The 107,858-nt window shown below is 40.2% G+C and overlaps 2 protein-coding genes and 1 long non-coding RNA gene across 3 annotated transcripts; 2 read left to right on the top strand and 1 right to left on the bottom strand.

Moving 5' to 3' along the window:
• Positions 1-12,492: 12,492 nt before the first annotated feature.
• On the top strand, positions 12,493-79,693 carry LOC137642772 (putative inorganic phosphate cotransporter). Its single transcript, XM_068375618.1, has 12 exons — positions 12,493-12,608; positions 16,265-16,307; positions 16,762-16,955; positions 25,221-25,454; positions 33,906-33,993; positions 34,140-34,360; positions 42,442-42,591; positions 45,258-45,390; positions 60,170-60,303; positions 63,108-63,215; positions 70,581-70,708; positions 79,194-79,693. Exons 1-12 carry the CDS (start codon positions 12,495-12,497, stop codon positions 79,231-79,233), a joined length of 1,587 nt encoding a protein of 528 aa, XP_068231719.1. The 5' UTR covers positions 12,493-12,494; the 3' UTR covers positions 79,234-79,693.
• A 19,964-nt stretch (positions 79,694-99,657) lies between these two features.
• On the top strand, positions 99,658-100,125 carry LOC137643316 (golgin subfamily A member 6-like protein 2). Its single transcript, XM_068376153.1, has one exon. The coding sequence runs from the start codon at positions 99,658-99,660 to the stop codon at positions 100,123-100,125; it is 468 nt and encodes a 155-aa protein (XP_068232254.1).
• A 2,667-nt stretch (positions 100,126-102,792) lies between these two features.
• Positions 102,793-104,177, bottom strand: LOC137642257 (uncharacterized). The gene is made up of 2 exons (XR_011044718.1): positions 104,102-104,177; positions 102,793-102,988 (listed from the first exon to the last, which is right to left on the bottom strand). It is a non-coding gene; the product is annotated as an uncharacterized lncRNA (long non-coding RNA).
• Positions 104,178-107,858: the final 3,681 nt, after the last annotated feature.

Raw genomic sequence — 107,858 nt, 5'->3', positions numbered from 1 at the left:
TTACACTTTGTTTGATTTTGAAACGTATTATTGAACATTTTGTTATGGTGTTTATCTAATTCATGTTATCCCTTATAAGTATTTCAATTCTGTATACCATTACAAATTATTGAAATGTTAAAGTTGTTGTTGTTGTTGTTGGTATTGTTATGTTAGGTTTTTCTAATTCAAGTTATTCCCTAGAGGTATTTTGATTCTGTATGACATTAGCAATGATTAAAATGTTATTCGAGTTATTGTTGTTGTTGTTGTTGTTGTTGTTGTTGTTGTTGTGGCCGCAGGAGAGAATGAAAGACGAGAATATGACAGGTGACGATTCTCCTACTCCGAGAGAGACACAGACTGCGGGTCTGAGGACATTGCTCTTGCATCAATTCCCTCTCTGGCTTCGACCAGCCCACATCCCACACAGGGAGGGCGTTGACGTCACTGTAATCCGAGAAAGACAATGTGTCATGCATATATTACATTGTATATACAGTAACAACGTTATTATTATTATTATTATTATTATTATTATTATTATTATTATTATTATTATTATTATTATTATTATTATTAAGCTATAACCCTAGTTGGAAAAGCAACGTTATTATTATTATCATTATTATTATTATTATTATTATTATTATTATTATTGTTATTATTATTATTATTAATTGCTAAGCTATAACCCTAGTTGGAAAAGCAGGATGCTATAAGTCCATGGGTTCCAACAGGGAAAATGGCCCAGTGAGGAAAGGAAACAAGGAAAAATAAAATATTTCAAGAACAGTCACATTAAAATAAATACCTCCTATATATACTATAAAAACGTTAACAAGACAAGAGGAAGAGAAATAAGGTAGAATAGTGTGCCCAAGTGTACCCTCAAGCAAGAGAACTCCAACAACAACAACAACACCAAATGCAGCCATTTCTAGTCCACTGCAAGACAAAAGCCTCAGACATGTCATTTCTGGGGCTTGGGCAATTTTCATCATCACACTGGCCACTGCGGATTGGTGATGGTGGGAGACTTTGGTCTGCTCGCTCACAGCAAACCTGACTAGTACACCTTTGTTGGTCGTGGCGATACACAGACCCTTTCACCCCGTTAAAGTATCCCCACTCAGAAAGGGACATTGTGTAGGTCTATATGTTGTAAGAATTGACGTCTCCTGTTTATTTTCTTACACACTTAGGCCTATGCATATTGGATACTATTTATTTACACATTTAGGAAATAAATAAATAAGCCATTTTCCTTATATAGAAAAATAAATTACAATAATACTTACCCATTTTCTAATTCTACTGGTCGTAACGTCCTTGCCTGGTGATTGCCCGACTGGGGTTCGAGTCCCTCTCAAACTCATTAGTTCTTTTGGTAGCTGAAACCTCACCATCATTGTGAGCTAAGGATGTGGGTTTCGGGGAGCCTATATGTCTATCTGCTGAGTCATCAGCAGTCATTGCCTGACCCTCCCTGGTCATAGCTTGGGTGGAAAGGGGGCTTGGGCGCTGATCATATGTAATATGGTCAGTCTTTAGGGCATTGTCCTGTTTGATAGGCCAAATGTCACTGTCCCTTGCCTCTGCCATTCATGAGGGGCCTTTAAAGCTTTAAACAATTTGTGCAGGAAACTTCCAGAACATTAGCTGCTTCATTTACCTAAAGCGAAGCCTAATCAACAACACGTTGAACCACCTTACACATTGTGATCCCTTTACCTATATCTAGCTTGCACTCCATTGGTTCATTGCCGGCCTTCTGGCTTAAATTTATAAATACATTCCACTATTGAATAATAGTTCCCTCTAACATTTGTAACCCCTTATTCAATCCTGCTTTTCTAAGGCACTTCTCAAGTGGAAAATTGAAAACATTGATTTCCTTTTCAAAATTGCGGAGTCGAGAAAGCCGATAGAAAATCAACTCGTGGGGAGATGAAATCTCTCATCATCATCATCATCATCATCATCTCCTACGCCTATTGACGCGAAGGACCTCGGTTAGATTTCGCCATTCATCTCTATCTTGAGCTTTTAAATCAATACTTCTCCAGTCATCATCTCCTACTTTACTCTTCTTAGTCCTCAGCCATGTAGGTCTAGGTCTTCCAACTCTTCTAGTGCCTTGTGGAGAGCCAAGTTAGAATTTTGGTGAACTAATCTCTCTAGGGGAATACGAAGAGCATGCCCAAACCATCTCCATCTATCCCTCACCATGATCTCATCCACATATGGCAGTTGAGTAATCTATCTCATAGATTCGTTTCTAATCCTGTCTTGCCAAAGAAAAAAATTAATGTTGCCTTTGAGGGGAAGTGAATCAAAGCAAAGGCTTAATTATATATAGATATAGCCGATAAAAAGCCTTAACACATGAACTGATTAGTTGATAAAACTTCTTAATTACGTATTGCATTATCAAAAGCCCCGCGATCAATAATCATACAGATATAACGAGTTCATGATGGTTATAATTATCATACTGGAGAATTTATTTTCAAAGGCCGCTGTTTATTAAGTCTTTGAAGGGGTGTTCCATTTTGGTCACTTATTTTACTTGTTATGGGTTATTTTCTGTGAACTTGACGCCATTAATTTTTATAATATTATATTCCTACGACGTATTTCGCGATGAACTAAAGATTATGTAAATACTAGTGTACCCGAGCCGTCAAACAAGACATCTAAATATTTAGATAGATATATTGTTATTATTAATTGCTAAGCTACAACCCTAGTTGGAAAAGCAGGATGCTATAAGCGCAAGGGCTCCAACAAGAAAATAGCCCTGTGAGGAAAGGAAACAAGGAAAAATTAAATATTTTAAGAAGAGTAACAAAATTGAAATAAACATTTCCTATATAAACTATAAATACTTTAAAAAAACAAGAGGAAGAAAAATTAGATAGAACAGTGTGCCCGAGTGTACCCTCACGCAAGAGAACTCTAACCCAAGACAGTGGAAGACCATGGTACAGAGGCTATGGCACTACCAAGGACTAGAGAACAATGGTTTGATTTTGGAGTGTCCTTCTCCTAGAAGAGCTGCTTGCCACAGCTACAGAGTCTCTTCTACCCTTACCAAGAAGAAAGTAGCCACTGAACAATTACAGTGCAGTAGTTAACCCCTTGGGTGAAGAGGAATTGTTTGGTAATCTCAGTGTTGTCAGGTGTATAAGGACAGAGGAAAATCTGTAAAGAATAGGCCAGACTATTCGGTGTATGTGTAGGCAAAGGAAAAGAACCATATCCAGAGAGAAGGATCCAATGTAGTACTGTCTGGCCAGTCAAAATACCCCATAACTCTCTCGCGGTAGTATCTCAACACAGATATTCAACCCTTCCCGCCCACTCCCCCTTTTCTAACTACAACCCACTGGTTCGGCATTTTGTGGGAGAGTGTGATTTCAGAGTGTACCTCTTAGGATACCCCCTACTCACCAGGGTATGACTACTCCATATATATATATATATATATATATATATATATATATATATATATATATATATATATATATATTGAGTAACGAAACTTGGAGGGATTAACTTTTATGTAAAAGGCTGGAAATGATTAAATTTTGGAAGGTCGAGGTCAAAGGTCAAGGTCACTGTCACGTAATCAGCTTTAAGTTTGGACATCGTTATCACCGAGACTTCAAACTTAATTCAAATTTGAGTGCATGGAAATCCAAGCCAATTAATACATGTTAAGGTCAAAAGGTCGATAAATAAGGTGCCGCGGCGGAGGTCTGCGCTCTAGTGAGTGCACCTGTAGTTTTAAGGGCTGTTTTCTTGGTCCTGCCACACATGGAAACCTTGTGTCCTACAGGACCCAACAGATCTGTTTGTCGGATACAGTCTTTTTAGAATATTGCACAGCGTATTTCACATTGGGGTTGTGGTGGCCGATGTGGTAACGTTCTTGACTCGTGATCGCCAGACTGGGGCTCGAGTCCCACTCAACCTCGTCAGTTCCTTTGGTCCCTGCAAGCTCACCATCCTTGTGAGCTAAGGATAGGGGATTTGTGGGAGCCCATATGTCTATCTGCTGAGTCATTAGCAGTCATTGCCTGGCCCTCCTTGGTCCTAGCTTGGGTGGAGAGGGAGTTTGGTTGCTGATCATATGTATATATGATCAGTTTCTAGGGCATTGTTTTGCTCGATAGGGCAATGTCACTGTCCCTTGCCTCTGCCATTCATGAGTGGCCTTTAAACCTCCTTAAATTGCCAAATCCACATTATCGAAACACTTAGAAAACAAAAGTCTTCAGTCCCAATACAGGAAAAATGCAAAATAGTTATTTTTTCTAATCGTATGGGAAGATATTCATGATTAGAAAAATTGTGGCAATTTATCGAAACACTTAAAAAATGATTCTTTAGTCCCAATATAGGAAAAATGCAATATATATATATATATATATATATATATATATATATATATATATATATATATATATATATATATATATATTAGATCGTATAGGAAGATATTCATAATAAAAAAAATTGTGACTTTTGTCAGTTTTCAGACTGAAATGATAATCAAAGGTTTGGATTAAGAGTATAAAGAATATAAGATAGAAGACGACCTAACAGATATAATGTAATCCAAATATATAATGCACAAAAGTAAACATATTGATTAATTATGCATGATAGCAAACTTACTTCTTTTATATCATAATAGAAATATTGTTTTGCTACAAAAAATATGAATTAATCAAATAGAAATAAGATAGGAAAAAGTCACTTTCTTTTACTTATTCAAGAACCCCAGTACGAACTTTATCATTTTCGATATATAAAATTACATTTTTTTTTTCTTTGTAGTTCAAGGATCCAAATTTTTCACTTACAGTACCTATTAGAAACGCCCCTGCCTGGTGATATGCCGGACTGGAGTTCAAGTCCCGCTTAAACTCGATAGTTTCTTGTAGTGTCTGCAACCTCACCATCCATGTGAGCTAAGGATATGGGGATGTTGGTGAAACCTTTAGGTCTACATGCAGAGTTACCAGCAGCCTTTGCCTGGTCCTCCTTGGTCCTAGCTTAGGTGGAGAAGGGACTTGGGCGCTGATCATATGTATATATAGTTAGTCTCTAGGGCAGTGATTCCCAACCTTTTTGTGATCGAGTACTACTTGGAGGTCCCGTACAGTCGCCGCGTACCACCTGGTTCCAGAGAAACTAAATTCGATCAGCTACCACTTTATTTCTATAATTGTAAAAATAGAACACGCAAATTAACTAAGAAAACAACAACTCAATGCGAGGGCTGTATCTGCTTCTTCTCCACCAGCTGGTCAATGCGGGGCATGACTTTGGTCACAGCACATCAGAAATCATGCCCGGGCGCAGCAAGACCGTTCCAGCTCTTCGACTTGATGGCCATGAAGGCTGAGAACCCCTGCTCGCACTCCCACGTCGAGGGAAAAATCAGTAGCTGGGGAACAGCGTGACGGGCTAGCGTCGGGTACGAGGAGGCCATGCTCACCCAGAAGTTTAAAGGAGAGCATTCTTTGTGCTTCGTCTTTGCTGTCGTCCATGACCCCGAAAGTGTTTGCGTACCACCTGGAAGGCCCTCGCGTACCACTAGTGGTACGCGTACCACAGGTTGGGAACCACTGCTCTAGGGCATTGTCCTGCTAGCTAGGGCATTGTCACTGTCCCTTGCCTCTGTCATTTATGAGCGATCTTTTAACTTTTTTATCAGTTGATCGCAGCTAAGGGGTAAAGGCATAAAAAAAAATCGATTGCTTGAGTCCAGTTATATCAGATAACGATACATTTTTCAGAGATAAGTATTTGCTGATGTCAGCTTGATGGCGAATGCCTCCATTGTTGCAGCTCTATCGTGAAATTTATATTTATCATTACTGTGATCTTTATTCTAGTCATGTTAAGTAGAAAGGGATACAAGTAAAGATTAAGAATTTCATTAATAATCTATTTATGTTACAGGTAAATTAAGATTAATTACAATAATAAGAATAAGCTTAGAAGCTTTGCACCTATCTGTAAGACGATAGAGTGCCCGCAAACTTATTTTGCGAAGTGAGCAATTAGAAACCAGACGCTTTCTGGCATTTAACCAGATGAGTGTGTTCCTGTACCTCTGGATTGTTGCCGTAAAGCGCCACGTACAGTTTCTTTCCTTGATTCAGCTATTCCTCTATGTTATTACCTAGCATTTATTCTTCTTTATTTGTTTTGAGTATGTCCATCTATATTTTACTGTATTTCTATTTACCTTATTCAATAGAAAAACATATTCACGGTATGTTTATACATGAATGATATTACTAACTAATGTAACGAACCATTAAAAATTACTTCTAAATATTTATAGATACACACACACACACACACACACGGATTCAATCCTTTCCAACCCCTCCCCCTTTCCTAACTACAACCCGGTAGTTCGGCAATTTGTGGGAGAGTATGCTTTCAAAGTGGACCTATTAAGGTACCCCCCTTTCACCAATGTATGACTACTCCCTCTCCCCCATATATATATATATATATATATATATATATATATATATATATATATATATATATATATATATATATACAGAGAGAGAGAGAGAGAGAGAGAGAGAGAGAGAGAGAGAGAGAGAGAGAGAGAGAGAGAGATATTTGCTCTTTCCTTGCTGGAGCCCATGGGCATATAGCATCTTACCTTTCCAAGAAGGGTTGTAGCTTAGCAAGTAATAATAATAATAATAATAATAATAATAATAATAATAATAATAATAGTAATAATAATATAAGAAAGATGGTTGAATCTCGTGACAGACTGAGTGGGTCCTCCCTAAAATCAACTATATTGACGAAACAGGTGTGACTACACTCATCAAAGTGACTCCACACACACTTGTGGTTTCATGAATTCGCTGTCCAGAGGTAGAACCAACTAAATTATTACTGAATCTATAAATATCGGAAGGCCATCCTGTCTCTGTTAGTCAGTCGGTCAATCAATAAATGTCAATGTCATTTTGATATGACATTGCAACTATTTATTCTGGGGTTAGTCTCAACTCTAGAAAACAAAACATCAATTTTGACATTCCAAAATCATGTAATTTTATAAATTTTGACATTCCAAATTCATGTAATTTTATAAATTTTGACATTCCAAAATCATGTAATTTATAAATTTTGACATTCCAAAATCATGTAATTTTATAAATTTTGACATTCCAAAATTATGCAATTTATAAATTTTGACATTCCAAAATCATGTAATTTATAAATTTTGACTTTCCAAAATCATTTAATTTTATAAATTTTGACGTTCCAAAATCATGTAATTTTATAAATTTTGACATTCCAAAATCATGCAATTTATAAATTTTGACATTCCAAAATCATGTAATTTTATAAATTTTGACATTCCAAAATCATGTAATTTTATAAATTTTGACATTCCAAAATCATGTAATTTATAAATTTTGACATTCCAAAATCATGTAATTTTATATATAAGAAAAATGGCTTATTTTGTTTAGCAAGTCTCGAGTGAAAGTAAGAAACAGTTGTATAGAGAATTTTTTCATAACCTGTTTCATTTATTTCAGTAACAGCTGCCAAAGTAACAGCTACCAAAGTAACAGCCGCTAAAGTAACAGCTACCAAAGTAACAGCTACCAAAATAACAACTACAAAAGTAATAGCTACCAAAGTAACAGCTGCCAAAGTAACAGCTGCAAAAGTAACAGCTTCCCAAGGAACAGTTGTCAAAGTAACAGCTACCTAAGTAACAGCTGCCAAAGTAACAGCTGCCAAGGTAATAGCTGCTAAAGTGAAAATATATATTTTTATTTCCCTAAACCCCGAACATAAGTATTTATTCACAGTGTTCGACCTGGTAGATATAATCAATGATAGGAAAACATTCTTATTTGTCCTTCCATAAATCATAGCTATTATTTTCCTTTATTGCAATAATCTTGAAATCTAAACCTTCGTTCTACCATTTTGATGATGTTATGATTGTCGCCTGAATGGTGAACGATATCATAAAATGAAATTCTCGCATTTAAAATTTAAATGGGACGCAAAATTAATATAGATTCTTAAACATTTGAATAATTACCTCCAACGAAGTTGGAAGGAGGTTATGTTTTACCCTCTGTTTTAGTGTTTGTTTGTTTGTGAACAGGCTCCTGGCCACAATTTTAGTCGTAGAATAATGAAACTTTCAGGGATTAACTGTTATGTAAAAAAATGGAAATTATTAAATTTTGGAAGGTCAAGGTCAAAGGTCATGGTCACAGTCAAGCAAAATGTCCAATTTACGTAATCAGGCATAAGTTTGGACATCGCCATCACAGACACTCAAACTTGGTTCACAGTTTTGGGCGTATGAAAATCCACGGCAATCAATACATGTTAAGGTCAAAGGTCAAGGTGGAACAAAAGGTCAAGAAATAAGCTGCCGCGTTGGAGGTCTGTGCTCTATCGAGTGTCCCTCTACTTTATTTATGGTTTTGACGGAACTGTTTTGGTAATGCTCAAGACCATTTACCTTGGATAACGTACCGACATTACTATTAAAGCAATCGTTATATTGAATATATTTTATAGAAGCTTCTCTCTTGCAACAGCTTTATCTAAATCCGCATAAACCTATTAGATATTAGGATTCTGGGTCTTAGAATTATAAAGAGGAATTTCCTTTGACGTTTTGTGGCAGTTACCTTCCTCATCCAGGTACTTGGAGAGGAAGTACCCAATCCAGTAGTAGGGTCTAGCTTACCAAGCAGTAATGACACAATATCTTGAGTTTATCCAGCTATTAAAAATGAATAGTTTATACGTTTGTGGCAATTTCTTAGACAGAAAAAAAGGGGGTTTTCCCTATCCTCTTGTATTGTACTGTATTTTGAGCTAAAGTTTTGCAATGGAGTTAGAGAAAATTATTGCAAAAAGAACACACACACACACACACACACACACACACACACACACACATATATATATATATATATATATATATATATATATATATATATATATATATATATATATATATATATATATATACTGTATATATTTATATGTATGTATATATATATATATATATATATATATATATATATATATATATATATATATATATATAAAAGGGGAGAGGAATAGTCATACCTTGGTGAAAGGGGGTACCCTGAGAGGTACACTCGAAAACCACACTCTCCCACAAATTGTTGAGCCAGTTGGTTGTAGTTAGGAAAGGCAGAGTGGGGGTAAGAAAGATTGACTTTGTGTGCGTGTGCATATCTATCTAAATATTCAGATTTAATTATTGACGACTCGAGTACACTTGTATATTATAGATTTGTATGTAAACTTCGATTCTTTAATACCTATTTGATGACAGAAGGTAAACAAGTATTGATATTAAAAACTAACTCTGATAAAATATAAAGAGTCTCAAAAGAATATCTAAAACAAGAAGATTCTCTAATGCAATTTTCCAACACATCTAAGCAGAAATCAACCTGTGAAATGTATTTTTTCTAACATGAAATGTGCTATAGTTTGAAATGTAACAAGTAAAAACTACTCTCTCTCTCTCTCTCTCTCTCTCTCTCTCTCTCTCTCTCTCTCTCTCTCTCTCTCTCTCTCTCTCTCTCTCTCTCTCTCTCTCTCTCTCTCTATATATATATATATATATATATATATTTATATATATATATATATATATATATATATATATATATATATATTATATATATATATATATATATATATATATATATATATATATATGTGTGTGTGTGTGTGTGTGTGTGTGTGTGTGTGTGTGTGTGTATTCGTGGTAGATTTACATCTTAAATCTTTATTACTATTTTACCACATTTTCTTGTTTTATTGTTTTGTCATATGACAAATTTTTGTGTGAATAGATTTTTGGCATTTCTTTGTTTCACACAAATTCTCTTTTGATATTTTTATGCTTGCTTTTATTCTATATTTTTAAGATTTTCCTATATTATGTCAGTGTTATATATGCATAGAAAAATAACAGCCTCTTAAATCTAGATTATCGAGTCTTACTGTCATAGACCCTTAAAGGAAGAAGCCTACTATAAACATGGACGATACGTTCTCTAAAAAGATATTTTTTCCCAGATTGAAATAATAGTAAAAATAAGATAGCTGGGATTCTGTTAGGATAAAATGATATTATAATGTAATTCAAATATATTTAAAATATGTTTTAATTATATTTATAGATATATATTCATAATTACTTATTTATATTTCAAATTAAAATCGACCGAACAACCCTGACAACATGTCAAAGTGTCAAACACACAGCAGAACAACAACACGTAACTGATTTCAATACAAAGCTATTAATAATAATAAGCTTTCACGTATTAATGAATTCTGTTTGCTGTTCATTTTCATAATGGGCAAACATCCAATGGGTACAGAAGTTCTACTTTCCGCAACATTAATGTATGCGTAATTTATGAAGGTAAGCTCCAAAGATTTACGTATTAAGTAAAGTAATCTTTGATTAAAATGAAAATCTCTGTATCTTTTGTGTACTAAATTGTTAATGTAGATTATAGGACTGTATATATCAAGCTTATATGATTTATTGTTGATATATAACTTTTAACTCGTGTTAAATAACCTGCTGTACCGGTTTTAGGTTATGGCCTTGAAGTGAAAGTTATGGATGAATGGATCGCCTGACCATATGGCATAAATTCGCTATAGTCCATGACTTGACGTGTGAATCACATTTAATATTTGCAATTATAGGAATTATGATAAATGTACTGATAAAGCTTTGGTTTGCTGTGGATACGCATCTTACTTTTCAGGTTAGCAGATCCTCCATATATTCCTAACCAGAGGGTCAGGATTTCACATAAAATTTCGGTAAATCTTAACCGCAGACTTTGTATAACGACGGATAGGATTTCCCATATACATAGAACACCTAACTTAAACATCCCTACCTAACCTAAACTACAAGCTTTGTCCCTACCTACATCCCTAATTTATTTACGGGCTGCCAACGCAGGAGCCCGTGTCTTGCATAAGGCAAGGCAATCTTGACGGAACAGAACATACCTAACAGTGGTTTCGGGGTGTATGTATGACAGCGGGCACCTGTATGTTTTATTATGGCTAACAGAATATGACAGTTTAAGGGGGGGTCATTAGCCCCCCCCCCAGGTAGGTAAGTTGGTAGGGACACAGCTTGTAGGTTAGGTTAGGGGGGAAAGTTGAGTTTAGTTATGTCATTTTACATCCACGCTGGAGGAACTGGCCGTTGATATACAAAGTCTCCGTGGTTTCAATTGCCTCCCTTTGACCCCTTTTAGACTGCTGTATTCTTAAGGATATAACTGAAAATAAGGGAGTTATTGGTCATGGCCATCATCATACATACACCCTTCTTAATTAAATTTAAAATTAGTTATGCGAGATGGGGTTGAAAAAGAGGGGTTACAGAGTGTGGCCATCATCATACATACACCCCTCTTAACCAAACTTAAAATTGGCCAGATAATAAAGTTGAGGTTAGGTTTCAGTTTCCAGCCCCTCCTCTGGTGAGGTTAGGTTGTTACTCGTGCGTTAGATGTAGCTTAGTGAAGACTAGGTTATGATATGCCTTGGTTGAAATAAGCAGGGTGTTACTTTAATTGTGATGCTCATTCATACTCACATTTAAACTTTAAGTTTTCATGTCATGTTTCTAGTTTTAAGTCCTTTTATTCTAATTAGGACTCCTGACAATATTTACTTATACTGTATGTATCCCTGTACAGTACTGTAGTACCTTGGTTTATGAGGTTAGGTAAGGTTAAGTTAAATGCATACCTGTACAGTAGTAACTCGGTTCACAAGGTTAGGTAGGGTTAAGTTAAAATGCATCCCTGTACAGATGTACCTCGGTATAGGAGTTTAATTTGTTCCGAGAGCAAGTTTGCAGCTTAAAATGCTCACTTCGTAAAACAGTTTTTCCTATGAGAAAGGAAATTCACTTCGATGCTTTCCACATGTTCCACACATATGCACTCTTTTATAGATTTATAATGGTACTAATTGTTGAAATTATACCCCTTAACATCAAAAATTAATACAAATTATTAATTCACTGTAAAGAGTAGAAATATTGACAAATTGACTTTCACTCTATCTCTGAGAAGAGTCGTGACAGGAGTGAAACATATTTGTGCTGGGAGAATCCATTGCTTGTGGTGTTAGATAATTACTTGCAAAATTAACTAATCATCAATTTCATTTAGTTACCTAAGCCCTAATCTCTGTTTATAAAATGGTAATATATTGCCTATGAAGGATGTGTTAGTCAGCAAACAACTTAATTTCTAGTTGCGACCATATTCTAACTTCATTGATGTAGCTATTTAGTTATATCAACAGGGTTCTAAAATGATTCACTTTTGGAATGGGTTCTTTTTGTCTTTTTATTATATCAAAACTGTCCCTCACAGATAACCATGAGAGGCGAAGGTTTACTGCAGTGGTGGCCTCGGCTCCTGTCTTCTACTGGTTACAGCAGAGTCCATACTTCCGACCATTGCAGGCAGAGTGCACAGATCTGTGCTCCACAGGTATGTTATTATAACGTTTCTCTTATCTCATTTAATTTTGTGTTTAGCATGGCTTTGTGTACTACATAATCATTTCTGGAGAGGTATCCTTAGGATGTTCAGAAGTAATTCAAGGGAAAGTCTAGTTGGCATACCTGTGGAAACAAAAATTATTTTGATAATCAAAAGAAATAAATATCATTATATTCCAGCGCAGATAAGATGTAAGTGGCTTGCTACAAGCTAACAACAAGAGGCAATCCTTGTTTCTGTTGTAATATGCAGTATATTTCTTGGGAAAAAAATTATCAGAGGACTATGCAATATTGAAATACAGATTATACAGAATGCCAGAATCCCTCATACTTTTTTTGTTCCTGCGCAAAAAACAAACCTTCGTCATCTAAAATGGTTATACTCTGTGATTTTTTTAGAGCAATCTCCTGAGTGTTCGATTGAACACATGCCAGAGTGTACACCCAGAGTACCAAACATCTCCTGAGCATCCTCCATTGTTAACTTTGCCTTTCTTGACATCCTACTCTTCTCAGCCTCGTGCAATGAAGTCTGGCATTCCGTTTACATCACGAGGGCCACAGCTTACCTAGGTATATCCACTAAATCTTCTCTGACAGTTTCGTTAAAAGTGGTCTGTCTGGTGAGGGATACGCACCAAGTTCAATGTTGGGATTTTATCCCGAGGTCAGATTGCCAGCATGGTAGTATGACGATTCATCAACAATAGAGTACAAGTTAGTGGGACGCATCCGTCTTCATGCAATTCAGGTGAGCTCAGGAGATTCTAAATTTTGAAACAGCCTCCATGTCAGCCTTGCAGGCACGTTCATTGTTGGATCACTCATCGGGCATAGTTTCATACTTCGCAGTTTTGGAAAACTTCTTTTGCATGGATCCAAAAGTCTGAAAACAGTACGAGGAAGTTGTACAGTCAGGGGCTAAGGCACTAGAATTTCTGTTTCACTAATGTACTTTCTTCTGGGGCAACTGCATCTTCAAGAAAAGGGATGCAGTTGTTAATCAGTTTGTGGGTCAAAATGGCTTTGAGATTCATTGCCGCTTTGGAACACTACTATGACGCAGTGTCTAATTTTGTTTCCCGCCTACTGAGGTTACGGTGGTTGTTCATAAATGGGAGAAGGTGAGCCAAACTACTTTCTTTCTTAGGGCACCTCTTCTAAGCAGTCTCAGCCGCCTCATGCGAAACCAAGAGCATCCTCTACTAAACAGCATCCTCCTCAGTATAGGCTTCTTCCTGAACTAGACCATCCCTATTTCTTTTGAGAGGATTTGATACATCCCTCTCAGCGTCACTGACATCCAAACTGACGAGGTTGAGGAAGGAGAGGTTCACGTTAGGGAAGGCTATTCCCTCATTGTACCACCTGTGGGGGGGATGCCTGGCAAGTTGGTGGATGAGGTGGCAGTTTTACGGGGTGGAACCCTGGCCCATAGAGGTTCTTTACTCCTGGTATCACAGTTGGAGGCTATCTAGCATCTCCAAGCATAAGGCTCTGCACATGAGATGTCAGGGTACCTGCGACGGTCCTCTGCTGCTATCTACCAAGAGAAGTGGGCCATCTAATATGATCGGCGTCATAAAAGGAGTACTTCTCCGGTTGGAGAAACTCTAGTGCAGATCGCAGATTCCCTCATCCTCCTTCTCCGAGAGAAGTGCTCTCAGTCATGGCTGTCAAAGGCTGCTACTCAACCGTAGGCATGGTTTTTCCACTATAAGGTATAGACCTTTCCTCCTCGTGTGATTGTCTATGCTTATGAAGAGCTTTGAGCAGTCTAGACCCCTGGTTAGGGATATAACCCTTGTTCCTAATGATCTTTAGCGTTCCTCGTATGAGCCTTTGAGAAGGTCGTCAGACATCTAACTCATGATTGTCTTTTTGTTAGCTGTACCATCAGTGAAAAGAGTAGGTGAGTGGCACAGTCTCTCTTACTTAGTCACCCATGCTGAGGGGTGGAAGGACCTGACCTTGTCAGATCTAGCTAGCGTGGCCATGGATCCAATAGATAATCAGATCTATGGATCTGAGAATGCTCTCGCCTCCAGTCGTTCAAACAAGATCTTGCCACTTCCACTTTCCAGGCAGAGAAGGTTCTATGCTAGCTTGCTGCGTCAACACCTCTTCAGGTTGACCCGTCCCTGGAGAGACTCAAGGCAGAGAACTCGGCCTTTTCTACATCTTGAGTCGGAGGCCATAGTTTGTCTGCCATGAACTTCCTCTAAGTGATCTTCTGGCTTGACCGGTGGTCAGGTGCAATGATGTACTTTGCTAAGTCAAGAGAGTTATTGACTCCAGAGTCTATGGAGAGGGGAAAGTATCTCATGCTGTCTGGTGGGAACGCAGTGATCTTCCTGGCACCAGTCAGGAACCATTTGGCTAACTGGGTTTTGAGGAGGAGGGATGCCTTGGTCTACCAATTCTCAAAACAACTTAGCTCAGGGGTATATATCTCTGTCGCTTCATAATACTTCGGTATGGGCAGTTAAATCTCTCCTTCAGAGGAGTTGCATGAATATGGTGGTGAAGATGGGGAGGACTGTTTTGTAGAATTCTTTGATCCAGCTATTGATTTCCTTCAGTAGCCTTGGCACTTTGGGAGAGTTGCGGCCACACCCTCTGGTTCGATCATGCCTACGGGATCAGGTGCAAGGGAGGCCTCAGGGGCCTCTGTTATATCCTGATCAGGATTGCCAGCAACATTTTCGTGAGAGGAGCTGGTGCATGCCAGCTCTTTCGAGCCACCCAACCTGGTTCTTGTAGGTAGTGGGGTGGTGGAAGAAGGGAAGGAGAGGGAAACTGTTGCCACCATTTAGTGAGATAATTTGTACTGTATTTTCTTGGCTTTTCAACCCTGAATCCTTCTCAAATTTTCCAACTCAACCACTCTTATCAGTCCTGAACTGAAAGGTCAGAGTGAAGGGCTCACTACAGGTGATTGGATGGGCTTCTCACTCTCACCACCTGTCAGTAATTACTGTACTCCGTTAACAATTTCAACAGCTGTTCAAGCTCGCTCGGAAAACATATCCCTATTTAAAAGACTCGGGTTTGTATAGCTAGGAAAAATAAATATTAATTTTAAAATTTTTTATATTACTTGTGATGTTAAAAAAGAATTTACTGTCAGACTCTCAGGTCCTATTTCTGAATGTTGTATGCTGTACCCTGCTTATTGTGGACTTTACTGTGAGAGAGAGGAGAGAGAGAGAGAGACCCTCCTATACGGTAGTTATATATTTGTATTTGTAAAGAGGGATTTACTTCACTTTTATATGAACATACTCTACCATGAAACCTTTTATGTTTTCCAGTTTCAGGTGGTAAGTGAGGGTAGATTTAATAAAAAAAAAAAACACTTTCCTTCAAAAAGTGACACCATGCTATATGTTTATTAATAGAAAAAAAACCTTTGCCTTTGTTGTATGCATACTATATATAAAATTATCAATAATAATGTCTGATGTAAGCTTAACCTTACGTAGTCTTGTGTTTATGAAGCGGTGAGTTCAATATTTGCTGGAATTCTCCTTCGTTATGTAAAGTTGAACAGTAATGTATCTCCATACCTAAACTACAAATACTTTACTCCTAAGGAAATTGTAAATTTACAATAGCAGTACAGTATGTTTTATTTTTCAGAGAGAAAATGAAGTACCAGGACCAGAAGAAAGTCCTAAATCTAGTGAGTTGAGCTGTAATGGATTATCATTTATGTTTTTATACAAGTATTATTTTTTTTTAAGTGCTAAAAATACTCTGTTCCCCGTATTCATGAGAGTTCTACGATTTAACTTCCAACAGAGGTCGATGTATGTGTGAGAAACCTTCTCCTCGCCAATTTCTACAGGGGAGTTTTTGAAGAGACGGTCGCCGCACACATACATTGAAAATTATTTTCACGTGTGGCTTTCAAAATACTGTATACCCTCTGGGTATTGTGTTTGTTTGGTATTTTTAAGTATTTTGTAGATATTTCTTCTTTACTTAAAAACTGGTTTCGCTGTACTACTGTACAGTACTGTATTTATACAGTGCTTTATAGAAATATTGTTTATATGAAAATAATTTATTATCATTAAAGTGAAGGTTTGTTCATTTTGTCTTTTTAAATGTTGGTATGGTGTATACCCCCACAGGTTATGGCGAGCGACATGTGCTGGTGTTCCTTTTGTTTTTGGGATTTGCGGAAGTGTATGCAATGCGGGTTAATTTATCAGTTGCAATCGTAGCAATGGTGATGAGACAATCTTCTAATTCGAAGTCTGCAGAGCAGGTTGAGGATACTTGTCCGGAACAAGTTTCTAAAGATTCAATATCGGCACCTGTAAATGTAAGTGTTTAGCAGTGCTAGAATATTGTACTGTTGCTTATAAAGGGTTTTGTTTTTACTTATATTGGCCTGTTCAGTGTAAGCTTTGTAGGGTAAGTATATTTTCTTGACATAATGCAACTTCTGAATTATGGCCGTAATTGCTAATTGTTGGTGTTTCATGTCAAACCTGTTTCTTAAGAACAAGGTAGAAACAAAAAGAGAGGCTATTTACTGCAAGGTATCTCAAGATGGAGAATATGAACTTTTACTGATGGGCAGTTTATTTTCCATTGAATTATAAATTGCATAAATAGTAAAGTATTCATGAAATCCATGAATGTGATCTAATCTTAGTCTTAGGTACTTTGGCAAATTAGTTTACCAAAACTGTTTTTTTCAATATTAATCTTACCCGATAATCATGTAGCTGTCAACTCTGTTGCCGACAGAAATCTACGGTCGGGATACGCCAGCGATCGCTATACAGGTGGGGGTGAACACCACAGCGCCATCTGTGGTCAGGTACTCCAGTACTTCTTGTCAACACCACCTCAATTTTTCCTCTGTCGTGCCTCCGGCTAGACCTACATGGATACGCTGTTGATTCTGGAGTTATTGCTCACGATTTGGTGATGTATTTGCTCTAGAGTTTAGCCTTCGCTATTCAGGAAGCTTTATCATTAGCTTAGCAAGTTTTTGGAATTAATTTGATTTAATTTTTTATTTAATTTTGGTGACGAAGAGAGTATGAACTCTCTTTCACTTTTAATGGCCGACCCTTCCCTTAGACGGAAGTGTTGGTGTCGAAGAGAGTATAGACTCTCTTTCTTAATTTTGCTTAACAAAAGTTATAGATTTATTTTATATCTCTCCGCCTTTTATAGGCCTCTTCGATTAACTTCCTTTTATTATAAACTTATTAAAATTAATTTTTATTTTTGTTTATATTCGACCTTTCCTAATAGTAGGCGGTCTTTTCTTGGAACCGAAGTTAATTAACATTGAGCCCGTCATTTCGTTTTTACCTGTTAACATATTATGCTATTTTAATGTTTTTGAAAGAATTTCTTTGATAGTCTCGTACTGTTTTCAAAGTTGAACTAACGTTTTGTTTTGTCTCTGCAGTTGTTGACGTTCAGAACGTTCAACTTGCGGTCTATCGTTACGATAGAGAGAGAGTATTCACGGTGTCACGTTGCAGTAAGAGTAGAACGATTCTAGCGTTTTGTTCATTCTTTCTTAGCTTAAATGGTTTTAATTCTAATAAAGGAACTTTTTATTTGGGAAATCTTTCAGTTTTTTTCCTTTAACAATAATATGTTTTAACGATATATATAATTGGGCTCATCTCTCAGGTTCTAAGTCAAGAGAGAGAGAGAGAGAGAGAGAGATAGAGACGGAGGGAGAGAGAGGAGGATAAACGTTTCGTTCAAGCGGGTAACGTTGTTATCGTTTTTGCTCTTCTCCCTAGTCTCTTTAGGGGAAGAAGGTAAACGTTTCTAGAGTTTTATTCTTGTTCTCAGGCTTTATGCGGTGAGAGATTTTAAACGTAGGTTATTTGATCTAGTGTTTAGTCTCTTTTCCAGCCACTGAATTATTTATCTTTCATTATGTTTTTCTGTTACATTGTAATACTGTTTTCGCAATTACTAACTTTTAATGAAGGATAGAATTGCGTGTTTCAGGTACAAACCACTTAAAGTTTCGAGTTCAGTGAAATAAGTGCAAACAGAAAATCAAAAGTGATAAAGTGATAAGCGCAAAGTGTTACAGTGTTGCGTTCGAGGGTTCGTCTGTTCGTGCCAGTTGTTCGCCTAGTCTGGGACCTCTTACAAGCTCCCAAGCCAGGGGAGAAGTAACGTCGAAGGACTTATGGGTTCATCAGGCCTTGATCGACGAACAGACGTTTCCCTCCGTGGTTTCGGGTGTAACCAACTCACGTAGCCGACGTGATCACCCCACCCACACAAAGACGAGAGAGCCCTTTTATTCCTCGTCTGCGGAAGAGGTTTCTCGCAGAAACCATGGACCAAATCTTGCAGCTTTTAAGTGCAAGTCGGTCCCTTCCGCGCAAGTCCAACTCCTAGGTGGTGCCATTAGCACTGGGTCAGTTCGGACTTGCTGCAGTACGACAACTGCACACCTCCCAGAGAGGCAAGGTGGTATTGCAACAGGCAGTAACTCCGTCTGTTGCCGCACCAGCTGTTTTAGACCCTCAGTCTCAACGGACAGTAGCTCCGTTTGTTGTTGTCTTTCTTAAACTCTAGTGGTCTATGCTGCAGACAATGCAGTCTCAGCTTGCGGTGTTGATGCAGGAGTTTCAGGCAGAGAAGGTTAGCACACCTCCTCCTGCGAGCGCTCCTCCACCTCTGCGCAGTCCACCCTGCCAGACGTATGATGTTGAGGCTCCTCCTGCCTCCATGCGTGAGCTGCCGCATTGGGAGTTGCCAGGTACCAGCGCTATGCAGCAACCTCCACTTTCCTTGAGGCAGGAGCCTCATGCTATGCGGCAACCGCCTCAACTCTTGAGGCAAGAGCCTCAACTCTTGAGGCAAGAACCTCAACTCTTGAGGCAAGAACCTCAACTCTTGAGGCGAGAGCCTCAACTCTTGAGGCAAGAACCTCAACTCTTGAGGCAAGAGCCTCAACTCTTGAGGCAAGAACCTCAACTCTTGAGGCAAGAACCTCAACTCTTGAGGCAAGAGCCTCAACTCTTGAGGCAAGAACCTCAACTCTTGAGGCAAGAGCCTCAACTCTTGAGGCAAGAACCTCAACTCTTGAGGCAAGAGCCTCAACTCTTGAGGCAAGAACCTCAACTCTTGAGGCAAGAACCTCAACTCTTGAGGCAAGAGCCTCAACTCTTGAGGCAAGAGCCTCAACTCTTGAGGCAAGAACCTCAACTCTTGAGGCAAGAGCCTCAACTCTTGAGGCAAGAGCCTCTCTCTGCGCAGCCACCTCCTCAACCCTTGAGGCAGACGCAACTCTTGAGGCAGGAACCTCATGCTATGAGGCAGCCGCCTCAACGCATGCAGCAACCGCATTCTTCACAGCATGAGCCTCTCTCTGCGCAGCTACCTCCTCAACCCTTGAGGCAGACGCAACTCTTGAGGCAGGAACCTCACAGGAGCCTCATGCTATGCGGCATCCTCCTCAAACCATGAGGCAGGAGCCTCATGCTATGCGGCATCCTCCTCAACCCATGAGGCAGGAGCCTCATGCTATGCGGCAACCTCCTCTACCCATGAGGCAGCCTCATGCTATGCGGCATCCTCCTCAACCCATGAGGCAGGAGCCTCATGCTATGCGGCATCCTCCTCAACCCATGAGGCAGGAGTCTCATGCTATGAGGAGCCTCATGCTATGCGGCATCCTCCTCAAACCATGAGGCAGGAGCCTCATGCTATGCGGCAACCGCCTCAACCCATGAGGCAGGAGCCTCATACTATGCGGCATCCTCCTCAACGCATGCGGCATGAGCCTCATCCCTTGCAGCATGAGCCTCATCCCATGCAGCATGAGCCTCATACCATGCAGCATGAGCCTCATCCCATGCAGCATGAGCCTCATCCCATGCAGCATGAGCCTCATCCCATGCAGCATAAGCCGCACGCCATGCAACATGCTCTGCTTACCTTACAGCATGCTCTACATACAGCATGCTCTGCATACAGCATGCTCTACATACAGCATGCTCTGCATACAGCATGCTCTGCATACCTTACCGCATGCTCCTCAGTCACACATCTTTGGTTGTTGCCAACTCACTAGACTGTCAAGCAGTTTCATAACGTTGCCTTCTAGTCTGCTGCTTTTGCACCAGTGAAACCCTCACTGAGAGAACTTAGCTTTTCTCGGATATGGTTCCTGTAGATGAGAAAGTGCTATTCTCCCTCCTTCTGATATTCCCTTGAGGACTCTGTCATTTGGAGAGGAGCCTTTAGCTGCTTAGCCTCCTATGGACTTTTATTTAAGCATAACATGCTTCCAGGGAGGGTAATGGTTCCACTTCAGTCGCTAACCCCGTCTGTTACCACACCTGCTCCCATAGACCTTGAGCTTTGTTGCAAGACATGCAGTCCAAGCTTAGTCCTTGTTAGAGGATTTTTTGTTTACGGAGTCAGTGTGTCACTGGGAAGACGTTCAACAACCAGCAGAAGTGACTTGTTGTGACGCAGTGCGGCAACCTCAGCAACCCGATAAGGAGTTGTCTGTACGACCCAGACAGTCTAGACAGCTTCGGGTTGTCGCTGTACTTCCTCGCTTCCCCATGGTTGACAGTTCACAGACTGTGAAGCAGTACCATGATCTTGTGTCCGGCTCCGTCAGACGACTAGCTTTTAAGAGCTCCCACAAGTCGTCGCTGTCTGGAGATTCTCAGATGGACTATGGATCTGACCAAGGAACTGGGCCTCCTGGTCAATTTTGAGGAGTCCCAGCTCGTCCCATCCCAGACCATTGTCTACCTGGGTATGGATCTTCAGAGTCGAGCTTTTCGGGCTTTTCCGTCGGCCCCAAGGATCTACTAAGCCCTAGATTGCATCCAGAGCATGCTGAGAAGGAACCGATGCTCAGTCAGGTAGTGGATGAGTCTAACAGGGACACTTTCATCGCTGGCCCTGTTCATCGAGTTAGGGAGACGCCACCTCCGCCCCCTTCAGTATCATCTAGCGGCTCACTGGATAAAGGACATGACGCTAGAGACGATCTCAGTTCCTGTTTCCGAAGAGAGGAGGTCTACTCTCACGTGGTGAAAGAACAGCTTTCTTCTCAAGGAAGTCTACCTTTGGCTGTTCAGAAACCCGACCGCCGTCTCTTCTCTGACGCATCAGACACGGGCTGGGGTGCGACTTTGGACGGACAGGAATGCTCGGGAACATGGAATCAGGAGCTAAGGACACTTCACATCTATTGCAAGGAGCTGTTGGCGGTTCATCTGGCCTTGATAAACTTCAAGTCCCTCCAGCTTAACAAGGTGGTGGAGGTGGACTCTGACAACACCACAGCCTTGGCTTACATCTCCAAGTAGGGAGGGACTCATTCGTGGAAGTTGTTCTAGATCGCAAGGGACCTCCTCATCTGGTTAAAAGATCGAAAGCTCACGCTGGTAACGAGGTTCATTCAGGGCGATATGAATGTCATGGCAGATCGCCTTAGCCGGAAGGGTCAGGTCATCCCCACAGAGTGGACCCTTCACAAGAATGTTTGCAGCAGACTTTGGGCCCTGTGGGGTCAGCCAACCATAGATCTGTTCGCTACCTCGATAACCTAGAGGCTCCCGTTGTATTGTTCTCCGATTCCAGACCCAGCAGCAGTTCACGTGGATGCTTTTCTGCTGGATTGGTCCCATCTCGACCTGTATGCATTCCCGCCGTTCAAGATTGTCAACAGGGTACTTCAGAAGTTCGCCTCTCGCAAAGGGACACGGCTGACGTTGGTTGGCTCCGCTCTGGCCCGCGAGAGAATGGTTCATAGAGGTACTGCAATGGCTGGTCGACATTTCCAGGACTCTTCCTCTAGGAGTGGACCTTCTACGTCTACCTCACGTAAAGAAGGTACATCCAAACCTCCACGCTCTTCGTCTGACTGCCTTCAGACTTTCGAAAGACTCTCAAGAGCTAGGGGCTTTTCGAAGGAGGCAGCCAGAGCGATTGCCAGAGCAAGGAGGACATCCACTCTCAGAGTCTATCAGTCTAAAGGGGAAGTCTTCCGAAGCTGGTACAAGGCCAATGCAGTTTCCTCATCCAGTACCACTATAACCCAGATTGCTGACTTCCTGTTACATCTAAGGAACGTAAGATCCCTTTCAGCTCCTACGATTAAGGGTTACAGAAGTATGTTGGCAGCGGTTTTCCGCCACAGAGGCTTGGATCTTTCCACCAACAAAGATCTACAGGACCTCCTTAGGTCTTTTGAGACCTCAAAGGAACGTCGGTTGTCCACTCCAGGCTGGAATCTAGACGTGGTCCTAAGGTTCCTTATGTCATCAAGATTTGAACCTCTCCAATCAGCCTCTTTTAAGGACCTCACATTAAATGCTTGACAACAGCTAAAAGAGTAAGTGAGATCCACGCCTTCAGCAGGAACATAGTTTTCACATCTGAAACGGCTACATGTTCCTTGCAGCTCGGTTTTTGCTAAAACGAGCTTCCTTCACGTCCTTGGCCTAAGTCGTTCGAGATCCCAAGCCTGTCCAACTTGGTGGGGGACGAACTGGAGAGAGTACTTTGCCCAGTTAGAGCTCTTAGGTACTATCTAAAAAGGTCATAACCTTTACGAGGACAATCAGAAGCCTTATGGTGTGCTATCAAGAAGCCTTCTCTTCCAAGGTCTAAGAACTCAGTTTCTTACCTATTCAGGCTCCTGATTAGGGAAGCACATTCTCATCTGAAGGAAGAAGACCTTGCTTTGCTGAAGGTAAGGACACATGAAGTGAGAGCTGTGGCTACTTCAGTGGCCCTCAAACAGAACCGTTCTCTGCAGAGTGTTATGGATGCAACCTATTGGAGAAGCAAGTCAGTGTTCGCATCATTCTATCTCAAAGATGTCCAGTCTCTTTACGAGAACTGCTACACCCTGGGACCATTCGTAGCAACGAATGCAGTAGTAGGCGGGGGCTCAGCCACTACATTCCCATAATCCCATAACCTTTTTAACCTTTCTCTTGAATACTTTTTATGGGTTGTACGGTCGGCTAAGAAGCCTTCCACATCCTTGTTGATTTGGCGGGTGGTCAATTCTTTCTTGAGAAGCGCCGAGGTTAAAGGTTGTGATGAGGTCCTTTAGTATGGGTTGCAGCCCTTTATACTTCAGCACCTAAGAGTCGTTCAGCATCCTAAGAGGACCGCTACGCTCAGTAAGGAAGACGTACTTAATAAAGGCAGAGTAATGGTTCAAGTCGTCTTCCTTACCAGGTACTTATTTATTTTATGTTATTTTTGAATAACTAATAAAATAAAATACGGGATACTTAGCTTCTTTGTTAACATGTATGCTGGTCTCCACCCACCACCCTGGGTGTGAATCAGCTACATGATTATCGGGTAAGATTAATATTGAAAAATGTTATTTTCATTAGTAAAATAAATTTTTGAATATACTTACCCGATAATCATGATTTAATTGACCCACCCTTCCTCCCCATAGAGAACCAGTGGACCGAGGAAAAAATTGAGGTGGTGTTGACAAGAAGTACTGGAGTACCTGACCACAGATGGCGCTGTGGTGTTCACCCCCACCTGTATAGCGATCGCTGGCGTATCCCGACCGTAGATTTCTGTCGGCAACAGAGTTGACAGCTACATGATTATCGGGTAAGTATATTCAAAAATTTATTTTACTAATGAAAATAACATATTTAGTTATCATTTTATATAACCATGTAAGGATTGGTACCTTTTAAACTAATTGCTCCTCTCCCAGTGCGAAGATTATGAATTTGAAATGGATTTTTTATGTATGGTCAAGTGGTAATTTACTGCCTTTGAAATAAGACATGTCAATGTACTCAACAAAAATGTATTTGCACCAAGTTTGAACGTCTGACGTTTCACTGATTCGATTATTTAATCAGGAAGAGCATACCGCAATTTCTATATAGCTGGCATAAAACTTTGATAATGTTATGTAGTGTTGAGCCATACTAAATAAAAGGCAAGACTTTAAGAATTACCTGCGTGCATGGTAATGTATGATGAATAGTGTTGTCATATTAAATCTGAATTCAAAGGAGGGTTTATATTATGACAAAAATATTAAGCACTATGCTCTTTGTAGTAATTTAATGATGGCACCAGATCAAAGATCAGGAATTTAAGATTACCTATAAGTTTTTATCTAATAATTTGAGATGAAAGTCAATTGCTGATGACTAGACAGAATACTGTGTTAAAAACATAGTACAGTACATACTGAGATTGCTTTTTAGTAAGTACTCTGTAGTGATGGTGATCCTGTAATTCCATTCACATATTTCTAAACTGGTGGCAAATGGCTATGCATATCAGTAAAAGTTACAACAAAAGATCACAAAAATAAATCATAGACTATACTGTATTTAATTCTAGTGTCTTGGGTTGGGAGTAGTAAATTCTTCATGTCTGTCATTAAAAGCAACCAAAAATATTTATGCTCTTAATTTCTATGCAGTCATGCTTAATGTGATGATTTTAATTCTCTTTCTATGACAATGATATTATTATACATATTTGACTAATTGAGAACAAAAATCATGTGTACTCTATTGCATACTTTTTCTTGTTATTCATCTCTGTATTTTTTCCTCAGACTGGTGAGTTTGACTGGGATGAAAAGACTCAGGGAATGATTCTAGGCTGCTTTTTCTATGGTTATATGTTAACCAATTACATAGGGGGAAGACTAGCAGAAAGGTTTGGCGGGCGATTAGTCTACGGACTCGGAGTTACCCTAACTGGGATCTTGACATTGCTCTCCCCATTAGCAGCTAAACACTCCACCGGTGCTTTTATGATTATTAGAGTGTTGGAAGGAATGACAGAGGTATGATATTATAGTACTTGTACATACTTAATCTACATATATTACTTTGTTCCGTAACCGAAATACAAACCACGCTATTTAATTGGGGTATTACTTTCGGCGTAGCTGAAATGACGAGCCATTAGATTTTTAATGAGAGTTTACTACCCCCTCGCTAGTTAGCTAGCTACCCCTCCCCCCCTCACACACCGGTGAGTAGCTCACTTTGCTTTTGGCTCGGGTGATGAAGAGACGTGTCTGCTCCCACCCTCGCTTATTGACAGCCTTAATCATTTTTGCTTTTTCTTTGCAGTGTGTGCTTGGAAGTTGGCCTCTACCATTATGCGGAAGTGCCCCGGATTACCAGACCGCCCTTGTGGTACATATATGTCGGCGGTCGAAACGGACCCTCACACCTTATGTCCGTTCTGCAGGGGCCAACGGTGTGATAGAGACAAAGTGTGTAGTGAGTGTAGGGAGTGGTCTACCTCCCAGCGGGAGAGGTTTTCCCGGCGCCGGAAGAAGAAGTCCAAAAGGGATCGTTCTCCTTCAATGGTTTCCTTGAAGAAAGAAAATTCCAAGGACTCTTCTTCCGTAGCCCGAACCTCCTCCGAAGCTCCTGCTTGAGCGGTCTCTTCCGAGAGGCCGTCGAGTGGTAGCGTAGGCCGTTCTTTTGTTGACAGACCTTGGGGTTTGGGAGAGAGAGTTGCCTACCTTAGCGAGGCAGCTCCTCCTCCTCCCGCGGGGGGAGGATTTATCTTTTACCACTGTTGCTAATGATGATTTGTTGCAGTTTTGGGCTACCTTGGGGCTTAAGGGCTCGCCCTCCAGGGAAGCCTTGTTTGACTTAACCCAGTTGGCGGCTGCTGTCAAACAGTCGCCGGCGGTAGCAGAGGTTGACCCTCTGTCTATCGTCGACGTTGTTGTGGCAGGGGCCTCCAACGAGTTAGGTCAAACCCCTGCCTTGATTCCCGATGCAGCTGAAGGCTTAGTTCCTCCCTCCGAACATCCTTCGAGGGAGGAGCTAAGTCCTACGGTCTCTCCTGCAGGTGATTCTTCCCCCTCGGGGGAGTTCACTGACAGAGACTCCTCTTCGGAGGACTGACGATGGTCTGCCTGCCGCCCCCAGAGGACATATCCGTCAGAAGGCTCGCCCTCCTCTTCACCGTAGAGGCCTTCCTTCTCCTCACAGGGGAGTTAGGAGGCGCCTCTTTGGCTCTTCTCCGTCACAGTCCCCCGCAGAGGATCCTCCTCGCTGTGCACCGACCATTGCAGTTGCCTCCTTGGACCTGTCTGCTGATCGTTCTCCTTCGCCTGCCAGACCTTCGGACCTGCCGTCTCTGTTCCTGGCTGCTGACGTGCTTTGGGCGCCCATGCATCCCGTTTTCCAACGGGCACCGGCCCCTTCGGGGCAAAAAGGGCTTTCTCACAATGTGAGCAAGTCCCTTAAGCGCCAGGTATCCCCTGCGCTCCAACGTTCTCCAGCGCGCTTGTGCGCAATTGCGCGCAAGCGCTCGCCTGTGGTGAAGTCCTCTCTGCTCGGAACTTCATCCTCGGAGACAACACCCCAGAGACCTTCTGCAGCTGAGACTACTCGCCATCGCTCACCTGCTCGCTAGCGCTCTCCTGCTCGCCAGCGCTCACCTGCGCGCCAGCGCTCTCCTGTTCGCCAGCGGTCTTCACGCCAGCGTACAACTGCACGCCCTCATCTTGATGCGCGCCCCGAGCGCCCACAATCTTCTGCGCGCCCACGATCTCCTGCTCGCCAGCGCTCTTCACCTGCGCGCCATCGTTCGCCTGCACGCCATCGTTCGCCTGTGCGCCCACGATCTCCGGATCTGGGCACAAGAAGGAAGAACCGAGTTTCTCCTTCTCTTCAGCGTTCGCCTACGCGCCATAGGACCCCGCCAGCTCGTCAGCCATCGCCTACGCGCCATCGCACACAGACACCAGATCCTGCTGTGTGCCCTCCTGCACGCCCACGCGCTAGGGGTAACACCCCTGCGCGTGGGCACTCGCCTAGAGCTCGCCGAGATCCTGCGCGCCCATGCGCTCGCGAACAATCTCCATCGCGCGTGCAAACGCTTGCACTCCCGCCTGCGCTTCCTGCCTCTTCAGATCGCGCAACTGCACGCGCGCTCCATCGCCTGCGCGCCATCGCTCGCCAACGCGCCCTCTCTGAGATCTCCTACACGCCCGCGCGCACCCTCACCTGTGCGCAGTCGCTCGCCTACATGCCCTACGCGCCATCGTTCGCCTGCTCGCCATCATCCCCACGCACACGCGCCCGCACGAGCGCGCGCAACCGATCACCCGAGCGCGCGCGACCGATCACCCGAGCGCGATACTAGTAGGGTACTATCGCACGAACGCCAGCGGGTTTCTCATCGGGAGGCACAACGTGAGCTACCGCGCGAGCCTACAGGAACGAGAGCAGCCAGGTCATCCTCACGTTCCCCCCCCCCCCCCCCCGCAAGCACAGACTAGCGCGCTCGCAGGAGGGAGGGAAATCACCAGATGGGTCCAGGAACCAACCTTCCTCTTCTTCCTTCCTTCCAGGCAGGTCCAGCAGTTGTGTCTACTCCAAAGAATCGCCCAATCCCCTTCCCTTCAGAGGGAGTCTCTGACAGCGCTAATGTCAGTAAGCAGCCATGGTTTGGATCCCTCATCAGAGCTGTCGTGCAGGCTGTCAAACCTGCCTTCGCTGAGATGGGTCTCAAAACTATGGTGGCTCCGACCCCACTGAAGAGAAAGAGAGGAGTAGAAACTGTGGTAACTTCTCCGAGGGTCAAGCTGGCTCCTCGGACATCCTTGAGGAAGGCTCCCTCTCCCCCCCCAGACGTTTTCTCCCTCTCCCATGGACGAGCATTTTCCGTCCTCAGGGGAATCTTACGAGGTGAGGCGTTCTCCCATCGCACCAATGGGAGAAACCCCACCTCACGCTGGAGAATCTTCCCACGTTGGAGCAGAGAAGAGCCCTCAGACGTCGTTGTTGGAGTCCTGTATTCCTCCCAGTAGGGAACCCAAGGATTCCAAGACAGTCCTCAAGTCATCCTCAAGGATCCGTCCAGAAACTACAAGACCCGCGGAGAACGTCCACGTGTCCCCCCAAGAAGAGCCTTTGGGGACGGGAGACTTCGCTGCCAGTTCTCCAGGAGGGGAGCCACAAGAGTCAGACCATGCCTTCTGGCAAGTCCTGACCCTGATGAGGCATCTCAACAGGATTCCCAATCCTGAGATTCCTCCTCGCGAGGGCAACGACACGGTCCTGGACCGAGTCTTTGGCACTCAGAAACCCGCTAAGGCCAGTGCAGCTTTGCCCTGGTCCCAAGGGGTGAAGAGTGCCAGGGATAAGGTCAAGGGCCAGCTCTCTGTGCTCGCCTCCTCCAGTGGCAACAAACTCCTCCCGCCTCCTCGCGTCCAACAGAGGAGGTACTTCGAGATCACGGGGGAGGCTTGTTTAGCTCTTCCCCTGCACCACTCAGTGGAAGAGCTTACCAAGGGAGTCCCTTTTGAGAGACTCTGGCCGGCAAGTGACCTTCTCGGCGACAGAGATCATAAGCCAGGAGAAGGTTGCGAAGTGTGCCATGCAGGCTACTTCGTGGCTTGACATCTGGCTGGGATCTCTTGGTATCCTGTTGCGATCCGAAGATTTGTCTAAGGAAAGCACCAGGAAGACCCTGGAGACCTTCCTCCTTTCGGGCACCCGCACCATTGAGTTTCTGGCCCACCAAGTCTCAAACTTGTGGGCCAACTCAATCCTGAAACGTCGTGATGCGGTGGCAGAGAGGTTCCACGCGAAGGTCCCAGCCGTCGAGGTCAGCAGGCTCAGACATTCTTCCCTTCTAGGGAAGAACCTGTTCGAGCCTAAAGACTTGGAACAGGCAGCCGAGAGGTGGAGGAAGTCCAACCAGGACTCCCTCTTTCATAGGGCTCTTACATCGAAGCCCTATAAACCTCCGGCACCTCAACAACCTCGCCCGTCCAAGACAACGAAACCGGCTGTGGCAGCGAAGGCAACAGTGTCGAAGCCCTTTCCTGTCGAAGACAGGAAAAACAAAAAGTCCTCCAGGGGAGGAAAGAATCCTAGGGGGAGCGGCCGAGGCCACAAACGCTAGGATTGGCAGTCCCCCTGCATGTCCACCAGTGGGGGGATGCCTTCAAAGGTGCGCAGACAGGCGGCAGCAACTCAGGGCCGATTCCTGGACGATTTCCATAATCAGTCAGGGATATCGCGTCCCGTTCATAACATCTCTACCTCCCCTGATAGCGGATCCAGTGTCGTTGAGCTCCTTTGCCATGGGATCGGCAAGGGGCCAAGCCCTACGGGCAGAAGTCCAGACCATGTTAAAGAAGGGCGCTCTCCAGGAGGTCGTCAACGGTTCCCCAGGCTTCTTCAGTCGACTCTTTCTTGTAAAGAAGGTGTCTGGAGGCTGGAGACCAGTCATCGACCTCTCAGCCCTGAACAGGTTTGTCAAACAAACCCCGTTCAGCATGGAGACGGCGGACACAGTCAGACTTGCGGTGAGACCACAAGAATTCATATGTACACTGGACCTGAAGGATGCATACTTCCAGATCCCAGTCCATCCGTCTTCAAGGAAGTACTTAAGATTCAGCCTAGACAACAAGATCTACCAGTTCAAGGTGCTGTGTTTCGGTCTCTCCACAGCACCTCAGGTATTCACCAGGGTGTTCACACTGATTTCTTCGTGGGCACACAGGATCGGCATCTGTCTCCTCCGCTATCTGGACAACTGGCTGATCCTGGCAGACTCGGAGTCAACCCTTCTTCGACACCGAGACAAGCTTTTGGGACTTTGCCAAGATCTAGGGATCATGGTAAATCTCGAGAAGTCTTCCCTGCTTCCAACTCAACGACTGGTATATCTAGGCATGATCTTGGACACCAATCTCCACAAAGCCTTCCCATCGGACGACAGGATAGCAAGGCTGAGGAGGGTCGCAGTTCCTTTCCTCAGACGAGAAGAACTCCCAGGCCAATCGTGGTTACGTCTCCTCGGTCACCTTTCTTCTCTGGCCCGTCTAGTTCCAAATGGTCGCCTCAGGATGAGATCCCTGCAATGGCAACTCTAAGTCCCGGTGGAATCAAGGACACGATTCCCCGGACATCTTGGTCCCAATGGGTCCAGCGCAACGGACGGATCTTCAGTGGTGGTTGACAAAGGAAAACCTACGAAAGGGAGTGGATCTTCTCCTCCCCCCGGATTTGATGCTGTTTTCGGACGCCTCAAAAAAAGGGTGGGGGCCCACGTTCTGAACCACAGGACCTCAGGCCTATGGTCAGAATTAGAAAAGTGCCTCCACATAAACCTGCTAGAAATGGAGGCCGTGTATCTGGCACTTCAGCAGTTCCAACAAAACCTGGCGGGTCACTCCGTTGTGGTGATGAGCGACAACACCACGTTAGTGGCTTACATCAACAAGCAAGGAGGTACCTTTTTACAGCAGCTATCCCATCTTGCAGTAGAGATACTGAGATGGACCGAAGTCCACTCGATTCCACTATCGACTCGCTTCATTCCAGGCAAGAGGAATGTGCTCGCCGACAGTCTGAGCAGGGCATCTCAGATAGTGAGTACCGAGTGGTCTTTGGATCGTCTAGTAGCCAACAAAGTCCTGACTTTGTGGGGTTCCCTGATGGTGGATCTGTTTGCGACAGCCTTGAATTTCAAGCTCCCGCTGTACTGCTCCCCAGTCCCGGCCCCAAGGCACTCTGGCAAGATGCCTTTCAGCAACGGTGGGACAACATCGACGTCTACACCTTTTCCCCGTTCTGTCTGATGAGAAGGGTACTCAACAACACCAGAATATCGGTCAACCTTTCAATGACCTTAATAGCTCCGCTATGGCATCACGCAGAGTGGTTCCCGGACCTTCTGCGGCTCCTGACGGAACTCCCGAAAGAATTTCCTCCTCGACACGAGCTACTCAGACAACCACATGCCATCATCTTCCACAAAGCCGTAGCATCGCTACGATTTCACGCCTGGAGACTATCCAGCGTCTCCTCACAGAGAGTGGCTTTTCGCAACAAGTTGCGGAAAGGATGTCTCGACACCTGCGAAAGTCATCTGCAGATGTCTACCAGGCAAAGTGAAGAGTCTTCTGTGGTTGGTGTCGTGGAAGGGGTATCTCTCCACTCGATGCCACTATTCCAGCAATAGTGGAGTTTCTCGTGTATTTGCTGGAAGAAAGGCGCCTTTCTGTCTCGGCAGTGAAAGGCTATCACTCAGCCTTAAGTCTTGCCTTCAGGCTCAAAGGAATGGACATTTCCTCTTCTCTGGAACTTTCTCTACTCATACGGAGTTATGAAATTACCTGCCCCCAGTCGGAAGTGAGACCTCCTCCATGGAACGTGGTTCGAGTCCTCAGGTCTCTTAAGAGACCTCCTTTCGAACCATTACGCCAGGCTTCTGATCGCCACCTGACTTGGAAAACGGTGTTCCTGCTTGCTCTGGCCACGGCCAAGCGAGTCAGCGAACTTCATGGTCTCTCGTATGACATCGCCCATTCAAGGGGATGGGGGGAGGTAACGTTCAGATTCGTCCCTGAGTTTGTAGCTAAGACTCAGAATCCAGGAGTGCCAGACCCCAGGTTCGACTCCTTCAGGATTTCGAGTCTCCGTTCTGTAACAGATGACCCAGACCATCTCCTACTGTGCCCAGTAAGGAGTCTGAGGCTCTATCTTAAGAGAACAGCTGCAATTCGTCCTCGGGTGCAAGCATTGTTCGTGAGCACAGGAAGGACGAAGAGGAGGGTCACTAAGAATACAATCTCAGCTTGGATTCGCAGGGTTATCTACCATTCCTTGAATCCTAACCCTCCTCCGTCACGTCGCCCTAGGGCACATGTCAGGGGCATTGCTACGTCCCTAGCATTCAAGAGAAATTACTCTGTGACGCAGGTTCTACAAGGAGGGGTTTGGAAGGGTCAAACGACCTTCACAGCCCACTACCTGCAAGTCGTGACCCACAGGAGGCTCGATACGTTCTCTATCGGCCCTGTGGTGGCTGCACAACAGCTGGTTTAAACATCAGGCTCCTTAATGGACAAGTAGCAGAAGGTTGAGGGCATTGTTACCCGGTTTTAGTCTGCATGAATGAAAAGGTATGCCTGGCCCTTATTCTTTTCTTCATTCTCCCCTCTCTTGGAGAAAGCAGCATCCTGGGTTCTCTGCACAGCTGACCTCAAACCACTGCAGGTAAACCATGTTTCCTTGTGTTCCTAGTATTAAGTTAATACTGTCACGTCCCCATACCCTTACGAGGTGGTATTGGGATCATCCTAACCTAGATTTCCATCTAAAGGACTCCAGGTCAACTTCCTAGGACGAGTCACACTTCACTCCTTCACACACTAGCTTACGTAGGCCGTGGTCCTTGCAGAGCAAGGCACTTGCGAGGTGCAGGGACTCCTTATCTCGAGTTCTAACACACTCAGATACTGAGTCCCCGGGCAAAAGCCAAAGCCAGTACGGCTGGGACTTACCACCCTACCTAAGGGTTAAGTCACCCTAATTAAATAGCGTTGTTTGTATTTCGGTTATGGAACAAATGACAAATTCGTAGATAATTTGTATTTTTCCTAACCATACAAACCTTAGCTATTTAATCAAACTTGCCCGCCAGCCCTGTCCCCCAGGAAGTCCTACCTCTAAGCAAAGTGAGCTAGTCACAGGTGTGTGAGGGGGGGAGGGGTAGCTAGCTACCCCTCCCCTACCTCCTCGCTAACTAGCGGTGGGGTAGTAAACCCTCATTAAAAATCTAATGGCTCGTCATTTCAGTTACGCCGAAAGTAATACCCTATTTAAATAGCTGAGGTTTGTATAGTTAGGAAAAATACAAATTATCTACGAATTTGTCATATTATGTGTTTTTGTATTAAGTTTCAGTGATAGAATTTGATTTTGTAGCTAAAATGTCAAAAACTCATACAGTACATTTTACGGATTATCTACGCACAGTAGCTTTCAATTAAAAAGGTTATGTACAACATTATGATTTTATGAAATTTCCTTGAATCAATTTACTGTAAGTCACAATCATTTGACTTGATTGCTATTTAGATTAAACGCTAAGCCAATGTTCATAGTTTGATGAAAAAGCTTCTGTTTACTTTCAAATTTTATTACAAAGAGATCTGATACCTCATTTTGGGAGCTTAAGGACTTTTTTTTTTAGTTGTAGCAAACTTTAGAAGTACTGAATTTAGTGATTAATGAAAAATGCTCAGCTCTAGTATTCATTTTGGAACTCTGTTATCTGATATGTAATATAGGCATTTGTAAAACATATTTGTTCTGGAGAATGGTTTACACAATTGCATATGGAATAAAAGGGATATAATTGAACGCATCTTCTTTGCTCATGCAAAAATATGTTGAATGAACAGTGCAGTACTTTACATTAAGGAGTGTCATTTTGATAAATGTTATATTTTGATTTCCAGGGTGTTACATTTCCAGCTATGAATGTGATGGTATCATTTTGGATTCCTCCTCAAGAAAGGGCACGTTCATTGGCTCGAATCTGTGGAGGTTAGTGAGAGTCGTATTGATTTGAGTAAGATTTAATTTTCCTCATTGTTATTATTATGAGACTTCAATTATGTAATATACAGTATATGAATATTATGATTTGTCATTTGTTTCATGGTTTTAATTCTTATGCTATCAATTTTTAGGTTGTCAATTTGGAACTGTTGTTACATTATCAGTAAGTGGATGGCTATCACAGTCAGTTTGGGGCTGGCCTGCTGTGTTTTATGTGTCGGGAAGCCTCGCCTTAGTTTGGGGCTGGTTTTGGTTTAAAAATGTCTACGATTCACCTGACCAACACCCAACTATATCTACAGCAGAAAAATTGTTCATAAAGCAAGGCATTGGGGATCATAGAAATAGCAAAGTAAGTACTTCACTGCATAATTTGTTTTTTCATTTCTTGAATTTCTCTCTGATAAATGTCGCTTTAGAATTATTGAATGCTGCATTCCTGAATTAAGTAAGATTGATGTCATTTACATGGTGTGTAAAACTGAAATTCCATACTGGATAAAGTAAAAAGCTAGTACTGTGATTTGAGCTCAACACTGTCATTCCGCCACTGCCTTCTACCAGCGCTAGATCTCATACGAGACTGGCACGGGCACTTCGGGTTACGATATTAGCAGCCACCATTCTCCCTCTCCTGTCTTGGGACATTTCCAAGATGCTTCAGAGAAACTTTTGCTTACAGACAAGTTCTGTACTGAAATATCTCCCACATCCTCCCAGACAAAGGGGAAGGAGGAATGAAATGTACTGTATACAACCTTTTTTCGTATTGACCTAGCATTTAGACACCATATCCATATGGAAATAGGTTCTTCCACGAACTCCTACCCATCTCCTGGTAGGGACCTAGCCAGCACCTTTAACATTTTCCTGCATAAGTTGTTAGGAGGTTGATGGGAACTATTGCTTTTGCTCTTCTCCAAGATGAAAGTGCATTGACATTAACCAGTTCAGTAAACCACCCATATTAGTTCTAGGGAATTCCTCCCTCCCATAATGAGTTTCCTATTAAAGGTTAAATGTTTGTTATGTGTAGGAACAAATCAAAAAATTTTTACTCTTTATATTTTTCCTAACTATACAATTCTTAGAACCTTACATTACACCACCCATCTCAACCACCCCGCAAGTCCTATGCCAGATGCCACTACCACCTTGTTAAAAGTTTAAATTGGCGTTCCAGCTTCGCTGAAATCGTACTTCTATGAAAGGTCTTAGGTTTGTATGGTTAGGAAAAATACAAATTTATCAAAAGACTTGTAACATTAAGAACAATCTCTTTCTCGTCTCATCGTGAGACAATAAAAGAGCATATGCTTCAACCTTTGAGGGGGTCAAGGTACCAGCTAGAACTTGAGCTCACAAAGTCAGGGGTATTGATCTTACTTCAGATGCTGAAAGAAGGCATTTGGGACTAAGACAACCTTCATAGCCTTTTATTGTAGGAAGTATGCCCACAAGTCCTTTAAGACTTTTATTCTTGGCCAGGTGGTGGGAGCTCTAGAAGCTAGATAGCCAGCCAAGCTCCTATCCAAGATAAGATATATATTATCGATTGTAATGTGTTGAATGTGAGTGTAGGAAAGGTAGAATGACTGGCTCTTCTACTTCTTTCCCTTTTTTCACTTGAGGATGAAATAGTCATGCTGTTATAGGCTGGATAGGAAATTGATGCTAGTAAACTACATTTCTGAGCATCCTTTTTATGTGTGACTGGATCTATAAGTAGTAATTCTCACACCACCCTCCCCTCATGAGTCGGAGAATGGTGGAATGAATACCTTAACCATTGGCCATTTTGCACCAGGTATTTAATTTCAAACTACGTCTCGCCTTCAGGTGAGATGGTTTCCTTCATCAACCAAGTATTATGTACATAACCAAGTACTTGCCAGGTACTATCAGCCTACTCATCCCTATGATGGGCTGATAGGAGGTTGCTGGGGTGATATCCCTCACTTCTGTATTAGATTTGGGACTGGCCTATTCTAGGGAAGAAAAAGAACCAACCTCTTTGGTATAGGGTGACTTCCTATCCATCAACATGTGAGAGTCCCTATTTTAAAGGATGCATGGTTTGTACACGTGTAGGAACAAATAACAGATTTTAAAAGGAATTTGTATTTTTCCAAGATATAGAAGCCTGAATCCTTTGAAGTTAAACTTCGTACTTCAACCACCCCTCTCAGTCCTGAGCCGAAGGTCAAAAGAGAAGAGTTTTTAAAGATAGCCTGCTTTCAGTTCCAGTTTCATCTCAAGAGATGCTCTTCAGAATGTCAACTGGGCAAGGTCAACCTTCCCAGTAAGCAGCTTAAACTCACGGGCCGAGGTAGATCCCAATCTACTATCCTTGCATATGTAAGGTTAGCTTGTTACCACTGTACTAAGTAGAAGAATAACTTGTGTTCACCACTTTTCGCTAACTATATGGTTAACAATTTCAATGGCCGCCTTATTTCAAAGGACTCAGGTTTGTACAGATAGGATAAATGCAAATTACTTTTAAAATTTGTCATGTTTTTTCTTTGGTAAAGTTCAGACATTTTAGCAAACATTTTGAGAAGGAAAGTTCCTAAAAAGACCAATAAGCTTCCTAGAAAAGTTCAAGCGTGTCTTCATAGTTTTTTAAAAACAGTTTTATCCTGTGTTAGCAGCCTCCTAATGAGCCAATGAGTTTGGACACTTTAACAAGGTCATTCATGGAGGAAGCTAGCGTTCCATACATCTGATATGCACTTGATTTTGTCACAAACACTCAAACATCTAGGAACGAAGACTGTTTTACTGAACTTTTCACCCTTTTTTCACTCCAGGCCCATGCCATTAATAATAGATATATGCTATTTTGCCCAATCAATGATAGACCTACATGAAAAATTGTATTTGTTTTTAAAGAATTATATATATCCCACCATCAGTTGATATGACTGTTCCTACATGAAAAATAATCCTTATTTTATTCATATACACTTCTCTGTTATATGTATGTAATATACTTCAAAATCCTGACAGTGTAAAAGGCTTGTATAGCATTTATACATTTTCTAATGAATATTCTAGCAAACATAAAGTTACAATTTTTTTCGCAAGTTACAAATGATGTTTTCCCTCGCCCAGAAATAGATTTTTCCTTCGTCAAAATCCATTTTTTAGTGTTTTACACCATGCTTTATGACATAGTATAATGATAAGGTTTCCGTTGAGCCTAGCCGTTTATCTCATAGAGATCCTGGCCTTCAGCCACCCAAGCGTTCTGTTGTGCGTCCAGTTGACGTTGGTGTAGCCATCTCACGTCAAACGGTTGGGTTAGTACCACACTCGATGCGGTCTCGTGTGGATTTTCAGCCGCATGTGGACGTTAGGCAACTCGCTGATGCGCCTGGTGACGTTCAGGACGTTCGCCAACCATCAGAGTTGACTTGTTTTGACGCGGTGCGTCAACCTCCGCAACCTAGAGTTGTTTTGACTGCACAACCTAGGCGGTCTAAGCAGTCTCGGGTGGACGCTGTGCGTCCTCACGCACCTGTTGTTGTTGACAGTTCCCAGACTGTCAAGCAGTTTCAGGACGCTGCGTCCTGCTCCGCCACTTATGCACCAGTGCGGGCGGACGCTGCGTGTCAAGCATTGCCAACCCCTTTGCTTGTTTCTCATCAGTTGTCAGATGAGGAACTTTCGGATGAGGACGTTGCTGACCCTCAGCCTGAGGATCATCCTTCAGATATTGATGAGCCTAGAGCAGTTCCGCCATCTATGGACTTTAAAAAAGTCATGCTCATTTTTAAAGAATTGTTTCCTGAACACTTTGTCTCTGTGGCTCCTCGTTCGCCGCCGTCTGAGTTTGTTTTAGGCGTACCTGCTGACATGCCAGCCTTTACAAAACTCGTTCTCTCTCGCTCATCCAAGAGAGCTTTACGGCTGTTAGGCGATTGGTTGGAAACCAAGAGGAGTTTAGGGAAGATGGCCTTTGCCTTCCCCCCATCTAAACTCTCGTCTAGATCGAGCGTCTGGTATGCCACGGGAGAAGTTCTCGGCTTGGGAGTTCCTGCCTCTGCCCAGGGCGACTTCTCAAGTCTTGTAGACTCTCCTCGCCGCCTAGCCATGAGACGCTCGAAGATTAGTTGGTCATCCTCAGACCTTGACCATCTACTTAAAGGCATTTTTAGGGTGTTTGAAGTTTTCAACTTCCTTGACTGGTGTTTGGGAGCCTTGAGTAGGAAAATCTCATCGGCCGATAGAGATGTCTCCTTACTCATTATGTCCTGCATGGATAAGGCCATCCGCGATGGATCCAATGAGCTCTCCTCCTCGTTTACTTCAGGAGTCCTAAAGAAACGAGAGTCTCTGTGCTCTTTTCTGTCAGCAGGAGTGACGCCCTGTCAACGATCTGAGCTACTCTTTGCCCCTTTGTCTAAGTTCTTGTTTCCTGAACTTTTGGTTAAGGACATAGCGTTGTCTCTAGTGCAGAAGGACACCCATGACTTGGTTGCGTCCTCGGCTCGCAAAGGGACCCCTTCGTCTGCCTATTCTGCTAGACCTAGGATAGACACTCCAGCGTCCAGGTTTATTCCGCCCTTTCGTGGCAGAGCCCCCAGCAGGGGAAATACTCGTGCCGAAGGAAAGAGAGGAAAGAGGAAAGGAGCCAAGTCCTCGCGTGGCAGAGTCTGACTGCCCGCAGCTTCAGACAGCAGTAGGTGCCAGACTCAAGAACTTCTGGCGAGCCTGGGAGAAGAGAGGCGCAGATCAACAGTCTGAGAGGTTGCTCAGAGAGGGGTACAAAATCCCATTTGTACGCAAACCTCCTCTAGCGACTTCCCCCATCGATCTCTCTCCCAGGTACCGAGAGGAAGCAAAGAGACAAGCCCTGAAACTAGAAGTGTCTCTTTTGCTAGAGAAGGGAGCGGTGGTCAAAGTCTCAGACCTTCAATCACCGGGGTTTTACAACCGTCTCTTCCTAGTACCGAAGAAGACAGGAGGTTGGAGACCGGTGCTAGACGTCAGTGCTCTGAATGTCTTTGTCTCAAAGACAAAGTTCACCATGGAGACCACGAAGTCAGTCTTAGCAGCGGTCAGAAAGGGAGACTGGATGGTCTCTCTAGACCTAAGAGACGCTTACTTCCACATCCCCATTCACTCAGATTCCCAACCTTTTCTGAGATTTGTGTTCGACAATGTGGTGTACCAGTTTCGGGCCCTGTGCTTTGGCCTAAGTCCTGCTCCTCTCGTGTTTACGAGGCTTATGAGGAATGTGGCAAAATTCCTCCATTTATCGGGTATCCGAGCCTCCCTTTATTTGGACGACTGGCTTCTGAGAGCCTCGTCCAGTCATCGCTGTCTGAAGGATCTCAATTGGACATTGGATCTGACCAAGGAATTGGGACTTTTGGTCAACTTGGAAAAGTCCCAGCTGATCCCATCCCAAACTATACTGTATTTAGGGATGGAGATTTGCAGTCCAGTTTTTCGGGCTTTTCCGTCTGCCCCCAGAATAGATCAAGCCCTGCTCGTAATCCAAAGGATGTTGAAGAGAGAACGTTGCTCAGTCAGGAATTGGATGAGTCTAGTAGGAACTCTATCATCCCTGGAGCAGTTTGTCTCGCTAGGAAGGCTACACCTCCGACCTCTACAATTCCATCTAGCTTTTCACTGGAAAAAGGACAAGACGCTAGAGGCGGTCTCGATCCCGATTTCCGAAACAGTAAAGACTTGCCTGAATTGGTGGAAAGACAATATCAGTCTACGAGAGGGTCTTCCCCTTGCAGTTCAGAAACCAAACCACGTTTTATTCTCAGACGCATCGGATTTGGGTTGGGGTGCGACACTGGACGGTCGGGAATGCTCAGGTCTGTGGACCGCAAGTCAAAGGAGCATGCACATCAATGGCAAGGAGCTTTTGGCAATTCACCTGGCCTTGATGAGCTTCGAGAGTCTCCTTCGAGACAAAGTGGTGGAGATCAACTCGAACAACACCACAGCCTTGGCGTACATTTCCAAACAAGGAGGCACCCACTCCCTGTCACTGTACGAGATCGCAAGGGACCTGCTCATCTGGTCAAGAGATCGAGGCATCTCCCTGGTAACGAGGTTTATCCAGGGCGACTTGAACGTTCTAGCAGATTGCCTCAGTCGGAGAGGTCAGGTAATTCCTACCGAATGGACCCTCCACAAGGATGTGTGCAAGAGGCTTTGGGCGACTTGGGGTCAACCCACCATAGACCTCTTTGCAACCTTGATGACCAAGAGGCTTCCAATCTATTGCTCTCCAGTCCCAGACCCAGCAGCAATACATATAGATGCCTTTCTCCTAGATTGGTCTCACCTAGACCTATACGCATTCCCACCATTCAAGATTGTCAACAAGGTACTGCAGAAATTCGCCTCTCACGAAGGGACAAGGTTGACGTTAGTTGCTCCCCTCTGGCCCGCGAGAGAATGGTTCACCGAGGTACTTCGATGGCTGGTAGACTTTCCATGAAGTCTTCCTCTAAGAGTAGACCTATTACGTCAGCCCCACGTAAAGAAGGCACACCAAAGCCTCCACGCTCTTCGTCTGACTGCCTTCAGACTATCGAAAGACTCTCTAGAGCTAGAGGCTTTTCGAAGGAGGCAGCCAGTGCGATTGCAAGAGCGAGGAGAGCTTCTACCATTAGAGTTTACCAATCGAAGTGGGAAATCTTCCGAGACTGGTGCAAGTCAGTATCTGTATCCTCGTCCAGTACCTCTGTAGCCCAAATCGCTGATTTTCTCTTATACCTGAGAAGAGTTCGCTCCCTTTCAGCTCCCACGATCAAGGGCTACAGGAGCATGTTGGCTTCAGTCTTCCGGCATAGAGGCTTAGATCTTTCCAACAATAAAGATCTACAAGATCTCCTTAAGTCTTTTGAGACCTCTAAGGAACGTCGTTTGGCTACACCTGGATGGAACTTAGACGTGGTCCTAAGATTCCTCATGTCAGACAGGTTTGAGCCTTTACATTCAGCCTCCCTGAAGGATCTCACTCTTAAGACTCTTTTCCTGGTGTGCTTGGCCTCGGCTAAAAGAGTCAGTGAGCTTCATGCCTTCAGCAAGAACATCGGTTTTTCGACAGAAAAAGCCACTTGTTCTCTTCAACTTGGTTTCCTGGCCAAGAATGAACTGCCTTCTCGTCCTTGGCCTAAATCTTTTGATATTCCTAGCTTATCAGAGATCGTAGGCAACGAACTAGAGAGAGTATTATGCCCCGTTAGAGCTCTTAAGTTCTATTTAGCTCGTACTAAGCCTTTACGAGGTAAATCTGAAGCGTTATGGTGTTCGGTTAAGAAACCATCCTTACCTATGTCAAAGAATGCTTTGTCATATTTTATCAGATTTTTAATACGAGAAGCTCATTCCCACTTGAGTGAGGAAGACCGATCTTTGCTTAAGGTTAAGACGCACGAGATTAGAGCTATAGCAACTTCCGTGGCCTTCAAGCAAAATAGATCTCTGCAAAGTATCATGGACGCGACCTTTTGGAGAAGCAAGTCAGTGTTCGCGTCATTTTACTTGAAAGATGTCCAGATTCTTTACGAGGACTGCTACACACTGGGTCCATTCGTAGCAGCGAGTGCAGTAGTGGGTGAGGGTTCAACCACTACACTTCCCTAATTCCATATACTTTTAATCTGTCTCTTGAAATGTTTTTAATATTGTTTTTATGGGTTGTTCGGAAGGCTAAGAAGCCTTTCTCATCCTGGTTGATTTGGCGGGTGGTCAAAGTCATTTCTTGAGAGCGCCCAGATTAGAGGTTTGATGAGGTCCTGTTGTATGGGTTGCAGCCCTTAATACTTCAGCTCCTGGGAGTCTGTCAGCATCCTAAGAGGATCGCTGGGCTCCGTGAGGAAGACAGACTTACAAGGCAGAGTAATCGTCTAAGTCAACTTTCTTACCAGGTACCTATTTATTTTGGTTTTGTTATATTGATAACTGTCAAAATGAAAAAACTCTTAGCTTATACGCTGTAAACATAATTAACTCTGGTCTCTACCCACCTCCTTGGGTGTGAATCAGCTATTATATATTCACTGGCTAAGTTGAATATTTAAAAATGATATTTTAATTATAAAATAAATTTTTGAATATACTTACCCGGTGAATATATAAATTAAATGACCCTCCCTTCCTCCCCAATAGAGACGCAGCGGGACGAGAAGAATTGAAGGTTTTGTTTACATACAAGAGTGGTATCTGGCCGACAGTTGGCGCTGGTGGGCACACCCGCAACCTTCATAGCGATCGCTCGCGAGTTTTTTGAGTGTGTTTTCTGTCGAGCCGCAGAGTTGCAGCTATTATATATTCACCGGGTAAGTATATTCAAAAATTTATTTTATAATTGAAATATCATTTTAAAGAAATTTCTTTTCTATATTTATTATTCCTGATTGACTGCTGTGATCTAATATGTTCTTTGTTCGACAGAGCTTAGATGTCCCTTGGTACTCCATATTGACTTCAACACCATTCCTAATTGTGATAGTTACCCATGTAGGAAATAACTGGGGTTTCTATTGCCTCTTGACTGAACTTCCAACGTATCTTAAGAACATTCAACACTATGATATGAAGCAGGTAAGGTTTTGGGTATGTTTTATCACAAATCCATCAATCATTATTATTTTTTCAGTAAGTTTTGATTACAACGGTTTTGACTTACAATATTTCTTGGATACAATTTAACTCCTATAAAGGAATTATATAATCTTTTCTGTTATTGTTTAATTTTATCATTCTATATTCATGTCCTCGATTGTTTTTTTTAGTATTAGATATGTTTCCATGTCATAAAGCTGTTTGTTTTCCTTTTTCTAGATTATAACTATACTACTGTATTTGCATAAGTGACTGATGCTTATATACAATACTGTATTTAGGTGTGCTCTAACTTACATCTAAACTCTAGTTACAATATGTTAATAGGATCAGTTCTCTCCTTTATAACCTAAGGACCCACTTGATTTTAATTGTTTAATTCCTCTTAATTCATATACAGCAATGCCTCCCTATATTGCCGTTCACCTATCACTCCTGAGTACATAGCGTATTTTATAAATATATCATATGCAAATCTATAATACAGACTTCTGATGGCAGATGAGTTTTATAATTCATCAGATTGAATTATTTTTTTTCTTAAAGATGGTAATTTTTGGGCCTAAAAATGAATAAAGTAAACTAAATTATTCAGAAATGAACATTGAAAAAATAAGTAGATGAAATTATTTGATATGTAACTTCACTTTACCTATACTGAGAGGAGCTGATGACATGAGTGCATGATGATGAGAAAGGTAAGGAGGAAGAGAAATACATCAACACACATGTAGGCTACTTTTCTTCTTGAAGCTATAAAAAAATATCCAGGACTGAATTTTAACACTCATTTAGACATGGTTTCAACAGATCAGCTTGCAATTTATTTTGTTACAATGTGTGTAACTTAGTTTTTATGTATGTCAGTATACTATACAGTATACCCAAGTATAGTACTGTGCATAAGCATTGAAGTCACACATCTATGCAAATTCAGTAGGAAAATCCTAATCTAGGACATGAGACACACTTTATGATATGAAAACCTAGCTAGGGCAAAAAAAAAAAAAAAATAAATGAATAAAAAATTAGAATGAAATGAACAGTAACATGGAAAATTGATACAATTCTTTTAGGGGAGCTGCGTGTTAAGGATGGATGGAGGGGAGGGAGTGAGGGGGACTTTGGAGGAACCTGTAAAGGGGAGGAGATCAAAAGGGAGGCAGAGAATTATATGGCGAGATAAGGTGAAGGATGATATGGAGAGAAGAGGTTTGGTGGAAGAGGATGCCTTTAATCGAAGCCTTTGGAGAGGGCGCATCAGGCAAATGACCCCTTAATACAGTATTGGAATAACGGTGTGGAAGAAGAAGCTGTAGAAAATTTAGTAAATCAAAACCGCTGTAACCAAGTGACCTACTGTACCTATATTTAAAGCTTTGATAGAGGTTTCAGCTCTTTTTTTTGTTGATTGGCTTTTATTCTAACATTTTTAGGACCCACAGAGACTTATGTGCACTTGCAATTATATAGAAATAACTACGGTGAGACTGATATGCTTTGCTTTATGTAAAGACAGAACAAACATACGTGGGTTGCATTTTGGTTAATACAAGTTTTAGCTATTTAACCAAATGATTCGACAAATTCTGCTGAATTTTTATTTTTGTCAGATTGAGCAGAGCTCGTATTTTAATGAATTCGAAAGGTGTTGATTGCTGAGCCATAACTAGACTTGACTTGCCATGTGGGATTCTAAACCACTGATTGTTTACCTAGTGTACTATATGAGAGGACCCTTGGTTTGGTGTAATTTTTAAGATTTAAATTCTGTTTTATACTGTACAGCGACATATATGGGACCAGTGAGTCTATTTTATACAGTACTATATTTGTAACACCCTGAGGCAACATAAGGCTGTACATAGCTTACTAACGACGTCACTCCCGATTACGTCTAAAGTGTAAGATAGCTGTCAGAACTTCTTGTGTAAAAATAAATTTTCTTATTCAATTTAGGGTTTTTTAGTATCTAGATCCTTCCCTCATAAGATTATATTCAAGACTATTTTTTTTTTTTTTCTAATTATCAGCTTCATTATTAAGGCTTGTTTCAGTAGGATGCCTTTCAGAAATGATGCATTTTGCCGATGAATCTCTAAAATTTGTAATTACTGTTAGCTATAGTATTACATTGAAAATTTTGACTTGTGTATAGGCTGACTTTTCATGCCTTTGCTGATAATCAGATTTCATTACTTATCAGAATGCCAAACTCCAAATATATGGGAAATTGATTGGTTACTACTGTACAGTATAGGTTTGTGATGTAAAATATATACAGTATTTTTTTAGAACCAGATTTAATTTTTTGTACAAACATAATACCTTTCAATGGAATTTTCCAGCTCCCAGCCCTACAAATCCTCACAGCTCAGAAACTATACAACAAGAATAATGACAGTTGTGGCAGCCATATACCCTTTGATCTGCCAAAACATGCACTCTTCTAATGGATTACTGCCTTTTAAAAGAAACTGATGCATCTTGAAAGATTTCTTGGCACACAAAATGGCTGCTTGTAATAAAAATATTCTACTTTTTAGACATTATACTGTAAAGTATTAAGTAAACTTGATATTCATATTTTTTATAAACAGTCCTGTTAAAACATGTTTGTTGCTTAAAAATATTTCTTTTCACAGAATGGTGTTGTATCTGCATTGCCATACCTACTTATGTGGCTTTTTAGTTTATTTTACTCTTCATTGATGGACCATCTTCTAGAGAAGCATGTTTTAACAACCAGGCAGATTCGTCAACTAGCGATGGCTATAGGTAAACCAAGAATAAGTTGTACTGTTGTTAGTTTTGCCCTGAAGAAAGAGGCCACCTGATTACTTTGTGTCAAATTAACTTTCTCGTCCTCTCTTTTAGGGTCACTTCAAATTGAAACTCATGCTGTGCAAAGCTCAGATCGAGCATAACTAAAATAAATTGGTTTAGTAAACCAAGAATAAGTTGTACTGTTGTTAGGTTTGCCTTGAAGAAAGAGGTTAGTTGATTACTTTGTCTCAAATTAACTGTTTTGTTCTCTCTTCTAGGGTCACTTCAAATTGAAACTCGTGCTTTGCAAAGCTCAGATCGAGCATAATTAAAATAAGCATAACTAAAATAAATTGGTTTAAGAATACGTAAATCTGTAATTAGCTATAAGCCCTACGGCTTATAGCATCCTGCTTTTCCAATTAGGGATTTTTATGAATAGTACTTATCTGGCAGTTATATATATATAGCTGAGTCTCCGACTGCGGCAGAATTTAATCGAAAATTGCGGCAACCGCCTTGTGGTGGTTGTGTGGTTAGATGGTTAACAACCCTTACAGGGTGGTACTTGGAATCATTCCCGTTTTCTGTTCCTCAGATTATCTCTGCAGGCCGGATCGACAACATCGTTGGTCCGCCATTTAGAGTTTTTTCGGATCGCTTTCCCTTCATCACCTTTTTGGACTTCGTTTTTGGTGAATTACACTGTGTTGGGATTTGGCAATCGTGTTTGTTTTTTGTTTTTTGTCTTTTTTCCTTTCTTATCATGAGTGAAAAAATTCATTTTCGTATTTGTGCGAATGATATTTGCAATGTGAGGTTGCCGAAAGTGTCGGTTGACCCTCACACTATCTGTATGGGTTGCAGGGGGTTTGAATGTGCTCTAGATAATAGGTGCAAGGAATGCGAGGTTTTAAGTGATGATAATTGGTTAGCTATGAAGCGCTATGTGCGCAAACTTGAGGTTGATAGAGTTAGAAGAGCTAAATCAAAGTCATAGTCTGCTAGTGAGCCTAGCTTAGATTTATCTATTGACCCTTTACTTGTAACCTCTTTGGAAGTTGTTCCTTCCCCGAATGTAGTAACTCCTGCCCCTTCTACAGGATCTGTGCCTACGGATGACCCTGGGTATGCTAAATTAGCTGCTGAATTGGAGGCCATTAAAGCACAATTGGAGGCCTGTAAAGGTAAGGGTGTAAGTGAAATTAGTGCTTGTGAAAGTGCAGTGGAGGTGGCGACTGATCGAATCTGTCATACCCCTAGGTCTAGACCTCTACCAAGCTCCCAGGACAAAGGGAGAAGGTACGTCGAAAGCCGAAAGGGGGTGAGAGGTGCTTATCCTCGGTCAGTCGTCGCCTCAGACAGTCCTGTTGCGATCTCCCAGGCTGCTCTTGACCGCCGTAGAAAAGGCGTGTCGGATACGTTTGTGTCTTCGCCTGATCGTTCTCTCAGACGTAATTGGCTTTACGAATCAAGACCAATGAAGAGAGGGTGGAACCGGGATGTGCAGTCTCGCTCTCCCTCTCCCGGTTCTAGTAGCCGAGATCCTGATCCTTCGGAAGACGATTTCGATGTTGTTCCTGTTAAGAGGGCGAAACAGAGAGTCCTTAGCCCAGTTAATCCTGCTAAACTCCCTACTTCTTCTGCCAGCGCTCCCAGTCAAGCCGTACGACAACTGCCGTCTTCGGCACCGCGAGAGCCAGCGGAGGTTGCTAAAGCTTTCATGGTTGTTATGCAGGAACAACTTTCATCATTAGTTCAAGCTTTCAGCCACCCTTCTCAGTCCGTCAGACGTAAGGACGTCTTTGCCTGTTAAGAGATCTTCTTCTAAGAGAGATCTTAGTATCTCTCCCAAGAAACCTCTGCGCACTTCGTCGGCCGTACGACAACGCACACCCTCTTCATCGGCACGCTGCCAGGAATTTCCTTCCCCCCTCTCTCGGCGCCAGGACGATACTGCCTCTCATTCTCGGCGCCGTGACGATTCCGTTTCTCTTTCGAAACGCCAGGACGTTACTGCCTCGTTTCTTAGGAAACAGGATGAATGCAGTCTGCATTTTCAAGACGAAGGCAGCCTGCATCTTCAGGACGATTCCGTTTCTCATCATCGTGACGATACTGCTTCTCGTCATCGTGACGATACCGCTTCTCGTCATCGTGATGATACCGCTTCTTGCCGACTGGATGTTAGCGGCGCTCGACACCAGGATTCAAACAGCTCTCGGTGCCAGACTGCTGGCAGCCAAACTCTTCAGGATGTTATCCTTGAGCAGGACCTCGAAGATATTTCGGAAGAGGAAGAAAAACCTGCCGACTCTTCTAGTGATTATAAGGTTCTTTCTCGCTCTCTTTTGGAACTTTATGGGGAGGAATTTCAACCTTCGGCCCCTCGTTCTCCTCAGTCTCAATTTTCCAGGAAGAAAGCTACTAAGTCTTCGGCCTTCATCAAAATGAAACTTTCAATTTCGGCCAGGAAAGCTCTCGCTAAGGTGGATGATTGGATGAAGGAACGGAGACAAGCTGTCAAGACCACCTTTTCTTTTCCACCGTCTCGGCTCGCTTCCAAGGCCGGTATGTGGTATGAGACAGGGGAACCTTTGGGGTTAGGAGTGCCTACCTCCTCCCAAGGTGACTTCTCGGCTCTTGTGGACTCGGCAAGAAGGCATGCTTTAAACTCTGCCAAGGTGATGTGGTCCATGTCGGAGCTTGATCACCTTGTCAAGGGAATTTTCAGGGTTTTCGAGGTTTTCAGCTTCCTGGACTGGTCTCTCGGGACTCTGGCCAGGAAGTCTGAACTCCTGGAGGACACGAAGGACCTGACGAGTATCATGTCCTGCATTGACAAAGCTCTAAGGGATGGAGTGAATGAATTGGCTTCCCTTTTCTCAGCAGGGGTCTTAAAGAAGAGGGCCCTTTTGTGCTCCTTCACCTCTAGATCTGTGACTGTTGCCCAGAAGTCGGAGCTGCTTTACGCCCCTTTTTCACGTCATCTTTTTCCTGAAGCTCTGGTCAGAGATATCTCCCTTTCTCTGGCTCAGAAGGCTACTCAGGACCTTTTGTCTCGGTCGGCTAGGAAGACCTTACCTGTTGCTCCTGCTCCTCTGAAGAAGGAAGAGAAGAAGTTTCAACAGCCCTTTCGGGGCAGGATCTCCTCGAGAGCGGATTTAAGGGGGAGAAGACAAGAGTCAGGGCCAAGGACCAGCAGGGGTGCGTTTAGGCCCCGGTCCAAAAAATGAGATGGAAGTCCTCCAGACACCAGTAGGGGCAAGACTGTCTCGTTTTTGGCAGTCTTGGAAAAGGAGAGGGGCGGACACCTGGTCCCTCTCAGTCGTCAAGGAAGGTTACAAGATCCCCTTTTTAAAGAAACCACCTCTCTCAGACACTCCCCTAGCCTTAGTGGCTTAGTACACCGACGCGGGGAAACGAGAGGCTCTTCTGGAGCTAATCGACCAGATGTTGGTCAAGGGAGCAATGGAGCCGGTTCAAGACCTCGCCTCCCCAGGCTTTTACAATCGCCTGTTTCTGGTTCCCAAGAACTCGGGTGGATGGAGACCAGTCCTAGATGTCAGCTCTCTGAACGCCTTCGTGGAGAAAACAAAGTTCTCCATGGAGACGACTCAGTCAGTGCTGGCTGCAGTTCGTCCAGGAGACTGGATGGTTTCTCTCGACCTGCAGGACGCTTATTTTCACGTCCCCATTCATCCATCTTCGAGGAGATATCTGAGGTTTGTGTTCCAGGGCAAGCGCTTCCAATTCAGGGCACTTTGCTTCGGTCTCAGCACAGCTCCCCAAGTTTTCACCAGACTAATGGCAAATGTGGCAGGCTGGTTACACCAGGAGGGGATAAGGGTCTCCTTCTATCTAGACGACTGGCTGATCCGGTCACAGTCGAAAAAGAAATGTCTGGAGGACCTAATGAAGACGTATACGATGACTCAGGACCTGGGACTCATCGTCAACTGGGGGAAGTCTCAGACCGAGCCGAATCAGACTATTCTCTATTTGGGGATAGTTCTGAATTCAGTTCTTTTTCAGGCTTCTCCCTCCCAGGAGAGGCAGACCAGGTGCCTGGACAAAGTCAAAGACTTTTTGAGGAAGCAGGAATGCTCAGCGAAGGAGTGGATGAGTCTGCTGGGAACTCTATCCTCCCTGGAGCAGTTTGTCCCGTTGGGGAGACTGCACCTAAGGCCTCTGCAACACTTCCTCGCAAAGGTTTGGAACAGAAAGATCCAGGAGGACACTTTTTCTTTTCCAATTCCGACAAAGATCAAGGATCTTTTGATGTGGTGGCTGGACCCAGCTCTGTTGGGAAAAGGGATCTCCTTGTTCAAGAAGAACCCCGACCTAGTGTTATTCTCAGACGCGTCCGAGTCAGACTGGGGAGCAACACTAGGGAACAAAGAGGTCTCAGGTATTTGGGAAGGGAGTCAGATCAGTTGGCATATCAACAGGAAGGAATTGATGGCCATTTTATTAGGGCTCAAGGCCTTCAAAACCTCGGTGTCAGGAAAGACTGTGGATATCAATTCCGACAACACCACAGCTCTCGCGTACATAAGGAAGCAAGGGGGAACTCACTCCCTCTCTCTGTTCTCAACTGCGAGAGAGCTTCTCCTTTGGGCGAACGAGAACGAGACCCAGCTGTTGACAAGGTTTGTTCAAGGGCAGAGAAACATCAGGGCAGACATGCTCAGCAGGAGGGGACAAGTCCTTCCCACAGAGTGGACTCTCAACCCGCATGTCTGTCGGAGCCTCTGGAAGTTGTGGGGCAGACCTGTAATAGACCTTTTCGCCTCCGGTCTAAACAAGAGGATCCCCAACTACTGCTCCCTAGTCCCGGACGAGGAAGCTGTTGCAGTGGACGCCTTCTTGATGGATTGGACGGGGCTGGACATGTATGCCTTTCCCCCGTTCAAGATCATCAATCTGGTTGTCAGGAAATTCGCTCTCCTCGATTCGGGACGAATGATCCTAGTGGCTCCATTCTGGCCTGCGAGGGAAGGGTTCACCGAAGTGGTAGGGTTGCTGATGGACTTTCCAAGAAGACTCCCAGCAAGTCCAGATCTTTTCAGACAACCCCACTTCGAGAGATTTCACCAAAACCCCCTCGGTCTCAATCTGACTGCCTTCAGACTGTCGAGAAGCTCGTTAGATCTCGAGGCTTTTCGGCACAAGCGGCGAAAGCTATTGCCAGAGCAAGGAGGATCTCTTCACAAAGAGTCTACCAGTCAAAGTGGGAGACCTTTAGAGCTTGGTGCAGGAGGCGCAAAGTTTCCTTATCCTCTACCTCTCTAAGCCAGATTGCAGACTTTCTTTTGTACCTTAGGCAGGATGCTAAGCTGGCTGTATCTACCATTAAAGGATACAGGAGCATGCTCTCAACCATCTTTAGGCATAGAGGCTTAGAGTTATCTCAGAATAAGGACTTGCAGGACCTCATTAGGTCTTTTGAGACAACGAAGCAGGTGCACTTAAGACCCCCTTCTTGGAACCTGGATGTGGTGCTTAAGTTTTTGTGCTCCAAGAAATTTGAGCCTATCTCGCAAGCCTCTCTGCGAGATGTGACTAAGAAAACCCTCTTCCTTTTGACTCTAGCGACTGCCAGGAGGATCAGCGAGGTCCAGGCAATCGAGAAGCGTGTAAGCTTCACCCTAAATGGAGCGGTTTGTGCCTTGAGGTTCGACTTTCTCGCCAAGAATGAGAACCCTTTGAAACCCTGGCCCAGGACTTTTGAAGTCCCTAACCTCACGAATCTAGTGGGTCAGGAACAGGAAAGCCTCCTCTGCCCGGTTAGGGCTCTCAAGGCTTATTTGGCCCACACTAAGAACGTGAGGGGCACTTCCAACTCCTTATGGTGTTCGGTGAAGGATCCTCAAAACCCCCTGTCAAAGAACGCTTTGTCCTTTTTCCTGAGGGAAACTATTAGGGAAGCCCACCTCTTTTGTGAGGAAGAAAACTTCGCCCTGTTAAAAGTACGGGCTCACGAAGTAAGGGCCATTGCTGCTTCACTGGCATACCGGAAAAATATGTCAGTTAGGCAGATCATGGACGCAACGTTCTGGAGGAGCAACTCTGTCTTCGCTTCTCATTACCTCAGAGAGGTAAGAGTGGACTATGACAAGTGTTATACCTTGGGCCCATACGTAGCTGCGGCCTCTGTATTAGGCAAAGGAGTTACTACCCCCACTCAACCTTAGTTTATGTACTTGTATATGGGTTTGTGTTTTTTATGGTGTCTGAGGTCCTCGTCTTGTGGTACGGTTCCCTCAGTCCAGATAGATAGTTTATATCTATTTCTGCAAGGTTAGGTGGTTAGCTTTAGTAAGGTTGCAGGTTTTTATTATATGGGAAGGTAGTTTCTGAAGTCTAGTCAAGTTGTTGGTCCTACCCCTTTGACAGACTCGATTGAGTTGTTTGCAGCGTAGCAGGTATACTCCTGGCTGAACACTCCTAAGGGAAAGCGACTCTAGAGGCAGTTACCTTTGAAGTCAGCTACCTTAGCAGGTAAGGAATCAAGGTGTTTGTTCTCCTACAACTCTTTTGTTGTTTCCCCAACTATGTTTTTCTGCCTGTTTCCCTCCTCCAAATGTGTGAATCGGCTATATATATATAACTGCCAGGTAAGTACTATTCATAAAAATGGAGTTTTTATGATAAAACAAAGTTTTATGAATACTTACCTAAAGTTTTATGAATACTTACCTGGCAGTTATATATATATATTTTAAAGCCCACCCACCTTCCCTCAGGAGACAGGTCGGGCAAAGATAATCTGAGGAACAGAAAACGGGAATGATTCCAAGTACCACCCTGTAAGGGTTGTTAACCATCTAACCACACAACCACCACAAGGCGGTTGCCGCGATTTTCGATTAAATTCTGCCGCAGTCGGAGACTCAGCTACTGTATATATATATAACTGCCAGGTAAGTATTCATAAAACTTTGTTTTATCATAAAAACTCCATATTGCTTAGTAAGTAAGTACAGTAATAATAATAATAATTTGTAGTTGTTTGTAATGATGTGTGTTATTTTTTGTGAAAACTCATACTCTATCTAAACATTTTAGTGTGTGGATATGGCTATCACTATTTTTATATTTAAACTCACAGTACCACTTAACGCTTGAAACAGTACATAATAAAAGTGCAGATTTAATCTTTAAACCATTTTGATAAAGTTATATAAAGTTCTGGTCTTTGTGTGAAGGGTCTCAAGTCATTGTCATTATCATCTTCCTTCAGTGGGAGAAGATTTGGGTTTGTATTTTAATTACTTGAAACCTTTTAATGGTTTAGTCAAATGAATATTTTATCATTCACACTTTTTTATCTTATTTATCATATAAGCAAATGGATTTCAAAATCTTGGCTATTGAGTTAATTTCTTTGAAAGTTTTCATATTATTAACATCCAATTTTCTAGAGGTTGAACATTTACAAGTACTTAATAAGAGGTTGTAGATTTAAGGCTACCAAGGACTCCTATATCCTTATTACATGATTTGTGTTCATACAAAGTTCAGACTATAATTTTTTATTATGTCATATTGATTTTATATAATTATACCTTGTTTTAAAAATTTCTGAAACTAGTTTGCCACCTTCACAATACTTTGTTTTGTGTAGTAGTTTATAGTCAGAAGGCTATTTTTATTTTTAAATATTTAACTTAGCCGGTGAATATATAGCTGCAACTCTGTTGCTCGACAGACAAAAAACTGTACAAAAAAACTCGCCAGCGATCGCTACACAGGTTGCGGGTGTGCCCATCAGCGCCAACTGTCGGCCAGATACCAAACTCCATGTAAACAAAGACTCAATTTTCTCTCTGTCGATGTGTCGACAAGACGTACTTTACTCGCTGTTGAAACCTGGAGTTTTTCTCATCATCTTTGGTGAAGTACTATATTCTGGTTTGAGCTTTCGCAGTGCAGGTGTTTTATCTTCATCTTAAATCTTGAACTCGTTTTGGATAGATTTAATTTTTGGTGACAAAGAGAGTATGGACTTTCTTTGACTTTTAAATGGCCGACCCTTCCCTTAGACGGAAGTGTGTTTAGGCTTTTAGTAATTATCTTATCACGTTATAAATTAATTATAGATTTTCCTCTTCGATTAACTTTCCATTTATAATAAACATAAAAAATAAATTTTAATGTTTTGTTTATATGCGACCTTTCCTGAGAGTAGGCGGTCCTAACTTGGAAACCGAAGTTAATCAACGTTGAGCCCTTTAAATCGTAAATAGCTTTTAAAGAGCTAAGGATTTAAAACTTTTTAAATGAAATATTTTATGAAAGAATTTCTTTGAATAGTCTTCGTACTGTTTTCAAAGATGAACTAACGTTTAGTTTTTTTATGCTACGCAGTTTGCACTCTATCGTTACGATAGAGAGAGAGTGTATCACGGTTTCACTTTGCAGAAAGAGTAAATCGATTCTGACGTTTTGTTCATTCTTCTTTCAAAGCTTAAATGTTTTAAATTCTATTTTAAAGGAACTTTTTAATTGAAAAACCTTTCAGTTTTTTCCTTTGGTCAAATAACATGTTTTTTTGACGAAACGTAATTGGGCTCTTCTCTTAGGTGCGAAATCAAGAGAGAAAGAGAGAGAGAGATAGAGACGGAGGGAGAGAGAGGAGAGAAAACGTTCCGTTCAAGCGGGTAACGTTGTTCTCGAGTTACTCTCGTCCCTAGTCTCTGTACGGGGAGAAAGGATAAAACGTTTTTAGTTTTATTCTCGTCCCCAGGCAATGTACGGTGAGAGATTGAAAACGTAGTTTTGAATGAACTAGTGTTTATTCTCTTCCCCAACCACTGAATTTTTTTTTTTTATCTTAAAAGATGTTTACTGTTTTTTTTGCTGGTATTAATGTGCTTGTATTATACGCCTGATTTCGCTTTTACTACCTTTTGATGAGGGTAGAATTGCGTGCTTCAGGTAGAAATCAGTAAAGTTCGATTTCAGTGAAATAAGTGCATAACAGAAAATCGTAGTGATAAAGTGATATTGCGCAAAGTGTTACAGTGTTGCGTCCGAGGGTTCGTCTGTTCGTGCCTGTCGTTCACCTAGTCCGGGACCTCTTGCAAGCTCCCAAGCCCAGGGGAGAAGTAATGTCATACGACTTATGGGTTCGAGAGGCCTTGATCAGCGAACAGACGTTTCCCTCTATGGTATCGGGTGTATCTTACCAAGATCTCCCCTACCATAAGGCGAGAGAGACGTTTCTCTCCTCGTCATCCGAAGGCTTTTCGCATAAGAAACCTGTAACAAGGTTTCGAGACCCTTAAGCGAAAGTCAGTCCTTTCAGGACAGGTCCAGCATCCTGGTTGCAGCCATTAGGACAGTTCTGACCCTATGCAGTCATCGGAAAACTGCTCTCCGCCTAACAAAAGCGTAACACAGACTCCGAGAGTCTTTTTTGTTGGCAAAGTGTTGCGGTCACAGACGTTACCCTCGTCTCTTACCGCAACCATTTCCGTTGATCCTTAATGGGTTGTACGGCAAGACATGCAGAATATGCTTGCCTCCCTTATGGAAGACTATTCTGCCGATTAGTCCGTTGAGTCTAGCCGTTTATCTCATCGATATCCTGGCTTTCAGCCAACCTAACGTTCCTTTGTGCATCCTGTTGACGTTGGCGTAGCTAAGTCACGTCAGTCAGGTTGTTTAGAACCACACTCGATGCGGTCTCGTGTGGATTTTCAGCCACATTTGGACGTTAGGCCACTTGCTGATGCTCCTGTTGACGTTCAGGACGTTCGCTAACAATCGGAGTTGACTTGTTTTGACGCTGTGCGTCAACCTCCGCATTCTAGAGTTGTTTTGACTGCTCAGTCTAGGCAGTCAAAGCAGTCTCGAGTGGACGCTGTGCGTCCTCACGCACCTGTTGTTGTTGACAGTTCAGTTGTTGACAGTTCACAGACTGTCAAGCAGTTACATGACGTTGCGTCCTGGTCCGCTACTAATGCACCTGTGTGTGTGGACTCTGCTTGTAAAGCATTGCCACCACGGTAGGTCTCTCCCTTGCTTGAGACTCAGCTTTTATCGGACAAGGTTCCTTTAGATGAGGAAGTTGCTGTTCCCCCTCCTACTGATATTCCCTTGAGGACTCTGTCAGACGGAGAGGAGCCTAAAGCTGCTTAGCCCTCTTTGGACTTTAATTAAATCATGCTGATTTTTAAGGATCTTTGGCCGGATTTTTTTGTAACTGCTGCTCCTCGTTCGCATAAACGTCAGAGCTTACACTAGGCCTAGCTACTTCGAAGCCGTTGTTTATAAGCTAGTGCTCTCTCGCTCTCCTAGAGAGCTTTACGTCTGCTAGGCGACTGGTTTATCACCAGGAGGAGTTTGGGGGATACAGCCTTTGCTTTCCCTTCTTTTAAACTGGCTTATAGAGCGAGAGTCTGATATGACACGAGAGAAGTTCTCGGCTTGGGAGTTCCTGCCTCTGCCCAGATAGACTTCTCAAATCTCGTAGACTCTCCCTGGCGCCTGGCCAGGAGACGCTCCAAGTTTTTTACAGGTCAACTTCACAGCTGTTTTCGAGCCTTTGAAGTTTTGCTGTACAATTATGTCATGCATAAACAAGGCTTTCAGGGATGGAAAGCGGTATCGCCTCAGTCGCTAACCCCGTCTGTTGCCGCACCTGCTCCCGTAGACCCTAAATGGGCTTTGCTGCAAGACATGCAGTCCAAGCTTGCGTCCTTGATAGAGGACTTTAATGCGGAGAAGGTTGCTGCCGAACCTTCTGGCCAACAACCTTCCAACCGGTCGGTTGTGCGTCCTGTTGACGCTGAGGTAACCTTCTCGCGTCTACCAGTTGAGGTGGTTCCTCCACCGATGCGACCCAGTGTGGGTTGCCAGCCGCACGTTGACGTTAAGCGACGCTCGGAGGTGGTTGTTGACGTTCAGGACGTTCAACAACCATCAGAGGCGACTTGTTTTGACGCGGTGCGTCAACCTCAGCAACCCGGTATGGTGTTGACTGCACAACCCAGACGGTCTAGACAGTCTCGGGTGGACGCTGTGCTTCCTCGCGCACCCATGGTTGTTGACAGTTCACAGACTGTGCAGCAATTCCATGACGTTGCGTCCGGCTCCGTCACGCATGCACCAGTGCGACCGGACTCAGCGAGCCAGACGTTGCCCACTCCGTTGCCGTTTCCTCATCAGTTTTCGGATGAGGAACTATCTGATGAGGACGTTGCTGAACAACAAGATGATCAGCCCCCAGAATAGATCAAGGCCTGCTATCCATCCAGAAGATGCTGAAGAAGGAACGCTGCTCAGTCAGGCTGTGGATGAGTCTGGTGGGGACGCTGTCATCCCTGGAACAGTTTGTATCACTAGGAAGACTACACCTCCATCCTCTTCAATACCATCTGGCTTTTCACTGGAAAAGGACAAGACGCTAGAAGCGGTCTCGATCCCGATTTCCGGAAAGATAAAGTCTTGTCTGACTTGGTGGAAGGACAATATCAACCTAAGAGAGGGTCTTCCCCTGGCTGTTCAGACTCCCCACCACGTTCTCTTCTCGGACGCATCGGACTTGGGCTGGGGCGCGACACTGGATGGTCGGGAATGCTCAGGTCTGTGGAACTCGAGTCAGAGGAGCATGCATATCAACTGCAAGGAGCTGTTGGCAGTTCATCTGGCCTTGAAAAGCTTCGAGTATCTCCTTCGAGGCAAAGTGGTGGAAGTAAACTCGGACAACACCACGGCCTTGGCGTACATCTCCAAACAAGGAGGTACCCACTCACTGACGTTGTACGAGATCGCAAGGGACCTGCTCATCTGGTCAAAAGGTCAAGACATCTCCCTAGTAACGAGGTTCATCCTAGGCGACTTGAACGTCATAGCAGATTGTCTCAGTCGGAAAGGGCAAGTAATTCCAACCGAATGGACCCTCCACAAGGATGTGTGCAAGAGACTTTGGGCCACTTGGGGTAAACCATCCATAGATCTCTTTGCAACCTCGCTGACCAAGAGGCTTCCAATCTATTGCTCTCCAGTCCCGGACCCAGCAGCAATACATATAGATGCTTTCCTCCTAGATCGGTCACATCTGGATCTCTACGCATTCCCACCGTTCAAGATTGTCAACAAGGTACTGCAGAAGTTCGCCTCTCACGAAGGGACAAGGTTGACGTTAGTTGCTCCCCTCTGGCCCGCGAGAGAATGGTTCACCGAGATACTTCGATGGTTAGTAGACGTTCCCAGAAGTCTTCCTCTAAGGGTAGACCTTCTACGTTAGCCACACGTAAAGAAGGTACTCCAAAGCCTCCACGCTCTTCGTCTGACTGCCTTCAGACTATCGAAAGACTCTCGAGAGCTAGAGGCTTTTCGAAGGAGGCAGCCAGTGCGATTGCTAGAGCTAGGAGAGCGTCTTCCATTAGAGTCTACCAATCGAAGTGGGAAGTCTTCCGAGACTGGTGCAAGTCAGTTTCTGTATCCTCGACCAGTACCTCTGTAGCTCAAATAGCTGATTTTCTCTTATACCTGAGAAAAGGACGATCCCTTTCAGCTCCCACTATCAAGGGCTACAGAAGCATGTTGGCATCGGTCTTCCGGCATAGAGGCTTAGATCTTTCCAACATAAAGATCTGCAAGACCTCCTTAAGTCTTTTGAGACCACCAAGGAGCGTCGTTTGGCTACCCCTGGATGGAATTTAGACGTGGTACTAAGATTCCTCATGTCAGACAGGTTGGAGCCGTTACAATCAGCCTCCCTGAAAGATCTCACTCTTAAGACTCTTTTCCTGGTATGCTTAGCCTCGGCTAAAAGAGTCAGTGAGATTCATGCCTTCAGCAAGAACATCGGATTTTCGTCGGAAAAAGCCACTTGTTCGCTGCAACTTGGTTTTCTAGCCAAAAATGAGCTGCCTTCTCGGCCTTGGCCTAAATCTTTCAATATTCCCAGCTTATCGGAGATCGTAGGCAATGAACTAGAAAGAGTCTTATGCCCTGTTAGAGCTCTTAAGTTCTATTTAAAGCGTACTAAACCTTTACGAGGCCAATCTGAAGCTTTATGGTGTTCAGTTAAGAAACCATCCTTGCCTATGTCAAAGAATGCTTGGTCAGACTTTATCAGATTGTTAATACGAGAAGCTCATTCACATCTGAGTGAGGAAGACCGAACTTTGCTTAAGGTGAAGACGCACGAAGTTAGAGCTGTAACAACTTCCGTGGCCTTTAAGCAAAATATATCTCTGCAAAGTATAATGGACGCAACCTATTGGAGAAGCAAGTCAGTGTTCGCGTCTTTTTACTTGAAAGATGTCCAGTCTCTTTACGAGAACTGCTACACACTGGGACCATTCGTAGCAGCGAGTGCAGTAGTGGGTGAGGGCTCAACCACTACAATTCCCTAATTCCATATCCTTTTAATCTGTCTCTTGAAATGTTGTTTTTTATGGGTTGTCCGGAAGGCTAAGAAGCCTTTCGCATCCTGGTTGATTTGGCGGGTGGTCAAAGTCATTTCTTGAGAGCGCCCAGATTAGGGGTTTGATGAGGTCCTGTTGTATGGGTTGCAGCCCTTGATACTTCAGCTCCTAGGGGTCTGTCAGCATCCTAAGAGGATCGCGAGGCTCCGTAAGGAAGACGTACTTATAAGGCAGAGTAATCGTCTAAGTCGACTTCCTTACCAGGTACCTATTTATTTTGTTTTTGTTATTTTGATAACTTCTAAAATGAAATAAAAACTCTTAGCTCATAAGATGTAAACATATTTAACTGGTCTCTACCCACCACCCTGGGTGTGAATCAGCTATATATTCACCGGCTAAGTCAAATATTTAAAAATGATATTTTAATTATAAAATAAATTTTTGAATATACTTACCCGGTGAATATAAATTAAAGGACCCTCCCTTCCTCCCCAATAGAGACGCAGTGGGATGAGGAGAAAATTGAGTCTTTGTTTACATGGAGTTTGGTATCTGGCCGACAGTTGGCGCTGATGGGCACACCCGCAACCTGTGTAGCGATCGCTGGCGAGTTTTTTTTTGTACAGTTTTTGTCTGTCGAGCAACAGAGTTGCAGCTATATATTCACCGGGTAAGTATATTCAAAAATTTATTTTATAATTAAAATATCATTTTACCACTCAATTAAGGATTTGTTCATCCTGGTGGAAATGCCTTTTGTGGAAATTTTGATGTTTGCTGCATTCTTGAAGAGCGGGAAAGCTTATCCAGAACATGTAGTTGAAAATCCTAACACCCACAAATCTGACGTGAACGGTTTTCTGTTATCGAATAGAATACAAAACGAACCATATCTCACTGAAGAAGCTACAGCCTCATAGAATTTTGCAACTTCAGACGACTCTAAAATCCCTTCCAAAGAAGGCACTACCGGACCCACTTTTATTATCAATCAAAATTAAAATTTCCTACCATCTTTAGTTACCTCCCTAAAATGTAATTGGCATAAAACCTATATGATAAACTAGTTTACTAACAGAGTTAAATTACTGTGTAAAATAAAATAGCAGTTTCAAGTAATAGTCAACCAAATAAAACTGAGAGAAACTGTTGTCTTTCTGTTGCAGTACTAAATATAAAAACTAGTCTTACTCTTCAATACTAAGCACGATTACAATGCCCTTGGTCTAGCTGGAAACTATTTATAAACAAAAATTAATAGCTCATGAATTCCAGGAAGTTTCATTAAAATAATATACAATAATTACTGCATGGCAAGGAGGAATGATCTAGTGACAGTATCCCTCATATTCTTTAAATTCAGAATAGTAGAATACAGTATTATATTATTTCTTTGGCAGGTAATTATATTCCAATGGTGTCTGTGTTGCTCGTGCCTTGGGCAGGTTGTAATGGCCGACTTGCTGTTGCCCTTATTTGTATCGCAGTAGGAGCTTCAGGGGCTACTTTCTGTGGGTTCCATTGTGCATTCCAGGTAAGAAGTGTCCTCCTGTTTTCTGTATGATTGTAGTAAAGACAGTCTTCCTTTTATTTTATAGATACAGAAGGTCCTCAACTTGAAAACATTCAAACATTCAGAGATACAAGCACAAATCCAACTGAAAATATTAAAGATAAGATAGTGATGCTGTAATAAAACAATATTGTATTATTTAACACAATAAGCGTAACGTCATTTATAATAACTTGATACCTATTTCATATGAAACCCGACTATTTTGTTGACTTTTGTAGCTGGAAATCATAGGCATGGGATTCATGTTAGGCCTACCCTAGGCCAAAATTTAAAGAAAATCGACTTACAAACTACTTGGAACCGATTAAGTTTGTAAGTTAGACACCTAGTATTACACAATGTTCCACATAGAATGCTTACAGTAATGCTTCCCATATCTTGTAAATTTACTATGTGAGTATGTCTTTGAAGCATTGATTGAGTAGTACTGTAATATAGAATTAAAAGACATTTGTTATTAGTTATCATCATCAGTCATAAATAGTCCCCTACAGAACGAAGTCCCTAGACATGTCTTTCCGCTCATGTCTGTTTATGGTCTTTCTATGGCAGTTTATACTCGCATATTTTCTTAGTTTGTTAATCCATCCATCATCTCTTGCTTCCCCTGCTTCTTTAGCAATATCTAGGGACCTCTTCTGTTGTTATTAAAGTTCATCTAATATCTGTCATTCTCAGTATGTGTCTAACCCATGTCCATTTCTTTTTCTTACATGTTGTTAGAATATCAGTGCAAAATCATAAGTATAAAGAACTTTAGAATATTCTAGATTCTTAAAGCAAACTGAGATCTCATGTCATCTTCAAAATGAAACATCAAACTTTTTACAATTGGGTTATGAATTTTGGTTGACAGTAGTATATTACTATACATTACTAGGTAATCAATTTCACAGGCTTTATTGTCAAAAGGAGTTGTAAAATGCAGCAGTCCAATATCAAGTTAGATAGCTTGCAAGGACCTGTAGAATGAGATATTTTTTTTTTTATTTACAAACTATTCGCCATTAACATATGTGTAAATTTTATATATAAAAGGTTTAAAAAACTTTGTACTAATATTTTGCCTTTCATGTACTGTATACATAACAGGAGTAATTTTAAGAAATTGGTCTTGGATGAAACTTTCTCAGTTTAGATTACTGAAATATAGATTTTATTATCTTAGGTTGTATATGAATATAAATCTGCCATCTAAATCAATATGAGGCTTTTAAAATCTTTTAGTAAATTTGTATAACGTTAGTCAAGGGTAAGATACATTCAGCGTTTCATGTAGATGGACTTTAAATTAACCCTTTTTTTGAAGAAAGCTCATTTATAGCAATAGAAAATAACATGGATATATAGATATTTAATATTCTACCTAGAATAGGAGGAAGATAAAAAATCTGAAGTTCTTAACTGTATTTTATAACACTCAAGAACATGGAAATATTATTACAGGACTGTACTGTATGTAGGTGTTTAAGCTTTACACTTGAAAAAAAAAGTTTTGAATAAAAGATATTATTATTAATATTACCATCATCATCATCATCATTCTCATTATATTTATCATTATTGTATTTTTGGTATTATTATTGCTGCATTGTGGTCGTTGTTTCTGTTATAATAGTATTATTATTGACAAAAAATATGGCAAGTGTAGCAGGTTAATCTATGCTAAAAAGCTCCTTTTGTCCCCTGCATTAACTTAGTGATGAAATTAGTAATTTCTATAATCACCTGGTATTCATATTGACTTAATCAAAGCTGGTTAAATATCAACGTTTACCATAGAATAAAACTAAAATTCCGTTTTCTTTCCTTGTAATATCCTTATCCCTCTAGTTTAGTATTGGGATCATATGGAGGTACTGTATATAGTAATACTACTGTGTGGATAAACCATTTGTCTTTCAGTTTCAAAGTCAATAGTAATTCAATAGTATCTTGACACCACTAGTCAGTGGGTAGGCGGCGATGCCACATTTATGAATGTCAGATAAGTTTAGAAATGAATAATTTTTATCATTGAAAGGCTTTTCATTTCTATGATCCTCCACTGACATTCATATTGCTGTGTCCCACATTACTTTTAGGGTGAGATAGTGAAGGGAAGATCTAAGAAATCTACCTAGCCTAAGTATGTAATTTAACTACCAGAGAGAGAGGTTTACTTGAAACTAATATGACGGTATTTCACCGTAAACTAAGAAAGAATAATAACTCGCATCAAGAATAAAAATGATAAAACTAAACACTCCTAAGGGGGTAAAATTTATTAATGATATCAAGGAATGATGATCCTTATTTCCTAGCAATGAATCCCTTGAACAAGCCTCACAAGAAGGCATAGACAAGCCAGAAGAAGACATCCCCTATTTAATCTGAATAACAAGTTTCTAAAGAACTTCCTTAAACACAATATCGTAATCTGGATAGTGGGTAGAGCTGTTGTCTCTATCTTGACAAAGGGAACTGAAAGACAAAGGGATATAGTTTTCCCACACAGTAGTATGGCCATACACTTAATGATCCCAATAGTGTACTACAATAGGGGGCAGGGTATTACATGGAATGTAAACAAGAAACTTTTTAGTCTTAGGGTAGACGTCAGCATTTAACCAGCTTCCAGATAGAAGCCACATGAATGCCAATAGAATTTCATAGAAACAATTATTATTACTACTTTTTAATACCATGTTTATGACAAGGAGGAAAATAAACTTAAGATATTGGTAGTTTCATCCATTGCTCAACAAAACTTTTGCTTTCAGGAATTGGCTCCCAATTTTGCTGGAACACTGACAGGTATATCCAATACTCTTGCAACAATTCCTGGTTTTCTGGCTCCTGTTGTTACGGGAGCAATTATTAATAACCAGGTAAATTAGTGCTCTTTTGATTAGCCTTTGTATATTATGAAAAATATGCATTGCTAGAAGTAATTCACTCTATTTTCAGTAGGTTAGATAACTAGATTGAGATTATTCTTATACTGTGAACTAATTCTTGCAGTGTTTTAAATTTGCTGTTTAATATGTATTAGATTGACATTATACTTATGCTGTGAACTAATTCTTGCAGTGTCTCAAATTTGTTGTTTAATATTCCTTAGATTGACATACTTATACTGTGAACTAATTCTTGTAGTGTTTTAAATTTGCTGTTTGATTTTTCAATATTTAACTTAGCCGGTGATTATAATAGCTGCAACTCTGTTGCTCGACAGAAAAACTCTACGGAAAAATTCGCCAGCGATCGCTACACAGGTAGGGGGTGTACTCAACAGCGCCATCTGTCGTTCAGATACCCACTACTCATTGTAAACAAAGAACTCAATTTTCTCTCTGTCGGGCTACCGGCAAGACCTACTAATTCGCTGTTGCTAACTGGATTTGTTTTCACAACTATTTGGTGAAGTACTATATTCTAGTTTTGAGTTTTCGCTATGCAGGTGTTTTATCTTCATCTTAAAACTTGAACTCGTTTTGGATAGATTTAATTATGGTGACAAAGAGAGTATGGACTTTCTTTCACTTTTAAATGGCCGACCCTTCCCTTAGACGGAAGTGTGTTTAAGCTTTTAGTAATTATCTTATCACGTTATAGATTTTCCTATATATATTTTATATCTCTCCGCCTTTATTAGGCCTCTTCGATTAACTTTCCATTTTTTATAAACATATAAAAATAAATTTTAATGCTTTGTTTATATAGACCTTTCCTGAGAATAGGCGGTCCTAACTTGGAAACCGAAGTTAATCAACGTTGAGCCCTTTATATCGTCTTTAGCTTTTAAAGAGCTAAGGATTTAAAACTTTTTAAACGTAATATTTTATGAAAGAATTTCTTTGATAGTCTTCGTACTGTTTTCAAAGATGAACTAATGTTTAGTTTATTTATGCTACGCAGTTGTTGACGTTCAGGACGTTCAACATGCGCTCTATCGTTACGATAGAGAGAGAGTGTATCACGGTTTCACTTTGCAGTAAGAGTAAATCGATTCTGACGTTTTGTTCATTCTTTCTTAGCTTAAATGTTTTAAATTCTATTTTAAAGGAAGTTTTTATTTGAAAAACCTTTCAGTTTTTTCCTTTAGTCAAATAACATGTTTTTTTGACGAAATATAATTGGGCTCTTCTCTTAGGTGCGAAATCAAGAGAGAAAGAGAGAGAGAGATAGAGACGGAGGGAGAGAGAGGAGAGAAAACGTTCCGTTCAAGCGGGTAACGTTGTTCTCGTGTTACTCACGTCCCTAGTCGCTGTACGGGGAGGAAGGATAAAACGTTTTTAGGTTTTTATTCTCGTCCCCAGGCTATGTGCGGTGAGAGATTAAAAACGTAGTTATATGAACTAGTGTTTAGTCTCTTTCCCAGCCACTGATTTTTCTTTTTATCTTAAAATATGTTTTCTGTTTTTTGCTGGTATTATGAGCTTGCATTATACGACTAATTTCGCAATTACTACCTTTTAATGAAGGGTAGAATTGCGTGTTTCAGGTAGAAATAAGTGCAAAACAGAAAATCGAAGTGATAAAGTGATATGCGCAAAGTGTTACAGTGTTGCGTCCGAGGCGCAAAGTGTTACAGTGTTGCGTCCGAGGGTTCGTCTGTTCGTGCCTGTCGTTCACCTAGTCCGGGACCTCTTACAAGCTCCCAAGCCCAGGGGAGAAGTAATGTCAAACGACTTATGGGTTCGAGAGGCCTTGACCAACGAACAGACGTTTTCCCTCTATGGTATCGGGTGTATCTTACCAAGATCTCCCCTACCATAAGACGAGAGAGACGTTGTTTCTCCTCGCCATCCGTAGGCTTTTCGCATAAGAAACCTGTCACAAGGTTTCGAAGCCCTTAAGCGAAAGTCAGTCCTTTCAGGACAGGTCCAGCGTCCTGGTTACAGCCATTAGGACAGCTCTGACCCTATGCAGTCATCGGATAACTGCTCGCCGCCTAACAAAAGCGTAACACAGACTCCGAGAGTCTTTTTTTGTAGGCAAAGTGTTGCGGTCACAGACGTTACCCTCGTCTATTACCACAACCATTTCTATTGATCCTTAAGGGGTTGTATGGCAAAACATGCAGTATATGCTTGCCTCCCTTATGGAAGACTATTCTGCCGATTAGTCCGTTGAGTCTAGCCGTTTATCTCATCGATATCCTGGCTTTCAGCCAACCTAACATTCCTTTGTGCTTACTGTTGACGTTGGCGTAGCTTAGTCACGTCAGTCAGGTTGTTTAGAACCACACTCGATGCGGTCTCGTGTGGTTTTTCAGCCACATTTGGACATTAGGCCACTGGCTGATGCTCCTGTTGACGTTCAAGACGTTCACTAACAATCGGAGTTGACTTGTTTTGACGCTGTGCGTCAACCTCCGCATTCTAGAGTTGTTTTGACTGCTCAGTCTAGGCAGTCAAAGCAGTCTCGAGTGGACGCTGTGCGTCCTCACGCACCTGTTGTGGTTGACAGTTCAGTTGTTGACAGTTCACAGACTGTCAAGCAGTTACATGACGTTGCGTTCTGGTCCGCTACTAATGCACCAGTGAGAGACTCAGCTTTTATCGGACAAGGTTCCTGTAGATGAGGAAGTTGCTGTTCTCCCTCCTACTGATATTCCCTTGAGGACTCTGTCAGATGGAGAGGAGCCTAAAGCTGCTTAGCCTCCTATGGACTTTAATTAAATCATGATGATTTTTTTAAGGATCTTCGTCCGGATCTTTTTGTAACTGCTGCTCCTCGTTCGCCTAAACGTCTGAGCTTACACTAGGCCTAGCTACTTCGAAGCCGTTGTTTTTAAGCTAGTGCTCTCTCGCTCTCCTAGAGAGCGTTACGTTGGCTAGGCGACTGGTTTTTCACCAGGAGGAGTTTGGGGGATACAGCCTTTGCTTTCCCTTCTTTTAAACTGGTTTATAGAGCGAGAGTCTGATATGACACGAGAGAAGTTCTCGGCTTGGGAGTTCATGTCTCTGCCCAGATAGACTTCTCAATTCTGGTAGACTCTCCCTGGCGCCTAGCCAGGAGACGCTCCAAGTTGTTTACAGGTCAACTTCACAGCTGTTGTCGAGCCTTTGAAGTTTTGCTGTACTATTATGTCACGCATAACAAGGCTTTCAGGGATGGTAAACGGTTCCGCCTCAGTCGCTAACCCCGTCTGTGGCCACACCTGCTCCCGTAGACCCTAAATGGGCTTTGCTGCAAGACATGCAGTCCAAGCTTGCGTCCTTGATAGAGGACTTAAATGCGGAGAAGAACCTTCTGGCCAACAACCTTCCAACCGGTCGGTTGTGCGTCCTGTTGACGCTGAGGTAACCTACTCGCGTCTGCCAGTTGAGGTGGTTCCTCCACCGATGCGACCCAGTGTGGGTTGCCAGCCGCACGTTGACATTAAGCGACGCTCGGAGGTTGTTGTTGACGTTCAGGACGTTCAACAACCAGCAGTGGTGACTTGTTTTGAGGCAGTGCGTCAACCTCAGCAACCCGGTAGGGTGTTGACTGCACAACCCAGACGGTCTAGACAGTCTCGGGTTGACGCTGTGCTTCCTCGCGCACCCATGGTTGTTGACAGTTCACAGACTGTGCAGCAGTTCCATGATATTGCGTCCGGCTCCGTCACGCATCCACCAGTGCGACCGGATTCAGCGAGCCAGACGTTGCCCACTCCGTTGCCGTTTCCTCATCAGTTTCGGATGAGGAACCCTCTGATGAGGACGTTGCTGAACAACAAGACGATCAGCCCCCAGCCCTGCTATCCATCCAGAAGGTGCTGAAGAAGGAACGCTGCTCAGTCAGGCTGTGGATGAGTCTGGTAGGGACACTGTCATCCGTGGATCAATTTGTGTCACTTGGAAGACTACACCTCCGTCCTCTTCAATACCATCTAGCTTTTCACTGGAAAAAGGACAAGACGCTAGAAGCGGTCTCGATCCCGGTTTCCGAAAAGATAAAGTCTTGTCTGACTTGGTGAAAGGACAATATCAACCTAAGAGAGGGTCTTCCCCTGGCTGTTCAGACTCCCAACCACGTTCTCTTCTCGGACGCATCGGACGTAGGCTGGGGTGCGACATTAGACGGTCGGGAATGCTCGGGGATATGGAACTCGAGTCAAAGGACAATGCATTTCAACTGCAAGGAGCTACTGGCAGTACGTCTGGCCTGGAAAAGCTTCAGGTCTCTCCTTCAAGGCAAAGTGGTGGAGGTGAACTCGGACAACACCACGGCTTTGGCGTACATCTCCAAGCAAGGAGGGACCTATTCTCTGACGTTGTACGAGATCGCAAGGGACCTCCTCACCTGGTCAAAAGGTCTAAACATATCACTAGTAACGAGGTTCATCCAAGGCAACTTGAATGTCATGGCAGATTGTCTCAGTCGGAAGGGACAAATAATTCCAACAGAATGGACCCTCCACAAGGATGTATGCAAGAGACTTTGGGCCACCTGGGGCCAGCCAACCATAGATCTCTTCGCAACCTCGATGACCAAGAGGCTCCCAATATTTTGCTCACCAATCCCGGACCCAGCAGCAGTTCATATAGATGCCTTTCTCCTAGATTGGTCACATCTAGATCTATATGCATTCCCTCCGTTCAAGATTGTCAACAAGGTACTGCAGAAGTTCGCCTCTCACGAAGGGACAAGGTTGACGCTAGTTGCTCCCCTCTGGCTCGCGAGAGAATGGTTCACCGAGGTACTTCGATGGCTAGTAGACGTTCCCAGAACACTTCCCCTAAGGGTGGACCTTCTACGTCAGCCACACGTAAAGAAGGTACACCAAGGCCTCCACGCTCTTCGTCTGACTGCCTTCAGACTATCGAAAGACTCTCGAGAGCTAGAGGCTTTTCGAAGGAGGCAGCCAGAGCGATTGCTAGAGCAAGGAGAACATCCACCCTTAGAGTCTACCAATCGAAGTGGGAAATCTTCCGAAACTGGTGCAAGTCAGTACTCGTATCCTCGACCAGTACCTCTGTAACTCAAATAGCTGACTTCCTCTTATATCTGAGGAAAGAACGATCTCTTTCAGCTCCCACTATCAAGGGTTACAGAAGCATGTTGGCATCAGTCTTCCGTCACAGAGGCTTAGATCTTTCCAACAATAAAGATCTACAGGACCTCCTTAAGTCTTTTGAGACCACGAAGGAGCGTCGTTTGGTTACACCTGGTTGGAATTTAGACATGGTACTAAGATTCCTTATGTCAGACAGGTTCGAGCCGCTACAATCAGCCTCCCTGAAAGATCTCACCTTAAAGACTCTTTTCCTGGTATGCTTAGCCACAGCTAAAAGAGTCAGTGAGATTCATGCCTTCAGCAAGAACATCGGATTCTCATCTGAAACGGCTACATGTTCTCTACAACTTGGTTTTCTAGCCAAAAACGAGCTGCCTTCTCGACCTTGGCCAAAATCGTTAGATATTCCAAGCTTATCGTATGGTTGGAAATGAACTAGAAAGAGTCTTATGCCCTGTAAGAGCTCTTAAGTTCTATTTAAAACGAACTAAACCTTTACGAGGCCCGTCTGAAGCTTTATGGTGTTCAGTTGAGAAACCATCTTTGCCTATGTCAAAGAATGTTTTATCCTATTTTATCAGACTGTTAATACGAGAAGCTCATTCCCATCTGAATGAGGAAGACCAAGCTTTGCTGAAGGTAAGGACACACGAAGTTAGAGCTGTCGCAACTTCCGTGGCCTTTAAACAAAATAGATCTCTGCGAAGTATAATCGACGCAACCTATTGGAAAAGCAAGTCAGTGTTCGTGTCTTTTTATCTTAAGGATGTCCAGTCTCTTTACGAGAACTGCTACACTCTGGGACCATTCGTAGCAGCGAGTGCAGTAGTGGGTGAGGGCTCAACCACTACAATTCCCTAATTCCATAACCTTTTTAATCTTTCTCTTGAAATGTTTTTATTATTGTTTTTGGGTTGTCCGGAAGGCTAAGAAGCCTTTCGCATCCTGGTTGATTTGGCGGGTGGTCAAAGTCATTTCTTGAGAAGCGCCTAGATTAGAGGTTTTGATGAGGTCCTGTTGTATGGGTTGCAACCCTTGATACTTCAGCTCCTAGGGGTCGCTCAGCATCCTAAGAGGATCGCGAGGCTCCGTAAGGAAGACGTACTCAAAAAGGCAGAGTAATTGTTCAAGTCGACTTCCTTACCAGGTACCTATTTAATTTGTTTAGTTATTTTGATAACTTCTAAAATGAAATAAAAATTCTTAGCTCATATGATGTAAACATATTTTGCTGGTCTCTACCCACCCCCCTGGGTGTGAATCAGCTATTATAATCACCGGCTAAGTTAAATATTGAAAAATGTTATTTTGATAATAAAATAAATTTTTGAATATACTTACCCGGTGATTATAAATTAAAGGACCCTCCCTTCCTCCCCAATAGAGACACAGTGGACCGAGGAGAAAATTGAGTTCTTTGTTTACAATGAGTAATGGGTATCTGAACGACAGATGGCGCTGTTGAGTACACCCCCTACCTGTGTAGCGATCGCTGGCGAATTTTTCCGTAGAGTTTTTCTGTCGAGCAACAGAGTTGCAGCTATTATAATCACCGGGTAAGTATATTCAAAAATTTATTTTATTATCAAAATAACATATTTATTAGATTTAGATTATAATTATACTGCGAACTAATTCTTGCAGTGTTTTAAATTTTCTTTTTAATATTTACGGTATTAGATTGAGATTTTTCTTATACTGTGAACTAATTCTTGCAGTGTTTTAAATTTACTGTTTAATATTTAGTAGATTGAGATTATACTTATACTATGAACTAATTCTTGCAGTGTTTTAAATTTTCTGTTTTATATTTATTTATTAGATTGAGATTTTTCGTATACTGTGAACTAATTCTTGCAGTGTTTTAAGTTTTATGTTTAATATTTATTAGATTGAGATTTTTCGTATACTGTGAACTAATTCTTGCAGTGTTTTAAATTTTCTGTTTAATATTTACTAGATTGACATTATACTTATACTGTGAACTAATTCTTCCAGTGTTTCAAATTTGCTGTTTGATATTTATTAGATTGAGATTATACTTATGCTGTGAACTAATTCTTTCAGTGTTTTAAATTTGCTGTTTAATATTTATTAGATTGAGATTATACTTATACTGTGAACTAATTCTTGCAGTTTTTGAAATTTACTGTTTAATATTTATTAGATTGAGATTATACTTATACTGTGAACTAATTTGTGCAGTGTTTTATATTAGCTGTTTAATATCTACTTCATTCTCCAGCAAACTCTGGGTCAATGGCGTGAAGTCTTCCAGTTGGTTTCTATGGTGTACTTAGTGGTGTGTTCTCTTTACCTTGTCTATATGTCTTCAGATGTTCAACCTTGGAATGAAGGATACACTGAGAAAAGGTTAGTAATTTGTCTAGTTTAAAACTATTATGTTATCTTATTGTTAGGCTGCCTAGATTTCTGTTTTTTCATTTTCAATTGAAGGCCTCAGAATCTACACTGTTTTTTCAAGTGTTTCCAAATTAAGTAACTGCTACTGTACCTGAAAGTTGTGTATCACCGTAATCTCTACACTATATAATGATAACCATGCTATGTGCAATAAATATAGAAGAGGTAATTGCCATCTAAACTTTGTGAGCAAAGAAATCTCTTTAATATTATTCATTCTTGATTGTACACAGTCAAGAATTTGAGAATATTTCACCCAGTCGAACAACCTCCCCCTTCACTGTACAGTATTTAATGTCGGAGGTATGAATCTGCTCTCGCACTATTTATGGAAATATAGATTATAACCTTTGATCACCAAGGTCAGTGTCAACTTGAAATTTTAAGATACTCCATAGAGGTTCATGCTTTGCAGTTATTGAAGTGAACTAAGTCTATACGGTACACATTATTCAGCATTGCTCCTGTTTACTTAGAGTCTGTACTAGTCTCTGTAGTAGAAATGATTGAAAGCAATGTACTTCATACAGTACTTCATAGAATTCCTTATCTACAGGGTTCCATTGAAGTGCTATTGTAGTTTTACAGTTTGTAAGATTAAATAATCTTGTTTTATGAAAATCTGGGTTTTTTTTTCTGTGGAATATGTTTAAATGTTTCTGTTTATATTGTGTGAATTCATAATGTTTAATGAGAAATGTGGCATAAGTAAGGGATTTTGACGTAGGAAAAATCTATTTCTGGGCGAAGGACCTGTGCCGCCCAGTGAATAAGCTCCATTTAAGCACTTATTCTTAGGTAATTTACTGCTAAATATACCAGAGAAAAAAATGTAAAGGAGTGCTAGGTTAACTAGCTCGCTCACCTATTGGTGTCGGTATAAAATTGGGCGTATAATCCAGAGGTCCCGCACTATTTAGATTAATCCACGACAGAGAACCCCAATAGAGGAGAGCCGTTCAACCTCACTCGGTACTACTACAATGCATCCGCTCAGAACCCAACTCCTTAGCACCCAAAGTTTGGGGACTCCAAGGGAGAGGAGCTGGGAGGGTTCACTGGGCGGCACAGGTCCTTCGCCCAGAAATAGATTTTTCCTACGTCAAAATCCCTTTTCTGGGCTCGAACCTGTGCCGCCCAGTGAATCTATACAAGAGAAAAATGTCACCAAACTTGCAAAATAAAGGAAAAAACATAAGCGTAAGAGAAATACAGGATGCTTTAATCAGAGATGAGTACCAAAAAACAATTATAAGGGTATCTTAAATATGAACATAAATCCAATAAGGTAGGTATAATAATGCCGTGAGTGATAATATATACAGATACTCAGGAGCATAAAATTTACAAATATAATAACAGTATTCAGGTGCGAGACCAACGAATACAATAGGGTATAAATGAGGCAGGTAAGAGGGAGAGATAAAGAGTCAAGGCATTAACCTGTGAGTTACTCGGGAGTAACTACGCTCCCTGCGGCTACTGTAGAAAATTTTAGGGCTTCCAAATGTTTAAGGTAGTGTTTCTTGAACACTGACGGTGATTTCCACCCTGTATACCTGGAAAGGTCTGTAAAATTCATGTGGTGAAAGAAGTTCACCGAGGTGGCAACCGCCCTGATATCATGTGCAAGAGGAAAAGAGTCAGGGTTAGCTTGTTTAATAAAATACAAAATTTGTTGCCTGATCCCTTTAATAGTAATGGTACCGCCTTGTTCTCTAACGAATAGAGGCCCCGAGGAGTTAGAGGAGGTCCGGGATAGATAAGACCTAAGAGTAGTGACAGGGCACAGCGACGGATCTTGCGTGAGGGGAACAATTTTCCAGGAGGTCCATCTGTTTTGAGGGTCTTCATTCTTAGCCAAAAAGAATTTGTTAGGAGAAAGAAGGACCTCTCCTGAAGGCAGAAAGTCAATATGACCCGGGTCTCTCGACAAGGCTGCCAATTCAGAAATTCTTGCCCCGGAAGCCAAGCTCACTAGGAAAAGTGTTTTCCTGAGAAGGGGCATGTAATCACAAGAACTGTTAATGGTATCAGAAGCCAATTTGAGTACGTCATTAAGGAACCAGGTCACCGGGGTAGGACGAGTAACCGGTTTCAGTCTGGCACAAGCTTTCGGAATTGAAGCTAACAAAGAGTCGGTTAAGTCTATGTTAAAACCCACTAGGAAGATCTTTTTCAGAGCCGATTTAATAGTGGTGATAGTATTGGCTGCCAGACCTGATTCTAATAAAGATCTAAAGAAAGTGACTGTAAGGTTCAAGTTCATACAGTTCACGTCTGAGTCTATTAAAAATTTTGCCAACTTTTTAACTGCAGAGTCATACTGACGGATGGTGGAATCCCGTTTATCTGATTCTAGGAACAAGGTGTTTTGAGGATCAATATTGGCACCATGCATAGCCGCAAACTTCATAAAGTCCATAAAGTTAGGGCGCTCTGAATGTTTGAGAAAGCGTACACAACGCGTGTTTGTACTATCTGAGACAGAACCGGATTGGGTATCGGGTGAGGGTATAGTCTCAACTCCCGCAGGAGAGGATACCAGTTGCTCTTGGGCCAGTTGGGTGCGACCAAGGCTACTTGTCCCTTGAAGGATCTCAGTTTGTCTAGAACTTTCAGCAAAAGATTCACCGGGGGAAAGAGATAAATCTTTTCCCAGTTGTCCCAATTCTGTGACATGGCGTCTGTGGCGTAAGCCTGAGGGTCTAGATTGGGAGCCACATATACTCTCAATTTGTGGTTGGATTCCGTGGCGAAGAGGTCCACTTGGAGGCCGGGAACCTGAGAGAGAATCCACCGAAATGACTTTAGATCGAGTGACCATTCCGATTCTAGAGGGGAGGTCCGGGACAGGGCGTCTGCCACTACATTCCGGACTCCCGCCAGGTGGACAGCTGAAAGATGCCAACGGTTCGAGGCTGCTAGGGAGAATATGGCTACTAGAACATGGTTCAGAGGCCCTGACTTTGACCCGCCTCTGTTGAGGCAGCGGACCACCACTTCGCTGTCGAGGACCAGACGAAGGTGTTGTTTCTTGGGAAGAGCGAGACGTTTCAGGGTTAGAAGAACTGCCATGGCCTCTAGCACATTGATGTGAAAATGGCGGAACAAGGGAGTCCAAAGACCTTGAACTTTCTTGAGCTGAGAATAGCCGCCCCAACCTGATAGGGATGCGTCTGTGTGAATGATTAATTCTGGGGGCGGAAATCGAAGGGGAACTGACTTTGACAGACTGTTTGCTCTTGTCCAAGGAAGAAGTCTTTCCCGTAGAATGGGAGGAAGGCGGACTTTCCTGTCCCGGAGCTTCCGGTTCGCCCTCGAACGCCAGACACGATTGATATCTTTCAATTTTGCCTTCAGAAGAAGATCCGTCACTGAGGCAAACTGAAGGGACCCCAGAATCTTCTCTTGAAGCCGTCTGGAACTTACTTTGTCTTTGAGAAAGCATTTGGTGTTCCTTGCAATCTCTAACCTCTTGGGTCTGGGAAGACACAGAGTATGAGATATAAGATCCCATTGCAGGCCGAGCCATTGGAACTTCGATTTTGGAAGAAGACGGGACTTCTTGAAGTTGATCTGGAAGCCTAGAGATTGAAGATAATGGATGACTTTGTGAGTGGCTTTTAGGCAATTTTGGGAGGTGTCTGACCAAATGAGCCAGTCGTCCAGATAGGCTACTACTTGAATCCCTTGATTCCTGAGTTCCTGAACAGCGACTTCTGCTAGCTTTGTGAAGATCCTTGGGGCAATGTTGAGCCCGAAAGGCATCACCTTGAAGGAGTAACTTTTGTCCCCTAAGCGAAAGCCTAGGTACGGACGGAAGTGTCTCGCTATCGGGACGTGATAGTAGGCGTCTGTAAGATCGATAGAGGTGGTGACGGCCCCACGGGGAAGTAAGGTCCGCACCTGCGAGACGGTAAGCATTCGAAACTTGTCGCATTGAATGGACAAGTTGAGAAGGGATAGATCTAGAATCACTCTTCTCTTGTCTGAATCCTTCTTCGGGACACTGAACAGCCGACCTTGAAACTTCAGATGTTTCGTTTCTTGTATGGCATTCTTTTGTAAAAGATCCTGGACAAATTCGACCAGGTCCGGGGTGGAATGTTGACGAAATTTGTTCGGAGGAGGAGGTCCTTGAATCCAACTCCACCCTAGTCCCTTGGAGATGATACTGAACGCCCAGGGACTGAACCTCCATTTGTTGCGGAAGGCATAGAGCCTCCCCCCTACCTGCTGCACCTCAGTATTGGTTTGAGGAGTTGCCTCCACGTCCGCCTCGGAAGTTCTTTCCTCTGCGAAAGGCTCTTCCCCTGCCTTTGTTCTGGTTAGAGCCACGGTGGTAGCCTCTACCTCTACCATAATTCTGGGAAGAGCTATGAGCCTCGTAGGACTGGTTAAAGGCAGGGGAAGTGGCGGAGGCACCAGAAAGCTGGCTCTTAGGTAGCAGAACGGTGACATAGTCATCCGAAGGAGCCCGAGAGGTGGAGGGCTGTGCAGGGGCAACAGAAGATGGAGGAAGAGGCAGCCGGAAGTTGGATGAAGCACTCTGTTGTTGCCTGAACTGGGTGGAGGTATATGGTCTAAGCTTCTTCCTACCCCGGGCTTGATAATTTGCGGGGTCATACTTGCGTTTAGGGGTCAAACCCCAACGGGCTTTAAGGCTCTGATTAACCCTAGTGGCCTCCGCCAAGACTTCCTCTACGAGATCCTCGGGGAAGAGATTTGAACCCCAACAGGAGGACCGGATGAGTTTATTAGGTTCATGCCTAATCGTCGCCTCAGCTAGAACATGCTTGCGACATCTGCGTTTAGCAGTAGCAAAGTCATACAAGTCATAATATAACGACTGTAACGTAGCCTTGTTGAGAGACTTAAAAATACTCTCCGTATCGTAAGTCAAGGCTATCGACTTCGTGGATGTGGCCAGGTTTAGAGTACGGCCCACACGTAGGCGGGAATCATATTCCTGTTTAATGAGAGATTCCGGGAGACGGGGAAGCTTCTCACTAAACAAGACTGAGGCACAGTCTGCTGCAAGCTTGCCGGAGGTAAAGGTGGTATGGACGTTGTCCCAACACTCAATACCTGAGGGAAGAAGGAGGGAGATTGGATCCACCTCTCGGATGGGAGGCAAGGGCTTCTCCTCCAGAGCATATTGAAAGGCAAGCTCTGCCACCTTATTGACGCATGGAGTCAAGGTGGTCTTGTCCATTAAGAACATCGTAAAGGAGCTTTTATGAGGCGTCAGCATGGTGTTAGTGCAGCCGATGTCATTCAAAAATCTGGCCCAAACAGATTGGGCTTGCTCCTTCGGGAAGATGACCGTCTCTTTGGGGACCTTGTCTAATCGGACTAAAGCTTCCTCGGTAAGTCTGGCATAACCATGAAATGGAAATGCCAGACCCGGAGGAAAGAATTCAAAGTCCTCTAGAGGACGAGTGCCAAGGCCCTCCAGAGTCAACATTCCGTCTGAGAACGGGGAATGAAGAGCCATCCGCCAGGGGTTGTTCTTGGCAAACGGCGGGAGCTTAGAGGCATCCGGTATGAGAGAGCTTTGGACTCTCTCCGGAGCTCCTTGCTCTAAAGCCCCAATTCTCTGACCGAAGTTAGAGAACATCGTGTCCATCCTCGACTGCATCTCCGAAACCAACTTTTCCTGCATCTCCGACACGATGCGAAGCATAGCTGATTCGGAAAGGCCCGGGCTAGCAGCAGGAGGGGCGGAAGGAACTCCCGGGTCGTGAGACTTAGAGGAGGAACCAGAGGTCTTTGAAGACGGGTTCGTACCATGTTTAGAGCCATGAGAAGTCTTGTGAGGCTTGCGAGCTTTGGGTAAGGTCCTTGAAGTAGACTTATCCTTAGGGGGAACCGGGTATGAACGTTGAGACGAATCACGGTCCCCAGAAAATCCAAGAAAGGAAGAGCGATCAGAAGAAGAAGAAAGAGCGGGGCTGAGGATAGGAATCTCAGCGCCGGACACACCTGCCTCACTTACCACCCTACCTGTATCCGGCTCGTCTAGCAACATTGGTTCGACGTCCAGGTTCATGGAGGCAACATTGTCCTCCAGACCTCCGGGGGCGTCCGATGGATCTTGCTCTGGGTCGATGAGACCCGTTATAGTGGCATCAATGTGGGCAATGATGGGAGCTGCCACATGCCTAGCCACAGCAGCTGAAGACTTGGCGTTGGGGTAAACCATGGTGCAGTAGTCCTCAGATAGGACGTACGGCCGCTTAGACTTTACATTCCGGGCAAACCCACCAATCCACACCTTCAGTGTGGCCCGAGCCGCAGACTTTTGCTCCGGGGATGCCTGAAATAATAGGGGGAATTATAAAAGGGAGACTCCCAATGGTCCTTCAAGACCATAGATATCTTACTAATAGTAAATAAAATAAGAAGGCAATATAGCCAACGGGACTCACCGAGTCAGATCCAAGGGTAGTGATGAGGTCGAAGCAAATCACACAGTTATCCGGGTGCCATACCACAACGTCTTCCAGTTGAACCCCACAAGGGGCGTGAGATCGGCAGACGGAGTGGCCACAAGGCTGGTGCAGAACAGCTGCACAGGCCGGCGTCAGACAATGCACCATCTGTAAAAAGAATAGTATATGAGAAACTGTAATTCTCTTAATTAGGGGCGGGTCTGAAGGACCCGGGCCTAACATAGGTCTAACACAAGATTAGAGCTTAACTGTACTATTCTTTAAGTGGCCTAACATAGGTCTAACACAAGAAAAGAGCTTAACTGTACTATTCTTTTAAGTAGGGGTGGGTCCGGAGGACCCGGGCCTAACATAGGTCTAACACAAGATTAGACTGTAAAAAATAAAATAAATTTTTTTTTTTTTTTTTTTTTTTTTTTTTTTTTTTTTTATAGGGGCGGGTCCAGAGGACCCGGGCCTAACATAGGTCTAACGCAAGGTTAGAGCTTAACTGTAATATTCTTACATAGGGGCGGGACCGGGGGTCCCGGGCCTAAACATAAGTCTAACTTGAAACTAAAGTATAGCCATCCATTCCGGTCAAGCCGGGAGCATAAAAAAGGATGCAATAACAAGGAATTAAGACACATAGTGTCTGATTTCCCGGGGTGGGGTAGACCCCGGGCCGGGAAATAAAGGTATATTCAATACCAATTCCTTTAGAGACTCCGGGGTAGTGATCTGTCATATATAATCATCATAGGAAATGTTATAAAATAATAGGGGGGCGGAACTGTAACTAAGAACTGCCAATCGAACCCGGAGGGTTTCGTATAACATAAGCCAGAATGAAAAGTGAATATAAAATAGGGTGCACCGGGATCCAACTCTGTTGACCGGTGGCCAACCAGACTAGACAGAGACTAAACCGCCGGGCCACCCGGAGGACAAAGTCCATAAACACTTAACTACCCCCTCTAAAAGGAGGGAAGGCAACGGTCCCTTAGTGGAGGGGGGAGAAGCCTAGCCTCCCACCTAGCTAGAGGGGGAGCGTGGGGGAGGATCACGTGATACGAGGCAGCAGGGCTACCAACTGACGATCCCCAACCAGACAGATCAAACGGAGTAATGGCACAAATATTCATTATAAAAATAATAATAGCGTTAAATATATGAATAAACACATAGAAAATTTTTGGGCAAGGCATGCAACATAAATAATTAAATCACAAAAGACACACCTGATGGCTAAAATAACATTGCCGCCTTAGCACGGTCGGCAGCCATAGCGATACGTAAATGATATCGGCCCAAAAATTGAACCACGAGGATTCTAAACGCTAAATAATGAATATTCACAATAACAAATAATATTTGATAATAAAAATAATACACATAGTAACACCGCAAGTGAAAATTAAAAGCTCTCAAAAACAGGAGTACCAACTGTAGTGAAATCAAGCAAGATCGGTATGAACGAAGAGAATAAACTCCTATAATATAAATATTAAACGATCTAGGTTGCTCAAAACACAGTAAAACCCAGCTTGGTACTTAACTTAGACGGTGTCTCCTGGGAAACCGACGAAGAAGCCATAATTCACTAGAAAATATCCAAAAATCGAGAGCACTAGAAAAATGCGGGTTACTGCACAAGTCGTGCTAAACGGAGTTGGGTTCTGAGCGGATGCATTGTAGTAGTACCGAGTGAGGTTGAACGGCTCTCCTCTATTGGGGTTCTCTGTCGTGGATTAATCTAAATAGTGCGGGACCTCTGGATTATACGCCCAATTTTATACCGACACCAATAGGTGAGCGAGCTAGTTAACCTAGCACTCCTTTACATTTTTTCTCTGGTATATTTAGCAGTAAATTACCTAAGAATAAGTGCTTAAATGGAGCTTATTCACTGGGCGGCACAGGTTCGAGCCCAGAAAAAGATAATATGGGATACTAGCATACTCTGAATGACATTTTAAAATTCTTTTTGTTTTCAGGAAACCTGCTAAGGAAATCACAGTGATGAAAACAGTGTAAAAAATAAATTTTTACTTCGTAATTGCTGGCAGCAATAACAGATTGACGTACTCCGTAAAAATAGCTATGAACTCGGCCTATCTTTGAAAAGAGTACAATCCTATCTACTTAGTCGTAACCATGTAAGTACAGTTCAGAGTAAGGGTATTTGGCGGTAAATTATAAATATGAAGCAGTGTATAACGAATGTGTTTTGAGGCCTGAAATTAGTGCTGAGTACTGTGACAGGTAATGATTGCTCACATGCTATCCAAATATTACTTGCTGATGTTTCATAGTTGGTGGAATTATAGTGTAGTTTATGAATATAGTACACTAAATATATTATGGCTCAAGTTTGTGTTATTATAATATAATTTATTATAATTTTTACTCAAGGTCTAAGGAATGTTATACAGGTAGTTAAGGTCATTGCAATTCCATTAAATTTATTTTTGTTTTTTTTTTCGCCTTGTTTTAAAAACAAAATTAATGTACTGCTGACTGCCAATATTTCCATATACAGTAATAGTTTCATGAAGACATGTAAGCTTAAGGAATCAATAAACATCCTAGTGCATCTATTGCATGTAGTCTGTAGCTCTAATACAGAAGCATAAAAAATTTCATTTACATATCTTTCTACCTATTTTTGAAAATGTTAAAGAAAGCGCGAACATTTCATAGATAAGAACGTGAAAAGTAATAGTAAGAGATATCATTACAGTCTACAAAAAAGAAACTAATACTAAAATTAAATAAGCATTGCTAAGGATAAAATTTATCAAGATGCTATATTCCTGTATGTAAAATTATTATTCTCAGGGGTTTTGAGTTTTAATTAGACTTAGGTAGTATGTGCTAATCATGTGCTAATCACATGAATCTAACTTCCTTGAAGAATACTTTTATGGGTTGTGGTGGCCTGGTGGTAGCGTCCTTGCCTGGTGATTGCCAGACTGGGGTTCGAGTCCCACTCAAATGCGTTTGTTCCTTTGGTCGCTGCAGCCTCACCATCCTTGTGAGCTAAGGATGGGGGTTATGAGGTAGTCTTTAGGTCTATCTGCTGAGTCATCAGCAGCCATTACCTGGCCCTCCCTGGTCCTAGCTTGGTGGAGAGAGGCATGGGCGCTGATCATACGTAATATGGTTAGTCTCCAGGGCATTGTCCTTCTTGATAGGGCAATGTCACTGTCCCTTGCCTTTGCCATTCATGAGAGGCCTTTAAACCTTTAGTTATTTCCTGATCTGTGTGCTTGTAGAGGATGTGTTATCTTTCCATGAGCGTTTTTTACGAAGGCATGTTGTTTGCTTGGCCTTTTTCTTTGATAAATCTGAAGGATAGTCTTTGAGGTCTGTTTTATGTAATCATACGTAGGTTATGCTCAAAATAGAAGAGTTATTCAAAAAGTCATCAGATACATAGCCGTGTCCATTACCACAGGGAAAACTTGATGTAAAAGCGTCATCAATAATGTCGTGAAGGATTTTAGAAGGAAAGGCAACTCTAATGATTTCTATGTTTGTAATAGACAGGTTATATAAAAGTTTGTAGGTAATGCATTTACAAATGATTTTGCTAGATCTTGTTAGATTGATTTATTAGATATTTATAACGTGATTCATTAGTATCACGGTTTTAATGAAAGATTAATATTAAAAGGTTGCTTTAGTTGCTCAGAATATTTCACATGGATTTTATATCATTTTATTCCTAATAAATCCTTGGTAATTAGGCAAAATGAGAGATTAGCTATGGCCTGTCTAAATGTGAAATAAAAAAAAAGTAAATAATCACTGATAGAGATTAGTCTGTAATTTCAAATCCTGGGAAAATGAAATCTACAATAAGCTGAAGATAGAAAATTTGATATGAGCAAAGCTTTGCTTGAATAAAGATCTGTGATTGTATCTGCATAAGTTATGGTGTTCAGTGTAGATATATGGACGTTACTGCGTCTGAAGATGAAAAGCACATTTAGCGGGATGCTGACTTTTGTTGTTCATCAATATTTTGTCCTAAAAGCTATGAGATTATGACGTCAAAGATGATAATATGTGTTTGGTAAAGTGCTTGCACTTCTCTTTGATCAGTTTCTTGAAATCCATTGTATTGCACAATGACAGGTTTTCCTATTGAATTGGCACTATGCAAATATTAAATGGTAACCAGGAATCATTAGACAGTAGTAATTTTAAATTGATATTTGGAAAAAAACATTGATTTTATTAATGAATTGGGAAATTAATTTGATGAATATTTACAGCAGTTCACTATTTCTTCATTCTTCAGTTCAGAGCCATACAAATTTACATTTGTTGTGTGCAGATGTCTCCTCAAAACATTCTATTACCTAGAATCTCTATTTATGTATGTGTATGCTGGATTAAAAGAAATCATTTTGAAGTGTAATCCCTTAATGTCTGAGTTAGAATCCCTTTTTATGATTTTTATCTCTTGGAAAAACTTTGAGTTTTATAATGAGAGCCAAGCGGACATGTTGGCTTTTAGGGGCTAGGCAGGAGGGTGTTTCTGCTCCTGCCAGACACACCATCGGCTCGTCTTCATCCAGACGAGAAGAGTCTCTCTCTCCTTCTTGGTATTGTACTTCCAGAGCCTAACACTTCCTCTGCAGGGAAAGCTTAAAATTGTTAGCAGGTCAAAATTTACAAGTTTGCTTTGGTAAATAACAAAGAGTTAAGTATTCATCATCTGGTCTTCATCCAGAATTAAGAAGAGAAAGTCTCTCCTTCTTGGTATCGTACTTCCAGAGCCTAATACTTCCTCTGAAGAGAAAGCTTAGAATTGTTAGCAGGTCAAAATTAACAAGTTTACTTTGGTAAATAACAAAGAGTTAAGCATTCCTTATTTAACAAATTTCCATGAATTTTAAACATTCCTTTCTATTTTTAGTGATATACTGAAATGCAAAATATATGTAGAAAATTGTGCTGAGTACTGAGAGGTGCAAAGGAATAGATTATTAGCTCTTGTACAGGTATAGAACTTTTAGCTTTATGAACTGTGAAGCAGATATTTTGGTAATTGTATTGCTAGACCATTAGTTTATTGCTTTTATTCAGTATGTAATGTGTAGCTTTTCATTATTGTTTTATATTGTAACTGGAAATATTGAGATTATATTGTACAGTAGTACCTCGGTTTACGAGTTTATTTCGTTCTGGGAGTGAGCTTGCAACCTAACATGCTCGTACTCTAAAACATTATTCCTCTTAAATAAAGGGAATTCACTTTATGCATTCTAGAAGACCAAAAATACATATATTCACTAATTTTTAAAGGTTCTGTAATGGTAATTATTGAACAATTTATAGTCCATGATATCAGAAATGAATAAAAATTAATAATTCACAATGAGAATACTGTAAAAATAATTGAGAAATTAAATCGGATGTAAATGTTTTCACTAAGGAAAGCCTTTGTCTTATCTGCTTTTATGCTCACTTTTTTTCTATCTTGCCTGGTTGTTTCTAGACTTGCAGTGTAATCATATTTTATAATCCTATGTTTTAATGTATATTCATATTGCATTCATCACTATCATTCCTATAGCCAATTTTTGGGTTCTGGCTATACATTTTTAAATATTTTTTCCTTAGATTAATTTATTTTATAAAATTTAATGTAACATGTGGAGGCCATTTTGTTCTAAACATTCTACATTACATTTTTTAAGTATTGTTTCTTCTCAACTAATGGTAATATAGTAGTAATATGATAATAGTGTGTGGGCTTTTGTTATTCTGAATGTTATAGTTCATTCATTTATATATTTATATGCGTGTATATCTTGGCAGGCATAGGTGACAGTTAACTCCTGACCAAAGGTCTTCTTGTCGGAGTAACAGACTGGTAAACTTTCTTGATTCGTTTGTATGTCTGGAATTGGGACCTATTTTTCAATATTAAGCATTCCAAATTCCTCATTGTTGCCATTATCCAATCTGAGTCGAAGTTTCCGAAAATCTCTTTAACCCTCTCTTCTGTAAATATGTAAATCTGTGGATACAATCGGGTCATAAACGACCCTCGGTGCGCTGTCCCTTTTCTTTGACGTGAGGTTTGACATTACATTATATAAAGACTCATCCAAAGAGTAAAAACCAAGAGACTTTACTGTTCAGGACAGATTAGAAATACCCTGTAACTGGTTAAGGGCTTACCTCATTTTCTTAATTAAATCAGCAGAAAAACAAAAAATTATTAAAGAATTAAGGCAATAAATGAATTATAAATGCTTATTATTAATCGTTGACAATATGGAAACAAAATCAGATATAGAATGCAACTGCTTAGAACCTGAAGATCTTTGGCCATGTGCAAAAAGCTACTACTACTTTTTCTTGTTAAATTATTTATATATACAGTATGTGTATTTGTATATGTATATATATATATATATATATATATATATATATATATATATATATATATATATTTATATGTGTGTGTATATATATATATATATATATATATATATATATATATATATATATATATATATATATATATATATATATATATATATATATATATATATATATATATATATATATATATATATATATATATATATATATATATATATATATATATATATATATATAATTATTTATTTATATATATAATGTATAAATATATATTGTATATATATATTTCAGACTAGGCCAGGGCTTCCTTTACTAATGAGGTTATACCTGGCCTGTAATTAACAGATATTTCAATTTTAATTGAAAATTTGATACTTTTTCACCTTACATAGATGAGGTGTAAGGAATTTTCAGAATCCAGCTCAGTAAATCTCCAAGAAAAGAACGTTTGACTTACGAACCTTCATAGATAAGAACCTGTGTGCAATATTTTTTTGAACTTCTTTTAAAAGTATTTTATTATGCCGAAATAGATGTAGGAATTCATGAGACATTTGTAGGCTAATTCACTAGTCTTAGGCAGTTGAGGATAATGAACTTTTCGACTTGAGAACCCACTCTTGGAACGCATCTCGACCAGTTTAGGGGACTTAGTGTAAAATGTTTGAAACTGTGAAGCATGAAAATAGTTTTAAAAAGACTGATTTCCTTCAAGTGACATGTTTAGATGTCTATTTTATATTGATTTTTAAATTTCTGGTAAACAAATACGCAAGATGATAAAGAGTTTTAATGTATTTATTGTCTTTAGGTGTAAAAAACTTGATACGCATGATTTTTTGTAGCCGTCCCTAAATTAACTCCGATGACCTGCGGTAGAATTAATTGTACTGTATATGAAAAAAGGATTTCATAGCTATGGTATTTTTTTCTTTTGTAAATAGCTTAATTTTTTTCAGTATTTTACAGTGAGGCAAGGAATATTTGATAGTGTTGTGTTGTTGTCGTGTTTTTTACTTCTCGTATCTTCATTTGACTAATGATAGTTGTCTCATATCTTCATTTGACCAATGGTATTTGGCTATCTTTGTTTGACCAATAATAATTGGCTCATATACATTTGGCCAATGATAATTGACTCCTATCTTCATTTAGCCAATGATATTTGGCTATCATTTTTTGACCAATGATAATTGGCTCATATCTTCATTTGGCCAATGATAATTGGCTCATATCTTCATTTGGCCAATAATAATTGGCTCATATCTTCATTTGGCCAATGATAACTGGCTCATATCTTCATTTTGCCAATGATAATTGGCTCATATCTTCATTTGGCGAATGGTAATTGGCTTATATCTTCATTTGACCAATGATATTTGGCTAACTTTATTTGACCAATGGTATTTGGCTATCTTCATTTAGCCAATGATAATCATTTAACCAATGATAATTGGTTATCTTTTTTGGCCAATGATAATTGGCTAATATGTTCATTTAGCCAATGATAATTGGCTCCTATCTTCATTTAACCAATGATATTTGGCTATCTTTTTTGACCAATGATAATTGGCTCATATCTTCATTTGACCGATGACATTTGGCTATCTTTATTTGACCAAGGATAATTGGCTCATGTCTTCATTTGATCAATGATAATTGGCTCATATCTTCATTTGATCAATGATAATTGGAATATATCTATATTTGACCAATGATAATTGGCTCATATCTTTATTTGACCAATGATATTTGGCTCATATCTTCATTTTACCACTGATAATGGCTCATATCTTAATTTTACCAAGGATAATTGGCTCCTATCTTCATTTTACCAATGATAATGGCTCATATCTTCATTTTACCAATGATAATTGGCTCCTCTCTTCATTTCGCCAATGATAATTGGCTCATATCTTCATTTGACCGATGATATTTGGCTATCTTTATTTGATCAAGGATAATTGGGTCGTATTTACACTTGACCAATGATAATTGGCTCCCATCTTCATTTGACCAATGAGGTTTATATCTTCATTTGACCAATGATAATTGGAGTATTTACACTTGTTCTAAAGTTTCAAGAGTATTGTTGACTGATCATTTTGAATGTTAACAAGAGTAGTCACTTGACTGATTGTTTATAAATACTATATGTATAATGGGGTTCTACCAAGGTCAATTTTTTTAAAGGAAAGTTTTATGTTTTTCTTTTTCAAAACCATATTAAAGAGTATCGAGTTAAATAAAGAAAATCATTAGATGAAAAGCAAATAATATAAATCAGATTCACTTATTAGAATAGCCTTTAAAAAGCAACGGAATAGAAATGTGTTTTAAATATATTTTAGGTAATACTGTACCTCTATTTCCATAACTACATTTTTGTGCATAGAGTACACATTTTTGTATGAAGAGTCTCTTATTTCAAATCAATTGTATCCCCATGTATAAATCAAGGCCAGTTTACTGAAATGAAGAAACTTGAATTGAGTGAAAAAAGGGTCTTATGACATCAGTTGTGCTCTAAACTTCTTAGTGATTGCTTGCAAATGAAAGAGAATAATAACTCTACTGCCATACATGTGATGTAGGCTAATATAGTATACATTGTACAGATGCAAGGTAGGATGTTCATAACCAAATTTTATCAATTTGATTTAAGGACTAGTTAATATGATGTAATCGAATGGCAGGGACGAATCGATGAAATAAAAAGAGATAATTTGTCAAGGTGCTAGAATTAAGTTTCGTGTGCTTTTATAGGTTTGGCGTGGTTTAACCTATTATTGTTTAATGATATTTACATGATAATGTGAGTTCATAACTCATGGTACTAATAGTAGAATTTAGTAAATGTTGACTGGACTTCAAAATCCTTTTGCTACGGAGTCAAATGCTGGTTAAGCAAATGCTTTGTAACATTTGTAATGTAGCTTTAGCAATGATTTTGATGGCACCGTATTGATAGATAGTTGTTGATGATTAACTGCAGGTTTGGTTAAAGTAGATTTTTATTTGATTTTATTCCATTTATTACTTTTAAATGGTATCATATGAATTCATACATGATATATACTGTATGTTAAAGATTTAATGTGATCTTTTACAATCTATATCATTCTGATTTGGTACGTCTACTTGAAAAGATTTTACTACCTCTTTCCTTTCATATGGATCATTCAGTTTCATTTGACATTATGTAAAGAATATTTGTGTTCTTGAGCTCCTATTTTAAGTAAATTTATTTTCATTTAAGAAATTGATTACCAAAATTCTATTTTATTTTTCAATATAGATTTTAAATTATATATATTTCAGGCTATTTTAGAAGTCTTGTTGTTATGGATATTGACTTTCATGAGGTGTGTTAAAGTGGGCAATTTAGTTTCAGAAAATCTAAATTTATTGAGCACAGTGATTTTTCATATTTGTTTAGTAAGCACTGAAAGCTCTAAAATCACTTTGACAATACCTTAAACCATACAGAAATTTGAACATTCCAATCCAAATGTGATATTTAGATGTTTTAGTTTTTCTTTTGGATTGAAATAAGAGTACCTGATACACTGTATCAACAGTTTTAAAAGATTTTATTTTCATTAGTAAACTTATGAAAGAATTATTCAGAAAACAACAGTCCGCTTTAAACCTTTGAAATATGGTTTTATGTGCTCATGTCCATACAGTAGAATGTTGTCCTTTCTTAGAGGAGATTAAATTACGTAATGTGGTTAGGTTTTACATCTCCATGTTCCATGTTCTAAGTGACTGTACATTCCAGGAGCATATTTTTTATGCATTTAAATTTTGCAAACCAGGTACAAACTGTTAAAACAGTGAGAAGTTATAATATTGTACAGTGTTTGGCTATACAGTAGTCTTTACTGTGTGCTATTTCTGGTATTAATAAATTGACACAAAATGTTCCCAATCCCACACAAATCCTAAATCCTATGCAGTAGTTTGTACAGTTCAAAGTGTATCATTGGTGTTTTGAATATATTCTCCACTGTTTGTTGTTAATGCAAATCATTACGATGTTTATAGATCACATACAAGTGTTCTAAAGAAAATGGGTTGATACTAAAGCAGTTATGTAAGATACTGACAGGGTTACTTTTTTAGAATGAATTGTATTTCACAATTCTATGTGAGGATCTTTAACTCTTTGTATTGCCTGATTTAATTGCAGGATACTAGTGCCATGTAAGTGCTGTTTGGTGCAGTTTTTTTTAGCTTTTATGAATTAAATAAGATTTAAATTTTTTTATATTCATGTATATGTCATATATGTAATCTGACCTCATATGAATATATTTTTCCCACTTGCCAGTTTATGTTATTCTTTTATGTACATTGTCATTTATTCCATGCAAAATTAAGTTTCACATAACGAATGAACCTCCTTTTTTTGGTTATCCTTTATTGCTTACTGTAGGAGTGGTTAGCTAAGAAACAGTCATTTTTTAAAGGTTAGTATCATGCCTCTAAGGGGATATTCTGACTTGTGTTATGGTCTCAGATTTTGCTTGAATAAGCAAGCAACTGAACACATTGTGGTTACCAGTCTAGGAGTCTATACTTCATGTTCTTCTTCATTCATCATCTTTGGCTTGTCATTATGCCTTTTTCTTATAGTGTTGCTTGGATACTAACTTGCTGTTTTGCAGATAGGCAGAAACTGGTATTTTATTTAATATTTATGGTTTTAACTTGATTTTAGATTATCCTTTGGCAGTCATTTTAGGATTGAAGTTGTAATATTTCTAACTTGAGACCTGGATATAATTTCCCTAATTTTTTACGGGTACTAGCTTTATCTTAGAAGATTATATTTGTTATTTTGTTCCTTACAACATACTGAGCAAATGTTTTGGGTGTATTTGTTCAGTTATCAGTGGTCATCACCATGTTAAGTTTTGGGCTGCCATCAATAGGAGCATTTTCTTTATTTATTTATTGACAGAAATATGTTCTATCCACTTTTGTGTGACCTTTGTATTATGGAAAGGAATATGACCATGGGATCTTGCATTTGAGGTGTATTTTGTATCCAGGAGTCGTGGGATATTTTGTTGAAGTCTTGTAACAGGGCACCTTTATGAGCTGGATCTCAAATCACACCAGATCATGACTTTATATTGGGTGGCAGAACATGTTTCCTATTCCTTTTCATTGATAGACTTCAGGGGGATGTAATCTGCTATGACAGAGGTTTGTGCCACCAACAACATAGGATTATGGTTATTTTATGAAACACCATAAAAATAAATCTTGGTACTAGTACAGTAATACCTGTATAAGAGACATCAGCTCATGATGATTAATAGTGTAGGTTCCAGAGATATTTCAACTTTCTGTCATAGAAATTCAGGTGTCTGGTTTTTTGGTATGCTGTAATGCTAAACTTTAGATCCGTTGAAAGAGGAATTGCTTCTAGTTATGCATTGCTTTGGCATAAGAAGGAATATTTACTCTTATTCCACATCCTGTTATTGCATCATGGCAGAAATACCAAGTGCTTGAGAGTTATGCAGGTACGTCTCATCAGGCAACTGGAAGCTATCACATCAGACAGCCATGGAGGCAATTTGGATGCATAAGTGGACACAAAATGTTAGACAACACTGGGGCAGTTATGCTTGCTTTTAGCATGGAACACAGCAATGCTAAACAGGTGTTGATTATGTACTCTTAACATGCAGCAATAGAGCCACATGCTTGTGTGTTGTCTATCTAAATGGGAACATGACCTCATGGTGCATGACAGGGATTTGATACTAGGTCAGATGTAGGATATTCATGAGATATTAGACAAGTGTAGACTGATATCCAAGTGGGTTAGGGCAGAATTTAGATCCGCTGGCAGCTGCAAGAAGTCGAGCAACGTATTCTTATGGGTAGCGTGGTACCGGTGATCGTAAGTTAATATTTCAAGATCACATTGGAGAGTTAAGAATTGCTGATTATACTTTATTCAAAACATATTTTGGGAATAAGAGCCAGATATTCATTTTAATATGGTATAAAGCCTCCCAATTGTTCTTTTCCTTCAGTTCTTGTGTAAGAAATATTAGAGAGAAAAGATAAGGAACTTCAGAACACCAACTTATGAGATAATAATTTGATTTTTCACAGTTTCAGCTTACAAAATTTCAGACTACAAATTGACACTGGTTAGGAGGCTCCCTGTTGTTGTGCGATATCCACCAGGGAGTATAATATGTGCTCTTCTTTTAAAAGAATGACTGTACAGTTTTAACTAACTGGTTAGGCTGTGAGCAATGATACCAAAGTAAATCAGAGATATTTGTGAAACAAAACTTTGTAAAATTATTTAGTTTTCCCTTTTTGAGTTAGTATTTGGTAATGACTTATTGTTTGTTATAGAGGTGTTGAAAAGTTTTAGTATTTTGGAATAAAGAAGTTTCAAGAATACATAAAGTATTTTTCTTTGTACCTTTGGAAAGTTTGTTTAGTAACCTTTATTGATTTTTGTCATTGTTTTAATGGTCCCATTTTGAGATTACAGAATCAATTATGCTCTATTTTTATTACCGACACCCTTTAGGGGTGAGCGAGCTGGATATATTCCTGGCATTCCATGCAACTTTTTTCTCTGGTATATTTAGCAGTAGTTATACCTTTGAAATGGTGCTTCAAGGAGCATTTCACTGGCCGACACAGGTTCTTCGCCCAGAAATAGATTTTTCCCTTGTCAAAATCCCTTATATAGTAGTTTGGAGTTTAGTAGTGAATTCTGTTAAGATGAATTTCAAAGATAAAAAGATATTACCAGATCGGCTATGAATCTATGGTAAATATATTGGTTTAGTACCTGCTCTTCTGAAATATCTTTCAATATTTCTAATTTATAATAGTTTATATTTTTTGTTAATAAGAAAAAGGAAGAGTGAATTTCTTACATGGAGTACATTTTTACTACCTGTTTATTGCCTTCATAAAATGTGTAGACGTGTTCATTTATATTTATTGGCAGATCTCATTTGGGTTTCAGTGAGTGATCTGTTATTGACTGGCACCAAGGTATGCAATACAAAACAAAACTATGAATAATTTTAGGCACAGTTTATCGGTTTAAACAGAACCAAATCTTTTTTATGGTAGGTAAAAAGCCATATTGATTGCAATAAGATTTGTTTAAACTTTCAATTTTAGATCATTCTATATCAATACCATTAAAAGTAACTAAGTCATTTAGATTAATATGGATTTCAAAATTATTTGCACATGCATACAGTATATATAATATACGTATATTGTTAACACTTGATAAGCATAAAATGGATGTCACGCCAATAAAGGAGAAATAAAAAAAGAAATTTGGAGATAAAATTATTGGTGTTTTTATTTATAACTTAATGGCTTGAAACATACATACTGTATGTATACAGTATATCATCATCATCAGCTGTAACTAGTCTACTGCAGGACAAAAGCCTTGGACATGTTCTTCCACTCCTGTCTGCTTATAGTCTTACTATGCCAGTATATACCAGCAGATTTTCTCTGCTTGTTAATCCATCATCTTCTTTTCCTTTCCCTGCTTCTTTTGCAATCTCTAGGAACCCATTCTGTTATTCTTAATGTCCTTTTATTATCTGTCATTCTCATTATATTTCCTGCCCACGTCCATTTCTTTTTCTTGCCCATGTTCATTTATTTTTCTTGCATGCTGTTAGAATATCCTCTACTTTACTTTGCTCACATAACCATGTTGCTCTTTTTCCATCTCCTAGTGTTATTCCTATCATTATTCTTTCCATAGCTCTTTGAGTTGTAACTAGCTTATGTTCTAAGGCTTTAGGAAGGCTCCATGTTTCCAATGAATAATTTAATACTAGTGGGACCTTCTGATTAAATACTTTCATTTTCAGAGAAAGTGGTATTTTACCTTCCATGATCTCATTTTGTTTACTAATAGCCCTTTAACCCATGCTTATCCTTCTCTTAATTTTGGTCTCATGTCCTGGGAAAATGCTTACTGTCTGTCCTAAGTATGTATTTTCATTAGTAATCTGTAGAGGTTGTCCATAACCCTTATTTGTTGTCTCTGCATTTTCATTGAACATTATCTTAGTTTTACTCATACAGTATTCACTTTTAGTCCTACATTTCTGCTTTCTCTATTCAAATCTTATATCGTCTTTTGCAATTCCTCCTATGATTCACAAAACAGAACTGTGTCATCTGAAAATCTTAAGTTGTTAACATATTCCCCATTAATATCAATTTCTACATTTCTCAAATCTTAATTCTTAAAACTTCTAGGCACTCTGAATAATTTAGGGGAGATGGGGTCTCCCTGTCTAACTCCTTTCTCGATCAGAATTTTCTCACTATCTATTTAATTTTAGGTTTGCTGTACTTCCTATATAGATGTCTTCAAGTGTTCTAACATGAGTCATCTACTTCTTGTCTTTGAAGGACTTCCATTACTGTTGAAGATTTGACAGAATCAAAAGATTTCTCATTGTCTATAAAGTCCATACATAGAGGTTTGTCATGCACAGTTGATTTTCTCATTAGCTGGTTAGTTATATGGATATGGTCAGTAGTTAAGTACCCACTTCTAAATCCTGCCTGCTCTCTTGGTTGATTTAAGTCTTGCCGTCTTTTATTCTGCCAAAGAAGATCTTTGTAAATATTTTATATACTACAGAAATTAAACTTATTGGACGATAATTTTTCAGGTCTTTTATGTCTTCAATTTTGTGAATTAGTACATACATACATATACCAAGGCCCTTCCCCCAATCTTGGGGGGTAGGAACAAAGTAGTGAGGGTGAGAACTGGTGTAAGAAATTAGTTAGCAACTAGAGTTGATATGAATGTGTTGAGGTGGTTTGGCCATGGTGAGAGAATGGAAAATGGCTGTCTGCTAAAGGAGGTGATGAATGCAAGAGTTGATGGGAGAAGTACAAGAGGAAGGCCAAGGTTTGGGTGGATGGATGGAGTGAAGAAAGCTCTGGGTGATAGGAGGATAGATGTGAGAGAGGCAAGAGAGCGTGCTAGAAATAGGAATGAATGGCGAGCGATTGTGACGCAGTTCCGGTAGGCCCTGCTGCTTCCTCCGGTCGCCTTGGATGACCGCGGAGGTAACAGTAGTAGGGGATTCAGCATTATGAAGCTTCATCTGTGGTGGATAACGGGGGAGGGTGTTTTGTGGCACCCTAGCAGTACCAGCTGAACTCGGTTGAGTCCTTTGGGGGAAGTTCCTTGGTATATGTATGTATGATGCTGACAGAAAGATAAAAATTACACAATGGTTACAAAAATCAAAATATTTTGATAGAATACTAATCAGTTTAACTTTCATTTGTTTATAATCGCTTTATAATAGTTTTTGACTAAGTAAGCAAATGAAGTTTTCCTTTGATACTTAGAAAACATTTATTTTATAAGCTCTATGATAAGATGATTTTGTGACATTTGCATTACAAGTAACAAGGATATAATTTTAGTGTACATTGTGTAGGGTTACGTACGGTGAAATTTATTGCATGAACCTAAGAAATACCACCAAGTGCCATTGTTTCAATGCAGTAGAATAAAGAGGCTGTAAAAATGTCCAGTTAAGATTAGGCCTAGAATTTAGAAGCATTGGCACCTGATGGATGGCAAATGGAGATAAAAATTTAAATGTAAAGCTTTAGGTAAATTAGTTAACAAAGTTGCCGTGTAATAATTTCTTAGTTTTTTCACCAAGCAAATAAATCTCATTGGAATAATAACAAAAAGAAAATAAAAATAAAAAATTGGAATAGTATGTGGCGTGTCAAGACGACCATCTCCCCCCCCCCCACATTACTTCTTTTGTATTTTCATCTCATTTCATCTTTATTGCTCGCTCTATTCATTCCTTTTTTTTGGGGTATACAATAAAACTCTATTTCTTTTTGAGGCATAAATTCCGAATGAACAATTTAGCCAATTTCAACGATAACACTTGTTTCTTAAGTAGCCTAAAATCCTTTTCAAGTTTTACCAACTTCCTTATTATCAAAGCTACAAAATTAAGATAAGCTACTCACAGAAGATTGTTTTTATAATGGTCGAACCATTGATTATTTTTTGTTATACGAAAATAACTTGCTAAGCCTCTCTATTCAATGTATGCTATCATGAAATTCATGAACAAAGCCAGGAGAATATAGGCTTTTATAGTTTCATGCAAATTACAATAAAAGTGGATTAAAAAAAACGAAATAAAACTCTTGTTTATAGAAAGTATTAAACATGCAAATGAGAAAATCAAACCTTTAATTGTTTTTCAATAGGGAACGTTCTTACTAAATAAATAAATAAAAAACAGAAGAGAAATCCATGAAGGTATAATAAGTGGAGAAACAGAATCCATTGTTTACAAACTATAATGGAGAGATTGTTATATACTAGACTTTCCCTATCACAGAGAGCATATGAATACAACAAATGCAGCCGTTTCTAGTCCACTGCAGGACAAAGGCCTCAGACATGTCTTTATTCATGTCTGGCACAGTCTGGGGTTTGGCCAGTTTTCATCACCACGCTGGCCAGTGCGGGTTGATGATGGTAGGAGATTTTTGCCTGATCACTCAAAGCAAAAAATCCTAGTATGGGTGGCCCTGAGTATTACAGCTATGCTGATCATGGCGATAAGCAAATCCTTTCGTCCATGTTAAGGTGCCTCCCTCCACCCCCCTCAGGAGAAGTTATAAGTGGCTTAGAGAGCTCTGGAATTTTCGATCACGTCAGGACTTTGGCCATTGCATCAAATGAAGTAAGTCCTATTTGCTTTTACAAAAGGGCTCGTCCTAAGATCTGGTATCTGGACCGTTGTCCTTAGTCACATTTGTTTTTCAAAAGTGCTCTGCCTAACTTCCAGTAGCTGGACCGTGGTCCTAAGTTATATTTGCTTTTCAAAAGTGCGCTGACTAAGTTCCAGTATCTGAACCGTGGTCCTAAGTTATATTTGCTTTTCAAAAGTGCTCTGACTAAGTTCCAGTATCTGGACCGTGGTCCTAAGTTATATTTGCTTTTCAAAAGTGCTCTGACAAAGTTCCAGTAGCTGGACCGTGGTCCTAAGTCATATTTGCTTTTAAAAAGTGCTCTAAGTTCCAGTATCTGGACCGTGATCCTAAGTCATATTTGCTTTTCAAAAGTGCTCTGCCTAACTTCCAGTATCTGGACCGTGGTCCTAAGTCATATTTGCTTTTAAAAAGTGCTCTGACTAAGTTCCAGTATCTGGACCGTGATCCTAAGTCATATTTGCTTTTCAAAAGTGCTCTAAGTTCTAGAATCTGGACCGTGGTCCTAAGTTACATTTGCTTTTCAAAAGTGTGCTGACTAAGTTCCAGTATCTGGACCGTGATCCTAAGTCATATTTGCTTTTCAAAAGTGCTCTAAGTTCTAGAATCTGGACCGTGGTCCTAAGTTACATTTGCTTTTCAAAAGTGCGCTGACTAAGTTCCAGTATCTGGACCGTGATCCTAAGTCATATTTGCTTTTCAAAAGTGCTCCAAGTTCTAGAATCTGGACCGTGGTCCTAAGTTACATATGCTTTTCAAAAGTGCGCTGACTAAGTTCCAGTATCTGGACCGTGATCCTAAGTCATATTTGCTTTTCAAAAGTGCTCCAAGTTCTAGAATCTGGACCGTGGTCCTAAGTTACATTTGCTTTTCAAAAGTGCGCTGACTAAGTTCCAGTATCTGGACCGTGACCCTAAGTCATATTTGCTTTTCAAAAGTGCTCTAAGTTCTAGAATCTGGACCGTGGTCCTAAGTTACATTTGCTTTTCAAAAGTGCGCTGACTAAGTTCCAGTATCTGGACCGTGATCCTAAGTCATATTTGCTTTTCAAAAGTGCTCGTCTTAAGTTACAGAATCTGGACCGTGGTCCTAACAGGAAGAAGAATCAGGAATCCACTGTTATAAATCAAACAAAATTAATTCATCTGATGGATAATTAAAGAGACTTTTATAGACAAAACTATCTTGAATCCAATCAGAATAAAATAAATCTGTTTGATAATTCTAGGTTTAGACGTCAACTTGAAGACTAGCCACAAAGAATATAGAAACAGCGAGAATGTACCTGGAAGAAACTAGGTCCAGCTTAAATACTCTCTCTCTCTCTCTCTCTCTCTCTCTCTCTCTCTCTCTCTCTCTCTCTCTCTCTCTCTCTCTCTATATATATATATATATATATATATATATATATATATATACATATATATATACTGTATATATATATATATATATATATATATATATATATATATATATATATATATATAAATTCTTTGTAGCTGATGTTCCCTCTCTCCTTTTTGGCAGAGACCGGGAGCAATACATTTGTCGGAATATAAGTGAGTTGAAGACTTTTTTGTTTCTTTCATGGCTTTTTTATGAAACACACACATATAGGTAGATAGAGAGATAAATAGAAAATTATTTAGAAAGATAGATATAATAATGAAGATGTGTGAAAAACTTTCTTAACATAATAACGTGAGAAAACTATAATAATGTCAACAATTCCATGAGTGCTGAATGTGTCATAAACATTATGTAGGTTTACAATACATTTCTAGTAAAACCATAGACTGTAAAATAAATGTTCTGATATTTAAGAAGAATATTTTGATAATTATAAACTCAATCTTTATAGCAACCTAATTTTTAATACAAATTAAACTTTCCAGAAACTTAGGCTGTATAAAAACGACTCAGAATTGTTTTTATTGTTTATTATAAAGTGAAATATCTATAATTGCAACGTTTGAAAATCAGAATATGTATTTTCCAAAATTTCTGATAATGGTAAAACCCCATCGTAGATGGCGCCACGTACAGTGTAGAGAGCCACCAAATCATGGATACCATAGACCTTTTGTATGACTTCGTTTCTCAGATGTCCTTGGCTGTAGAACCGAATTGAATTCTGAAAAATAAGCCTCTAAAGTTCACTTATGGACTGGTGGCAACGACTAGGTACTTCAATAACTTGTAAGTAAAATATGAGTTTTGATATCTGGTTTATAATCTTTGACAAGGTGCAGTTTTTTAAGTGTCCTAGCAATTGGGGAAATTTATAGGTTTTGGACCAGTGCATACCAGAATTTTGGGCAAATACTATTCAAAAACTAGTCGGCTTCATTCACGGTTTATAATCTTTGACAAGGTGCAGTTTCTCATGGTCCTAGCAATTGGGGAAATTTATAGGTATTGGGCCAGTGCAGACCAGAATTTTGGGCAAATACTCCTCAGAAACCAGGCTTTGCTTCATTCGCTTCTTGACAAATGGATGTTAGCCAATGTCTAGTTTAATCCCTGTGGAAGTTGATAATTTCCGTTTGCTTTGATTTCATGAGTTTGGTGCAAAAAATAAGAATTTTAGGTGTAGAAAATATGGCCGCAAGGTATTTTCTTTAACAATAATAGTTTATATTTTTAGATTGAAGTTCTCGTGGGAGAATATATTTTGTTAGCCAAACCAGATTTTAATAGTTAAAGCAGTTCCAATGTCGTTTGTCCCAAGTGCTCTTGCTGTTTCTTAGGCCAGGCTAAGAATCCTAAGTTCGAATTTTTTGTGGTGTAGAAAATATGGCCGCAAGGTATTTTCTGTTACAATATTGTATTTTTGGACTGAACTTCTCGTGGAAGAATATATTTTGTTGGCTAAACCAGTAATAGTTAAAGCAGTTCCATTGGTTGTCCCAAGTGAGCTTTTCTTTTTTTTATGCCAGGCTAAAAATCTCAAGTTCGATGCCCTTAGTTCCACGAATAATATTAGTGCCTCGTTCAAGGTTAACACAGGGCTTCATTATAGTAGAATAGCATAATTTTACCGGTTCTTTTTTTTATTCTGAAGCTTTTTTGCGCATATACTCACATTGTGAATTCCACTTCAGCTTAAAGTGTGTAATTGCTTTGATCGAAGATAAAATTGAGTTTAGAGCCAAAGAAATTTTCTAGAGGTAGTGAACCGGACAAAAAGGAAGTAGGATATCCAGACTGAGCCAGTTTTACCATCTTGGTATAGTAATTGAACGGCAGGAATTATATAGTGTGACTGGTATTGTTAAGGCCAAAAATATATTTAATTTAAAATAAGCTTCCATTAATCGGGTTTGTAATCTAATTTTAGCCAAGTAATTCAATTAAATTTGCTTTAGAGCCTGTTTTACATCTTGGTATAGTCATTGAACGAAAGGAATTATATAGTGGGACAGGTATAGATAAGGCTAAAAGTATTTAATTTGACATAGATTTGTCTTCCATTACCGGGGTTTAGAATATTTTTTTCAACAAATTCTTAATTTAATCAAATTTGCTTTAGAAGTTTTTAGCTTTAGCGTACCTGTTAAAGAAGTTTATATCATTCTGTAGAGCATTGGTTATTGGAACTTAAATTCGTTGCCTGGGAATATAATTGAAGCCTCAAAGGTCCTATAAAATGTCCTCTTGAACAAGAGAGCTGACCTTAGTTTTATTAAGGACGTTCATTTTTAGTTAGTGGCTTTGAAGGCGCTTAATCGATGTTTTTACATAGTTTTCAAAATGGTTCATTTGTCAAAATCTAAACAATTAAAGATTTAATTTTTTTGTTCGAGTGAGTCTTTGTTTTAAAGTAAAGGCTTTAGTTGCAAAATGGTTCATTTGTCAAAATCTTAATAACAATTAACGATTTCATTTTTGTTAAGTGGATCTTCTGGAGCAGTTTTCAAGTAAAGGGCTTTAGTGGCAAAAGGGTTCATTTGTCAAAGTCTTAATAATAATTAATTTAATTTTTGTTCGAGTGAATCATCCTGTGCAGTTTTCAAGTAAAGGGCTTTGGAGTGGAGGACTTTAGAGCTGAGTGGAGGACTTATATAAAATTTGTAAAACACTATAAAGTTATCCGGCCTCTGGATTGTAAATTGTCTGCTGGAGAGATTTAGATAACTTTGGTTCTTTAATTTTGATTAAGTGAATGCTATTTGGGGGATCCACAACCTGGGAATTATTGATGACTTTAGTATTGTATATTTATCTAGTTAGATAATTCTTATTAATTTTGTGGGACTTTGAAGCATTTTAAAATAAAGCAGCATTGGTTTAAAGGTGTTCTCCAAACTTTGGTTCAACTTGTATAAAATTTTGATTTCACTTAGTTAGATGATCTAGTTCTTGCGACTCACTTTTGCATACGTTAATTTTTGTTACCTTAAAATTTTGATTTCAGTTACATAATCCAGTTCTTGACTAATTTTTTGCATACGTTTTCTTACCTTAAGCAACAAACTCTAACTGGAATTTGAGTTTATAATGTGAAATATTTAATTTTTGTATCTTAGACACGTCCAATTTTTATTACCCAAAGTATAGTCTGTAAGAAAACTTCTTTTTGTGAATTTATAAAATCATGATTAGTTACTTTGCTTAGTCCCTGTATTTTATTAAATGGAATTTTCATCTAGGGTTTTATCTGTTCTAGTATTTATATCCAGTAGGTCTTAAGTAACGTGTAAATTTGACAAGGTAAAAAATATTACCAAAATGTCAATTTTTACTCATTTCTACTTTTACACAAAAGATAGTTTCAAAGAAATGAGTACTAATAAATGTTAATAGAATTAAGATACTAAATGTTGCAAAGTATAGTAAGCCAGTTACAAATGGAGCCTTCGTTAAGATAGTCTTATCGTTTACATTTGTCATTTTTATGCGCATACTGATCATTAATTGTCCCTTTTAATTGTTGAGGATTAAAGTTTATATACTTTATAGTAGTAACTTATCATTGATTCGTTGACTTGAATTTAGTTCTTAAACTGCTGCCGATTTATTTGCTGATAATCAAATTTTCACTTTTACAGGAGATCCATGAAGTTTTGATGATGAAGATGGCTTCACCGTACAAGTGCATGAAAGTTTTTGCAAGAAAATTAGAAGATGGAGGAGGATAGTGATAAAAAGTACTGGTATAAAAGTACAATCATCTTTTTGGAGGCAACTATTGGTAATATACTCTGAAGACATGAAATTGGAGCGAAGAGATAAGAAATGCTGTTGGAGAGCAGAGATGAGAAATACTATTGGAGAGCAGAGAAAAGACTAGAAATGCTGTTTGAGAGCAGAGAAGAAAAGACGAGAAATGGAGGAGTGCAGAGAAGACGAGAAATGCTGTTGGAGAGCAGAGAAATGCTGTTGGAGCGCAGAGAAGAAAAGACCAGAAATGCTGTTGGAGAGCAGAGAAGAAAAGACGAGAAATGCTGTTGGAGCGCAGAGAAGAAAAGACCAGAAATGCTGTTGGAGAGCAGAGAAGAAAAGACGAGAAATGCTGTTGGAGCGCAGAGAAGAAAAGACGAGAAATGGAGGAGTGCAGAGAAGACGAGAAATGCTGTTGGAGAGCAGAGAAATGCTGTTGGAGCGCAGAGAAGAAAAGAAGAGAAATGCTGTTGGAGCGCAGAGAAAAGAAGACTAGAAATGCTGTTGGAGAGCAGAGAAGAGAAAACGAGAAATGCTGTTTGAGAGCAGAGAAGAAAAGACGAGAAATGCTGTTTGAGAGCAGAGAAGAAAAGACGAGAAATGCTGTTGGAGAGCAGAGAAGAAAAGACGAGAAATGCTGTTGGAGCGTAGAGAAGAGAAATACTGTTGGAGAGCAGAGATGAGATATACTATTGCAGCGCAGAGAAGGAAAGACGAAAAACACTGTTGTAGTGCAGAGAAGAATAGTTACGCTGAACATATAAGAAAAAAGCAGTTATAAATATATATACTACAGTATATATATTTATAACTGCGTTTTAGCATTATTATTTTACAGGATGTATTGTTAAAAGGATATTAATAAAATTTATTGTATAGTTACTGTCTTCTTTACTTATCCAGCAATTACATGATTTGTATACTATTTAATTTTTGTTGTTCAGGGCTTCTTCCAAGTGTAGCAACCCACATTTTGATTGTAGCATCTATTTTAAGTTACGTGAAACATACATCTTGACTTAGTCCATCACAGTCCATCACGGTTGAAACAGTCATAGTCCATCATGGTCATCTCACTCTAAAGTTGAAGTCATCTCTCATAGCTGGATACTCCCATCTTTTACCTGTAAAAGATGGAATGCTGTTAGTATCATCTAATTGTATGGACACACAAGCTGGAAATATGTTACCCACACAGTGGTAATGTTCAAACATTTTGCAGTGTATCTGAAGGATATCTTAACATTTTGATAAGCACAAAATTTCCACGCATAAATCAAAATTAAGCAGGGAAGTTGCATAATAAGTTTAGTAAGTCTCTTACGTACAATAGACTAATACTTTCCAAAATAACTTCTTTCATTAGTTGGCTAAAAATAATAATTCAGTCTTCTATTCTGATGCCTAGGAAATTATTAACACTCCAGCTGCTTAAATTATTTTACATTGGCTGCCTTAGAGATTTCCAAGGCAGAAATAACTATCAGCAGCCTAAAATAATATCAATCAGCGGCGTAAAAAACTAGCTACCTAAAAGATTATTCCGCACCAACCTGCCGAAATCTATTTACTCCCATGCCTTTAGTTATTTTAAAATCTGTTCGACAAAATGCACAATACTAACCTTAATTGTAACTGGTCATTTGTTTCTTAAGCTTCAAGTTGTCAGAGTACCTGCCTGATCAGTTTACCACTAGATCAGGCTGATTGCTTATAGTGTCATTGTAATAGATAAGGCTGCTTGCTTATACAGTCATTATAGATCAGGCTGCTTGCATATACTATCATGGTTTGCAGTAACCTACACTCCATTATTTCAATGTTCAATTTACTGCGGCTGGTTTCTTTCAAATCATCCTTTATCACCCAAGAAGCTGTCGGAAAAGTTGGATAATTAGAAATAGAAAAAGGCTTTAGTCTAAAAAATACAAAGTTTGAGAAATTAACTTTTAAAGTACGTAAAGCTAAAAAAGTTAACTAAACATAACGCTCAATTCAGACTAACACCAGTGAGTAATACCTCAGTACAGACCTAATTCAGACATTATTAGAACAAAACTAATAGTATTGCAGTAAATTGCTTATTTCTTGGGAAATAGAAAAATGCATTAAATACACCCACAGTAGTAGATATTGTATCATGCACCTCATAGCATTAGAAAAATATTCTTTAGGTATCAATTCAATAACTGAATTTATGGTGCCTGATATTTAATATACTAATGAGACAAGCCTCAACACTAATTAGCAAGTGATTACGACTGCAGGATTAGTCTAGAATTATTTCTACGAAGAGTAACCCTAGTTTTAAATGACCCTTTTATGATTATGACCACAGTTCTCGCACCTAAAACACTTAGACGGCTCTAAAAGCTTAGCTTTTACAGACTGGAATATGAATAATATCTGCACGGCTAAGAGTTTCAATTTTTGGTTAGCTTATTATTCCGTGAAATGGGATCTAACTACTTAATGAAAGACTTCCATTACAGAGCAATGTGTCAACAGTTAAGAGTGAATTTTAACTATGAGAAGTCAACTAAAAAGAATTAGATTTGTTAGCTAGAACACACTAATATTACCCCAAAAAATTTATATCCTGAACCATAAATTTTCCTTAACCTTAATTTCCCGTCAACTTCAGATATAATTTCAAACTTTCTGTAGAGATTCCCCCCAAAGGCCATTATGCTGTAGCTTTTCATGAACTATATCTGAACACTGTACAGTATCGGGTTTTCTTTAGTTAAAATAAACTGACCAAGAGAAAAACCAGTCCACCTACAGTTATATCTTAAAAAAAGCGTTATTCTGTTTACATAAAAATTACTATTACATAGAGTTCGATTTTAGTTTGTTGCACAATAGAGTTTCAGATTCCTTAAGGGAGTCATTTCATTCAATTTTTCAGGAAAATTCATTGCAAATGCTATTAATACATTAATGCATGATGCCTTTTATTCACGATATTTTTTCTGTTTTAAATTCTTTTTCCAAAAGATTTTTTCAACCACTTAATAGTCTTAAAGTGAAAAAATCCTAATTCTGTTGTAAAAAGCTCTAGTAAAGCTAACCTCGTGTATTTTACAATCATGATAGAGTCTTACTATAAAGAATAAGGTTTTAAGCCTTCAATACATTTCAATGAAAATATTTTAGAATTATTCTTATGCAATAAATATTCTATGAAATGATTAAAGAAAAAATAAGGAAACTTTATAGTTTACTGAACCATAAAACTTACAAAATTTACAGAAATTTTAAGATCACAGGTCTTCAAATTCCACTAGCAATTTCACTGGCAATGACATATCAATTTAGCAGTTTTCAGACATCAAGCGAAGTAGGTTTAACATGCCATGGGTTTTAGTTCTGGAGGTGGCAAGCCCTGGAATCCGGCAGTGATCTGAAAATTACGATTCGAAGATTATTAAATTTGCCTACCAATTTACAGTATTTTAAATCCCATGCTTTTATTTATAAGTGACCTGAATATGATTAGATATGATCTGAATGCATAATAAAGTATATTGCCAAAATTTTGTATAATAGTTATGGGCAACCTATCTAGGGCTTGACAATAGTTAAGTATTCGTCAGGCAAAGTCATCCATCACAGTATTACAGGGTACTGAGGTAGTCTATTCTAAAAAGCATATCAATCACTCAACACCAAGCTGTAATACTCTATTGCATATTGTCGATTGCCCAGAGTTGTTCTCTCTAAGATTATTTTAAGATCCTTTGTCAAAAGCCTGGGTAAAATTGGCAGTAGACAGTGACTTACCAATCTGACTCCCCAACTAGATTCTCGGTTCATGTACCCCTATGACTTCAAGTTATTCTAAAAGATACTCATCTCCATATTGACAGTTTTGTTATTGCATTTAATTTACACAATCAGGAAGCAAATAACATTTACATTACATTCATCACTGCTACGAATGTTCACATATTTGTGATAGATATAATCCTATCAAAACTGCCTTTTCCAGTTTTGTATGTGGGGGCAAATAGTTAATGTAATTTCATTTACACGTTTTTAATTTAAGCTTTAATTTCACTAGGGACAGCAATAGCTCAGAGAGGCACAGTTGATATGTTTACATTACATGGCAGTACACTACCACTATACATTTAAATTCCAATGTCAAAAAATTAGAAACTTAATTAACTAGGCATATGGTTCAGTCTTCATTGCAAACAACGAACTTTAGAAGACATTTTAATACTGCGAATCCACCAAATCAAACCTTATTTGCCATCATTACAATCCTTCAAGCCTGCTGATTAAGAAATATTTCATATTACCGTGCTATAAAGTAGAGATTATACATGTCTAGCCGCTTCTGAACAAATTTTCCAATAGTCTACCAAGGATATAAAAATTTCAAAAACTAGATCTGATAAAAATAGCTTTTGGTATCTAAAGAATATAATACTGCGTAAACAGTTCTTTTAGAAATAAATTCTTACTGCAATTCAAATGTTAAAATCTACAAATAAATCATGAAAATTACCTGGAAATCATATTTGAGCTGCCAGTTCCTCTTCACATGGAAGAATCAAGTCTCCATAATGCTCAAGGTTCCACCTGTAAAACAAAGTTTGTTAAAATATTGAAAGGCTAAAAAAGTATTTCAGAACTCACGTACCTATTAAAAATATGCAAAGTAGATATTTAAGTATTGCAGAAGTGCATATAAGGTATAATGCTTAAAATTAAATATAAGTTTTTATAACTGATTAAATTTTATTCATGGAAGGTGTGCCCTATGTCCCAGTACTGAGGGAGAGAAGACCATTCATTCAAATACTTTAAGATATATGAATTGGTTTTTAAATTTTGTTTCGTCATTCATCGTAATACAAAAATTACCGTAAACAAAAACCGATTAACAGTAATGAAACAATCAAAATACTAAAAGACTGGTTTTGTTTGCCATTACTTCCCGACGAATAACAAAAACTGTTTTCCATCCCATTTTCTATGGAAGTTGTTCGTGGCAGTGTTTGGAGTTTTATTCAGTTTTACAAATACCTCGTTAATTGAGCTTATGAGTTATTGGTTTTTGCTTCGTCTTTTTATCAAGAGCTTAAGGACACTTTCTAATTCGGGCGATTGTCAATGACTGAATACTCAAGACTTTATTAGAAGATCGAAACTCAATTTTGAAAAAAAAATATTCTCGTGTAGTGGCAAGAAAATGATAGCATTGCTATTCACTAATTTTAGAAAATGAAGCAAATACTCAATTGTAATAAATGCATGGAAATAAGGGAAAGTACGTTAATCCAAATAAAATTCGAAACTTAAGAATCTATGCCAACTATTAAAAGACAATATCAAGTCAAATTTAAAGAATTTAAGGCTTAAAACTGCACTTTTTACAACTTCAGTTCCCCTCATGATAGGAATGTCACAAACAGAAAAGCAAAAACTATGGGAAATTTACAACCGTTTTGCAGTTCATACAAAAATCAATCATGATTTATCTATTGCACATATGACAATCAAACACCTAATATAAAAATTGCTTCCGATCATAATTAAAAAACACCAAGCTAAATTTTATATTTTCAGTGAATTAGAAATTTTTATCATGTATAGGTAATTTAGATATATTAAACATTGCAATTTAATGGCTCCAAATTATTATTAATTGCTAAGATACAACCATAGTTGGAAAAGCAGGATGTTATAAGCCCAGGGGCTCCAACAGGGAAAAAAAGTTCAGTGAGGAAAGGAAGCATGGAAAAAATATTCAAAGAATAGTAACAAAAATTTCCAATACAAACTAGGAAAACTAACGAGAGGAAGAAAATAGTATGCCCGAGTGTACCCTCAAGCTAGAGAAACTAGTAATATAGAATATCTTGCACAGCTAAATTGAAGGATTCATACTATAGTTTGCTCTGCGTGGTTCATTAATTTCAACAGGCTTGTATAAGTCTTACAAGCGGCACATTCCGATTTCGGTTATACAAGCAATAGCTATATAGTGAAAGGAGCCAATTATAAATAAATATCCGAAATAGACTATACAGTTTGTAGTGTAAACGCTAATTAAAGTCAGTTGCTAGTGTAAATAACGCCAATTAAAGTCAGTTGCTAGTGTAAACTATAAGTGTCTTCAAAATATAACCTATAAACAATAAGAATCCAATTTTCGCCTATTTGAAAGTTAACAGACCCTCTGCAGATTGGGACAGCTTTTCAAAAATATTAAACTTTTCGAAGTGAAATATTTCTAGCATGACAAAACTGAAAACTACGTGCTCCAAACTTCAAGTCTATGATGTGTTTATAAATTTCTTTTAAAGCCATTTCGTACTGATTTAAGGCCCGGAACTGAACAAGAAAAACGCTATCACAACAAAAGTTAAAACTCTGGGCAAGGATGTTGGACAGATTTTATTCTAGAAATAACTGTAAGGAGTACGAGTTACTGGAAAAAATTTACAGAACCAAACTATCCTATGCTGTGAAATTCCGTCAAACATTTTAATTTCATAATAAAATTACCAAGATATTTACGAGAAACTTACCTTACGTACTACCAAACTTAAGGATAAAGACCAGCTTAACTGACACGGCAGTTATAACCCTGACTTAACATGTGCGGGGAGTAAAAATCTCATGCTAGAACAAGGCTAAGATATCAAAGTTAAATATTTCAAATGGAGCTATGCATATCTAAAGAAATAGGCATTTTTTAAAGTGACTAAGTTGGCTGAAGTTAGGAGTTATGCTTTTAACACCTAGCAAATCTTACATTAAGTGATTATCAATATACATTTATTTACCCAATTAGTGAAACAAGATATTAGCCTGAATATTATATATCCAAGTATTACAAGGATGCTCGCAAACATTAAAATGAGAGATTTTCCAAATATTATGTAATGTTACGAGCAAGAGTTAAAACTTGTGAGCACGTATCTTTCAATACATTAGGCTGGATCAACGCAGTGAAGATCTATAAAAGTATCAAAATGGTGTCTACAAACTTTCTTCGCAGAATCTCGTAAATCCTTATTATTACAAGCTAAGCTATAAGCAGGAAGCTATAAGCCTAAGGGCTCCAACAGGGAAAATACCCTTGTGAGGAAAGGAAATAAACTAAATTAATAAACAATTAAAATATTTAAACAGAATAAATCTCAAAATATAAACTTGGAGAAAAATAAAGCAGCTAAATAAGAGAATAATGCCCAAGTGCTCTCTCAAGCAAGAGATAGCTAGCCCAAGACAGTGGAAGACCATGGCACAGTCTGACACCACCCAAGACTAGAGAACAATGGTTTGATTTTGGAGTATTAAAATCTAAAGAATATCTAGCATAACAGTTAAACCTAAATTCTAGTCAATATTTTATAATAGAATTAACCAAATATCTTAGCACGAACGAGCATTGTTAAGACAGCTTTAATTTTTTTCCCATCTCCAACTACAGGTAGAATAGAAGTTCTCTCCCCCCTACACTATGAATATTCAATTTAATTCCGTACGGATTCCTAGTCTTTATTAAATAACTAATTTGGTTTCTCCATTCTAGAACTTTGATACTAAGGAAATAACCTATTGCAAATACCAATTAGTTACTCCCAAGTAAAGTTTCCCCATACCCCGAATGAAGTATCAGACATATCATGGGCTCTAACCTCGTGTAAAGGAACACTTATCTTGGGAGGCTGGACCTTAGACTATAGCTCTTAAGGCTTAGCAACGATCACACAGTATGCTATAGGCAATCAAAAACTGGAGTAATGAATAATGAATAACATACCGAACCAATTATAAATTCATAGCCTTGCATACCACAATCTAAAACACTGTCCTAAGCAGTAGACATTCTACAAAACTGGAGTAATGAATAATGAATAACATACCTAACCAATTAGAAATTCATAGCCTTGCATACCACAACCTAAAACACTGTCCTAAGCAGTAGACATTCTACAAAACTGGAGTAATGAATAATGAATAACATACCGAAACAATTAGAAATTCATAGCCTTGCATACCACAACCTAAAACACTGTCCTAAGTAGTAGAATTTCTACAAAACTGGCGTAATGAATAATTAATAACATACCGAACCAATTAAAAATTTATAGCCTTGCATACCACAACCTAAAGCACTGTCCTAAGCAGTAGACTTTCTACAAAACTGGCGTAATGAATAGTGAATAACATACCGAACCAATTAGAAATTTATAGCCTTGCATACCATAACCTAAAACACTGTCCTAAGCAGTAGACTTTCTACAAAA

This window comes from Palaemon carinicauda, chromosome 6, assembly GCF_036898095.1.
Source record: "Palaemon carinicauda isolate YSFRI2023 chromosome 6, ASM3689809v2, whole genome shotgun sequence".
Lineage (NCBI taxonomy): Eukaryota > Metazoa > Arthropoda > Malacostraca > Decapoda > Palaemonidae > Palaemon > Palaemon carinicauda.
This window is presented reverse-complemented; position numbering and strand designations above follow the sequence as displayed.

Bases quoted from the DNA above. Each gene is read 5' to 3' on its own strand.
- LOC137642772 (XM_068375618.1), top strand. From the start codon at position 12,495: ATGAGAGGCGAAGGTTTACTGCAGTGGTGGCCTCGGCTCCTGTCTTCT. The intron at 16,308-16,761 runs GTGAGTTGAGCT...ATACCCCCACAG, and splicing joins AGAAGAAAGTCCTAAATCTA to GTTATGGCGAGCGACATGTG. The intron at 60,304-63,107 runs GTAAGAAGTGTC...TTTTGCTTTCAG, and splicing joins GGTTCCATTGTGCATTCCAG to GAATTGGCTCCCAATTTTGC.
- LOC137643316 (XM_068376153.1), top strand. From the start codon at position 99,658: ATGCTGTTGGAGAGCAGAGATGAGAAATACTATTGGAGAGCAGAGAAA.